At 31.2% G+C, this 102411-nt stretch overlaps 2 protein-coding genes and 1 long non-coding RNA gene across 7 annotated transcripts in view; 1 reads left to right on the top strand and 2 right to left on the bottom strand.

The window, feature by feature from the left end:
- Positions 1-25631: 25631 nt before the first annotated feature.
- LOC121123914 (chaoptin) lies at positions 25632-84975 on the top strand. 3 transcript variants are annotated; one of them, XM_071889408.1, is made up of 11 exons: positions 25632-25805; positions 28815-28859; positions 44510-44552; positions 75879-76041; positions 80604-80913; positions 80981-81129; positions 81203-81313; positions 81374-83924; positions 83990-84269; positions 84341-84550; positions 84606-84975. In XM_071889408.1, exons 6-11 carry the CDS (start codon positions 81089-81091, stop codon positions 84929-84931), a joined length of 3519 nt encoding a protein of 1172 aa, XP_071745509.1. In that variant the 5' UTR covers positions 25632-25805; positions 28815-28859; positions 44510-44552; positions 75879-76041; positions 80604-80913; positions 80981-81088; the 3' UTR covers positions 84932-84975. The 3 variants fall into 3 exon arrangements, with proteins under 3 accessions (XP_071745509.1, XP_071745505.1, XP_040574912.1); XM_071889404.1 differs by having other exon boundaries at positions 25639-25811; XM_040718978.2 differs by lacking the exons at positions 25632-25805; positions 28815-28859; positions 44510-44552; positions 75879-76041 and having other exon boundaries at positions 79977-80913.
- Positions 84386-94180, bottom strand: LOC121123924 (uncharacterized). Of its 3 annotated transcripts, none has more exons than XR_005866158.2 (8): positions 93774-94180; positions 93524-93715; positions 93299-93472; positions 93062-93239; positions 92654-93023; positions 85076-85191; positions 84573-85017; positions 84386-84518 (listed from the first exon to the last, which is right to left on the bottom strand). It is a non-coding gene; the product is annotated as an uncharacterized lncRNA (long non-coding RNA). The 3 variants fall into 3 exon arrangements; XR_005866157.2 differs by having other exon boundaries at positions 92654-93012; positions 93299-93460; positions 93774-94177; XR_005866156.2 differs by having other exon boundaries at positions 92654-93012; positions 93774-94177.
- A 7645-nt stretch (positions 94181-101825) lies between these two features.
- Positions 101826-102411, bottom strand: part of LOC121123903 (chymotrypsin-like protease CTRL-1) — a 3607-nt gene continuing 3021 nt past the window's right edge. Inside the window, exons 5-6 of the mRNA XM_040718967.2 lie at positions 102337-102411; positions 101826-102279 (exon numbers count right to left, since the gene is read on the bottom strand). The exon at positions 102337-102411 is cut by the window's right edge and continues 139 nt beyond it. Coding sequence (XP_040574901.1) covers positions 101990-102279; positions 102337-102411 — 365 coding nt within the window. The 3' untranslated portion in view covers positions 101826-101989. The remainder of the gene's footprint in view (positions 102280-102336) is intronic.

Here is a 102411-nt window from a genome sequence, read left to right on the forward strand (position 1 = left end):
ATGATGCGCATTAATTATGAATCGTACCACGATTAGCATCAATGATAGCTCCAACCGTCTCCGGAACCCCTTGCTCATATTGGCAACGTAACCCTTTTTCATGAGCCTCCACTGCTGGTTAACAGAGGTCTTCAGGGCATCAATATTCGGCTGGCGGACATATTTCATCGTTGGGTTGACCTTAAAGGCCTCCATGATGTCTTCAGGCTTCACTTTGGTTGGTCTCCACTCTTGAGTTTGTCCTTAAGGTTGTCCCTATCAGCCAAACGATTTCTTACCCGATAGACTGTGGCCTTGCTGACGTTTAAGGGCTTCACGATGTCCAAGGTGGTCCTCCCGGTAAAGATTAAATTGCCTATAATGGCTCTTTTTGCCTCCATTGCAACCTATACAGAATTTTTGTTTACAACACGTAAATCAATTAAAGGCTTAGAATCTAAGCTATTCAAAAATAATCGGAACTTTAAGATTTAACCAACAATACCTATTCAAAACTGAATTTTTAGGAGGTCTCATTAATGTTTCTACACCCGGTACAATAAAGATACCATATGGTAACTTAAAGATTATGTAAGGAAGTACAGGATTATTGCTTATCATTAACTCTACTGTGCCATGAAAGAAAACTCGTTTTTTTATTTTTTAACTCTTTAGACATTTTGTAGTTAACAGATTGATATGAATGAGCTATTATATGTTATTTATGACTAAATCCATAGCGTAGTTCCTAATCTTTCAATATGTCGAATTATTTTTTGCTCTAAAATTACCCATTTCATATCAATATTTACAAATCATTATGATAAGTAGCAATGGAGTACGTTGTCACATTTTTCATTGTTCTTTATGAATTAAAACTAGGAACATAATTTAACTCTGATGAAAAATGATCCCTAATGACTTAATTTGAACTTTTATATTCATTAATAACTTTGTATGTCAATCGATTCATATTTAAATTGATATTAGAATAACTTCTTTCAATCGGTTTGATTTTCTGAGTTATTAACATGATGAGTGTATTAATAAATAAAAGTTCAAAAAGACATAAAATCCTATAAATTAATTATATTTGTATAATTTATTACCAGCGAGGGTTAACAAAATCCCAATTAATTTACAATAAATGAGAGTGTAAGGACTAAATCCATCACCAGGATAGGTTCTCACTATTGAAAAAAAGGTTTTATGTTAAAAATGTTTCAAAGTTTTTTGTAAATAATTTGTGCACAAGAATTTAAAAGATCAAGGATTGAATTTAAGCTCAAAGCATGGCCTATACAAACTATAGTCATTGAAAAAAATATATCAATAGTACTAGGTTTTCAAAATAGATAGTTATTTGAAAAACTAATTGTAGATGTAGACTATTTCCCTACAAATTGGGTTCATGGTTTTATGGTTTTAGGTAAAAATGAATTAATTTTTTTTTTTAAAAAGGAAATAGCATTAATATAACCCATTATTGATCAGATGATTATCTGGTCATCATATACCTACCTATGTAGGTAGACAAATATGTACATGGGCTCTTCTTTCTACATAATATTTTATTATAAAACGAGTTTGTTTATTTCTATGAGTGTTTAGGAAGTTGAAAATGAACTATTTATATGACTACAGTGTGCGATAAGGTAATCGTACCGTTTTTTTGACTCTAACATTTAAATCAACTTCATCAAGAAGAGTAGGCATATAGTATCAGAAGCATTTTTTATTATAAATATACCTTATAATATCAACAATTATTTCTCAAAATGTCTTCCTTCCGCGGACATCATGACATTCAGTCTAGGCCTGAAGGCCTTGCACACCTTGATAACGCACTCATAGGACATATTATCCCACTTCTTCCCAATAAAGGTCTTTAGGGAATCAACGTTGCAGTGGGGGAATTTCGTAGTCTTTGCTCTCTACGAATCTCCATATTCTATAGTCAAGTGGCGAGTAGTCCGATGACGAGGGGGTCACAATTTTGGAGGCCAGAAATCGGTTAGGCTTTCTTTGTACCAAACTTGAGTTGTTACGGCTGAGTCTTGTTGTCAACAATAATCAAACTTAGGAGTAGTTAACATCCAAACAGGTCTTCAGAACCTCTTTTTCCCCTCCTTGTACTCAGTTCAATGGTATTAACTTCAATTTATAAGGCCACATAGTTCACAAAGTCTTCATTGACAATCTTAGTGAGTCCTTCACTTCCCGGAGATGCTCTCGCCACTGTTAATGAGCCTCCTGATATTACGGACAAGCTCAACAGAACAATTTAAAATGTCTGCAACTTCCTTCAGAGAATGTTGGGCGCGGAGAAGATCTGCAATCCCTTGTCTTTTCCCCTCTATTGTCGTTTCTTGTTGACGTATTATATTGAACAATACAGTGTATGAGAGCTGATAAAGTTTGGGACAATTTCGTTTTACTTAAACGAATAGGGATTGTAATTAATAATAATTTTATAGAGCTCTAATTGGTGTGGTAAGATTAGCTTACACACACTGTATAGCACCATTATCATTCCATAATATCCTTTTTACCCCCTATAAAAACATAACAGTGTTTGACACTGCAATATATATATTAGTGGAAATGATAAAAAGACTCTCAATTCATAATTGTAGTATGGAGAATCCTTCTCAATGAATGGTGACTTCATCCTACAATCCTTCTTTCAATAGGAAGTGATTCTTATTGTTATTTACAAGATAACGATCGATCAAAACAAGTCTCATTAAAGGCGCCAGTTACCAGCATGATGTCCATAAATAAAATACATGATAATGTGTTTCTAGATAAATATTAACATAGAGTAACCCAGTTATATAAAGGGCTCAAAATATGATAAGATTTATAAACTCAACATTATGGTTTGGAGAATTTTTAAATCAAATATTTATCTTAGTGCATGCATGGTCTCTTTTAATCTCGATGTTTTGGTGCTAGGGAAGAAATGAAGACATCAGTATAAGGGAGCACAGCCGTAGTAGTGTGACGGTTCTTATTTATTCGGAACAGGACCTTTGGACGTTTAGTCCTTGGTACCCATCCTTCAAATATTTCCTAATAATATCGATGGATTATTAAGCCAAAAAAGATATATGATATTTATTAAGAGCATTGTACAATATACAAATCTTGCAAAAAATATCCATATTTTCATTGTAATACAATCAAATACGAACTGGGCGTAACCGTGGTCCTTGGTTCTAAATAAGAGCCAACACAACACTAGGGAAATGTGCTGGATATTCTTACTTGGTATACGACCAAGGAATATTCAATTCTTTTTGAAAAAGAAATTTGTCCTTTTTCTAAAATGATTATTTTTGTAAGATACATTTCTTAATTATTTATTAATCAAGCACTAGGCCCATATGAAGGACGGGCACACTTCAACCACAGGTTGGCCCTGACTCTTGAAAAATCAGGGTCCTACTCTCTGATTTTGCTTGGCCATTTCAGAAGATTGACAAATAGTAAGGAAATTACTAAATAATGCAGAATATTTTATTATCATTAAAATTGAATTAACATACTTTTTATACTATATGCAGTGCTCCCTGATGTATATCTTTTACCAATACAGTATATTAAAAAAGGAAGAATATAAACGGGGATCACAGTATAAAATGAATTAAACCTACTTCAACTCATATTAAAAAAGGCAAGTACTTTGTATAAAATAAAAAATGAATGTGACCTTATATGAGGTTTAGCAACAAGCCTAAGTACTCTCTTGCGCATCAAATCATTTTTTTTCTCGGGCTTTTTATTATTACTAATTTTTTTTTTGAGGAGAGAAAGTCTAAGTATTGAGTGAGTAGCTCATGAAAAACAAAAAGTAACACGAAGGATTTATAGGGTGTTATCTTCTATACTGTTAAAGGAAAATTTTTATTTTGTCGATGCCTCAGACCAGGCATATATTAGGATCTTATACGGCGCCTTCGGATTGTATATGTAAGTAGAGGAGAGGGGGCAAATCAAGGGGGCGGGTGTGTAATCACTAAAAAAACCAGGAAACGGTTAGAGGACAACTTGCCTTTCTGGCCAAAGAAAATGTCCCCCCCCCTCCCTACTCAACAGATGCCAACCAATTGTACTTCACTTTTTGTGTGCATGTTGAGTCCAAGGCCTGCACTGTCGGTCACCCAAGTATCGACAACCTCAGGGATACTGTCAACCAGCACTGAGATGCCATGTCTGACGACTGCATCTACAATGGATGCAAGGCCTTCTTTGTCCACCTGGAAGCCATCATTGCTACCAAGGGGATATTTCGATGGTTAGGGTAGCCATTACATCATATTAGTAACTTTTATTTTATTGGCATACCCTATTACAACTGGTTACTGAAATACATCCTCGTAAAGTTCTAGATTGAAAGTGTAAAGATTTTTTCACCGCACCTGGTACGTGTTTTAAAGCACTAAATAATGAGGGTTTAAAAGGAAATATCGTCAATTAACATTAAGTATAACTTAGTTTTAGACGGATTTATGAAAAGAAAAAAAGAAATTTGAATTCGATTGTTTCAAAAAATGAAAAAAAAATATATATATATACCGGGTGTCCCGAAAGTCTTGACCGGTACCTTCGATGGCTTTTTTCGAGGTTTCAGAGATTTTTTACGTAAATGTTGCATTAATAAAAGTTAAAGACCGTTTTCAGATTAACATGTTTTGTTTCAATAACATTTCGAAATTCATAATTATTTTTGACATGGAGGCTAAAAGACATGAAGTAGCTGCTCTGCTTCGTACAGGAATCAGCCACAAGGAGATCTCTGAGGCCACCAGCATGTCCGCCAGCACCATTGGTAGGATCAAGAGGAGGTTGGACAAGGGTGAAGGCCTTATATCCTTAAAATATTAACATTTAAATACGAAATAAGTCTCAAATTAACGTTAGAAAAATTATTATACTTTTCTATATTTCACATATTTGAATATGGTACTTATATGTATGTATAGGGAATCTTTAGATCGGTGTGCTCAATACGTGGTATGATCTGTATATTTATTATCTTTTTTTTGAATAAAAAATAACCGATTTTTAAGGAATAGAAATAATATTACTTAGATCAGATTATGTTTAGTTCTACAAAACTTATTTTTCAGATGAATCATTTGATTTCACTGTATTTTATAACAAGAGTAACAAAAATTTACTCTAAAAATCACCTACAAAAGCCTTCATGAAATTTACATTTCTGAATATTTTTATTGAAACTTTAAAATAATTTACTAATAATGGAGTAGTGCACTTTTAAATTTATAGAAGATCAGCTAATTTTTCTTCTTTTTTCAGCCTTAAAAAATCGACAATTTACATTAAAATATCAATTGCCCCAAAAATAGTACAATAAATAACCTCGAACTCTCAAAATCGTTCATTATAGACATCACATAATATTAAGCAGATTTTAAAAAGTTTTGAGAATAATTTGGACTATTAACATCATGTTTTTACAATTTTTTAAATAAATGTAGACCTAAAGAAAGAGACAAATCCGAGTTACGTAAAATATGAGGGAGAAAGGTATCCTTCATCAGTGCCAACTATGCCTTTGTACTCTATAAATGTTTCTCCCACACAATTGTACATAAAAATCCCTAACAGTGATGTATCAAATATTTACATCTGCATCCTTAAATTTCTAAAATTTGATATATGCATATTTTCAGATATTCGATGCATCACTAATATACCGTGCCGTAGAAAAAGAATTCCCCACAACGTTTTGCCTTTATATTTCGGGTTTTAAGTAAAGAGGTTTTGTGAATTTCTCAAGAAAGTTCCGATGATTCTGAATTTATATTTTTTTGTCCAATACGTTAGTACAAGTCGTTTTCACAATGGAGTCCCCACGAGAAATGATCTCTTCCCCCCTCAATGCACAAGTGTCCACCAAAGAGATCACCAAACTGCTCAAGTGCGACTGCAAGACTGCCAACAATGGTTAAAAGGGCATGGAAGCTGGCATAGGGCTTTAAGCGACACAGTGGAAGTGGGAGAAAACAAGAAGTGGATCCGGCAAGGTACAAGCAGGCTGCGATCACCAACTCGAACTCCATGATCACATCCCCAACAGATGATCTCTGGGTGGCAAGGTCTACTGCATCTCTGAAGATAAAAAAAAAAAAAAATAGGCGGCAATTTCCTTTCACAGTAGATCTGGTGTTTAAACAGCAAAATGAACGTATATTGGCATTAACCGACGTAACCCTGTATGACTCGGTCATGTACGTGACCACCACAAAACATGTCGCGTCCCTGATGATGATTGGCATTGTCGTATCCAACAGGAAAAAGATGAAACCAATCTGGTTCCCCCACCGGATATTGCCTTAAAGTTGATAATTACTTCGATATCCTCAAGAAGAAGGTAGTCCTGTGGCTCCAGAAATTGTCCAAGGAGGGTTTCGTCGTATTCCAGTAAGACAGGGTCCCCACGCACACAGCCATAGCCATCCAAAGCTTCCTCGGCAAGAATCTCCCAAGAACGTTGCTGACTAGGCTAATGACTTTTGGCCTCCCCCCACCCCGAGTCCTGACCTCATCCCACTTGAATAAAGCATCTAGGGGCAAGGTGAGGCCAAGACCTGTAAAATTCACAACCCAAACGGGATCTCTCTCATAGTTGTGGTGGACAAGGCCTCAATGTCTGCCAAGTACCTCCAGAATACCTGCACCGCCTTCCGACCTCGCCTTCAGTACTGCCGCCACCGAGGGTGGTTATATTGATTAAAAATGGAAATCGGAAGCTAGCTACTCCCCAAACATTTACTTTCAACATCGAAAGTGGTTAGACAAGCAAATAAATATCTAAACAATATTAATCAAATGCTGAAGAAAACAAAGAATTCATTTACATCAAGTTTGATGGTCGTCAAGATCTTACAAAAACTTTGCCAGGGTCTGAAAGACCTGAAATATTTGAGGAGCATATCACAGTAATTGTAGAACCAGAAGGTAAATATATCAGCCATTTCCCCCTTATTTCTGGAAAAGAAGAACACATTGTAAGAGAATTATTTTCTTCAATTTCTGAATCTGGAAGTCTTCATTCTATCATAGCCATTGGATGCGATGGGATTGCAGTAAATACAGGGCACAAAGGTGGCATCATTAGGCTTCTTGAGCAAAAATTGGGCACTCCTTTACAATGGATTATTTGCATGTTCCATTTTAATGAATTACCCTTCAAAAAACGATTTGAATTTTATCATGGAAGATCAACAGGATCCAACACATTTAGAGGAGAATTAGAAATGTTTATATCAAACTTTTCATGCCTAACGGATCCAATAAAATATGAAGCGATCAAAGAATGCGTTCCAGACGCCGATAACTTTTTTAAAAACAAACTCAGTAGGGATCAAAAGTACTTTTTAGAAATTTGCACAAATGTTCAAAATGGACCACATTCAATCACAAAGTATTTCCTAAAAAAAAACATCCAGGAACTGTCCATAATGCTAGATGGATACCTACAGCATCCACTCTTATTTCTGAGACTCTATATCCAAACCAGAAATCCATCAGAAGAACTTAAAAGAATCGTAATGATCGTTCTTAATATTTATGGACCAACATTCGTAAAAATTAAAAAGAATCATCACGTTAGATATACTTATCAGCACTATTTTCTTTGCATTGCATCAAGGACGTCAGCATCTTACAAAAGAGGAACGAGATGTAGTTGCTAATTCATTCAAAATTAACTCATTCGGTGCACACCCAGAAGCTATACTTTTGGGCGCTTTATTTGACTCGGACAAAAATACCAGAAGAATAGCAGTACATATAATCATGAAAGACAGAGAAAAAAGAAATACTGGATCAGTTAGGCAATATATTCGGCCAACTGATTATTAATAACGTCAATGCAAAAAGTTATTTGGAGTTATTTGATTTATCATCGATTCCAAATAGTTTTTTAACGGATCCTCCTTTAACTTTTGGTATTAAAAAGGAATAATTTCTGAAGTGCATTGAAGGAAAACTTTTGGCTTCACAAGACATCCCGTGCCTTTCCCAAAATGTGGAAAGATGTATCGCATCAATTACTAAAGAAGCTAAAATAACACCGGATGAAAGAGGTAGACATCTTAGATTATTAACAATTCATCATTCAAGATCAAAAATATCAAAAAAACTTTCAAAATTCAGATTTTATAGCTTTAGATAGTGATAACTAATTATCAATGTTCCTCTTCCAATCCTTTTTCGATATTTTTATACACATCAAAAATAATATTATCTTATATGTTTTAATTTTATTTTTTAAAAGCTTAGAATAAGAATATAACTTATATTACAAATGTTCATATATGTGTATTGTACATAGTTTAGTTTACTATTATTTGTTGAAAATAAGTAAACGAAGGATAAGGAATTGCTAGGTGCTTTATATTACTCAACACTATATTACTTTGATAAGGTCCACAAGTTTAGTAAACAACCTCGTTTTTTAATTAACAAAGCGATTTCTTTTTATAAAATAAAAATGTTTTTTACACTCATATTACATTACAAAAAAAAATTATCGTGCAAGTAAGATCCTTTTTGAAGAAGTTTTCGAACTAAACAGAAGTGTTGACCGGAAGTAGCCCTTCGAATTTTTCCTGCAGGGAAAAAATATTGCAGGACATTCTTATCCATACTAAACCTCAACTCATAGTGGAAACGGATTTTGGATTAGTAAAAATTGGGTTTGTAAGACACACTCTAATACTGATGTATCTAGTCATAAAAACAAACAACTTTTAAAAAAAAAAAGTATTATTTTATGTTATCTACAAATAGAACTGACTTATGCATGCGTTGTTAAGTAATTGAAGAGATGTTCATTCTAGGTACTCGTAGTTACAAGTCTCTTTCGTTTTTTTTCTTCATTATAATGACTTCTTTATGTAAACAAATACAGTTATATATTGATCTACATACATAGGCAGATAGATAGATAGCAATTTCTTTTATTTTTCAATAAACCTTTCAATGTTTATTTATAAAAATCATGTTAAAGTTAAACAGTTTTTCTTATGATTATGAGGGTTTCAATTTGGTTAACTTTTGTTCAAATAAGAAAAAATGTTATGTACATATATATATATTTATTAGCATATAATATGTATTTTACAAAAGTAGATTTTTCCCTCCTAAATATACATAAATACATTGAAATATATCTCTAAGTAGTAGAAAAAAATATTCTGTAAAAGTTTTTTTTCCCTTATGTTCATTTTGTTTTTTTGGAATCGTGTGTATAATGTGCTTAGAATGCCTACTTTGAAGTAAGTACAGACCACTCTCTATTATAAATCGTACTGACGTATAGGATATCCCTCTCTATTAAAACTTCAACAAAGACCCATGTCTAACTACTCGTCCAAGTTAATTTTGTGTCTTTTTCTTTTAAAGGAGGATAGGTTGTGAGAGTCAATGAATTCCAATCACACAAAGAATTGTATCCAAGTGCTTTGAAGTTTGATTTGATGAATAAAAATTGTTCCTATCTTTTTAATATCTCAATCATTAAAAAAGATACGATAAAGTTTTTTTTACTGACGTCACAGATTACAAATTTAAAAACTGAAAAGAAACGCTATAATGGATCTTGAGCCTATCTAGTTATGAAACAAAGTACCTAAGCAAACTCAAGGAAATGTTATCAATTAATGATTTTAAAAATCATAAAACTAAACTAAACTGTTTTAGTACATAAATGTAGAAGGAAGAGTTTTTAGTCTTACAAAATATATTGATAGTTCTTTGTTGCCACAAGGACATTCAGTTTTATTCAACCATGTTCTAATACATATTACATTAGTTTAATAATCTAGCAAGTGAAATATTTAACATAAGCTATACTCTCATTCTAATCAACATTGGTAATAATATATTGGATGCAGATTTACCTTTCAATCACCAAAAAACCATCCATAACTGCATGACAATAAACATTAATTAATAAATAATCCCATTTAAAGTCCTAAAATAAAATCTTAAAATAGAAAAATGCCATCAAAATTATTGTCTGTTGTAGTGAGCAATTTGTAACTAGTGCGTCGAGTTTTTTGTCGTTTGCTGTTGATAAAAATCCTTTTTCGAGTGTTGAAGGCCAAATCCCTATTCAAGGATGATCTGTACGCCAATTTAGATTTCCGTCAATCTACTGCATTTCCACATGATGTGGTGGGTTGTTCCTCTTCTTAAACGGCAGAAAACGCAATCTGCTCGCCCGTATTTGTAGTATATCTCGGCCTCTTCAAGAGTACCCGAAAGTACTCTGTACTTAAACCATTTATCAGGAGCAGTTAGACACTTATTTTTAATGGCTTTGATGCTTTTGGTGTTGAGTTCTGGGGATTTTGGGTCGGCTTAAATAAGCAATGAAATATATTGATAGTTTATGTCTCTTTAAGATACTCGTCAACTTCAAGAGTATGACATACTCATATAAAACGCATTATTTACGCTGTATATTAAGATAATTGATGAATAAATAAATAAGAAAAATTTGTGTAAATACTGTAAAGTAGTTTTTTTTTTCTTCCGAGGTTTGACTGTATAAAAACATATATTTTTAGATATATACATATATCAAAATAAATCATCTGACAAACATATTAAGAAAACCGTTCTCACACAAATACCTGATAGAAACTCCATATAAGGTATGATAAATCAAAAAAAGAAAAAAAAATGGAAATATGTATGTTTTGTTTCTTTGGTAATAAATTTGCTTCAAATAGTAATATAATCATATTACTTTGGTCCATTTTAAGAAGTGTGCCTCATGGGATTATGTTTGATGATGACATTTTAAGAAAATCATTTCTGATAATTTTTTTTTGTATCTAAAATGGCGAATCTAACGATTCTTCTTTTGCATATCTCACAAGGAGATTCGGATTGACTCTCTCAACCTTTTTTCCAAAAATAGATACATAAAAACCCTCTAAACTGGCTCTTAACAACATGAAAACTGTCATGGTCAAAAATCAATAAATAAAATACATTCCTAATTTACTTTCTGTTTTTTTTCTACATATGTTACGGGCAATCAGGAAAATCGGGCATTTTAAAAAATACCCGGGCAATCTATAAAATGTCCAATAGTCGTTTTACGTTCATTTACTTGTACATTGTAAGGGAAAATGATTGTGGGTAATTTGATTGTTAAGCAATTTGTTGCAAGATCATTAAGGATTGATTATGATAAAATTTCATAATCAAGCATATTTGATAATGCTTGATGCATTTTCATTAAAATCCATATTGTATTTGGACGATCAAACTATTGTCTGATAAGAAATTTCCAAGAGAGACCCCATTTTATTTTGAAAAATATACCTCAATCAACAGGTTTGCAGGTAGACAGCTTGTCCCTAAGGGGTATCAAAACCTATCGACGCCGCTATCCCAAGTTTTAAAAATCCCTTCTTATTTGCTATAATACACCCCGGCCCACAGTTTATACAAGTGAACTGCTTGTCTACAAGGTGGATCATTACCAATCCCCACCACTTCCTTGAGCATTAAGGATCCTTTCTAATATTTTATTATACACATCAGGCCACGGGATGTGTAAGTGAACTGCTGGTCCAAACCCTGCTTCAAAATCACAACTGCATCTTCCCTGAGCATCAAGAATCCCTTTGAAAATCCTATAATACACCTAGGCCAACGGATTGTGCATGTGAACCGTAGGTCTTAACTGTGGGTCATTAACCATGTGTTTTATTGGAAATGTACAAAATGTTTTTAAAACTGCAACGTCTTGGTTGTTGTGATCCATGTAGCAGAGAATGAATATGATGGATTAGGGACAACGAATGGTGTTTTAATCACAACTCTAAATAGGAAACCAGTTGGAGCCTTCTAAGGAGTAATTTCTCAGTGTTCCACCCGCTGCCAAATGATTACGTATATTTGCAAAGAAAAAGGGACACCTCTGTGAGAGGAAATATCATATTTGCACATCATGTTACAACAAGTAACACAACGAGATTTTAAGTTTAAACTTTAATTACATCATTACTGGTAGCTGTAGTCATCCTGACGTTCCCATTCATTTAAATTGCTCACCTCTTTGGCATACATTTTAATATTAAAAATACACCTGAACCCTCCTGTTGCAGAGGAACACATGAGTGTCATTAACCACTAACCATACAAAGCCCTCTAAGTATAGTACCAAAAATAAATCAAGCCCTTTAGTTGTGTTGTTATAGCATGGGTTCTTGATGCTCATTGAAGCGTCGGCGGTAGTCTTGGCCCAGGTTTTGGACCAGCAGTTTACTTGTACAACCCGTGGGCCAAGATGTATTATAAAATATTAGAGGGGGTCCTTAATTCTCAAGGAAGCGGTGGTTGTAGGTAATTACCCAACTTGTGAACATGTGGTACATTTGTATAAAACAGTGGGTCCAGGTGTATTACAGTAAATTATAAAGTGTCCTTGATAAACATAAAGGGGGCAGCGATATGTTTTGATCCCGTTTTGTCCACCTTCACAACCTGTGGGCCGAGGTATATTTTGTAAAATGAAATGGGTTCTCTCATGAAAATTTCTCATCATGAAATAGTTTGATTGTCCGAATACAATATACATTTGAATGAAAGTACATACGAATATCAAATTGCTTTCATTAAAATTATATTATAATCAAATCCTAAATGATTTATTTGCTTACAATAAAAGTGTTTAACAATAAAATTACACACAATCATTTTACTTGAGAAATATAAATAAACGTAAAATGAGCACTTTATTGTAAATTTTATAGATGGCCGGGGCATTTTGCAAAATGCCTGATTTTTTATATTGCATGTAAAATATATATATAAAAATCCTAAAGTAACAAATTATTTCGGTCAATTTCTCTTTTGCCCTTGGATTGTTTTTACACTGATATATTTGAAAATCACCTTTTTAACCCAAAATTTGGATTTTGTGGCATCCAAAGAACTTTTTAAATAATATTTTTTACAATATCTCCATACAGGTTTGAGTGGTTTTTTTTACCTTAAAAGATATAATTAACTGAAAAAGAAACATAAAATATGGTTAGTAGGAATATGTTTTCAAAATAAAAAGAATATCTTTTCTTTTTTTAATCGGAGAAAATACCCTAATAGTACTAAAAAGTAACGAAAAATGTTGACTCCTTCATTTAAATTCTAATAAATTCCATATTTTTGATCTCAGTGACAAAAAATTTATTTTATCGTAAAAGGAAACGACCGCAACTTAAAAAATCTATATTTTAAAAGTTGTGTAAGATTTATTACTCGAAAAAATATTTTTGTATATTTATATATTAGTTGATCTATTTTGATATTTATCTATCAAAGCCTACTGATAGGTTATAAAATGTTACTCTCTGTGGACCACAAAAACAGAAATTTTGATCAATAAAAGATATTTTTATGTTTCTCGAGCTAAAAACAATTTCATTTCAAGGGCAAACATTTGTTGAATAGTGTTATTTGCTTTATAATCATAAATTGTGATACCCAGTATCTATATTAGATATAGAATGTGTAAATATTTTATGATACTTTATTTAGCTCCGGCATGGCCTTTTAAATACCATGATTCCACATTATTATCATTTTTAAATTGTAAATTAAAACTATTGTGATCTCAGAGTCAATTTGCACCGCCTGAGACGGATTACTCAGAATAATTTGTTCGTATAAATTGGAACATATTTATGATTAGTTGAAGAAGATAAATGTAATCTAAACTTATTTTTTGGGGAAAACAAATAATATCCTAGTCTGCTTTTTTGTTGACGGATCACATAGATACAAATTATTGATCGTAATTGATAAAGAAGCATTAAATCGAACATGGGAGAGACATGACACAACTTGTATGTATATTAAATACAACTTACCCGTAGTCATGTGCAATGATTAATGCATCAAGAGATATTGATATCTCATTTCTGTCTTCAACTAAGACTCTCAAAGTATTTATAGGTGTTTTGTAAATCGATAACATAGAATCAACATTTGTTAAGTAGGTATAACTGGTAATTAGTGTATATATTCACTCTATACGAGGGTCCCTATTCTTTCTATCTTTTGTTCAAGGGGTCCTTAGGTTAAAAGTGTTATGAAGGACATGCATTCTTTTAATTGTTAAGGTTTATGGGGAGAGGTTATGTGAGTACATTTGTTGTGCACCTTCATGTAATATCCACGGTATTTCCATACAAAAATTGCATTGGCCTTAAAATCACCCTCGTGCTTGGGGCGGAAAATTAGTAGCTGTATGGACTGTAAAACTTTTATTTTATCATCAAACCCGTTATCTTGATTTGTTTTGTCGTGAATCTTTGTCCAAAAAATTTAAAAAAATGATTTTAATAATTCTAAATTAATGTTTATAGACCTCAAAGCTTAGGAGAGATACAAATGCTAGGTATATGCCTAAGGCATTAGTATAAAATAAGTTTTTACATATTAAGTGGAACAAAATTTATTAAGTTATATACTCCTTAAATACTTTTTGACGTTTATCTAAGAAAAAAGTGAGGAATTGTTGATCTTTCTACATGGGATTTCTATAGACTCAACAAAAAATAATTTAAGTTTAACAAATCAACGTTTAGAAAACTATAAGAGGACTGAGTGACAAAAAAATACATAGGATATATTAATGTTTTGGTAAACCATTTGGTGTATGATAGTACATCCAATTATTTTAGAAAGATTTATACGACAAATATATATTGACATCCCTATATATATATATATATCCAACAACAAAAAAATAATGCACTTTTCATATGCATCTCTAGAGATCCAAACTGAATTCCTAGATGTATTCAAACGTCTTCAAACAATCCTATTGCATTTTTGTCTTTTTTTGACAGTTTTATTCTTGTTTAATTAGATGTATCCTGACTTTTTCTCTTCTAAAATGTTAAAAGTTATTTGTAACAAAATAATTATGTTTGAAAACATAGAGGATTTGTTAGGTTATATATGCTCTAAAGGTTTGATTACCTGTTCTTCGTTGTATTTACATGAAATATATTGAAGAAATAACAACATATCAAACCTACAAGCTGAAATTCCCTTGCCTCTCATGTCATAAAATGTTCACCACAACTCTTTATTTCTAGATTTCCCTCATTCCTGTGTTTCTTATAGTTATTTTCCTTACATGATCCGACACAAAGCTTTCAAATCTTTTGGAAGTCATATCTTACATGAACGATTATGATATTATTAGTTGTAGATGAGTATATTAATCCGTAATTGAAGCCGTTTAAGACTTTTTTTGTCACACAAAAATAGACAATTTTGAAAATAGAGGGATATAAGTCTTAAAGGTGTCCATAATCTCTTCTTCCTCCTTCATAGAACCAAAACTACTAGAGATATGAGAAAGAGGTGAGATATACAGGGTCGACGCCATATTTTTGACACATTTCAAAAAATGTACAAAATAATACTTAAAATCTTTAATAATTTATTAAATCAGAAACTATTTGAAAGGCTTCAAATTCTACTCAAAGTAGGCACCCTCAGTGGCGATTATATTCTCTAGCCTGGACCTGAACCTGTTGCAAGCGCACTCAACCTTTCTCCTGGGTAACTTGTGGAAAATCACTATGATGCGCTACTTTAACTCGGCCATCGTATTGCACGAGGTTCGGTTGGTGTCCCGCTCAACTGGGTCACACAGGTAGAAGTCACAGGTATTCCAGTCAGGGCTGTTGGGACTGGTGTAGTCCTCGAAGTTCTTGGACAGTCACACCTAGGATTTGTGGGCTAAAAAAATGATATATGGCCGTATGGTCTTCACCATGCAGGCAGCCTTCATGATGTCATAGTCCTTACTCCCGGGGGGAATCATCATAACTGCGGTTATTTTTTTCCACTGGTTGGACGGGCTAAAGTAGTTGGATTCCAGTTTTGACCGCACCACGTGTTCTCAACTATAGAGCCAATATTTTGGAAAAATGCTAGAGTAATTTCGTGTCAACCCTGTAATAATCCTAAAAGATAGTCGAAATGATATCGAGTCTTAAATAGTGGAGGGGGTGAAGAAGCAGTTATTATTATGCTGTTTCATTCTAAAATATTTATTTACCTAATTCATTTTAGGTTATTGAGAGCTAAGTAGTAAGCTAAAAAGTTAAATTGTGTTAATTGACCTTTTTACCCTCACTCATGCCTTGAAGATATTTTTTAAGTTTGGAACATTCTTCTAAGGATCGATAAGAGAAACTTATAGTTACAGGAGTTGTAATAAATATGAGCCAGAGTACGTGCGTGTTTATTTTTTTTCAGTTAGTAATTTGAACAATAGGGGTTAATATGTTATTTCATTCACTCTAGAACAATCTTAGCAATATGAATCTTTGATTAATTCTGATTGCTGGTATTTTTTCTCAAGTTGAGGCTACAGCATTTAGCATCATTACTAATGTCGGATTTGTTACAGATTTTATTAGAAATATCCATGACAATTTTTTCGCAGATTTATGACTGGATCAATATCATACGTTTCCTCATCTGCGAAAAAGTAAACACGATTTCCGTTATCCTTAATTTCATTCAATAAGCCCTGACCATGTTCGACAAGGAGATCCCTGTGCCTTTGAGAAGGAAATGTTTATATAGATATCTTAAGGATTTAACTCCAGCAGCTTTGACTGGATTGTAAACAGTGGCACATAGATTCTTCTGGAGCAGTTCAACCATGGGCATTCCTGGATTTTCTTTTTAACGCAGTTTTTGGGGGCTTCAGGATCATATTAATGTTGATGACAAAACTCAACTCCACAGAAAACTGAAGTCTCTTAAAAATTAATCGGTGTATTGAATTACCACAATAGTAGCCTTGTGATAAAAACATATTCTCCAGTAAAGTTGCCCATAAAGATGGTTGCTTCTAAAATATAAAACATCATCTTCTTATCAATCTTGAACAATAACAAATTTTGGGAGCAACTATATTTCTTAACAAAAGAGATCCAAATTTTAATGACAGCCTATATGGAGGTATTCCAAGTAGTAACATAGAATGAATTAACTTGGTTGGACTACCGTTTGTATACATAACCTCGTAAACAGATTGATATGTTTTTAATCAAGCTCAAAAATGAGACCAGATAGACTGAATAATTTTACTTTATTAATAATATGATTGTTATACAAAAATTTGGGGTCAATTATGTCAAAATATATTTAGATGCATGCGTCTCATTTCAACATCCTTATATTCGAAACTAATGTTTAAATTCGAAACTCTAATACATCTATAAATTTGTAGATTCCCCCCCCAATTACATACAGTCTTTTATTTATATGGCCTTTGACCCAAGGTAATGAATTATGTATATAGTATGAAATGAATTAATACTTTACTCCAATTAATACAATGTGTCCAAAATGAATGGATATTTGGATTATAGGAAATGTATTTATATAAAACTACACTTTGTATATAATCAAAAATGCATCATAGGGGACAGCATTAATGAAATAATCAAGAGCTTACACATGATTAAGGTTAACACCTTCAAATTTATTAACTAGTGAAAAAACACATCTTAAATTCAAAATGTTCACCTTTGCCCTTAATTGCAGCCTCTATAGCACGTTGGAAGGCCTTGCACACTCTGATGGCATACTCCTCAGAGTGTGCACCCATTTACTCCTTCAATTGCTTCATGTTGTGGCATTTTGGTGCCTCTGTGACTCTACATTATAAAAGTATGAAACAATTTGTCATAGGGTTTTATCGTCAATACTTGGTGCACATTGAAGCCTCGTTAGTAAGCTGTGATCGAGGATGGAAGTGGATTTATTAAAAAATAATATAAGAAAATGAATATTTAATAATTATAATTTATTTATTTTTTGAGAAATAAGGAAATATTTATGCAATCATTGCCGCTAAGGGCGGCACATCAAGGATTAAGAAAACTCAGCCACACATCTATTTATAGTACTAATTTTGTTGAAATTTTATTGTTAGTTAATAAATTTTATCTTGTTGAAGTTTAAAATTCTCAGTGTTCTGATTTTAATCGACGACTCTGTAAATTGATATTAAATAATTAAAAATACCTACCTATAATTGGTTGACAAACAATTTCAAATCCCAACTCTTATTAAAAATAGTAGAAAAAATGACTAAATACTTTCCTATTTAGTTGTATCCATTATATGGAAGACTCAATATAACATTAATCACGTCATTTACTAGAATTTTTTTGTTCAGTGCTCAGATTTTAATGGTCCACTCGGTATCTAGAAATATATATACATATAATAAAGGCGTTATTTCACTAATATGAATATGTACACTGTATTTTCTTGTCAGCTGTAAATTTTTCTTATCTTGATTCTAATTAGTGTTCTGAATGTTGATTTATTGGATTCGAATTATTTCTAAATTAAGTTGTGAATATACACCCTAAGGATATGGTTCTTGAGAAACCAGTTTGTGAAGATCGTTATACGTTGTATCTCCTAAATCTTGATCTCCCTATTAAAAATAAAATATCAAAGGAACTATATTTAATAAGAAAAGGTTCTCGATCGCTTAAAGTCTTGTGATTATCTTAAATAAGGTAGTCTTGACCACCGTGATCTAATTTGCATTAATAATTAATATTCCAATAATTGAGACAAATGAAATAACTGGCTACACATATCGAATAACTTTTCTTTCAAAATTTGTAAATACAATTTCTAGTCATTCAATGTGCTTCCAAACTTATTATAAGTATCTAAAAAAACCAACAAATGGTGATTTCTATTTAGAAGTATGAACCAATTAAAGAAATGCATATATCTTATTAGTACTTTTAACGAAGGGCCTCGAATATTTTAAGATGTTCCAATATTTCTTTGGCTGTATTTCGCATTGAACAAAATATTATTTAGTTATTTAAAAAAATATTTGACAAAAAAAATAATAATTCGTTTGTACCTAGGAATCGACCTTGATAGCAAAACAAACAACACGACTTTAAAAGTCCACGTAATTAAGTATTAATATTTTTTGTAGCTTATTTAAGCCAAAATAACTTTTTTCTATTTAAAAAAAAAACAACGTTGATATATTCCTATGTATGTATGTACAAGACATATTTTTTGTATAAATAAACTCTTTGATTTGAAAATCAAATTGTACTAAGAAAAATTTAACTATAACAAATAAACTTTATAATTTTTTATTTTTTTCAAATATAGCAACAAAAAAAAAGTTTTTATTTTTTTACAAATAAATAATATTGAAAAGTTTCGTTCATTTAAAAAGATTTCAAACGATTATTATCTTTTTTAAAGAAAAATGAACAAATAAATATCATCATAAATTTTAAAAATCAAATAAAAATACATTGAAATACTTTTTGTCAAACATAAGCTCATGCAACTCACCAATTCATTTCCATAGGTGTAAGATATACCTATTTGTAAATCATATTGGACTCTTCGACACAACTTCTCTTCCAAAAAGTGAAAAAAAAAAAAAAAAAAAAAAAAAAGACTGATAAGATTGTTGAATAGGATCCAGATATTTTTGTGTGATTTTTCCCAACTGTTGATCCATTAACTTTTATATAATAGCAGTTACATGCAGAGGTTTAAAAGATTTAATGGACGTTCAGACATATTAAGCCCTACTAATATGACAATTATTATTATTATGCATCATCTGATTATTATTCATCTTTTATTGTTTCCTCCATAGATGAAGCAGACTACCAGGCCATAGCTATCTGGATAAGCATTTCATGGTTTGGCTCACTTTGACGGAGAAACTCTTCGTGTAGACGTCTATTATTTGTATCTGTACACTGTGTTAGCTGATTTCATTCCCAGTATCATTCATTCCCAGTAAAATTCCTCTCCAAACATTTCACTCCAGGCACGTGGTGAATCATCTATGATTGGTGATGGATGGGGAACGGATATGAAGGATTTTTGTTGTTTATACCTTGGGAAATAAAAGATGAGTAATTCTGGGATTCAATTTTATTTCCCAAAGTATAAATATTATCCACGGATCGGGATTTCTATTCCTACTCACTATTAAGATTTATCATGACGTCATTTATTATCCATACCCACCCTATATCATTCATATCCGTCTCCCAACTATCAGTAGTCATACCTCATCGCCAGTGCCGACTGCCCAGGCCTCCTTCTACATCCCTATACAAAAACTAATAAGTAGTTTAGAAACATAAAATGTATGCCATCACTAAATATCCCTCTTCAAAGTGGGAATGAAATGTCCAAGGATGAATTTTGCAGGGAATAAATTCCCTATAATAAAGTTACAGATTAGAGTACGAATAGTCCTCATCTGTAAAGCTGAGCTGCGTCAGTCTGAGAGCTTTTCTCCTCGCTTTTAATGACATTGAAAGAAGCCATACTGTCGCGTTAGGAAGGGAATTGCCTGAATAATTTTTTTGTATATTTCATTAAATATCCCCCCCCCATTTTATTGGAGTGTCTGGAGTTGTTCTGAATGACAATATACATTGTAATTTTAAATCTAAACAATATTTTAAATATCCCTATTGCTCCGTTTTGCCTATTTGTCGTTCCATCTTATTTGTGGAATAGCAGAGCTCGTAACTTGTCCGCCATGATCTGAATTCCGACAGTGTCGAATCTTTCCTGAGTTTCTCTAGCTTCAAATTGTTATTTATTTTTGCAGTTTTGACTTCTTCGGCGGCAGGGGGTTTCTTTCTTTTGGTTTTATGGAATTTTTGTAGAGATTTAGGATCGAAAGCATTAATTTCTCGACTTTTTCAGGGACCTATTGAAGAATAATCTCCTCAGGCTTAGCTTCCTCTTCTTCCCATTCCAACTTAGAGCTGAATCTCGTCTCCATTTCTCGTAAAGCATCGTCGACTTTGGACATGATTAATTGAACTTTCTTCATCATATCCTCGATTCTTTTAATATGATTTCTAAGTGCTGTTACTTGACGAGTTACATTCGCTTTAATTCATGGATTAGGTACTTTCATTTTCGGCTGCTGGTTATCAACTTAGGACGTTTCTATTGATAGACGATTCTATTGATACTAATACAAATATATTCAATTCCAAGTTACATTCTCATATTATATACATACAAGTTTAATCCTTCTATGTGATAACCTCACAGTACACTTGATCTTTAGTCCACTTTCGATTTTTCTACTATTCTAGCTTCGTATTAGTATTTTGAACGTTCCTGGGTTGATCTTAAACTAGCTCTTGTTAAGCTGTTTACAATTTGGCAAGTTATTAAATGAAGAATTGACTTACTAGCAACATATTTTGAGCCTTATTTTGTCCTCCTTTTGGAAGAAAGGTTCTCAGATACTATTAAGATTATATCGAGAAATATATGTAATATTTTAATATGATTGAGTGTTTTCTTATCTTCATCTTTATGAAAGTATTTAGTTGCTTGTTGAGCAGACGGTTGTACAAAATGTAACGCTTTCTGGGAACTTCTGAGGAACCATCGCCTCGCGTTAGTGGCGCCAGGGGGAGAGTAAAGGGGTTATGCTAACATAGACATGAAAGATTTTTAATAAATGAAAGTCAAGTTGACATTTTCACATTTTAAAACCGAATAAAAGCTTCTCATTTTACGTTAATTGGTGGCATTATATCACGTATGACATGGTCGACATTTTATTTTTTATTTATGTAATAGAAAAGAATTGATTTTATACGAAAAATGTTTTTACTGTATTGTGTGGTTTTTTTTAATCCACAACAAAAGTCAACACAAGTTTCCTGCTCAGAAAATTTACGTCACGTGATCCGTTTCAGCTTTAAGAACTACCATCTTCTTGCACAATATAGACCAAATAGCAGATTATAAATATATATATAAAAAATTATTATTTTCAAATTCCTGTATTATTTTTTATCACTCGTAATTTACCTTAAATGATTAACATTTCTCGGGAAACAGGATCAGGCCATGAGTTTAGTATTTTGTAATGCCCATAAAAATGCTATATGCCTAGTCTCTTTGATGACTAATCATAAGTACAATGCACATACAAATAACTATGCACAGTATATTGAATATTTGATGATTGAATTCACTTGAAACAAACTTTACTTATTTATTTTTACGTATATAATATATATATTTATATATCAATGTATATTAATTCTATTCTAAACAACCTTTTTGAGAGTCGTGTATATTTAGAGTTTTTGGAATCCTAATTATATTTCTTTCTTATTCTTCTTCAGTTTGTTTGTTCTAATTCGAATAAGTAATTTAATGTAGTAACAAAGAAGCATAGCTTTAAAAAAAATGATAATTAGTATTAGAATGAAATCAATCTATTATATTACATTAAAGTGGTTTTAAATGTTAGATGATTGGAAGGATTAATTGTATGTGTATATAATTGTAGCTATAGGAACCTTAGATAGAGAAAATTTGCAAAATGTGAGTCTTCCATGCAAAAACATATTTTACGGGTGGAGATCCTTCAACATGCGGAGTATAAATCCAAGGGTGTTTTTTTTTTTTTAGATTTTTGAACAAGTTATGTCGAAGTGACATGTTTCAATGTGTGTTCATACGTACAAATAATATTTATAAGGTCTCCAATGGATTTCCATTTTTGTATTGTTTTCTAGAGGAGGCATGAAAGGGGCTGAATATAATTGGGATTTTGCAATAAATATGAACACGGCTTTCAATTTGGGCACTATATCACAGTTGGATTTCCAACATAAATATAGAATATAAGTTCAACTATAACAACATTTTGAATATTAAACAAAACAGATATAATTTACTTAAAGCCTTATAAATAACTCAGCTTTCAAAATAACTACAATAAAATGTTGAAGTGCATTATACGGTTACGTTAATTGGAGGAGATCATTCACCACTCCAGCGCCCAGATACACTTCAAGTCCTCCTGATTATACATGGGAGTCCATTTTTACTACCTTCCCCAATTTCAGAGATTTTAAAATAGAAACAGTCCTAGTATATTACATATTGAGTTCAAGTGACTGAATAATAAGTTTATAAGACCTGAAACAGCATTTTAAACAACTTCCACAATGTTTCTTAGAGTTTTTAAAAACCTTGAAAAAGTAAAAATTCCGTTCCTACTTTGAGACTCAAATGAATAAATTATCTCGAACGATTTTGTTTTTACATTGGCATCAAAGTTGAACCCTCCGTTCAATGTTTTTGTATCTGTTTGTTAGTCTTATGTTTCGACCATAATCAATCCATTCACCTCAAGGACTTAGAGTAGACGTATCTCTTTACTCAACGTATTAATACATATTTAAAATATCATTGTATACTTAATATTTACATGCAGATATTCATACTTGATATCACATCAGTTAGTTTGTTTATTATTTGCCAGGATTTCAGCTAAAGTTACATTTCTTTTAACATTTTAATTTTAAATTATATTGTTATCTACAAATATAAAAAGAAGTTCAACATATTAAAATGCATTTGAAGGGTTTTAAATATCAGTCATCAACTTTTTTGACAACCAATAATAGGTAATAGCCATTATAAAACCATATTACTCGATTTTTGCTCGAGAGTATATATAACAAAGACTATTTTCATTTAGCAATATGGAATTTAGGAATATGTTTACAACTTATAAAGATTTTATTCGAGTTCAACTAATCATCAATCAAAGCACTGAAAAGGAGTAAGAGTAAATATATCGACAGTTGAGGGGGAAAAATCTAATAAAGTTTCAGGATTCTGCGATGACACATTCTATGATTTATAATCGTTAAACCTGCCAAATTGACGATAAATTGTTAAATGCAAATTTGCCTTAAATTAAATATTTAGAAGACAGCCTAAAATTGATAAATGTCAATGCACTTGATAAATTTTTTTTAAGAGATGCATTTCAATGCATCTCTTAAAAAAGTTCGATAAGTTGAAACCCATTTATTGACAAGGTGGAAGAAACAAAATACTATTAAATCATTTGAACCACGGAATTAATCCATCTAGCAGTTCAAGGGGCTATATTTTGGTATAGAGACACAATACAAGATTGACTATGGCTTACAATCTTGCCCATTCAAGACTAAGGATAAGCCGGGTCCACATTTTATCAGGAGCGGTTAGGATCTTTACACGTAAATATTTGAGTAAATTTCAAGTACCCGAACATTACCAAAATTAGACAGATACTAGACTTGAACTTTATTAAGATTTTACACAATGTTCGGAACTAAATAAAATAGAGTCAGGGCTAACATTATATTTTTACTGATGACTTATGTCGAAACAATAAATAGCCCAATGTTATTAATATTTGAATATAACTATTTGTTATTATTAAAATAGCATTAAACATTTATTAAACCTTTATTGTATCTCCAACCCGAAACAGAAAAAGGTTTAAAATCAGGTTTTTTTAGTGTGCCAATTCTTCCAATTATGAAATTATTATTGAACAATAGTTTATAGCTTAATAAGAACTAATTCTTATCCAACGAATCAATGTTAAGAACTCTGCTTAGAGGAAAAGAAAAAGAAAGTTATACAGATGACAACCAAATTCAGTGTACGTTTTTGTGCTTGAACATAATGTGTGGAATAACGACGAGATGGAACATGGAGTGTACGTTCCATATTCATTATACCTTTTTTATTAATAACGAGGATTAAGCAATAAGATTCTTAAGCTTTTTTAGATTCGGAAAATCTCTTATACTTTTTTTATGATACGTAAAAGTTTGGGTAATCAGAGGCTGTTCGGGTCACGGATATTTTGGTGTTACACAAATTTGCATATACCCTACCTGGATACTTCGTATCCAGGTTCAAGACGGAAATCTCGGTGAGCAGAAGAGCATAAGTCCTCATTATTTTTTATAAGACGCCAATGAAAAGATCACCACTCATTGACTTACATATTACCATTCTATTTCGATTGTGCCTTGTATCTAACATACATTCTGAATTTTTTTACAAGGGGTAGCTGTGTGATAACTTCCTCTTTAGATACATAAACCCCAATAGGGGTTTAAGAATTCAATTTCAGTGGTTTATTTAGGAAACTTATATAAGTCCACAAAAAAGTTTGATGAGTGTACAGGCCAATACCTACTTTAACTAAAATAATAGTTAATTAAAACACTCAAAGAGTTATAATCATCATTTTTTGTTGTGGTATTTGACTGACAAATTTGTTAGTAGTTTTTTTTAACAAATATTATTTGAAAAATTGTCAAAATTCATAAATACAGGAGATGAAAATCAATAGGTTTTTTCGTTTTTGTAGTGAAATATGTAATATGCGTTATTTGTACAAAACATTGCATTCACAAATAAGAAGGAAAAATGTATAACTATTTTTTTTATTGTTTATACTTACGGCCTAAGTGATAATTTGTTGCAAAATCTACAAAAAGAGAACATGGATTAATATCGCTTGTATTTTCATGAAAAACACGGGCGTGCTTTATCCACCGTTATTGTTATCTGCGGTGCAATGACAAAAAAAAGGGGGAAAGGAAAAAGAAACATAAAAAAGAAACTCTCCGCCGGGCTTTTTTTTTATATAATTTTTCGAAAGCAATACTCAAACGATATTTATATATATATTTATAATTCACTTTATTTCTTGTCGTGGGACAGTCGAAGGTGTTTGTGACAAAAGTGAAGACAGAAAAAAAAAAAAGGATAATAAAATATTGTAATAACGCATGTAGTTCTCCTAATATTGAATTCAATGACAGCTTTTCAATAGAACTCTTAAAAATAAAGAAAAAAGAAACAGGGTAAGAGTAAGTAAAAATGTCTATCAAACTATTATTATTAATCTTAATAAACAAAAGGATTTACCCTTCAATCAACAACATTATTAAGTCAATGTATATATTTATGTACTTGATATATTCATACTTTTAAGTATCATATTTAGAAAGCATTTTTTTTTTTTTTTTTTTGGTGTAGATCGTTTTTAGGGGGAGGGAGGGGGGAGTGATTATAACCTCATTTGTCATAATTGTTCACAAATTGTCAGAACAACAAAAATAAGGCACAAAAATAGACAAGCACTCAAATTTGTCAATAAATTGACCATGATATCCGCTAAAGCAAACAAAAAAGCAATGATGTATCGCTTATTTTTCTTTATTTTTTTGCAAGTAAAAAATTATTCTTAATTCAGAAATGAATATTCGAGAAGATTGGACAAATAGATTACCAGTAACACTGAGTTGTGCTCTTAGACACTCATGAATACCAAATGAAAAAAGTCTTCTTTCTTCATTTTTATTTTTAAATTCTAAAAAAAAACAACGAAACATATTCATATTGTACTAAAAATTAAGTATTCCAACTTATTATATTATAATCTATGTAGGATGACTTTAAGTAAAACTGATCAAAAATTAATTATGAAAAGATTTAGAAGAATTAAACATACAAAAGATTACTGAGTGAAAATAGTGATTTGAAGATATCTCACCTAGTAGAAAAATGTGAATATAAAAAAAATAACCTGAATGACCCTGGCTAAAATCCCCATTTTTCTTTTTACAAACTCAAAAGCGCACTGAAAACATAATTTTGTCATACATATAGTGTTATACTATTTAAGTTTGAGTTCAAATTATAAAAAATATCAATGTGATGGATAAATACAGTCTTTCTCTGGCACGCGATAGGCATTAGCTGTCTCTCTAAAGAGCGTAGAAATAAACGAGTAATGCAATTTGAGTTATGACATAGACTTCAGTCGAAAGTTTGATTAAATTTTTTAATTTAGTTTATAAATTGATCTGAAACCTAAATTTGATGTGGGAGTAGGGACTAGGGAGTAGTAGTACTATTTGACACAGGTAAATTGAGACACTCCAATCTCTCAGAAAGTTACTACGAATTACTATTTAGAACTTTCGTGGAATAACCACCTGCTGGTGTTGCATTATCTTCAGTTCTTTGAGACTGGCAAGTAAACCAACTGCTGATCTGTAACGTATTGTCTAAATGTATGCCCTTGGAATATTTGTCTTTTCATGTTCGTTCATTTTCTTCTAAAATACAAGTATTAAGTTACACTCTTTATATTCAGGCATGTAAAAACATGATTTTAATTGCCTAGATTGCTTACCAAACTTTTGTCAGAAGTTTGGTATTCCTTAAGGTTTTTGTGAGCTTCAAGAAAATTTAAGAGACCATTTGTGAGGAAATCGATATTTTATGTTTAATTTTCTAAAGATTTTTTTTTTATAACAAATGTTTTTAAATTCTAAAGAAATAGGATTTGATAGGATTGATCATCAACTGACAAAATATAAGTTGAAGATTTTAAGATGGATCAAAGAAGAAAAAAATGAAATCGATTCATCCAAATCCTAATTAAAGAGAAAAAACATAAGTTTTAAAAATGAAAAAAAAAATGTATTGAAATTTTTTAATATTAATGCACAAATTTAAATGTTATACTAGACCAATAACTTTTTTATTTTTTTGCAAATTAGAAATTGTGCTATTATACAAGGGAGTCTTCAAACCAATGCGCTCTATAAGCAGTACACGTACTGTGTCTGGATAGTTATTATTCTTTTTGAATAGGAAGGAACCATTTTTGAGAGATAACATAAAAAATATGAATAACAGATTATGTTTAGATATCCCCAAAAACCCAAATATATTTTTTTCAAACTTTCTAATTTTATATGTATGGACATAAAAGAATACTTCACTGTTCTCCAACGTTTTGAGAACGACTTCAAAATTATGTTTCTGCATGCATGTTTTTGTATTTCAGATATTTTGAATTTTTGTGAGAAATTAGATCACTAATAAGTTCGATAATGATTTGTAACAAATAAACGAATATAATTGACAGAAAAAAACTAGGAAAAAACCATAAATAGATTATTTTAATTAAATGATATTAGACATATCTATATGTCTAATGAGACAAAGTTTATCTGCATGTCTGTGTGTCTATATACTACAAACAGTCATTTTTGAGTGTATCTTAGGACAGTGCAGATCTAAGAAATAATAATCTAATCGAGCATGCGCGACATTTAAAAAAGATAATTATTAAGCTCTAAATATTATCCTTTTATTTTTAAAGAGAGAACATCCAAGTATTGAGTAACTACACACGTGAGTGTGCTCCAGAATAACAGAGAGTAACACTAAAGATTTCACGGGAGTTATCTATTATATTATTAAAGCAAAGTTTGTATGTTTGTTGAGCAAGGTTTGTCTGTTCGTTGACGTCTAATAAGTCAGGATGATGAAAAAATATTTATAATCTACGAGAACCATTCCATTTTGATAAGGTTCTTATCAAAGTTATCCGCTTATTACTTCACCGAACATGATCCTGAAACAAAACAAACTTTTCATGAATACATAGAACATTTTCCCAGCAATGTTTGCTTTGTTATAGAAACTATGAGTAAATCTACGTTTCTTGTTGATACTGCATTTATTAATTCGTCCAACTCCATTTGCTGAGTAGTGACACCAACAATTAAAGATTTATTGCATTCTGAATTTATAATTAATTTTCGTAGGATATGGTTTTTTTCAAATCTCTTAATAAAAATGGTTGAAAAATAATTACTATATCATTTCTGATAGCACAGAGAGGCCACCGATCTCTATAGCACATTTTCAGAAATTAAGCTTTAAAGTTACCTTGATATGTGAAGAATAAATATAATCAGACCTAACTTTTTTGATGGTCTTTATCCATATATTTCTCATTGAGATTCTATGATAACTTATGAAAATATATATATATATATTTTTTTTCATAGCTTGAATGATCTGTTTTACATCTCGGGACAATACAACGACCTACAGTAAGTATATAAAGTTATAGAAAAGAAGAAGGGAATATTATAACGACTAATGTATAGTTTGTATAAAAATATTTTCTCTTGTTTCTATCCTTCTCTTCCCAATTTCATGGTTATATTAATAAGATACTAATTCACAAGCTCTTACAAATAATAAGCTATAATATTAATGTTATTTAAATCATGATTCCGTATCAAATAAACAAGTCGTTCCCAAGAGTCATTGTCGAGTCTCATACCGAGTGTAGAAAAAGTTAAGAGTTTTGAATAGGTGTTGTTGTTAAGTCTTAAAGTTCCTATTATTTTTGAATAGTTTAGATGATATGCCTGTGATTGATTTATATGTTGTAAACAAAAATTATATATATGTCGCAAAGGAGCAAGAAGAGCCTTTATAGGCAATTTAATCCGTCCCAGGAGGACCACCTCGGACATAATGAGGACCTTAAACGTCAGCAAGGCCATAGTCTGTCGGTCAGAAATCGTTTGGCTGATGGGGACAACCTTAAGAAACTCCGAAGGTTGAAAGACCCACCAATGTGAAGCCCAAAGACGTCATGGAGGTCTTTAAGGTCAACCCAGCGATGAAGATGTCAGAGTAAGCCAGGAAGAAAAAGGTGCATGGGTCTACTGTGGACAAGGCAATCCAAAATGCTGGAGAAAGGTGGCTAAGAAGAATTGAGAGGCCACCTCTGTCCAAATGTCAAAAATAACTCTGTCTTGATCAATGTCAACAACTCTTAAATGATACGAAGCACAACCGCAACTGGGTAATTTTTTCTCTGATGAAAATAACTTTAAAATTGACCCCATCAATAACAAGCAAAATGATTGTATGATTTGGCAAGGCTGAGAACAGCATCAGGACAGTTACCAAGACCAAATACCCGACCTCTGTGATGATCTTGGAGGTTATGGTATCAACTGTAGAAAAATTGCCTCTAATTTGGTTTCCTGTTGAATTCCAGTTTCCCGCAGCCGACTACTTGATGGTGTCGAAGGAAAATGTGGTCACATAGATCACCAAGACCATGATGAAGTTCATCAAGGGGACTTACATATTTCAGCAGGACAGGGCTCCGGTCCATACAGCTAATATTGTACAAAAATAGATGGCTAGCAATATGAAATTCTGGTACAAGAACCTTTGGGCCCTTCAAAGCCCAGATCTAAATTCACTGGATTACTCCATTTGGTGGCAAATTGAGAAAAAGGCCTCAAAATTAATCTATTCGAATATTAATGTCCTACAGACATCAGTCACCAAGCAGTGGAGGATCATGAAAAAGAACTACGTTGCCAATATGTGCAAGGGATTCCAGAGGTGGTTGAAGGCTGTTATAGAGGATGACGGTGGCTAAATTCATAATTAGTCTGCATTGTTATATTAAAAAATAAAATTTTCTATGTACAACATTATCCTCATCAATTATGAGTATTTTAATGAGTACTTAGAGGAAGGTCTCAGGACTTTTTCTACACCTGGTACATAACTCAATGTTCCTATAATGACTTGATTGTATGTGACGTGAGGGTAACTACTTAAGAATGACGTTAGAGCTATTTTTTTTTGTAACTATAGTCATCTTAATCAAGTCCTGTATTATTTAAAATAGTCTTATCTGATTTAAAAAACTATATCAGTTAAATGATCCATGATATGAAATTTAGTATTGTTTCCCCTTGCATTAGAAAAACAGAAGTCATTAGAAGGAAGTACTTCTTTGACCTTTAATTCATGATTTAATTAATAATTAATTAGTGTTGAACCTTTAGAGTCTAGTGAGCAAACATATTCATTTGAAAGTTTTTTGAGATACGAGTCTCTTTAATTATAAAATAGTCTCTGAATAGTCCTCTGTAAGAAGTTACTTAAAAATATATTCATATATTTATGTACGTAATTAATACGGATAACGGCCTTTATAGTTAATCCTCATGAATATTACAATTTTCCATTCACATTGCAATGAGCAAGATCAGCTCAAGGAAATTATATAGTCATAACAACACATACAGAAGAAAAGTCAGCCACAAATTTTTTTACACAAACCGATTTTCATCATTTTCTTTTAGGTATAACTTTGCAAAGAACAGGTAACTGGACAGTCACAAATCTTAATTCCGACTCTAAATATAATTTGCTATTTTTTATAAGCGTATAAATTAACAAATATATGTTGTGTCTTTAAAAAAATGGTTATTTACCTATAATGAACAAAAAAACAACTATTTTTCTATATTATGCCTTTAATGTGTATTGTGTGTAACACAATACTTTTCTCCTCTATTTGTTTTGTTAGCCAAAATGACGTCCATATTAAACTAATATTTGTAACAAAATACAATATATATATATTACAAATATTGATGGAATAATTTGCGAATATATTTATATATTATATTGCTTGGAATAACAACTTCAAAACAAAGTAGAGAAATATATTTATTTAGATTTTATTCTTTTTACCATTTCCTTTCCTAGAAACACTTTATTGTCTGATGATATTTTTGTCTTTTAGTATGTATATTAAAAAGATTAAATATTATGTAATAAGAAAAAATAGAATCGGAGCATTCTCATATTCATAAATATTCACAAAAACAATAAATTAGTGGTCTTAATGCATCAAAATGAAATAATAGCATCAATTAGTAGTTGATAATATTAAATGACAGTATATTATAATTATATAAAACGTACAAATTGCATCTTGTATAAGTTATAAAATATAAAATATCAACACTTGTACAATATGTATATAAAGATCTAGTTAAAAAAATCCTTCCCAAAAAAGAGTTCAATTTAAAATTGACATTTTAAATTATTTATATCCTTATAGAACTCTGATACCAATTTTATAGTTAATTTATGAAATTTTGTTAAAAAGCAATTCATATTTTCAGAAAAAATATCATCAAAGCATTTTGATATACATAGAATGCATAAAACTGTGATTGTATTAATAAGGACATATTATGTAATTTGGATATTCCACAAAGAGGCAATAATACAAAAATGGATATTGTACAAGTTGTATATAACTTTTTATCGAGACGACATCCGTCTGGAAGTTTGTAATCTTGGAAGCATAAACCAACAAACTCTATAAGAATAAAAATCCCCATTCAACAATTAAGTTGAAGTCCCTATAATATTTTTGAAATACCTATTTTTTAATAACTATATCAATAATTAGTTATGTTTCACATATATGGTATTCTATTTTTACGTTTATTATCCAATCTGTGATGTCAGTAAAAACCCTTTACATAATTGTAGATGAAGGGATTATGTTTGTAGTTTCAATTTTGAATCTGAGTCAAGGTTCCTATACTGATTTCTAGAGTTATAAATCATCAAGATTTTTGTTATGACCCTGAAAATTTGAAAGATATTTGAGAACAGCTTATCTATCATGACGTTTCATTCGAATAGCTGAAAGCAGATTGAAGAAGATGGAAAGAATTGTCTCTCAATTCTACTCTGAGTTTAACAAGAGCTTACACTTATACGAGGTTAACTTTCCAACAAATCCTCAGTGTTACTCTTCCTCTTTCACGGGCTATTGATTACTTTATACTTAAATGTTCTCTCTTCAAGAATAAAATATTAATTATACAGAGGCTGCTATATACATTTCCGTCCTAATAATGAAAAGGCAAATATTTACCATCAAAAATGGTTTTATTGATTTTCAAAGTATTCTCCAGCATGATTTATACACTTTTGCATGCGCTCAAACCAATTGTCCAAGCTATTTTTCAACTCCGATTGAGACACTTCCAAAACATGGTATTTAAACGCTTCAACAGCATTTTCTGGCGACGAAAATGGGTGAACACTTATTTTTTTTCTTGATGTACGGGAATAAAATGAAGTCATTGGGTCCCAGGTCAGGGCTGTCTCATCAATTTGACGTTTTGGCCGGTCAAAAAGGCATTTGTTAGAGCCGATGCCAATGAACTAAAACTTTGTTCTTTTGTATGTAACTGGTGTTTGGTATTACTAAAAAGGTATAAAAAAGAAAATAGTACTCAGTATTGCTGCATATTCATATAATTAATAAAGAAATCATACTAAAAATTTATTGTAAAAAAACCAAAGAAATGATATCGGAACATTTTGAATAATATGCTCACTAAACTTCATCCATGTACTCAATGTATATATTTCCTTTGTCATCTTTAAAAACTTTTTAAAAAGAAATATTCCAAAAATATAGTTTAGTCAGTTAAAAATCTATATATAGCACAATAATACCCCTCTAATATCAATAGCTGTCGATTTCTCTACTACTCTTGTCCCTAATTAGTGTTTGATTTTATTTACCCCAAGTTTGCTGTTGAGATAGATGTGAACAATTACCTACAAGCAAATAAAAAATAGTTCTTGATTTGCTAAGAACTGACTACATATCAATGGATACCCCGTGTACCATGTTTTTAGTTTGAACTTGAGCTGTGGTAACGCCTTACTTGATTAAATTAGACAAAGGATTACACTTAGTTTTTTAATCCATTATTTTAACTTCTTGAGGTTAATGCTACAGATTCAAATAGAAATCACATATACATGCATGTTTCATGTACATCTCTGAAACACATTTTGCAGGAATGAACCACAAGTACCAAATTTTAGAAGTTCAATCAGAAACACAATTGTGTAACATTTTGTCTAATTAGAAATAGATCCGTTCATTTTATCAGATTTTCCTTAGATGATAACAAGTTCATCATGGAATGTTCTTCTCCCTATCAAATAAAAATATGCATCTTTAAGCAACTGGCAGTCCAATAATAGAGGTAGATATGGCACAGATAGTTATGTTTCTTCGTGGAGGTATGAGGTATATGACTCGAGTTTAGAATCGGACTCGAGCTATTTTCTATTGACTCGGAATGGCATGGATTCGAAAAAGGTGTCTTTGTTACTCATCTTTTCATGAAGGTTTGAGTGTTTTTTACAAAAAGGATATTGGCAAGTTATATATATATATATGGTATATTTCAGCTATTATGATCCGAATTATATTTTTGGAAACGGTTCGCACTTAGAATAATATAGGATGGACGACAGACACCATATAGTAAGTGAACTTATCTATAGAAAAATGATCCATGAAAGATAGAAAAAAAATTGAAATTAAAATTATGTGAATCTTTAGCTAAAATCGTAAAAAAAAAAACTAAAAAAATTATCTACACAGTTGATCTGTTGTACCAGCAGAAGTGTATACCTCAATTTTTAGCAGACCTTATTGCAGTCATGTGGTTTTCTAGATGAGTCTTGCTCTCGAAACCAATTTTTGAAAGTTATATTCTTGGCCCTTAAATGACTTGATCCCCACATCATCTCTATTGAAATTTTACATTTCTAAAAAAATAATAATCAATTTTTTATTTAAATGGTCTTGACTTTAACACTATCTTGTTATAACTTGGATTTGTACTTGCGACTAATGATGACGTCACATAAATGCATTAATTGTAAGTTACATTCATTCGGCATGACATTGTCACCATTTGTTAATTTATAAAATTTACGAATCCATTCATTGTTAAGAAATCCATTCATTCTACCAGAAACAAAACGCAGGTTGATAGCAATTTTCATTTTAGTTGTTTGATTATTACCGTCACAGCAACAAAAGTTAAAAATAGTCTTGAGAATTGGTCTAGCACCATCTCTTTTTTTTTTTTTTTTTTTTTTCTTGACTGATTTGGACCGATTTTTTTTTGATCTCATATATTATGAGAGATCATTTTTTTTGTACATCAAAAGGTCACGATAAGTTCTACAACAAATACTGTAATCATATAAGAGACGGCGGAATCAAAATTAATCCGAGCTATCTCTGTTTAAACTTCGCATAACGTCATTGTACTTGAAAAAACATATGATGTGATGTTATCAACAATTAACCTCTAAAATCGGTCAAGACCGATTTTTTTTGTTGGGACCCATCAAACCAAACTATTCCTTTGGACCGATCTAGACCGAATTTTTATATAAGACCTTATTTATTGGACAGAATTAGTTTGGTCCAGCAAAAGATATAACGGTCTCATATCGGTCTAGGATTTCCGAACCGAACCCAACACTAGTTAAAACCTAAGTCTATAGTGAAAGATTGAAAACATCAATACTAAATCATTTATATAATTCCAAACTTAATGCATAGACTGCACACCTTTTGATACATTTCAGTAAAGGTGTTGTTATTTTTGGTTTTGTTTTTTTGCAGAATATTTGTTGGAAATCTGATACACTTCTAATTTTTTTCTGTATATATATATATATAGTCATAAAATGTTTCGAAATAAATAAATAAGCTAATAAATACACTCAAATGTTTGTCTCCCTTTTAACGTTATATTTTATGTATGTTATTTATAAAAGATGCTCTATTTTAAACACATCATTGATTTTCCTTACTTTTTAAATATCACCAAACAACTACTTCATTTCTTTTTACTTGGAAAGAATTTAAGTGAACTTTTGGTGTCGATAAATAAAAAAAGGAAAAAGGAGTGATGGAACGAAATATCAGAATCGGGTGTTTTTTTCTGGAATCGGCAGTGGGAAACTAATGATTTATCTCCAATTCTTATATATTACTGGTATTTAACTATTTATTACTTTTCAAAGTTATGGGGAACCCCCTCCAATTAATGAATTTTTGCTTTTTACTCAAAATTTTAATAATTAAAATTGTCTTTTCAAAAATATAATATTTGAAATTTAAAATAATTTTTCAAATATTTTTTTCCAAAAATATGTAATTTTCAATTTTTTTATCCGAAAAAAATTTTTATATTATAATTTTTTTTCTTTTTTCCAAAAAGTTTTAAATTATAAATTTAGTTTTTTGAAGTTTTTTCAGAACGATAGGAGATTATGTAATTTTTTTCCAAAAAAAAATTTCTTTTTTGTAAACAGCTTTGGATTTTGGAAATTTTTCCCTCAAAATTTTTTATTTTTTCTGAATAGCTGTGGATTTTGGAAATATTTCTCCCAGAAATTTAATTTTTTGGAAATAGCTGTTGATTTTTGAAAAAAATTAACATTAAATTGTATATTTAAATTTTTTTTCAAAAAATTTTATATTTGAAATTTATATTTTGGATTTTTTTTCCAAAAAAAATCAAAAAACCAAGCAACCTTCAGTAAAATCCTGTTAACGCCTATGAAATTTTTTAACTGTTATTTAAAATATTAAAAAATTGGCATCACTTATTTTTAATAAAATCGCATCGGGTTCTTTCGGAATCATCCCATCACTAGTAAAAATAATTGCTTTGTATAAGTAGAATTTCCTGGGATTGATTCAATCGATGATAATTACCCTTTGAAAATCATGTTGATATAACTACATATATGTAATATTTCAATAAAAGTTATCAAAGTGTGTCCTTTTGCATAGAAGAACTCTATAAAAATTTGATTAGGAGAAAAAAAAAATATATTATACGAGTTCATCTCAATAATCAATGCATTAGTTTTTACTTGTAACTTTTTGTATCGTTGAGTCACCCTCCCACACGTAGAACTTTCTTCTTTTTCTATCTCGAAATTGGAGACAGCAATGGCGGATAGTTGAAATTCAAATATTGCAACATTTTTGTAATAAGGAAATAACTTCCCAATGCGAAGGACACATTATTGGAGAAGAAAGAGAGAGATCTCGAATTATTCGAGATATTTGGACAATTGGCACGCACTTTGGAGTATCATGAAAGTAAATGTGGATGAGGTTTGTCTCTTATGAAGTATTCTGGGGGGGACTCAGAGTCGGTCCGTGGACTGAGAGATGAGGCTGGAGGAGATCACATCTCATTAAGTAAAGCACTACGACTTTTTTCTTGTATCAACCATGAATAGTCTTGGATCGGTCTAAAAAAAAACTAAAAAGACTGAAGCCTTATCAATCCGCTCCTTATGAAATTTGTTAGTCCTAGGACCGGTCCGTATCGGTCTTTTATAGAAACTAAAACAGCTGAAATTACGTAGTTCCTACTAACTACGTCATTTGAGTCACTGAAATTACATGATAATTCAATACCTCTTTCAAAGAGACAAGATACCCGTAGGAAATGTGTGACTAGAACGTATTATTATACGTTCTAGTTATCACTCTTTATATTCTTAGTTGTTATATTTTAGCTATAAGTGAAGAAAATAAAAGTATAGCTTGGACCATAAGACTGAAAGATCGATGTATCAGTCATTAGGACCGTTGCAATGGTAAAAAAGATCAGACTGATAAATAAAAAATACTGACAGGGGTGAAAAAAAAGACGGATAAAGCAATCAGCCCTAGGACTGATCCAACACTAACCATGACTAACCAAAACTAGCCCACCTCTAATTACTATGGACAATGGCAGATACTACGATTAGTTGTAAATAATTGAGTTTGACATACATATATAACTTTATAAATCAAATGGTCCTTGAGAAATGCCTCCTATGAAGTAGATTTAAAAGCATTGTGCAATGAGATAAATAAATATTGAACCATAAATTGAGTTCAAAATTTGTACTGGGAGGGGGAAGAATCATTTTTTTTTTTTTTTAATCTGTGTTCAGTTAATATTCTTCAACTAATTAGTTACCTTTTATTTATAATAAGAAACTCTGATTGCCCCTTTGGAAGCACAGCATATTGCATTTAAATGTGGCGAAAATTCCTGGTCACCATTCAGGAAGAACGGATATGTTAGATGATTCTATTACTGAGGCAAAATAGGTACGAGTACTGTACAAAAAAAGACTATCAATGAGAATTGCTTTGTTTGTATGTTCGTGTAGAGAAATTTAGTTTATTTTATTTTAAACTTCTCGAAACTTCATTTCTTAGTACTGGGTGTAATTTAAAATCAAGGAAAGTGTCTTCAAAGCCCTTTAACTTGACATTGAAATTTAGTTTTGATATTCGTTTACCTTCTTTCTCAGCTCTGAACACAAATAGAAATCACACGGGTTAAAGTCAGGTCTGTTAAAAAGCAACTAATCAGCTTTGATAATGACGTGGAACTGGCTTTGGAGGTAATGCATGACAGTTTTGTCAGCATGACAAGGCATTGAATCTTGAATCCACATGACCCTTGGATGACACAGGAGGAACATAACCTCTGTCATTGGCCAGCCAGTGGTCATTATATGGGTTGTAGGCAGCGTCCAATCTGAGGTTTGACTCATCTCTGAATAGCTTTATTTGGTTTACAAATTTGGCGGAGTTTCTTGCCTCTTCCCAACCGGATGTCCTTCATCTTCGTGGTAAGAAGGTGACACTTTCCCCGGATGTAGGACTTCAAATCAAGGCCGTCCTTTGATGGTCCTGGCCATCAGCTTCCTACTTGTAGGTATTCTCCAAGCATAAACATCCATTGGCATGCCATGATTTAAAAATGAAAAAAACCCCTAGGCCCATCTTCAGTCGCTTGCAAACATCATAGATGGTGCTCCTTGCATATTTTATGACTTTTATGATTACCTTAGCATTGTTGCTGGCCTTAAACAATTCTGCAATGACTGTACGTTTGTCCTTTCTCTGCTTTGCAGTAGTAAAACAGAACAGATTAAGCATAAAATATAAGTTTTTGTCTATGGACAGTGCTTTGAGAGGAAGTTAAAGTTTAGCAAGATAAACCCACTAGATTTAAAAAAAAATGCAAAAGTAAATTTTTCCAGATACTTCTGCCCACCCCTGCATAGCTATGTTAAAAAGGGCTTGATAATTGTACAATAAACATATTTAGGTAAATGAAGACTACAGGTCATTTTTTCCATTATTATGTTCCTTCATTTATATATATTTCATACCTTTTTTCTCTCTCTCTCTCTTTCTTTCCTCCTGATCGTGTTAGCATTTCATGAAATATATCGTTTGAAAATTGCGGATTTATATATTGTTTTGTTATTATTGCTTTTGTTATTTTCTCACTTTTAGTTTCTTCATATTGTTTCTTTCTTTCTTTTTTTCCCACTCTCTCCTACATTTCTCTTTCCCTTCATGCATATTTATAGCTTTAAGTATTTATAAGTATATATCGTCTGATTGGAAAGGTGAAAGACTAAGAATTATTTAATTATTTATATATGTAACTATTATGTATAGATCGTATACTCTGAATCGAGGTGCTTTAATTAGGTAATCAGAATGAGTTTATCTCATGACCTTTTACAAAATATATTAATATCTAAGAGGAGGATATTAATGGTAATATATAGGGGTATTATATAATAGAGGATATATTTGATATTTGTAGTACAGAATATGAAGATAATTTCTGTGTACAATTTTATATACATATACATATACTCGTAATATATTGATACAAACATCTTTTTCTATTTTCTTTTTTTTAAATAATTATATAAATTCAACCTTCTTATATAAGGATAAACATTTCCGTTTCATGGAAGAAACAAAAATCAAATATAAAAATTTGTTAATAATTTACTTTTATAGAAAAAGAAGTTACGATGGGCTTTTTATGGTATCTAACTCTCTCCTTCAAAGAGAAAAAAGCTTAAAAGCCTTATCTTTACTGTTAAGAAACATATTTTTTTGACAGAGGTTAATATTTAACTCTTGGGTTCTCAAAGTTTAAAGTAGTCATTCATTTTCTTCCCCTAAAATCATAAAAACAAGCATCTGATATTAATAAGGATCTCACTCCCTCTTTTTTCTTGCATTCTTACATATATCTCATATCTACCCTGTGGGAGGCACTCACAAAGGATGGAACAGCAGAAATAAACAAATACCAAATTAAAAATATTTTGTCCACCACTTGAAAACAGATTCCGGCTCTAGTGAATCTCTTTCTATGAGATTCGATGGAAACTTATTTATAAATAACATACTCTCAGTTTTTTCATAATGTGGAAAAAATCTGATTTACAAAACAACGATCTGGCATTATTCTCCAAAAATCCAAATTCAATGTATATTAAGTTTTTAGTGTGAAACAGCTCTTAAAACGAATATATTAACTTATTTATTCAGCTATTCAGAGAACATTCAATGGAGTAAGTATATTAAGTTATATAAAGGAAAAGTAAATGTTATAACGACTAATGTATAGGTCGCTGAAAAATATGTCATGTTTTGTAATCCATGACATCACTTAACTGGACTATAGCATATTCAGTACGTTCACATTAGTCAAGTTGTAGAAGAATTGGCTATAAGCAAAAACCAAGTATCCCCACTTTTTTGTTAGTAGGGGGATAGCCCCGAGAGTACACTTTAAATTCGTTGTAAATATTTCTGCACTTTTTTTTTCATGTCATAAATTAAGCACATATTATGTATGTATGTATGTAATATTAAAAAAAAAAATGACGACATGGAAAACATAGAAAAATTAAATATTTTTATTGTCAAAAAGAATCTTAATTGACTATGTAAAAATAAATAAAATATTGGAACGAAAAATTAAAAAAAAAAATGTAAATATTCATAAGAGAGAAAAGGCGTAAAGACTTGCCTTAATCTTTATGAATATATATTAAGGTGTCTCATAAACTGAATATAAAATAAAAGACTTAAAACAAAATATATCCAATAACATTAATTTATTGCGTTATTAAGTAAAAATAATCAAAATAACTATATGAAATAGAGTACTTTTATTTATCAATTCTGAAAGATAAACTCAACATCAACACTTGATATAGAGTAGAGTGGACCAAAGACAGTCGAGACACATTCTACTCAATAACTTGAAGATACTTCTCATTCGACAGACCAAAGTTTTACACAACAGACATACATCTATATACTTATAGTCAAATGAGTTTAATTACATTGACGATAATTACTGTTGTTGTAATCTTCATTTGAATGTAAATTTCCTAGTCTTGCCTCATCGTATTGACTTTAAGCTCCCGGTGGCACCGGTTATCGTTGTCTTAGAGATTTTGATTTTTTTTTTCATATTGGAATAGCTGAGATCAAATAAAACAAAATGCATTTCGAATTTTTGAGGAAAAAAATAATTATGTTGTATGTCATGGGACACCCTAATATATATATATTTATAAGATAATTCTAATTTTAAACTTAATTATCTTTAATTCTTTTAATTTGAATGCAAATTTGTCTATCTATTTACTTGCTTGCCTAAAAAAAAATAATATTATGAGAAGGATATTAATTAGTTTCTATTCATTGTATACCAATTGTCAGTATGTATTTCTTCCCTGGCGTGGATGCCTAAAACTAATTTGTGACGTCATGGTATTAGGCTATGAAGCACCTTCACAACATTTATTACAACTAAATAATTTGTGGCGTAAGTCCACTTTATATTTAAAAAATGCATCTATTTTTTTGTCTGCTATCGATGGTCTACTCCTTTTTCCATTTAACAACGGATTAAACGTTATTGCAACAAATTTTCACGTTTATCTCACTAATAACTAATTATTGATGTCAAGGCTTCAAGGAAACGAAGCACCACAGGGATATCTATTAGAAGTAGTGATGTGCCACATTACGAAAACTCATAAATTGGTACTCAAGTGTTATTATGTAAATACAAAAGATGCAAAAAACTATACTTGTGGGCATAAAAAGCTCATAATATTACTCGGAACTCGTCCAAACTTGGGATTCTTTTTTATTTTGTTTCGAGCCTATTATAACATGTAAATCTTCAATAGTTTCAATAATTCATTAAAAGATATTATTTTTTGGACTGACAAGTTTTTTATGGAGCAAAAATTGTAATTACAATTAATTTATTACATTTAGTCAACTATACAATATAGATAAAAATATTCCAAATGGTAATAGAAATAACTAAATTCTAAAGTTATGACATAGCCCCTTGGTAAATGAAGCACCTAGCGGAAATTTGTTACAACACTTATTGTGAGGTGTAATCTATTAACAACATTTTTATTAATATTTCTTTAAGAAAAATTAAGTGAAAATTCCTAAAAAGCCATCATCACTTCATTTGACACCCGGACAAATCCTACTAAATACATAAGTACAGCTTTCTTTCATTTCACTCCCCCCCCCCTTATCCCATGTGACCTAAATCATTCTATATACAGATATACACATTACGATTTATATGATGATACATTTGTAAGTTACGACAAAATATGTATTTTTTTAAGTTAAATACATAAATACAAATAAATCTTAATGTTGCCACTTAATTTTTGTTTTTATGAACATATATTTATATTTATTCTTAAACCCTTTGACAAATTTAAAATTAATTGCTTTCTTAATGTTCATATCATGGGGATATGATGTTATTTATTTTGATACTTTGAAAATGGTATACATTATTTGGATAGGACGGGACCGCTCCCATGAGAGAGCATATTTATATAAGCATACTCACTTTCATGGGTGGAAGAATCTTTTTTTATTATTAAAAGCCAAGTTTTTTTTAGTTTTATTTTAAAAGCGAATTTACTAAAAATAGTTGTGTTTGTAACTTGGGACCAATGATGTCCACAGTATTATTTTTGCTACCCCAAGTTGTCTTGAGACTTCAAAGTTGGTATCTGAAGTTGTAGTCTAATGAGACTTAACTTCGACTTTAGTCTAAGTCTTCAACTCTCTGATTCAGTGTTTATTAGTATTAGAAATTAAGTCATAGAAAAAAATATGTGCTTACATTGTAGAACATATTTGAAATAAAGGTTTGTGAGTCTCCATCCTCTTATTAAAGTCGGCTTTTTGTAACATTCCAAGGCGAATCTGTCAACAATAGTTTTAACTCCGGTTTTAAGTCGCAGTTTAATCATAAAACATAATTGCAAGTGTGTACTAATGCTTAAACGTCTGATTTAGCCATCAATAAAACTTTAGTTAAATGTATGATCAGAGAAATGGTGGTTTAATTATCATATTAATTATAAATATCTATATTTTTTTTAAATTGTTTAAATGTTTGTCGAAGCCTCATTTTTGAGCGTGTGCGTAGAATTTTAGAACTGTGTAACATCTCGATCTAAAAAATAACAGTGTAGTAATGAGTATACGTAGCTAAAGCTCAGCGCGTCATATCAAAAAAGAAAAGTAAAACTTTTCAAATTATTCCAAATCTGAATCGTATAACTTTGAGTACGAGTCGAATCTGGAATCTGGAGTATAAATTGAGTCTGATGTATCAGGTTTATACTACTTCACAGTCTTATCTCGCCCGTTGTTAACTCTTTGGTATATTGCAAATATAAAAAAAAGCTTGACTAAACTTAAACTTCCAAGCTTAACAAGAACTAAACCAAGTTCAACCAAGCCACAATCAAAAAACTTATTAGGAGTTGTCGGAACATAAAGTATCCTTTATTGTGTTAGGACCTCATGGAATAATGCTATATTATCGCATGAAGAATAGTCCAACAGCTTGCTAAAGCTGTCTAACTACCAACTAATGTTGGACATTTAATTGGTTTTTTTTACAGCCTGAAATGTACAATAAAAAAAGCATTGTAGTATATATACGACTTGAGTTTGAGTATCTGCTTGGGATATTACTATAAGTGCCTTGATCAAATAAAGTGCTCTTATTCGGAATGCAATCAGGAAGTTTAATCTTTACTTGCAAAAAAGAACAATAATAAAAAATACGTGTGATTTTTATTTCTTCAAATGAATAAGCATGGAAAAGTATTTGTCGTCTCATAAATTAATCGTGTATGAAAGAAAGCTCTTGAAATATTTCAGGGTCTTAAAAGCTTAGGTCAAGAATTTTCGCTACATACTTACATACATACATTCATACTCATACATACCCATATAAACTACTTGAAATCAAAAACACAAAAAATAGTGTTAACATGAAAACAAAAAAACACAAAATTCGTCAGTAATTTAATATTTTATTACCTGTTATTCGATACATAGCTTTTTACTCAGCGTACATTATGAGTACCAAGAACATTCTGAACATAAAGTTATATAATTTTTGATTTTATTTTTTATAATAAATACAAGTAAAAAGTGTAATGTTTGGAACTTAACAATTCAAGTGTTCATGTAAAAATTTAGTTGTAACATGCCCTACTATGTACCCATTAGGCCTTTTTATATAAGACATTTTTAATTTATAATAAATACTTTTTCAAACCCTTCATAACTGGGTCCTATTCTATTGGGGTACACAGTTTAAGAGAAGCATGAAAATACTTCAAGGGGTTTTTAAAAAAGTAATTTAATATTTAGTTTTCCTTAAAACTACTGAAAGTTATCATTGCTAGAATACTTTTATATATAATTAACTCACTTAAACAACAATATTTTAAGACGTTTTCTTTATTTTGATAAAAAAACAACTTATGGAAAGTGTCACTTTAATTTGGTGGGATTTATTAGACCAGGGGCAATGATAGGATGGATCATTCTGGAAATATGCATAATGGATCTAGAGCCAAAATGTAGCAATTGCAATTGGCATTATAAAAAGTTTAGAGGTGGATATACTCAGAATTCTCTATTCCCAAAAATACAGTCCCTGATCCCATATATCATGTTAAAGAGGAAAACACTCGTACAAATATTGTTAATGTTTAGTTAAAGTTATAAAAAGAACAGCATCATATAAAAATATTAAGCCACAAATATTTTTCAAATAACTCATTCCTATTTTTTTTTTTTTTCTTTTTTTTCTAGGAAGACTACATATCTAGAATCCCGGGAGTAAAAAAATACAAACGTAAGTATCAGATAAATATACTTACGATAATAAAATTAATGATGCTTTTAAAGTTTATCTTACTTCTTTAAAAGAAAGAGATGTGGAAAAATATCAGTCTTACAATCAATAAGGTGATAATATATTAGACACATTGTTTCATAAAAATTTAATGATAATAATAATTCATTAGATCAGATTGCTATACATATCATATTTAGAAAGGTCCGTTCAACAAGACATATTTGCAAAATAAAAAAAAATTAATAATATATCATATTCAATTTCACAATGTTTGAAGGTATATTTGAGTTGCAGAGTTGGGTGAAACTATTCTTTAAATCTTCGAAATGTCGGGGATTAAAGGTGGGTTACCTAGCTTGACTTTTATCAAGTTCCTATTCCTAGTGAAAATGCCAAGAAAACTACAATGTGACAAGGGCTGGATTTGCTAAGACACCTTTTAGACTCATCTCCAATACTCTCCATATGCTGATTGGCTCTCATTATGAAAGGATCATGTCGGCATTACGGTCGAAGAAGGAGTCTCAAAGACATGTTAAGAAAGTTCTTCAAGAGTTTAATGTTAATGGTCTTGCTTAAAGTTTTGCAAGTTAAAGATCAAACTGTTGGGACATGTTACAATTGGGATTGGGATGTTTTAATAAAGCTCTAAATTCTACAAAATTGCAGTACTATACTTTTGACAGAGCGCTCTTTGGGGTCTAGGTTACTATCGATGTTTCCTTGAAAGACGTGTCATTACAGGGTTAAAGACCATAAGCCTCTAATTGACACCATTAAAAATCCCAGTTGAAGAACTTTCCAAATGAGGGACTCTTTGAAATATTCGAACGTATGCACAATGTACATATCAATCCCGCTTTTAATTGAGGTAAAATTCAATAGCATCATTTAGTCAAATACATAAAAGCAAAAACTTTCAACATTACTGGAAAGAATCAGCAAACATAAACTCTCATGATCCTCATTTTTCATCAATATGGAGCAAAGCTCCGTTGTGGTTTTGCAATAGTTCTTTCATTTCAAGATTTTTTAAATTAAATCCAAGATTTACTTGAATTAAGAATATAATACTTGATATATGAGGCAGTGCTGATTGAACTACATAGTCTAGCTGTTTTCAAATTAGGGAGCAATTGAAGGAGGGAAGATGAACCCAATTTGTATATACATTAACAAAAAATATTTGCTGTTTTTAGAAAGTTCCAATTTCCTTTCCAGGGAGGTTTGATCAGAATAATTTATAAACATTAACTCATATATCAAGTATTGATAATGTATTTAAGATAAATTAACTTTTGTATCACGCAAAAGCGTTTGCCCAATTTGAACTCAAGGTTCAATTATAATCACATCATTTATAATAAATGAGTAATGTGTCCTTCAGACATCGACAATAAGCATAGAAAGCATGGAGATATCGCTAAATTTCATACTATGTAATTTATAAGCTTTTAATAAAATTATAGGCAAAATACCCCAAAAAGTCAAGATAATTAATTATAAGGATATACCGAACTGTTTGAATCCAAACTGTTTGAAACTGTCAATGCTACTAGTTAACATTATATTCTTTATTCATGTAAATCGTGGAAGAATGGATAGGAAAAAAATTATCCTCCTTGCTTGATTTTGTGTTTTACATTATGCAAATTCCACAATCAGTACATATATAGGGAGCGGGGATCAAATTGTGGTCAAAATATTTTTCTACAAAATATACATTTTTTAACTTTTTTATTGAAAATCAAACTATGACGAGCATAAAGGTATATAGTAGCCATTCATTCGATATAATCACCGTTGGTATCAATAACAGGCTGACTACGGCCTCTGAGCCGGCCGCAGGCTTTTCTGACCATCTCATTGTCCATGTTGCCGAATACCTCCTTGATGGAGTCCATCAGGCTGGCCTTGGTGCTATGAAGATATCTGTTGGTATGTCTCTCGACATAGCCCCAGACAAAATTGTCCAAAGGGTTAAGGTCGGGAGAGTTAGGAGGCCACAAATCCTTCGTCACGACGTCATAACAGTTCTCGGTTAACCATTGCATGGAGATTTTGGACACATGGCAGGGTGCTGAGTCCTGTTGCCACACCCAAGGCCTGTCTCCGGCCACCCCTTGGATCCAGGGCAGAGCCACCTTCTCCATAACATCCAGGTAGACCTCTCCTTTAGACCCGTTTCAAACATGTGGGGAGGCATCTAACCTGTAACTAAAGGTGGCTTAACATTGCCTAGAAAGTTGGGAGTGGCTTTTGGTAATCTCTACATAATTTTTAATTTTTTTTCCAAAGCTTTTGTCATTACTATTTAATATCTAAGTAACAGCTAGTGCATTTAAATTATCATATGACAGAGGGGTTTGCTCTGAAGTTATAAGTTTAAGTTCTTGTTAGACACGGAATATAATGGATTATCGACATCAGAGTAATTACACCCTATATGTGCTTGCTAGCTACAAAGTGGGATGTGTGTTGATTGACTTCCTCTCTGAGCTGTTTGCAGCTGATCTAATTAAACGTCATGACAGCTAAGCTGCTCTCCTCTCAAACATTTATCGAATTCTCAGGGTGACCACGTTAATATTATGCCTGTTTATTTTTTCGTACCGGCCGAACATATTAAATTATACATCACTACATATACATAACTGTTGGTAGTTAACATTGAACAATATAGAGCTACAGAATATGGGCATACGGGAGGGTCAGCACATGCGGCAATGCTAAGGGACCTCTAAGCATAAGAGGCCCTGAATGACGTAACACTTTTTGTTGAGAGTTCCTAGTTAATTTTATCTATGAGCTCTGGAAATCAGGAAATAATCCATAGATCAACAAAAGTGACCAAGAGTTAGTTTATATAAGATAAGAGACGTCATTTGCAAGGATATGTAGACATTAGCACATACAAATGTATTTATTCAGCGTGTTCATGTTTTAAAGGAGCCATTTTGACCTTGAAGACCCCTTCATTTTACCATCTTAACATGACAAATAATATATATATATATATTTAATATACGAGTACATATGTTTGTATATTGTAAAACTTTATGACCTATTAAAAAAGGTCCAAACATCTATAAACATAAAAAAACGTATAGAGTTGTATATATATATATGAAATTATACACACAAGATAGAAAGTTTGGTCGTTTTGTACACTTATTACAGTTCTACTTACTTACCTATAATACATATGAATTCATTTCTATACATATGAATGAACATATCAAAAAAAAAAAAAAAAAGGACATCAAACTTGAATAGATATATACATAAAATAATAAATACGTAATTGAGGAACAGACATAAACAAAATTATATGTGAAAAGGCGAAAAATGGATCACTTCTGTCTTTTTTATTTAAAAAGGAATATTTAAATACAAAAATGTCAAAAGTTTATTACATTACATTTCAAAAAACCTATTGTAATAAATAAATAAAAGTATATACTTTATTTTGAACTTTTTACTGATGAATCTAATGCGCTGCTTAACTACTAATTCCTGTAGTACTACTTGACGTGCCGATTACATAATTAATTTTTTCACATAAAATCTGATTTTTGAGATGTTTTAAAAGTATATTTGGCCTTTTTATAGGTTTGACACATTCTTGTTGAAGAAAAATCAGGAATCACCCATGTCTCAAAAATTCGATTATTTTCTTCAACTTAATCATGGGGGCATTCAGATAAAAAGAGTAAAATCCGCCTGAATCATAATCATCTTCTTCTAGTTCTTGAAACTATGCAATATACTTTTGGGGTTTTACTCTTGAAGGAGAATTTTACTAGATTTTGAGGACAGTGTCTTCGTGGGTCTTCCGAAATCTTCATGATGTTAACTATGGACACTATTATAAAAAAATATATTATTTCTTAGAGTCTGTAATTGGTACCATTCTTCTTTTATTAAAATACAATATGCCCAGTAACTTTAATTCAAGAATCAACTCAAAAGATAAATTCTTCATAATTTATCGTTTGACATCCACATATAGGTTAAGTTCCGTGGGATGTTGATAGTTAGAAAGCATGTTCTGTCCTGCAAAATAGACGGATAAGAAAAGTTGTAAGTCAATCAATGTACTACCTATGTAACTGATGACTTTTTTTAATTGCTCTTGAATACTTAGCACTGTTTAACTTGCTAAGCTTTTAAGAGAGTCTCCGGAACGTCTGCTTCGTAATCGTTTTTTTTTACTTTGGATAGACCATCTGCTAAAATACTTTTGGGAGGGATCCGAAAGTCTCCATGGAATTCAATTTTTGTGCTTGGTGGAGAAGTGGCTTTGCTACGGATTTCCAACCTTGCCCCTCTTTGTCATTAAATCACACGCTCCTTGCACCATTGTTATTTCTTAGATCAAAGGTGAAAATCCAGTGTGGAATGGGCATGTTAAAAAAAAAAACGAAAATCAATATGGTAACCCTGGCAATTAGAAGAATGTTTTGGATGAAAGAAATAATAATGCTCATGACGTTTCGTTAGATCAGCTACAATGTGCTGTGACAAGAGAGGAAGGGAAAAAAGGATATAAAATAGGACATTTACTAGAATTACTTCGTTGTCGATCCCCAATTCTACTCTGAGGTCCAACAAGGACTTACAATTATAACTCTGCAACATACCCTTGGGTTACGCTCCGTCTTTTATGAGCACCCACGACCACTCTATCAGGTTTTGAATATAATTGAATCTATTTAGGAAAGGATGCTGATTACTCAGGAATTAAATAATAACGCTAGGATGTTGGCATAGACCTTATCTTTCACGTGTCCCAAAGGAAGAAGTCGCAAGGTACTAAATCACAGTCACAGTGAATTGATTGCACTATCGAGAGATGATTAATAACTGTTTATGGCCGGAATTGGATGGTATTGATCTGGAGAACGTTTACTTTCAACAAGATGGCGTTACGTCCCACAAAGGCAACAAAGCCATCGTTCTTTTACGGGAAAAGTTTCTAGACCGTGTTATCTCTCGAAGAGGTGATTGCAATTGTCCACCGAGTTCTAGTGATTTAACAACTTCCGACTTCTTCCTTAGGGACACGTGAAAGATAAGGTCTACGCTAACAGCCCAGTGTCGATTCAAGAGCTCAAAGATGGAATTTGTGAAGCTAATGAGGACATACAACATTCATTTTGCGATTTGGTGATGGAAAATTTCATAAAAATGATAATTTTCCGACTGATATATCATTTTTTCCGACTCAAATATGAGGTGACTTTTTTTTTTTTTCCGGTACATATAAGATATCAGCAATTTCATTTTCTTTTTAGTCTGTGTCCATATTTAATTAATTGACTTTTTTTAGAAAGTAATATTTTTTATCTATATCTAAAAATTTGTTGAAAAATGTACATTTTATTTCTTTAAAGGACTCTTCTCATTTTTATTAGTCACTGCGTCAAAAATCCAAAATTTCCGACTGAAACCCCTCTTTTCCAACTATAATACCCATTCCCGTGCCGTGCCACCAACCCTGGCTCTGAACAATACTGGGTATTTCCACTTGTATATAATATGTTGTGTACAAGTTGAAATGTCTGTATAATTTGCCACATATGTAAGAAAATTGTACAAGTTACAATTTCTTTGTCTTTAAATGCATTATTTAATTACAATACGAGTCATTCTAATTACCAACTATTAGTTGATACTATCATTTCATTTTCATTTATTATAAATAAATGGATATTAAGTATTTATGAGTAATATAACTGGGGGCATTTGAACTTTATAACGTCTCAGGGGAGACTTATACATCAATATGTATATATTTTTTTTTAAATAGTCAAAAATGACACCATTAATATATCGATCCTTCAAAGAATATTACACTATCCTCACCCCAAGTACTGTAAATCCTTCATTTAAAATTAGTCATCTCATTTTTTGGTTGCAACTTGTACAGATTGCTTATACAAGTTACAACCTGTACAAAATCGCAGTTTATATCCTTTTCTCCTTTCTATATTGTCACAGCTGATTGTGACTGATCCAACAAAACAATCATGCACGCGTTGCCTAACTAACACAAAAATACTCTATATATTTGTTGTTAGCTGTCGATTTCATCTTCTCACTTGATACGTCAGGGTTATTTCATAATTTATTCGTTTTAACACATAAATAAAGTAATAAGTTATTTTATACTTTTACTCCGTTTCCAAAAGGACAGGAATACAATTTCTTGTTGATCCCTCGTCATTTATATAATGTATATATTGGCCATTTTAGTATTTCTGTGAAGAAAGTTTGGCTGTCATACACAATTATTAATGCATAACTTCACTTTAAAAAAAATATAATCAAGCAATATTATAATACAGTATCAAATGAAATAATTTGTAAATTTTAATAATATGTTTTTTAAAATTTTAAAAATGATGAAGAAATTATATTACAGTGATAGTTTGGGAGTGTATTAGATATAAATGGCTGTTAGTTTGATTGATTTATTTGGCTAATTTCCAGATGATTTCTGGACCTTTTTCTGTTTATTTTTGCTGGAAAGGTTCCGTGATACAAAAAAGATAACGCCGTGCATAAGCGAAATATTCTTTCTCTCCTCTCCAGGTCGTTTCTGAGATATAGATACTTGACTCAGACGAAAATTTTTAACTTTGCTTCAAATTGTCAGGGTTACCATGTTGATTTTCGGGTTGTTTTTTTTAACAATCCCATTCTACACAGAAATTGAAGCGTTTAACCTCGAGAAATTTCCGTCTAAAAAAATTAAAATCAAAATGATAGCTGTTAAACTCGTTTCTTTTTTTTGAGTAGAAAAGGTTCAGAGACGCAATGATGATTGCTTTGTCAATATGACAAGAACGACTAACAACAAAATTCTTATTAGTATACTAATAAAATAATTAATCATGAAATTTTATGTGTGTTATTTTAATGAATTAAAAATTTACAGCAAAGGCTTCATAAACATTATCAGAGGCTCTCGAGCTTCACTTTTTTGAGAAGCTCTTGATGCAAAGCACTCAATTTTGAAGGTAAAAGTTATTTATCCTTTTAATGTTTAATACAAACAGGGGCGTCTCCAAGGGGTGGTATCCAATTAATATGAGGTAAGAAGCACAGTTATATTTCAGCACCTCCAAAGGATTCGTGTATCAATCCCATTATTTTATCATTATTGATTTTTTAATCAAAACTAATAAGCTTCTTGCCATATGTCCGAAGAGGAAAGTCCATGCCCCTTTCCTTAAGGATTTTAGATGCAAGATGCCTTAAGTCTTTCGTCATTTCAGACGACAGGTAAAATTGAAGTTACGTGTCCATTTCACAGCCTTTTCTCCTTGGTTTTTTGAATAAAATTATTGCATAAAAGTGTTGCGCAGTTTATATGAGCCGGCAGGTTTCTGCCTACTATGTCGTTAATACTTTTTAAAGATCGTAAAATATCTAAGATTATTTCTTTTCCGTTTTTCTCCTCCAGTCCTGTGCAGTAGAATCTAAATATCGGACATAAGACAGTCTTTTTATGGTAATATCTTTTTTTGTAAATAGTTGTTGATTTGAAAGGTTTTTTCCAAAAATTTAACTAAAAAAATTTCATTTTCAATTTTTTACCAAATAAATATATATATATATATAATCCTTCGGACGTCCTTGACTACATATGTTAATATGTATAGTTACCGAAATATAAGAACTATCGATTGATACATACTACACAAAAAGGTGTGAACATGTGAAGTGAGTTAAAAAACAAGGATTTACAAGCAAAATTATTCAATCAAAAATAGGATTGCTGATTTTGGACTTTTTTCACTTATATTTCAAAGTCTACATCTTTTTGCTATTCCTTCAAGGTGTTTTAATATTATCATATATAAAAGTTTTCTATATGTATGTATAATATATAAAAATGTGTTTATCTGTTAATAACTTCCTTTTTAGATATTTATATCTTTTCGAGAGATTTTAAGAAGGAAAAAAGAAAAAATAGTGTTATTTTCACCAAGGTCATCGTCCCTCCTGTACCGTACCTATAGGAAAATAAACACTTCACAATGATACTATTTTATATTACTATTATTTTATATCAGAAATGCAAAAATATGAATTTTTGTAATATTTTTTTTTTACATTTTCAAAACAATTTTAAAACACATACAAATATATTTTTTATATAAAATACATACATATATCTATAATTAATTCTAAATTACTTGTAAAATACAAGGCTTGGATGTCAAACCACAAAAAAGAGTTTTAACAACATAAATCATAAAATAATCCTGCCATTTATAGTTTTACCCATTTTGGGGGGAAAATTTGAAAATTAGTCATTGGTACTTTTTGATATTTTGTCTTATAGTATGAAAATATAATATTAAATTATTGCAAAGTTTGATTAATTATTTCCAGAGATATCAGGATGTTAAAAATTGGAGGCGTAAAATAAGGTATAAAATCCCCGAATTATTTTCTATATTTTTTAATCATTTTTTTTTTTTTTTAAATTATATATTTTAAGTGATTTAATAACTAATGACTAATAACATAAAGCATAAATGAATTTACAAATTTTTGGTAGAATGCAAAATATTTTTTGTTTAAATGGCATGACTTGTTGAATATTTTAAAATGGAAGATATATTATTGGCAAACTGAAATAAAAAAATATGATCAAAATATTATTATGTAAGGAAGCAGTTACAAGATCAAAATTTCTACCAGTGAATGGAAACCAAGGAATAAATTTATCTTTGAGCACAGAATCCAAAACTGATCTCATTTTTTCTTTGACGCATTTGGTTCCAGATATATCTAGAATTATAGTAAAATGATAAGACTTACATGTTCTTTAAGAGTTGGGACAAAAAAAGAGATCCCATATACTTTGTTCTCGACAGGAGATACTCGAATTTCGATATCTACGGGGATGATGACAGGATAAAAATTTATTTCAATAAGGAAAAAAAATCAAGCTAAGCCTCATACGAGAGTAGAGTCGATCCCTTCCTTGAGCGTGAATCGATACATCCATAATTAACAATCTATATATTCAAGGGTTGACACTATTAGAGGATCCATTCACTTTCCGATTCTTATAATAGACTCTGGATGTGAAATATTACAAAAAGATTGTTAATAAGTTACTTCTAAAATTGGAAATTATAACCATTAAACTAAAATATATAACAATTTGAATTTTAGATATACTTTTAATTTGACCATTGCTCAAGCATTAAGACTGGAATAAGTGGACTTCCATATTCTCTACGAGTTAGGGCCAAAGGAAGATATTTCTAACTTGATGATCCATCTCAAGATATAATCTAGTTCGAAATTTCATATTCAACGAGGAACGATGGAATAAAAATTCATCAGAGGGAAACAACCAACCCTTATAAGAGAGAAGAATGAACTCTTTCCTTGGAAAGAAATTTCCAGGATTAAAACAATGAAAAGATCCAATCACGATGAATGGGGAATTCTAATTATTAATTATTTCATTTGAATTTATAGGAAGCGCGGTATTATTTTTTTATATTAATTATCTAAAAAATTATCTATGTCGAGTTTAAAATGAGATAGAAAATCAATAATAACACTTTTCATCATAAAAAATACTTTTTAGCTAGTTTTACTTTTAATTTCTCGATTGTTTTAATGATGAAAAAAGACTGAAGAATAATAATTCCAAACTACTATCATTCCAAATGTTTCCCAAGCCTAATGCCTCACAAAAAAAATGCCATCGCTTTTGAGTTCTGCACTCAAAGGTAAATTCCGGGCTTGGCTTTCCATCTCACTGGTAGTATGTTTGATCCTGTTACCGTTTCCTTGCATAATAATATTTAATTTTGATAGAAATAGTGAACGTTACGATATATATGATATACCAAATGAATAATAAAGATTGTTGTGATATAGAATTATTAGTAAATTATATGATAGTTTCATAGATTTGTATGGTGAGCAGTTAACTAGTTAGTTGCACACTTAGTGACTCTTATATTTAAAAAAAATTATATGCATACTCTTGACTTAATATCATGACACCTTCAATATCACCTACGTAATTAAATTGCACTTTCTTTCCCTTGCATATCCTCTGGGGCTTTATGTATGTATTTGTTTTTCAAAATCATCAAGACTAAAAGTTTTATTAATGTATAATATATATAATTTACCTTGAATTGATCCTACAAATATGACGACATACATATATTTATAATACTATTATTGACATATCTTTGAATATGTTCCTAATTTTTTTTTGTACCTATACAAAATAAAGAGGTGTAACTCAATTCCTTTTGATTTAGATTCATATTATAATATACAAGGTACGCATAGCACAACGAAAGCCGGTGCTTTTGATCCATCCACTTTAAAATTAACATAAAATTGCAATTTCTTAAGATTTCTTCAAAAAATCAAAAACTGAGACACAGATACAATCATTGAAAATATATCTCACTCAATGTAGCCTCCCTTCGCCTCAATAAAGACTTTGATTTAGGTCTTGAACCGTGCACAGATCCTGGAAACTAAAGCCCGATCTAAAGTCTTGTAGTTTAGGACGGTAGAGTCGATCAGGGAGTTCTTGGTGATCTCTGTTGTCCTTTGACTTAAGATAGGTACTCACAAAACAAACATCAAATTCAGGTTGGCGGAGCCAGGATACCCAGTATCCTTGGAAACTTAGTCATAGCAGTTCTCCTGGAGCCAATCCTGGTCTTTCGTCGCACCTAAGATTTGCCTCTGAAAATGTAATAAACTTGAAATCTTTTTTCGTTGACCCTATGGTGCTGTTTATATGTATATTTCAACAGGGGAAAAAAACAATATTGCACAATTTTGTCATCAAATATTCCAAAAAAAGATGAGGAAATCTGAAACGCCGGATGTCGCCGTTACATACTGTATATATATACTTGAATGGTTAAAGTTTTTTGATCCTTATTATTATTTATATAATATTTAAGTCAATTTTGTAAATATTTTTTGAAAGAAATTCTCTCATTAAAATAAACCAGATTAAAATCTGTAGCAATTTAATAGCGTTGCTCTGGTATACATACATATAATACAATTTAATTAAACATTTTTGCCAAAAAAATGTATAATTATTTATAATATAGGATTCAATTTAGTTAAACTCTAACCATTAATTAAATATATAAGCAAATAATATGTCAACCAATGTATGCAAATGTATGTACACACAAGTCATAATCTGTAAACTTGCCCTGCCAATTGATTGGCTTAACTTTATTCTTCCCCCTGAGTAAGTACATATTCTCACGTGTAGATTGTTAATGGAATAACTCATTAATCATAACTTTGAAAAAAAAAAATTACCTGTCCACTAGATTCATTTGTCATATGACTTGTTCATGTTTCTACGTGTGTAGCTTTGAACAACTGCATAAATATATAGATATACTGAATGGTTTTATTCATTTTTTTGATAAATATTGTTTAAATACCTGGTGCAAGTACTGGTTTTAAGGACACAAACATGTACAATATACATGCAGGACCGATCTTAAATATTGCAGATCCCTTTGTAAACAGATGAAGAAATCCCAACCTGAGAGATATAATGATAATAATGGACCGCTGTAGCTCAATTAACAAAGCCACAACAAAAGTTAGTTGCAACAAGGATCGCTCCTAGGGAAAGAAATATATCAATCATATGTACATATATTGACTTCAATTTCTTAGCTCAGATGGATTAACTGTAGAAAAATAAATTTTCGTTTTAAGGGTACTAGGAAAACTGCTCTGGGGAAAATTGCACGTATTCTGCAACATAACTTTAAAATTGAAACTTCTGAATCCCATTATAAATTGAGATTGTTAAAATAAAAATTTAGAAGAAGTTGACTTTTTTTGTCACCTTTGACCTTTTATATGACCTTAAAACTGTATTTTAAAAACTTAAAATGTTATATAACTATTGCTTTAAGTATAAAAAGGCTTTAATGATCACAAAATTCGCGAGTTTCTTCGTATTAATTTGAAAATAGATTTAAAAAAATCGCATTCATGACTTCAAACGTAATTTTTGAGGTAGGGGGTTGACCGGATTTCTAGAGTGCATAAAAGATGCTCTATTCTTGCATCCGAAAAGTTGGACTAAAATTCCATTTCTTCATTTCCATAAATTAACGCCACCCTTGGTTAATATTTGCCCATGTATTTTAAAGAAGGTAAAATTGGCTCACTAATGTATCAGTCAGGCTCTATTAGAGACATGATTATTCGAAATAATATTACGAGTTTATATGAGTAAATAATTAACTAAATAAATCAACTTTTCCGTAGTATGTATAGACGATTTCATATAATTTTGTATAGCTACAAAATAATATAGAATTTGAGAATAATAATCGAATTCAACAATATCTAAGTTATTTATATTCATGAAGGAGACATTTTTTTTTTTTTTTGGATATGCCATTTGACTTTTCTCACATGTTTTAGATATATTTTCTTCTGATCTTTGATTAAATACCCTTAAAGATCCATGAATAATTTTTTTTTTTTTTTATAAACGGTGATGTATTTTTTTCTTCAACACATACTATGAATGGCAAATGACATCAGAGGATCTCTCACCTATAAAAGAATTTCCAAATAATATATATATAAGAAATCCCTTCTTTTTTTTTTATCACATTCAAGGTATTAAAGGCCTTCTTTTCATGCATACGTGTAAATATTATATGTGTGATCTAATATCATACTTCTCCACAAGTTTTGTGACTTTTAAGAAATGCTCATAAATCATACCATATGTAGTCGTCCCTTTGAGGGATAGAGCTTCAAAAAAAAAAAAAAAAAAAAAAAAAATGACAAAAATAGATCAGAGCTTTCTTTTGTTTTATCATCGTCCTTTTATCGTCTGTACAATATCTGAAGACGCTTCAGGACATGAAAAAAATTAAAAAAATATATTCGTGTAATATTATAATATCATTTTAATCATAGCAAATTGTCATTGCATCATTCTCTCAATCTTTCCAGCAAACAAAGAAGTACTAAAGGGTTGTTGATATAATAATACCAGTGTGTCTAATGTCTATCAACATGAAAGACTTCTTTTTTTTTCGCCAGCTGTTTTTCTTTGTCTATTATACATAAAGATATATCAACGGGTTTTTTTTTTCACAAGAGATCATTTAAAAAAAGCTTTGAAATTATTTGAAGTAGGCCAATGTTGTTTTTCCTTCCAAATTTTGTACTACTACAGGAGTTCCTTGATTTATATTACAATTAATTAGTCATAAAAAACTAAGACATAATATGTCAAAAATCCAAAAAAATAAACAATTTATGTATAATTGTGTTCCGTTGTCGGTTTTACAGGACTTTTGCCTTTTGCCGTTCTCAACGTTGATTGATTGAACTCAAAATCAATCTGATTAATCTCTGAAAATCCACATGATTTAACATAGTACGTTGAAAAAAGTTCCGGCATTGGTTGGCTGCCATTTGATTAGGAGATATCAAAATTCGTTATAATACGTTTAGAATTACGGAAAATTAAATATATTTTTTTTAAATATGCAGTTATAGAATGTAAATGTTTTGAGAAAATTGAGATTGCTACTCTAAAAAATATTAATAATCCCTAATGCTTTTGCTAACTACCAACTAATTTAAAGTATTATTTTATTTTTCTTAGAGAGAAAAAAAGGTTGAAAGATACTAAATATAATTCATTTTTGACATTTAAAAAAAATCTCTTTGAATTGAATGTTAAAAATGATTTATATAGATACATTAATATATATAAATATATATATATTAATTATATTAGTATTATAATGAGTCTTTGGAGGAATAAAGAAATCTCATGGAGTCCCGGATTCACCTGGGACTCATCCGATTTCTGATAAGTAAAGCTAATCGATATAAAAGAGTTGAGTGTTTTGAAGTTTCTTTGAGTTGAAATAGTTATTGTTATTCTGAGGAACTGGGGGAAGTTATAAAGAAAAAATAGAAAAGAAGTTAAAAGACATACTTTACACACTTACATATGTATGTATGGATATTACAGAAACAACTTTTTATTTATTATTGTTTTTTTTAAAGAGTATCAAATTTTCATTATACCTATGTATACATATAATAAACTACTTGTATATCTACCAGTGGGCTATGTATATATATTGATACACTTTTCGTTTCATAATATATGCAGAATTATATAATTAAAATATGTAACTATACTGTTCCAACACAAAAACAGTCTTCAAAACCAAATCAATAAAATTAAAAATCCATAATTATTTGCCTTTACTTCCCGATATTTCATTATTATTTTACGCAGTTATGAGCTTATAAATAATATCCAGACTCATTTTTGATTAAAAAGATTCATCCTTCCTAGTCTACAGCTGAATCGAAAGAATAAATGATTAACTACGGAGCTATGAATAGCATAATCCTAGAAAATAGATACGTTTATTTCTTATAAAGAGGCATGAAATAAAAGCTCAATATATTTACAATTTATAGCAATAATCTCTAACATTGGACTAATTTTCTACATACATATAATGTTTTTAATAAATCATAGTGCAGATAATTTATTTAGTATTGTTAGAAAAATCTTATTGGCAAAATTACTTTAAGAAAATTGTCCTAGAATCAAATTTTTCAAAATCAAAATTTGTAAAAAAAACTGAATTAATTATTATGCAACTATAATTTTACTTTTCCAAAATCTTTTATATTATATCGTATTAACTTATTTAGTAATGGATCTTAAAAGTGTAAATGTATATTATTGTAATATTTTTTGTCATTTTAAAAGCTTTGATCCTACATTAGAGAATGATACAAAAATGATTAACTAATTGTACCCAACCAAAAAAATAGAACCACTATTCTAAATTAGTGTTGTATCGACTTGAGTAATGTTCATTCGACTCAACTTCAAATTATGAATCGACTTTTTAATTTAAAAAACCCAGAGTTGACTAAATATATAGACTCAAATCGACAAAACTTGAGTCTAGTTGTTTAAGGTCGACTCTATTTACTAAGTCCCGCGGGTTCAAATATGACGAAGAAAGGGCCGCATCTCTTTAGACCAGAATCCAAAAAATCATATAATATATAATTAAATTGTACCCTTCATTTCCAGCTTTCCTGGAGAAGTCTTCTCCGTGAAAAACAGGCTCCCGGAGCAATTTACAATGACTGTAATCCCCGCCACCTCAATTTTAGTATCTAGGAGATTTTAGATGTGCTGCCTTTTGGCTTCTTGCTCCCTCATGATGACGAGATGACGAAATGTTCATTATAGCATGTTTATTCAAAAAAAAAAAAAAAAAAAAATGAGGCAATGGGACAGATCTTAAGATGCCGTAAGATAAAATCTATAATAAACACTATCGTAGACCATGATTTGTGTCAATTAGTTAACTAATTGATTTCAATGATAGATCTTTAGAAATAGGACCCATCTTTGTATTGAATCATTTTTCTTGGAACGAAAGCATTTATAATAACGCAAATTTGATTATGTTGTTTGTTTTTTTTGGTTTTTTTTTTGCTATTTTTATTTAAAATATGAATTATATAATTTTTATATCAATACACATTAAACAGTCAAGCATTATACGAATATTAAAGCTTATTTAAGGTATTTGAATAACAACAATTATAATCGTAACAGTAACAATATTAACATTTCATGTTTATTGCAATTACGTAATTGCCAAGTGTTTAAATAGGCCTAATTTGAGGAATTATGAAGAATGGTTCATATGAAAAGTTTTATTTTATTGTTTTGATTATTGTATGTATTGCATTCAAATCATGACACTTAAGTTACCACTCCTATCGGTTGTTTTCTGCCATTTAAAGCTGTTTTGTTTTCATGCTTCTGCTCATGTGTGTATTGAACATACAGAAAATGAGCCCCTTTACTCTGAAATTAAACTTTATAATTTAAAACATAGCAAAATGAATAGATAACATAATTAATGTATTTATTCAATATTTTTTTACCATGGATCAATCAATTTGAATCATCATTTTCGTTCAATAAATACATAATATATCGGTATCCGAGAAAATTATTAAAACTTCGATATTTGCTCCGATATTTTATATGATGCAATCAGAAAAAGGAGAGAATGGGAAAAAATTGTTGTTCAATTCTTGTGCTTAATACAATGAGTACTTTGATGCATAAATGAATTCATCTCTTATAACTTATGTTCGTCTTAAAAAGAATATGAAACAAAATTTGCCTCCTTGGAAATAGTTATCCAAGATAAGATATATTTATTAGTCATTACTAATTCGAGTACTACTCGAACTCAAAAAATACTCGATATAAAAAACAGACTATTTTTTGTTAAATACTCGAACTCGTCCAAAATATATTTTGATAAACTCAACAATTTTACATGAGCCTCGAGTTGTCAAGTCTCTAGTTATACATTTGCGATATTAGGAATATTTAATTATCCGTAGATAAAGGATAGTGATGGTGCCAAATTTACAAATATTGTTTATGTAATTATTCATAACAAAGGATAGGAATCCCGCTATAACCTACAAAATATAATATGGTTATGTTATAAACGTTATTTTTTATTTAAGCATCAATATTTAGAATTTTTCTCTATCAATCGATAAAATAAAGTAATAGAAAATTAGCATTTCTTAATTTATTTAAGTTAGCCATTAGGTATTTATCAGTACCTTCAACTTCAACTCCTAGTGAGAAGGTCTTCTCATCTACCGGGGAAATAAATTCTTAGAAGAGAACCAGGATTAAATAGAATGTAACAGACATGCTCATGGTAACCTCGATTAATATAGTATTAAAGTGTAGAGAATTTAATGATAATTATCAGAGCTGATGCTTCAACTTTTTGAAATAACGTTCTTTTGTGTGTGACTAAACATGAGCTAGTTGTATAAAAGGAAATATACCTATATATAATAAGCAACATAATTGGTCATATTTATGTTTTTCTTGATAGAAACTCAAAGTAAAATATGAGGATCATCGCCTTACCAATCTCGAACTCGAGAACTTTAACTCGAATACAACTCTAGTATTAGCAGGGCGTAGAAGTGTAAAAAATAATGCAGGAGTGGTTTTTTTGCAGGCAATTAGAAGAGAGTTTCTTTATTTTGTAAGCTGTAATAATTATTATTTAATTCTTGATAAGGGAACATGCATACATAAAGTAATAAAGAGTGTGTATGTTCATTAAAGACAGTGAGTAACAATCCGGGTTTATCTCCAGAGTTATAATTGTAAGTCCTAGCTAGAGTCCGAGTAGAGTTGAGGATCAACAATATAGAAAATCCAGCCTATACGTCCTTTTTATATAAAGAGTGGGATTTGTTCGTATTTTCTTCCTCTCACGGGGGTGTTGCAGGGGATCTAATAAAACGTCATAGCAGATAAGCTGCTCTCCTTCCTAGTATTTTTCAAATTGACAGTATAACCAAGTGATTTATCGGGTTTTGTTTTTTTATCTTTACCTACTGGTAGGACATGATTGTGTGCAGAAAACTGCCACAGGGAAAATTGCCCGTGGAAGATAAATCTAGAAAAAATTGCCAGTTAGGAAAATTGCTCGTATTTTGTTCAAACTTCATGATGAATAATAACACATGTTAATGGAGCTTGAGCTATAATAACACATTACAAATTCGCTTAGTATTATTTATGAGAAATATCAAAACATATTTGTTTGTTCATTCTCCCAAGGGAGTACCTTCAAGTGTGAGCAATATACGAGGAGGAGGGGGGCGGAATAAATAGCCGAGGGTCCCTTAAAATATGGTTGAATACTCTCCGCCCTCATAATGGCCAGTGTGCCGGGGATAGTGTGGCATTGTTAAAAACCACCACCAATTCATCAAATACATCCAATGAACCCCTTTAACACCACAAACGAGTTCAATGCCGGGGTCCCTCGGGTAGCGTGGGATAGTTAAAACTCACCGCCAAATTATCACATTCATCTATGAAACCCCTATAATATCAAAAACTAATTCCTCGGGTTAAATGATGTACTTGAGGGTACCCAGGATCCTTAAAAACCACTCCCAAAGCATCTCAAACCTACAAGGAACCTTTCTAATACTAAAAAACAGTTTCAAGCCCTTGGGTTGGACTTGAAGTCTTGTTATAGTTAAAATCAAGTGTTAGGGGAGTTTCTTGGATATATTGGATGAATTGGGGCTGGTTTTTAAGGATCCAAGGCTACCCCTAAGTTCCCCTGCAAACCGAGGGCAGGGTACCATTTTTTGAAATTAGAAGGGTTCCTTGGATGTATTGGATTGAGATCCATTATAATGTGTTATTATTCATCATTAAAGTTAGAACAAAATACGGGCAATTTTCTCTACCGGCAATTTTCCTCCAGAGTAATTTTCTCCAGGCAATCTTACACGGGTAATTTTCCCCAGGGCAGTTTTCCTGGTATGGAACATGGTTTATGCATACCTCACAAGACGTCAAGTTTGTATACCATAAAAATCCCTCTGTTTTTTAGCAGTGATCTTGTTAATATACTATCCAAAGAATTAAATACTGTATCCTTAGGATATGAATGTTTTGGCAAACAAAACGAACCAATAGAGACAAAACAAACCAAATATTTTCAGGGATAGGGGTAATCATTTGTAAAATATTGGATATGGCAATATTTTGATATCAACCCATGTCTATTAGTTAAATGATCCTTCTTTTTTAATTAATATGTAATAAGGACATTTAAATAGTTTCGACCAGGGCTCATGTAATATAGTTATAATTTTTTATTGGGAGTTTTATATAATAACTATTTCCTCGTACAGCTTTCCTAATTTCGTCAGGCATAAACAAAAAAAAATTAAAAATAATCAATTAATATAAGTATGTATATACAGTTTTAGACTGGGGAAATTGCAAACAAATCACACACTGGATTGTAGGAAAATTTTTAGTACTTACATACATAAAACTATATTATGTACAAATACTATCTAAATATATTATCCCATAACGGGACTAGAACTATTAAAACTAGCCTTAAACATATGGCTATAGCATTTTACATTTTGAAAATGTGGTTTAAGAGGCATTACATGAAGACGTAAGAATTTAAACCTAAGATTGACACAATAAAGATTCGAGGATCATGTTATAGAGTATCCCTCAGGATGACACTGCAACTCCCTGGGGACTCTCTCTAGCTTTGCTAACATACACTGTATGTGGCAATAATTATTACAAAAACACAACTCTAAGAATGGATTTTCGATGAATACCTAATTGTCATTTTTTTTTTCGTTTGGCAAGGAATGAAGAGTTTCATGCAATAACGGAAAGAAAATATAGAATGGTAAAATGAAGGTGTTATTGTCCAAGAAATAAATAAATATATAAAAAAGATAGAAACCTATTCCTATCGAAGAAGCGTAGAGAGAATTATCATTCTACATACATAAACATACACAAAGATATGTTATTATTTTATTTTTCGAAAAGATTCGTGAATAAGAAATGAAGTTATATTTTTATACATATTACATATCTACATACTTGGACGGTTCCTTAGATTCTTATATAGGTAGTTAGTTATATGTATGTATGTATGTATTTGATATAATAAAGAAACTTCTTAATTCTCATCCCATGAAAAAAGGATCGAGAAAGTGAGGACCTGACTTCTTTTTCTTCACATAAAATAGCTGATTGAGGTCATCTTTTCAAACTTGTAGGAACGTCCGTTTCTTAGATTTACCTTTATTCAGAAAACAAATTTGTAAAGTAAAAAACAAAAAACATCTAGCTATTCATCATTATATTTTCTGGGACATAGTCATAAAAAGAGGGACCAAATACATCATTTGACTTCACCCAATGTCTCTACAATAGTGCACGTCCGCTATGTACTTCTATTCATTTCATCCATCTTCCTCATCTACTCCGTGTTCCGAGACATTAGAAAACTCTATTTCTGTTATTAAGGTGAAGGACATTCGTTTCCTCCTGGTTTAGGCTCTCATCTAACAACGTCATCAATTCTCCTTTATTTCAAAGAATTGTAGTCCCGAGTCCCTCTCTTCCGGGTCTGTTTTAATAATTTACATTCTTGATTCTACAATTTGACAAGGTTTGTATTCTATTGAAGACATCCAACCCCATTGAGGATCTTCTTCGTCGTAGTGAAGCATATGTAGGTTAGTATCAGTTACTCAAGAAAATCCCTCTCCCATAATGAATTGTAGCAAAGAACGAAGAAAACTGTCTGATTTCACTCAAATCCATTAGGGAAATGAAATGAAAGGCTTATTCTGTATTAACTCTTTAGCATTGTCCTCATCAATTCTATCATTGAATCCAAGCCTCAATATCGGCATTCCATTTATATTGTAATTACTTATATGTATTGACTCTTATTTGTTAGGATGACAATCAATTATCATACGCATTCTTCATCAAATAGAAGATACTAGATGTAATTGAATCTAACAAAAGATTGTATTATTTCGTCACTCCCCCCCCATTAAAAAAATAGATCATTGCGCCATTTTATTTATTTCAAAATAAGTTACTTTTGCTTTTTGTTGAGCGGTTCTTTTGATTTTGAAATCTGTAAAGATTATAGGAAAAAAATATTAGCAGCACAAAAAGAACTATAAACGTTTTTATTAGCTTCAAGTAACATTTGTTACTTAGTAGGCAAACTTGAAGCAGTAGTTCTCGGAACTGATAGTATTGCTTGAACACACTCAAATATAGATGAAACTCCATCTTTCTTCAACATACGGTGAGAGAGAATCTGCTCGTTCAAATTTATAGTCTTTGTGTTTAAAATATTTGCTACATAATTGTAAATTATAATTGTATTTTAATATTTATTCCAATTTTTAAATTAAAATATAATTATTTTAGTGCTTCAAAATATTAATTAGTAGAAGTTTTATCGATCCTTATATAGAAATGAAAACTGCAATCCCGTCCAGTTCAGTCCTAAAACTGATCCTTGATAATATGACTCAGCTATATGTCTTCTTTTTTTAATCAGTTCTATTACGGACAGTCCCAAAGACGTACGGTCTCAAGGAACTACCTAGTGATAAGTTCAAAACTCCAATGTATTTTTGTCCCATCTGACGGATCCCTATTTTTGATTTTGCCATGAATTTATTTTGTATAATTAGCAATTTAACTGATAATATGTAAACACTCAGTATGGGGGATTATGAAATGAATGTTGTTAAATTTAGATTGTACATACATATGTACCAGCAAAATCTAAATAAAACGATTGATCTGATTTGTCTCTACAAATTGTGTATGGTTGCCTTATGCTTAAATTAAATATACCCATGCATGTGTGTATTCGAATAAATACATACATAAACGGAACTATGTAATATGTATTGTACATATTACTTCAATTTGCTTTGTATACTCTTAGCATAAATATATTAAAAGATATTTTAGGTAGATAACAGTCCTATGCTATGAGACTTACTGTTATTCCCCCTCTTTACAATAACTATATTAGTATACAAATATGTAAAAAATAATCTTTAATATTAATGATGAGATTTCATTATGATTCAATTTTTCCATTGATTTTTCAAATATTCATTGATGTATGTAGCTCAATCATCAGAGTTAAAGTTTCACTTTGTCTATAAAAATGTCATTCGGGGCAAACTATACAACAAAACAAAAAATTTAATTTAATTTTTTTTTTAAAGAAAAATTTGATTTTAGTTATGGATTTTTTTGATTTTTTTTCCAAAAAATTTTTTTATTTGAAATTCAATTTCTGTATTTTTTTTTTTTTTAAAGGTTAATTTTTAGTAAATAGTTATAGATTTTTGAAAATTTTGTGCCTGCTACTTTCCTCATATTAGTGCCCTGATTATTGATTATCTACTTAACCTAACTTAAATCTTGTAAATCAGTGATCATATCTTTTCTGGAGAGAAAGGGTTCTCCAGATCAGTCTAGGTTTTGTCTCCTCAAATTTTTGATTGTCAAAGTCAAAGTTGTTTAGGCCAAGATCAAGGCAACTAGATTTTTCTCGAGTTAGTCTCCATTTCTCAAAGTCTTAGTGATCTTGGCTAAGGTGATCCGGACCCTGATAACTACATTTTAAATAAAAAGTAGCCAAACATTTGTATCGTTATATAAAAAGCTAACTACCTGGTTAATTTTGAGTCTATTTACTTTCTCCTTTTGATAGAGGGAGTTTTAGGTTGGACATTGATTGAATATCACAGCCCATATATACTGGGGGTAGAAAAAGTACTGATACCTGCCTCTAAGTAGTCATTAAAATACTCCTAATTGATCAGGATGAAGGACTAGATAGAACATTATATTTTACAATATTTTTTAGTATAACAATGCACATAAATTATGAATATGTCTACCATCAGCTTCCAACCGCCTCCGGAACCCCTTGCACACGTTAGCAACGTAGTCATTTTTCATGATCCTTCACTGCTAGTTAACAAAGGTATTCAGTGCATCAATATTCGGGTGGCGAACTTTTCAGGTCTTCTTCTCAATTGCCGCCAAATGGAGTAATAAAGTAGATTCAGATCTGGGCTTTGAAGGGCCCAAAGGTTCTTGTACCAGAATTTCATATTGCTAGCCATACATTTTTGTACAATATAAGCAGTATGACCGGAGCCCTGTCCTGCTGAAATATGTAAGTCGCCTTGATGGACTTCTTCATGGTCTTGGTGATCTATGGGACCACATTTTCCTTCAACTCCTTCAAGTAGTCGGCTTTTGGTAACTGGTATCCAATAGAAAACCAAATTAGATGCATTTTTTCTCCAGTTGATACCACAGCCTCCAACATCATCACAGAAGACGGATATTTTGTCTTGGTGACTGTCCTGATGCTATCGTCAGCCTTGTCAAAGCATACCATTCGGTCATTTTGCTTGTTGTAGACGGGGTCAACGGTAAAAGTCTTTTCATCAGAGATAAAAAATTACCCAGGGGATGTTATGCTTCAAATCATTCAAGATTTGTTTACATCACTGAAGACGGAGCTCTTTTTGACGTTTGGACAGGAGGGGTCTCTCAATTCTTCTAAGGGATCTTCCTCCAACCTTTCGGATGGCCTTGCCAATAGTAGACCGATTCACCTTCTTTTTATTTGTGTACTCTGACATCTTCATCGTTGGGTTGATCTTAAAGGCCTCCATGATGTCTTCAGGCTTCATTTTGGTGGGTCTTTCACTCTTGGGGTTGTCCTTAATATTGTCCCCATCAGCCGAACGATTTCTTACCCGATAGACTGTGGCTTTGCTGATGTTTAAGGCCTTCATGATATCCGAGGTGGTCCTCCCGATGCGGATTAAATTGCCTATAATGGCTCTTTTTGCCTCTATCACGACATATAGAGAATTTTTGTTCACAAGATGTACATCAATTAAAGGCTTAGAATCTAAGCCATATAAAAATAATCGGAAATTTAAGATTTAATCAACAATACCTATTCAAAACTGAATTTGTAAAAGGTCTCATTACTTTTTCTACACCCGGTATCTCTCTCTGTCGTTTGCTCTCTTATGTTTTGTTGTACCTTCAATGTATTTTATGATGATTATTACAGGGACATAAAAAAATGATTCATAAATTTACGATTATCGCTTTTGCTTTCTAAAAACTAGGTACCTATATTTCATTTCCTTCTTTAGCTTCTGAATTATAATGTACAACTGTGACTCTGGACACTCTTGTCTCTCAAGAATCTCAATTGTTTTCTCATCTCACTTTCTTGACTCCTTTGTACCCCTCTCTCCATCTTTTACTCAAGAATTAAATTAACAAAACAAGCTGTAGTGATTTTTTATGGTCAGTTTTACCTTATACATATATACATACAATATAATGCTGAATTTATGGTATTTTATTTTTGGCAATTGCCAATAAAGTAGAAAACACACACTCGCAGGGATAAAACATAAATCTACCTACTTTCGACTTAAAGCTTCTAATATCAAAATTGGCTTTTTAAAAGTAAATAGAATTTCAAAAGAGATTTCATGCATGGTATTTATTGTTGAGTTATTAGAGGTTTTGTGATTTATTTAAATTCCTCTTTTTTTAGCAATGAATGTACATAAATTATGTGTATTTAACCATATAAAAATTATAGGCCCTTATTGTGGCGAATTATCCCGCGGGAATCCTGTTCTGTTTATATTTAAATACTAAAGCGCCTTCTTCAATACACCATTTTCATTTAGGTTACTATAAATTACTTCTGTTTATTAATTGAATTTGCTCAGTAAAACTATAGACGTCTTTCATTGTTATGCCTATAAAGACCTTCAAATATTCGAAAATACTTTACCATTATTATATATTAAAAAAATTATTATTCTTATAAATATTGATTAATTATACCTTCAATGACGGATGACGTTTTTGGTTTATATGTATCTATTATGGTGATGTCATAGAACCAAATTTGTTCCATGAGTCGACTTTCACATATAACTCAGAGGCGCCCTTCAGATGGAGGGTGATATCAGACAGGATTGGAACTAATATAAATAGTTCTAAAAAATATGACGGGATTGTATGCAAAAAAAAAATAACCGAAATCATCATGGTAATCCCAAAAATTTGAAGAAAGTTTCGAAGGAGGGCAGTTTAGCTCTCACGACGTTTAGCTGAAAAATTAACGAAAAGTATATCGCTCGTCAATTGTCATATTGTTTACAACTTTACTAATGTATTTTATATCCATATTGAGCATTATATTAGTGACTAATCATTTTTGATTTATTTCACGATGAAGATTCTATATTAATTTTTTATTTCCTCGATTTATGTTCTACATTACTCCTTAATATGTAGGCCTATTTATTTACAAGTGTGTTTCGGCGAAATTGCTTTCGACAAATTGTTTGCACAAGAATATATAGATATTGATTTATCAAATTGTTTTTTCATTTTTTTTTTCATTTTAAAGCAATTCGGACGGAACTCATTTTTTTTTTCTGGTCTCATGTTTAGAGTAAATTACGTATCTTCTAAAAACCAATTACACTATTATTTTCTCAAATATTTGCACAAAACCCTTTTTGTTTGTGGATGTATACATTTTAATCACTACTCTCCAAAGAAGATCAAATTCCAACCAGAGTGTCTAAGAATTTACTATATTATATTTTGTTCCCTTCGTTCAAACTTTGTGTTAATTTTAGTTCACTCTTTCATATTTATTTGAGGATATCATATTTTTTTTTTTACATAATATGAACATAATACAAGGTACATAAGAGGCACATAAACTTATTAATACTATGAGACACACAGTACATATTATGTAAGTCTGTGATGTCATTTGAAAATTTTATTGAGCGTTTTCAAATGATTTTATCATTTTTAAAGTCGGGCCTTTCAGATGAAGTATAAACAACAAAATTTATTTAAAATTAAAAACTTACACCTTTATGTATACATAGAACGGTAACTATTGAAGGAACTAGGGCCACCTAAAATATGAACATAATTTAGATTTTATGTCTAGTGTGGGTCATAAATCATTAACAAATTGAATTGATCTTTAAGAAAAAAACTATTCAAAATTTTGACATTAAACATTTTCAAGAATAAAAAATATCATCTCAATCTACGAGTAATCAACCAACATATAAAATTCCTAGTCACGGCCTTGGCCTCACTGAAAATTTGGAGTTCTTGCCTTGAAAATGGTCTGGTTATGAGACTTTGTAATATACCTAATAATTTGATTAGCTTTTTTTCCCTCTTTTTTTCAATGTCAATTCAGGCTCGATCCTTTATGTCTCTCTAAAAAATTCAACCCCCAAATATAAAATCCTGAGGACACTCCCGATTAAAAATGGTTCCTTTATTTACAATAGTGTCTTTGGAATCATATGGTCAAACGGTTATTGCCTACCCCCCTCCCCTTGCGGAATTTTTATAGACATCACAATACAAAAATGGTTATTCTTCCAAATTTAGTCTCTGCCTAAAAATTACAACACTATTTTTTTTTTGTCATAATTATCGAAAAGCCAAACGAACCCCCTAATGGATAGTCAATACAGATGACGTAATTGTTAAATTATTTGGCTCCCCCACTTGTAAATATATACCGGCCCCGGGCTGGTGACTGACACCAATGCTTTAAACTATTTAAATACGTAACTGATACAATATTTGTCGTTTGAACGAGTGAATTCTTGATGGTCTATTTTAATAAGTTATGTTTCAAATGGAAAATCCTTCTACAAGGCTTAAAGACCAGTCTAGGTAGACTAACAAAAGTGATAATTACCCATTAACGATAACGGATCTAGGATCATACAACAGAGGGGGCAATGATTGATAGTAAGCCGCATTCATATCGATATTACCTATTGCTTGAGGTGTCTTAAGCAGGGTCAGACTGAAGGTAATACATTACTTTATCTCTGGATAAAAGTAGTGTACTATTTTAGCAGTTTTAACAAATATTTATTTAGATACAAAAAATTATACGTATTCCACTATATTATATTTATTTTGGTCCTAAAATTTCATCCTTCTCTCAATCATCCTTGCAAACTTTCCAAACAATTTTTCTTTATTTATTGAAAACTGTGGATTAAATTCCAGCTAGATTTTCCGTCAATTTTTTTGAATAAGACAATCTTCTTTGTATATATTTAATTTGTCCACCGCAACTGTCAATGCGGCATACTTTTTAGTAGTTTGTTCACATACCAAAGATACTGTATAGTGGCGCCACCTTGCGTTTATAAGTAGTTTAAAGTGGCATTATTTCACTAACACAAAAAATATTTGGTGGTCAGCATGTTTCTCCTTCTTTTCCCCTATTAAGTATTCAGAACGTTGATTGGTTGAATTAGCTTTTGTTAAGTTGTGAATAAAATATTCCCATTTTGAAGAATATTTGCAAGGTAGCTTATAAAGTAAAAAATGAACTTAAAGTTGCATAACATGAGACTTTTATAAGAAAATCCTATATTATGTATACATGAATAGTACTTCATCTATAATTGTAAGTGTATTAATCGATCCATTACAATAATATCTGCAAAATATGTATTTTTAAAACAAAGGAGAACAAATGCGTAAAATGTTAGACTATTTAAGAAAAAATATAGCCGACTCGGATTAAGTAGTACCAATTAATAGCATTTTAACTGGAAAAGAGAGCCTAAGAAAGGAGGTGACAAACATATTAGTAGAAAAAAAAAGTATAACCTTGAATTCGGATAGTTATAAAATCATTTACTACCTCGTGTCATTTTTATATTTTGACGAGATGTATATAAGGTGTGTCGATAAGAGATTTCTTTGCTTTTGTTTACTGGATATTTTGATGACGTCACAGAGGAGCCAATTTAGGAGGAAATTCGACAAAACAAATTTTAGTAATACATAATATAGTATAATTTTCTCATCAGACAATACTAATAGTGTAATTTTTACCCCTCCGACGATTACGGTATCAAAATCAATTTTTTAAAAAAAGTTGTTTTTGATGAAAAAATAGGCCAAAACAAAATTTTCAAATAAATATACAATAATAATCGGCATATGATGGATTTGTACAGGTAGCCACAGCACAAATACGCCTAGTACCTCTAAAAGAAGAATTCATTCTTGGAATAATATGAGTTAACACTATTCAGAAACACTGAACTTGGCTCCGTTGTGACCTCATCAAAAAAGTTATCAGCTAACTTATTTTTTTAACTGTTTTGTATCCATTTCCTCTTTAGATATATTTTTTATTTTTCTAAAAAAAAATATCGAAATCAATTTTATAAAATGCTTGGCGTCATTACCCCTAAAGTCTTTGTCTCATATTTGGTTGCCTTAAACACACAATTCCATTTTCTTCTGCATTTTTAAGGTGAATTCTCATATCTGACGACCATTGCACGTTAGAACGTTTTGCACCAATAGAAATGTATTTTTATACTAAAATACAACATAGAAGCCCTTTAATTCATCATATTTGCATTGCACAGAGGTTCTTGTTCTTTAGACGCTGACCTAGGACAAGGGTCATCAATGCACTCTATAACCGGTACTAATTTTCCCTCCTAAATTAATTTAAACAACTAGAGTGGGCACTTTGTAGAGTGCAAACATTCGTCTATCTTCATTTTTTGTAGATTGTATGTATTGCCATTTGAAACATTTGTATTAAACCTACATAAAGATACTAATTTGAGCTCTATGACCATTTATAACGTTCGTAACAAGTTACATCAAAATCAATCTGTAACTTTAACCTCCGTTCAACTTCGTTGACATTGGGTATTAAATACAGAATGCAACTTGTTTGAAATTGTAGCTTCAATGGCCTTTCCATTAATATTGCTGCTAAAATATAAAATACAAGAACCCAAAACGTTGTTTACAAGTGTTGAAATTTGAAGATCAATATTGTAGAATTATTTGCAATAAACAATTAATTTGTCCAACACGTTTGAACATGTGAATGGTCGTCAGATGTGTATAACTTTTGCGCAGAAAAATATTGTTAGAGCTGTTGTAAACCCGAAGGATTTTTAGCGAGCAAACGGACCAGTGTTTTCTATTTATAATTACGTTATAATTATTCTTCCATTTTGAGAAGCGAACATTTAAGTATAAAGCGTAACCATGAGTGTGTGTAAATTAAGGAAAGTCAGGCTGAGGATTTGTGTAAGAGTTGTAAATGTAAGTCCTTGTTGGACTCAGAATAGAACTGAAGATCAAAGACAGAGTAATTCCTTACAATGCCCCATTTTGATAAAGGAGTTGAACTCGTGTTTATTTATTTCATCTCAGATCTTCTCTCAGCTAAGCTGTTCTCCTGTCAAACATTATTTATATTCTCAGGGTTACCATGTTCATTTTCTGTGTTTGTACATATCAAAAATCCTTACGATTTACAATCCTAAATATCCTCCTCCCATGTCCTATAAGAAAAATCATAATGACAAAGTACATGTACATGTATATTTTGCAATAATTGCCAATATTGCAAATATTATATATGTACAATACTAATGATGTATGTTGTAGCATTCATACGGATAATAAACTCTTTGTAAAATAAATAGAAGAACATGAAATTCTTTTGAGAAGAGCCAATTTTGTTGATATTTTACTTCAAATTGATTGCAATGAATGATGTATGTATTAGAGTGTCTTACTCAACCATCCTTTGATTATTATTATCACCAAACTATTAGGGGTTATAATATACTTATCTATCCGAAAACTATCAAGAGTTAAATGGACTGAAAAGTCTTTTAACTCAGGGAATACATAAAATGTATGTATGGATAATTTATATGATGATATTATTATTATATACATACTTCCTAGAGCAATTTATTATGTATACCATATATAATGATAGATGATATAGCGAATTAGCTTAATCCTTTTAGGAGTGGATCCTTAATATGGAAATTAAATTGAAAAATTCATATAAAAATGTTCTCGGATTAATTTTTTTAAAGAGTTATTTTAAAATGCACAATAAAAAAAGAGAGGAAAACGATATCCGAAGGGGATGGAAAATGATATCAAAAACTTCCTTTTTGTTAGGTGAGAGAAGTTTCTGAAAGTTAGATAACTAATTATTATTAGTGATGTGCCGCAGGCTGAATTTTGCTGCATGAGTATTTTCGAGTTTCAAAAAAAGAAAAACCCTCAAGGAATTACGAGCTATACTTCTTACCCGCTTAAATACTCGTGATTTGCCTGAACACTCGTTACTCACTTAACATTTTTTGCTTGCAAAAAATAATTGTTACTCATACTTTTTAACGAATTATTGAAACAATGGAGATTTTTTTTAGATCCTTGATCGGAATCATAGCTGCCTTTTGATCAAGCATTTTTTCCCTTTTTTCACCGGATATAACCATAGACTAATATTTGTAAATTATTATTATTGATAAAATAATTTAAAGCAACTTCATGGATGTTTTCCAAGTGGGGTTTGATTGAATTCGTGCTGTTGACACTAGAAACTTTTATATTTTTAGCTGCATAGACTTTAAATCCCAATATTTTTATCCTTCTTAGATCTAGTAAATAAATTCTAAACAAAGCTACTTTTACCCTTTCCCATTTTTTAACTGGGTAGAGTATGTGTAGATGGAGGAGAATACAATGAATTAAAACCTGGTGTAACCAGTATGAGATATGCAAGGTTGACAATTTACCAATTTTGTAGTTTAACTATAGATTCCAAAAGATAAACAGGGCTCTTAGAGCCCTATTGACCATAAACTTCACCATTACTTTCCTCCTCGTTAAAATTCTTAATTGACAATCTATTATTAGTAATTATGGAATACGAATACATGTTAAAATTATAACCAATAACCTCATTACAATATGTAACAACTAATTTCATATTCACAAAACAAAATATTGATTGTTACAACGTTAATCTCCTTTTGCAAAAATTCTGCAAGATGAATGGGGATGATGCTTAAGCTTAAATTTCAAGGGATACCCAAAAACCAATTTGTAGCTAGTAGAGTGAAAATCAGATTTGATATTTTCATTAATACAGACAATTTTTAGTGTGTGTGTAACTCCAGGCAATGTCGAGAGCTCCTCCTTGACTTTAAACATTCAAACAAAGATGGATTTTAAAACGAACTGGGATTAAGACTACACATTTCACAAAAAGTAAACATAGGGTTGCATCTTGGAAAACATAAATTCTAAATTTGACAATGAGTGGAAGTCAGTCTCTGTGAAGATTTACATGTTATAATGATGGAGTATAGACTCGAAAAAGAAAAACAGAGAAACACTTGGCTTTTCATGCCCACGAGTCGAGTTTTTTTGAGTCTTTCCTTATTAATTTCATAAAACTCAAGTCCTAATTTACGAGTTTTGCTCGTGGTACATCACTAATTATTATTATTATTACAAATCAGAGCTCTATAAGTTCTTATAGGGCTCTGTGACAAATTGAGAGTTGAGAAAAGAAAGGTTGAGTGTCTTTAATAAATATTCCGATAATTTATTATAATTTGCAAATAACTACATACTTTATCTGTAACTAAAAGTTACTAATTACGCATTTAAGAGTTTTATTGATTTACTTCTTAGTATATGAACAAAATTTTCAATGGTTTCTTTTTTCAATATTGATTAAAATATATTATGCATCTAGTTACACAATAATCATATTATATTTCCATTCCGATATTGTGACAATATCTCTACGTTACAAATAATAAATGAATAACTAAGAAGACCTTTTATTTAAATCCAGTGTTTTTTTTTGTTTTTTTCAGACGTTTAATTCATGCTCGTATTGGGTGTAAAATCTACAATCATGATATTTAAAAATTATTCACCAGAAATTTGGACATCAAAGTATTAACGGAAATGATATCATTGGGGATTACGCTTTGATAAAATGCCTTGTGACAATAATCCTGGAAAATGTATATTTGGGTAAGATATTAATAAATAATTGACAATTAGAGTCAACTTAATTAATTACTTTAAAGCGTGTTTTTATTTTACTTCTCTCTCATTTCACGAAGCATTAAGTATGAAATAGTAAATAAATTTTTGAAAACAAATGACAAATTCAAACCTATATAATATACAGGGTCGACGTGATATTTTTGACACATTTCAAAAAATTAACAAAACAATGCTTAAAATCTTTAATAATTTATTAAATCAAAAAATTCAAAGACTATTTGAGAGGTGAGGCTTCTGGCTTTAAATTTTACTCAAATTAGGCACCCTCAATGTCGATGACCTTCTCCAGCCTGGACCTGAACCTGTTGCAGACGCGCTCAACCTGGTCCCTGGGCAACTTGTTAAAAATCACGATGATACGCTTCTTGAAACCGACCACCGTGTTGCACGAGGTTCAGTTGGTGTCTTGTTCAACTGTACCTCACAAATAGAAGTCGCAGGGCTTGCAGACGGGGCTCTTGGGAGATCATATGTTGGGACTGGTGTAGACCACGAAGTTCTTGAGCAGCCACATCTGGGACTTGTTGGTCTTGACTGTGTTTCTCACCATGCAGGCACCCTTTATGATGTCACAGTCCTTAAAACCGGCCTGAATCATGATAACCGCTGTTATTCTTTTTCACTGGTTAGACGGGTTAAAGTTGTTGGAGTCCATTGCTATCAGAACCACGTGTTCTCAACTACTGACCCAATATTTTGGTAAAATGATACGGTAATGCACTGCTACCTAACGGTCATTATGTGCATTAATATCAAGTGTCAAAAATATCACGCCGACCCTGCATAACTTACCAGTAAAGGTAAAATGTATGCATAAAAAGAATTATTATGTTTACAAAAAGTAGTCATTAACTCCTCATTTAAAATGAAGTAAGAAGATAAATAGGAACGTGTAAACTTAATACTCTTGTCATTAAAAAAGAAAGTAATAACAAATGAGGTAGATGAGGAAGAAAATTGACAAATCATAAAGTCTAATGATCTTCAAATAATGCTATCCTAGGACATAAAATTAAATGAGTTAATATTTTCTATGTGTTTATTTTAAGACAACAAAAAGATAATTACATACACATGCACATTTCGAGTAGATGTCTTCTTAGATGTAATTATTGTCAAGCTTACGTATATATGTGCTATATTTAAAGAATTAGATAGTCATCATGTTAATTGTGTCTAATTAGCATGAGTCGTATTGAAGATAATATCAGGAAGGGTCTATGTGTATAATTACTAATTAGTTTTCCTGCCTTGTTTTTCTATTTCTTTCTTTCTCAATATTTTTTAGATTTGCATACATACATGCCATTTATGTAGAATGGATATGTAACATTCAGTGGAACTCTACTGATTGTCATGCTTTGAGACATAAATGATAATTAATTGTATTATCAATAAACAATTAAATCGAAAATATATGTAAAAAAAGGTGCGTGCAATACGCAGTACTCCCAAAAACGTCCCTTCAAATGAGGTTTTGTACGATCAAATCCTCAACTCCAGTATTTATGCTATTGTAAGTTTTGTATCGTTAGGTATTTTGTAGATTTTTAAGGAAATAGGCCAGCTTAATCCAAAAATCCGTAAACATGGAAACTTTAGGATCGTTGAGCTACTTATAAAAAGGAACATTTTTTTGAAAAACTTTTTTTCAAAGGGGAAAAACTGCAGATAACTTTTGAATATACTTCTTATGACAACTCTTTCTTATAGTCCATTGGTCCGGAACGGCTTTATTGTACTGCTCGTTGTGGGCACACCGCCCAATTAAATCAAAGTTTTGAATAAAAACCCTACCATCACTAATTATCTGTAATGTCTTAATGTCATCAATAGTTATTAATATGTGATATTTGTATATAGTGACGAGAAGAAGTAATATAAAGCTTTATAAAAAATGTGCCTTTTTTCACTTTGAAAAACCTTTTTTCAAAAAAAAGTATAGATTTTATTTTACAAGCTATACGCGGTACAACAACTTTTATAATAGAAATGATCAATTTATTAGAAAACTTTATTCAATCTTTTGAAATATAATTAACTCATCTAAAATTATATATTTATTATAAACTGCTCTATTTTGAGAATGTGGTGACTACTTTTAGGGTAAAATTCTATTTTTTTCATAAAATTGTAAATTTTTTGAAAGGTTGTGTGCAACCTCTCAAAATTGATCAATATGGCTCAAACATGATGCTTCTTCATCTTGTATCAAAGGGAACGTTTTTGAACTATGCCTTCCCAATGTTAAAAAACACAAAACATCTTAAGTAGTAGAATTTCTCATTTTCAGGGAAATTTGTAAATTTTTAAATTTCGTGATCCCGTTAGTAAATAATTTATACCTACTTTGGAATTAACACCTTTCTCTCAATACGTTGCCCAGGAGCAACACTTTAGAAAATAGTCTCTATTATCAAAAAAAATCAAAAAAACCTGCAAGAATTATTTTAGTTTAGGGATTTAGGGATATATATTTATGCATTTTAGCAGCACAAATACCAGAGTTTACCTGTTTTACGATTGTTTGAATCCTTTCAGTTTCAATAACCTTTATATAATTATGTCTAGGAAATTGTATGTAAGTTATTTATTAGTAGAATATTAATAAAAATGGTGTCTTAAGAAGTGAAATTTTTGGGGCATTCTTAATTAGTACTTAAATTTTATATATTTGTAGAGTTTTATATACATTATAATATTGTGTTAATTTTTAACATTTTTAAAATTACATTATTATTTTTTTTGTCTTGGGGTATGTTTTTAATACTCAAAACAATGCAAGAAAGTGATGGAAATTTTTATATTTCACCTATTTTAAATTAATGGGAGAAAGGGTTAAGTATTGTATTATTTTCTATATTTTTAGTACAAATAATAGATTATAAACTAGCCGGAATTATATCAGAAATTCTCATTTTTTATTAATATCATTCGCACGCCTTGGTGTTTTGGAGCCCCAAGGTCTTACTTTGTTAATTTACATATCTCCATCCGACTCGTAACAACAAAAATTAATAGCAAGTGATGCACTAGCTAATTTTTTAGAGAACTGGGAGTTTTATTATGATTAGAGTTGAAGAAAATAGAACCTGCCGATATGCTAAAAAAACACCAAAAAGTTACGTAGTAGAAATTTATTTTCCAAAGCTGTTATCCTTATTTTTATTTTCTTGAAGAGAGAATTACTAAGTAACAGGTTTACTAGAAATACAAGGTTATACCGTCCATAACCCATGTACGACTAATGTTTGACATTCCACCACGCTTTATATATTGACGTCATGGTAGATAAGTGGGCGTCTGTTTTGTCAAAATCTATTTTTCTTGCCCTGCAGTCGGTACGATACATTAAATTGAACATTCTAGCAAGAGTGACGTCATAGACTTTGATTGCCTCCGTGTTTTGACAAAATCTGCCTGTCTTGCCCTGAAGTTGGTTTAATACATCAGATTGAAAATTCTAGCAAGCCCGATTACATGATGGTCGTACCTTGTGTTTCTAATCGCTGTCATAATGTTTCATTAGATTAGATGTAGATTTTTTGTAAATAGCTATGGATTATTGAAATTTTTCTACGAAAAATTTGATTTTTTTAAAAATTTTATATTTTTAAAAAATCATTTTTTGTGAACAGCTCTGTATTTTTGAAATTTTTTTGCAAGCATTTCTTTTTTTGAGAATAACTCTGTATCTTTACATTTTTTTTCCAAAAAATATGATTATTTGTAAATATCTATTGATTATTGAAAAAAAATAATTATACAAATTTAATTGTTCAAATTTTTTTATCCAAAACATTGTAATTTTTGTTTAAAAATATCAAGTAAATCCATATACACAGCCCCCCTCCCAAAAAATAAATATATATATATTATATAATCCTGTGGAAGCCCTTGGTACTATCATAGTATTTCGATTTATTAAATTACATGGTTGTTATGTATTTATTAGTAATGTAACTGTTGGCATTTAAACTGTAAAATGTTATTAAATCAGAGACTATTTGAAAGGCTTCGAACTCTGATCAAAGTATGCACCCTCTGTTGTGATGACCTTCTCCAGCCTGGACCTGCTGCAGGTGCGCTAAACCTGGTCCCTGGGCAACTTGTTGAAAATCACGATGATGTGCTGCTTTAAATCGGTCACCGTGTTGCATGAGGTTCAGTTGGTGTCTTGTTCAACTGTACCTCACAAATAGAAGTCACAGGGATTGCAGACAGGGCTGTTGGGAGATCATATGTTGGGACTGGTGTAGTCCTCGAAGTTCTTGAACAGCCACATCTGGGACTTTTAGGCTATAAAAAAAAATACAAACGGCCCTGATAGTCTTGACTGTATTCTTCACCACTTCATGATGTCACAGTCCGTAAAACCGGGGCGAATCATCATAACTGCTGTAATTCTAACGGTCATTATGTACAATAACATCAAGTGTCAAAAATAACGCGTCTACCCTGTATATTGTATTTGCACAATGTTAATAATAGTAATTCATATTAAGTTAATTTAAATTTGTTTTCAGAGGGACCCGATACTATTTTTATACGCATGTCTATGGATTATTGCTGTGGATGGAGAGGATTCTGCTTGCCCTTTCAATCAACTCTGTTCTTGTAAGTCTGTACCACACATTCCTGAACTTTTAGAATCGCAAAGGCGTCGTTCTGGTGATGCAACAGAACCAACGTTCCATGGCCAATTTGGAGTATTTTATGAAAATGATATGGACTTAAGGAAAGAAGACGGTAAAAAGAAGGATTCTTCGGTTTATTCACCAGAAGAGTATATTAGAGACATTACATGTGTTGGAATCCCTTTAGCGAAAATTCCAAGTATAGCTTCCTTATACCTCAGAGATTAATTCATTTAAACTAATTTATGTTTTAATTTCATTCATAGATTATCCCATTCCTTTTTTAAGCTCAATTGATATTATTGATGGGAATCTTGAGATTGTAGAAAGCAGTGCATTTTTTTTCGTCCACTTCTATTGAATCTGTACGACTAATGAAGAATAAAATACGCTTGATTGAATCAGATGCATTTAGGTAATTCAGAATATTCTAATAACATATAATGATTGCTATAAAGACAATATAAATCTATATTATCCTCTATTAGAACCTTGGCGACCACCCTGAAATCCTTGGATCTAAGTTACAACTCATTAGATAAAATACCAGAAAATGCCTTTTCACGTCTAACAGTACTCAAATGGCTCAACTTATATGGGTAAGTACCTATAAATTATTTTCAATATAACATAAATCCCTTTGTATTTATCTCACACAGCAATGAAATATCGGATATCGGAACATCAAATTTACTTAATCTCAAAGCCTCCGTGTCGACGCTTTTCCTTGGTGGAAATGACCTTAAGGATATTCCTCCATACTTTTTTAATACCTTCAAAAACCTTACTTGGCTCAACTTAGATCATAATCATATTTTCCACATTCCTGATACTTGCTTTCCATCAACTCTCATTACATTAAGTCTCTCATACAATCTCATTAATAAGTTTCCTTCAGGAGCCATTGCTAACATGCCATCACTAAAATGGTTCACTATTCGTGGGAATTATATAGAGCAAATACCTCAAATACGCTTTGGGTCAACGAAACATTTAGACAAATTGGACATAGGAGAAAATTTTATTGTTTCATTGCCAGAAAATATGTTTAATGGGTCTGTTGATGTTATCGATTTAAATTTGGACTATAATTATGTAGAAAGGATCGGACCTCGCGTTTTCAAGTCATTGAACGCAAGAAGAATTTATTTGGGATTTAATCGCATTGAATTCATAGATGATGAAGCATTTGAGGATGTCGAGGACATGATTGACTTAATAGATCTAGAATCCAATAAGCTATTGGAACTTCCATCAGCATTAGGAAGACTTCGGAGACTAAGATATTTATATTTACAAAACAATTATATATCAAAAATAGAGAGTCCTAAAATATTCGATTCATTTTGTAGTAGTCTTTTGGCATTTTCAGCCGCTGGTAATGGACTGACAGAATTTCCTTATACTACACTTCATAACTGTAAAGTACTTCGCCATTTGAACTTGGGCTATAATAAAATATATCACATAAAACCAGAGTTCTTTGTTTGGGCATCTAAATTAGATACGCTCATTTTAAGAAACAATCGTTTAACACAGTTGGGGCCACATGTATTTCGAGATTGTACGAAATTGAGAGAGTTAAGCCTAAGTTTTAACGATTTCCAAGTCTTGGATTCTGAGGCCTTTACAGATATTGGAACAACTTTGCAATCTTTGGAGATTAGCTTTGGACTCAATGGGATCAAGGCATTTCCACATAACGCTCTACGACCACTTCAAAAACTAATGTGGCTAGCATTTGATAACAACGAATTGAGTTCAGCTGAAGATACGTCCCTATATAATGCTGGAGATTTACAATACTTAAATTTGGAAAATAACAATCTCCATGATTTACCCAGAAACTTGCTTCACAAAAACGTTCATTCGAGCTTAATTGATGTGAGACTTGCTCACAATCGAATATCAATAATAAAAACTGGTACCTTTGTATCCCTTAAAGAACTTCAAACCATTGATCTAAGTGGAAATAGTATAGTTATCCTTGAGTCCACAGGATTTTTTAATTTAAAAAATTTATTCACACTTATTCTATCACATAATTATATAAATCAAATTGATCCAAAGACATTTTCCAATCTATTGAATTTACAAAAACTGGATATGAGCTACAATAAACTTACAAAGTTTGAATTTGACTCCTTTGATAACTGTACAAAGCATGTTAACAATCCCTTGCATCTTGATCTATCCCATAATCAAATCGACTATATCCAAGAGGCAGTTTTTAGTAAAACAGCCTCTCCCATAATTTCGGAATTAGATGTCAGTTATAATATATTAACAAGAATCCCTAAAGAAATATTTAAGTCCATCGTAGACCATTTGAAAATCCTTAATCTCAGTTTTAATCAAATTTCTCGCATACGGAAAGATGATTTTATTATTTCTACATTGAATGCACTCAAAGTTCAAGTCCTCAATCTTTCTCATAATAATCTTCGTGATCTTGATAAAAGATGTTTTGACACTCTCACAGGGATTCAGATCCTTTATTTAAATGATAATGCGTTAGAAATGTTACAGTTTGCGCAGTTCTCCGGTCTCACAGGTTTGAGAATTTTGGATCTCCATAAAAATAAATTAAGAAGTCTTCCAAGAGACGTATTTCAGTTTTCGTCAGTGGAAACACTAGATTTAAGCTGGAATGAATTTGTGGCCTTGCCCACGAGTGCTCTTAATGAGATTTCCTCATCCTTACGTTACTTGAATCTGTCACATAATAAAATCGAGCATTTGGACTCCACAATGTTCTCCAACTTTCCACATCTCTTATCCTTATCACTCGCCTCTAATAAACTCACAATATTACCTGACAACATATTTAGCGGTTTGGGATCTCTGATAATCCTGGATTTGAGTTACAATGCAATAAGGGCAAATTTAAGAGAGTTATTTCATTATGTGCACCGTCTTCGAGAATTGAGATTAGCAGGCTCATTTCTGAGAGAACTACCTTCCTTCACTCTTCCCTCTCTTGTCAAACTTGATGTCTCCGATAATCACCTCTCGGATCTACCTTACAACTACTTGACCGTAGAAGATGGATTATACAGACTCAAATATCTTAATTTAAGCGGAAATGATTTAATTCGACTTCCAGCTCGAAGTTGGTACTATGTACCTTTTTTAAAAAGCCTAGATGTATCATGGAATCCTTTAAGAGTACTAACAAAAGAGAGTTTCTATGGATTGGCCAGATTACAGGTAATAGCCTATTATTTACACATAGTTTCATAAAAGATAAATAAATAACGTGAGCCTTATTTTAGATATTATCTGTTCGAAATCTTGTGGACTTGAAACGTTTTGACTCAGACTCCCTCACTCAGCTAACCAATATTCGCCGCTTGTTTATTCAAAGCTGGCCTACTATCGAAAAATTTAAATTTCGCTTGGGATCTCTTGTATCGGGGTTATCAAGTTTACATTATTTATCAGCTCGGATTGAGGAGCCTTCTGGAGTCTTAACTGATCAAATACTTGGTGCTTTTGGTCCAAAATTGAAAGAGCTTGAGATTACAGGTGATAAGCTTACAGAAATTACATTAGGTAAGCACATTAAATCCAATCATATTTATCAAGTTTATTATTTTTTTTTAAAACCACAATATTTATTTAAGATTCACTGGAAGGGATCGACAGCTATGAATTAACATTAGCTATTCGTCATACAAATGTATCTACTCTTCCGATTGGATTCATCCAGCTTTTTAAAAATGTCTTTCATCTCTCACTTGATATTCAAAATAACTCATTTCGAACCCTATCCCCTGAAGTTTTTTACTCAAATGGATCTCTCTGGAAATACAATGGAACAAATATTATACAAGGTAAAGGTTGTTTGTTTGATACCTCAAAACGATATATTTTTTGTCACATATATAGGTGGTCTGTCCTTACAAAACAATCCATGGCTGTGTTCATGTGAGAATGTATGGCTTGGAATTTGGCTTCGTCGTTGGATGAGAGAAGCTCTTCAACTGCATATAAGTCCTATTGAGAATGGAATCAATGTTCGGAACATGATTCGTTCAATAGAGTGTATAGAAGAAAAACCATTAACAGATCTTCGTGAGGATATGCAATGTGTTTCAGGACATGCTAGCTCCATTTCATTTTCAAAAAAAATGATTAGCCATGCTGATAGATGTTTTGTTATTTTAAATGTATTATTTTTGCTGTTACTGAGTCAATGGAATTTTTTGTATTGAGTATCACAAAATAAAGATTATATTTTTATATACAAGAACATTAATAGGAGTAGACTATGTGTTATGTCATTAATTAGTAAAAACATCTGCAGAAATTTAAAAAAATAGTTAAAATCAGTGGAGTTGTAAATTTTAAGTATTTACTTGCGTGTGAAACTTTTTATGGTTGGCAAACTGAATCCTTTATTTTCCATAACATTTGTCATTATTCTTTAATTTTTGAGTAAAGTAACCACGTTTCCGCGTGCTCATCGAAGACTCTAAAAATATAAAAAGTATAAACTTAATTCAAGGGAAAAAAATTGCAGCCTTATTATTTGAGAGCTTCCGACAATAATATTTTGATTATGGTTTTATTCAATATTATAAGTTCGTCCTTGAGAATATATCATATGGTCAGGTACTTTGTTTTACCAAATAAATCTGCCACACAACAAACACACAAGTTGTTTTTACTAATCTAGCTTTCCCAGTTGATTAAACAAGCATGATTTACGAAGTCACTTTTCCACAAATCTATTTTTCTGCAATTTTATTTTTATTGATCAATTTTATAACAATATTGAATATTTATAAAAAAGTTCGTAATTCAAAATCAATTGAGAACCAATATATGAATAGAAATTATATATGCGTCGAGTAATTAGTCCAACAAGGCCTTACACTCATAATTCCGTAATAAACCATCAGTGTTACGCTTCGTCTTACACGCAATAGCGATTACTTGAAACTTGTATGTTCTCTCTTTAAGAATAATCATAACATATTTGAAAAATAAAAAACAAATATTCAAGTAACAACGACCTCTTCCATTATTACATCATTTCATCAATGGTTCTCAAATCACTATCTTCTAAAAGAGTTGAAAGTAGAGTGATTAAAACCAGTGGAAGCCTGGTGCAACTTTAATAAAGACAGTAATTTGTAACTTGTACCCGTTCACCCTTTCTCCTGATCAATCGTTCATTTTGTAAGACCTTTCCCTTCACACTTCATTTTTTAATTATTTATTTATTCATTTGATATTTATCTAGTATAAAAAGTCCAACCAGCAAAATACTCATTAATATATATATATATCCCCTTTTTAATACATAAAAATGAGCCTCAAGTACGTAGCTTACTAAAAGCAAAACAAGCAATCCCAAGGGTCCTGAAATGTACAGGCCTCTAACATATTCGTAAAAATGATGATAAAAGGGTTTCCAATTTATTATAATTGTTTTTTTAACACCCTCAAAATATAGTCAATGCAATTTTTTAGGGCAGGCTCGAAAAGAGTCTAGATCCAGTATTTTATTCAAGGCAATCCCCAATTTATTTTCAAAGGCCTCCCACCTTTAAAAACAGCTGAGCAGAAATATTTTTTTCAGAATAATCTTATTTACTAACAAGTCCGGCCCATGGCATAGACAATACAGGCTAAGGGTGCTGTACATTCAGGGGACCAAAGAAAAAGTTGACCCGACCCTAAAACGACTTTAGGGGCGGACTCATTTTTTCCAAGCAGAAAATTTTGGCCATATTGGGACCATAACACAAAGCCTGGACGGGGTTTAATTAATTGCCGGGCACAGTCTGATTTCTTTTTTTTTCTGCTTGAATTTGTTTGCAGAGGTCTCTGATTGATTTTTAATGGTTTTGCTGATTTTTGTCTAACCCTGTAAGTTCCTGATGCGAACTCATCTCCCATATGACCAAAGTGGTCTTAGTTTGTCTAACTCTATATGGTTCACCTCTCCAGACAGGTGTGTTTGAGATTCAGGGTGCTTGCTGTGTGGGAAGACAAAATTAGTCCCTAATCACTTGTCTATATTTTCGGCCTCAAAATGATCTGAATGCACTTCCTCGACCGATTAAGGACTGCATTTCTTAGTACGAAAATAATACGTGCATATATTTGTGCAGTTGTAATATTTATAATTTATTTTGTAACTCTTGTCTACAGTTTTCGTTTGGTCATAGTTCAACTTTATATTCTGCACTCCATTGACAGAGGGAACCTTAGTAAGTTCCTACAAAACTGAAATTATGTGAGTTTTCATAAATGAAAAGAGGCATACAGTCTAGACCAGGGGTCGACAACCTATGGCACGCGGAGGTATATTCACTGGCACGTACAAATTAGAACCTATTCCCGCAGTTTGTGTGTGCTTTTATTGTTGCCTACCCCTGGTCTAGACAGTACCTCCATTGTGATACATTATTCTGTTCTTACAACGTGAAAGGGAGGAGGCATGAGTGTATGTTGGGGTCAGACTTAGTTAAAAAAACAAAATTTTTGGAAATACAACTAAGTTTAGAGGCAGTATGCAAACATTAATCCTTTTGTACAAAGGTGATATAAGTGAACATCTGCTAATCCCCTATTTATTTTGTGTCCATTTAAGTACATAGATATGAGCGTCTTCCAATCGTAAAAAATTCAGTTCCCTTTCCAGTGAGCTAACAATAACTTCAGCCAACTTTATAAAGATGTAGTAATGTTCGGAAAAATAGTCAAAAAGCAACCCCTTATAGACAATAAGAAAATAAACGTCAAAATGAATGCCGTTCATATTCTTTTCGCGTTCATCGTTCATTGTTTTTCCGTTCAACGTCCAAGCTTGGATTATCACCTCTAGCAGGTTTGATTTTAGGGGGAGGTGGTTGTGCATAGGAGGCAGCCTTCCTCGAAATAATATGTTCCAGTAACCCTTGCAATCTCGAATGTAAATATTAATATATATATGTACCGGGTGTCCGGAAAGTCCTGACTGATTTCTAACTTCCAACTTCATTAAGATCTACAAGGACTAAAAGTAGAGATACAGAGAAATGTTTTTAATAAAAAAAACTTTGCTTGGTTATAATCTGTAATATGTTTTCTAACAATTTGGCCTTTAGCTTCCATAACAGCCACAACACGGGGACATAAGGAGGAGCAGGTGTTCTTCATGTAGGTGGGGTCCATCTTGGCCCAGGCCTTGGTGATACTGGCCTTGAGAGCTTTGGTACTGCTGTAGCGTTTTTTGCAAGCCTGCCTCTCAATGTGCGCCCAGATGCTGAAATCCAAGGGGTTCAGGTCGGGGGAGGAGGGGGGCCAGAAGTCCTTATGCCAGAATTCCACATTCTCCTTCAACCACTTCTGGGTGTTCTTGGCTGTGTGTGCGGGTGCCCCATCCTGATGGAAACACACCCTCTTGCCAGGATACTCTTTCCTGATCCATGGGACCACCTTGATCTTGAGCACCTTGATGTAGTCCTCCGAGGTGAGCCTGTAGCCCTCTCGGAAGAAGACTGGAGGCATGGCATTACCATCTGAGCCAACAACTCCAAGCATCATGATGCTGGCTGGGTGCTTGGTCATGGACATATATTTCTCAGATCCCACATAACCATTAAAGCTAATGTAGCGATCATTTTTGCGGTTGAAGACTGGATCCACTGTAAAAGTTTTCTCATCGGGAAAAAGGAGAATTCTGTCCCCATTGCTTTTCATGTTGTTCAAAATCTTCTTGCATTGGATGTATCTGGCCTCCATATTGGCCATAGACAACATGGGATGGGTGGTGCAGACCAATGACTTGCCCCGAATGCCCTTGACAATGTTGGCAGCAGTAGTCTTACCCATGCTGTTCTTCTTAGCAATTGTTCTGATGCTCAGAAGAGGGTTTATCTTGATCTGGGCCCTGATCTTCTTCTTAGTGGCCTTGGTGGCCTTTAAGACAGGTCTCCTACTTCGACGCTTGTCTTCAAGGCCTTCCCCCTTGTCCTCTTGATCCTGCCAATGGTGCTGGCGGACATGCTGGTGGCCTCAGAGATCTCTTTGTGGCTGATTCCTACACGAAGGAGAGCAGCTACTTCATGTCTTTTAGCCTCCATGTCAAAAACAATTATGAATTTCGAAATGTTATTCAAACAAAACTTGTTAATCTGAAAACGGTCTTTAATTTGCATTTACGCAACATTTAAGTAAAAAGTCTTTGAAACCTCGAAAAAAACCATTGAAGGTACCGGTCAAGACTTTCGGGACACCCGGTAGTTATATTTATTGATTTGAAGGAAATCGTATTTGATTAAATCAATCATTTTCAAAAGTGAATTACATAAAAAATTCTTGAAAGTGTTCTATACTTTTGCATTTAGCTGTGGTATCTGGCGTGAAAGAGCACAGATCATCCACTTGGCAGAGCTTTGAATAATATACGAGGGAGGTCTAAAAGTTTCCAACCTCAACATGGAGGTGGCGGCACTCGTAAAGAAAAACTAGTCATATCAATCTAGCATCTGTTAGCAATTACTCAACAAAGTTTCAGCCATTTTGGACGTGCATTTGTTATGTAACAGTCGTTTGAGTGAGTTAACTATTAAATGACGTCTAATCAATAAGCCATAAACCATATCCGTCTCTCAGCCATCATTAGTCATCTATAGAGTTGACATTTTTGTAGGGAAAAAGTTAACATCCACGACAACCTATTAAATAATGAAGAAAAAGCGCGCGTAACCTCCGTTTTTCTTTTCTAGCTTTTAAAATTAGTTTTTCATTATAAAAATGACAAGTCATCACTCATCTTCAATTCTGATATCCTAGTCTTCCTTAGCACCACACAAAAACAACAAACTAGTTAAGGAACATAAACCGTATGATGTCACTAAATAATTGGGAATAAAGTGACCGAGAATATATATACCGGTAACGGTGTTATAGACCTATTATGGTTATGAAATGCCTCTTGCAGGAGGTCTAGTTCTAGATTGTTTTATAGTTCCTAGCAAAGGGAGAGTTTTTGGTCAAATATGTTTATTGGAGAGAGATATGAGTCTGACTTTACCAATTAAAAGAATATTACAGCTGAGTGTTTTATTATAAGGTGTTCTACATGCTTGGGCTGTGCCAAGGCTTGGAATTGAAATAGATGCTGTCCCTGGACGGATTAATACTCTTTACATATATAGGTTCCGCCCCGGTTTATTGTCAAATCATCTGGACCAGCAACTCAATCTTGAATATAGAAATCATTTTTCCAAACTATTATGTCTAACCTTTGTGTCTTGTTTCATTCTAAATCGGTCATGAAGTATCTAATTTGGACTGCATTTTATGAAAAACATGAAGAACATGAAAAATAAACCGACTATACAACTTTTATTTAAATACGTACATTCATTGCAATAAGTTTATATATATTACAGGCAAACTGTGTAACTAGGCATTTAATCAAATCCCTGAACATTTCAGTAAGTGAGTGAAATGAATGTTTCATTTAGGCATTTCAGAAAATGAAAAAAAAATTAGGAATTTCATCAATTGGCTAAACATCTTTTAATAAGATTGTTAAATAGTAAAGATTAATACAACTGATTTGAACCCTAATATGTATGTTTCCAAGATTTCGATGTGTTGATATAAATCATTCTTAATGTAACGTCAATATAAAGGAATTGAATCTCTGCTTTTGAGGATACACTAATTTTATGTATCTACTTAAATTCGAAAAAAAATGTCCAAAAGATTAAGAAAGTAGTAGCCCGGATATAAATATCGACAAGATGAGCAATAAATTACAGAAAATAGTATCGGATAAAAATTTTAATTGGTCATCAGGAAAAGGTTAATTGCCAGGGTGAAAGCAAATTGCAAAGGTTATTTCGTTTTTTTCAGATCAAGGAGACAAATTAGTCGATAATAAAATAATTATTATCGACTAATAATTAAGTTAACTATTGGCTGTAATGGGCAAGTCACAAAATTTATAAATAGGGAGTTAGGAGCAAAGAATTGTCCGTATTAAAAACAAGATAAAAAAATATATTGTATATTGCTAAGGGAAATTAACTTGAAAAATGATCAGATGATTTATAACGGAAGGTTGTGCCATTATTCATTATAAAACATTTAATACATTATATTGTCTTCATTGAATCCTACTTAATTATTTTTTTCTGTCCTCATAGAGCAAATGTATCATTTTATAAAAAAATAGTCTTTAATAATTTAAAAATAAAAGTTTTAGTAAACATTAGCTTCGATTTTTGGATGAGCAAGAGGCAAAGTAGAACTACGCCTTATTACCCTATGGATCCTTCCCTATTCTTTGTATCGTTTTTACTGGATTTTTACACTATAATTTCATAGTTTTACTTTGCATCTTTATCCAATACTCCACCAAAAATTAAGCTAAAGACTCAACGACAAACAATATCGGCAATTGGGAGGGGTACATAGGGCAATGAGGCATAGTTATATTTTGCCCGATGCTCCATCAAAAAATATAACCAATATTCTTTGATGTTAATGCTATTTAATTTAAAAAAATGCTGAGTATGTGGTTGAGACTGTACGACGATTTTTGAAACCATATTAGGAAATTGAATCGATCACTCATTGGCCGAAATTAGCTTAGATCAAGCCCAAGAAGTAGGTCGTAGGCTGCACATTCTTAGGAGAACTGAACTAATTTGTGATTGTGCAAACAATAGCCTACTTCTGACATAAGAATAGGGAGAATAAATAAGGCGTGGTAATTTTACAGAAGATAAATTATCTAATTGTGTCATTTTTATATAAATTTTAAATTAAAACAGTTTTATGAAGAAAATAGGCTAACTTAATTTATTATGGTAATAGAAAGCAAATGTAATACACATTTCTATTTGATAAATATTCGTAGTACAACTTGGAGCCATCAAATAGTTTAGAACAATGATATAACTTATAATTACCAATCAATATTAAATTATTACATTTATTATTTATCTAATATTACTTTAAAAAGTATTCATTCTATTTTAACATCAAAAATGGAAGTAAAATTACTTATATTAATAAAAGACTGATAAGACTTAATCCTTACAAAATTGTAAGGAGTCTTTTGATAGCATTTATTATTTTAGTAATGTATAGCTAAATAAAATAAACATATTTTTAAAATTATTATCCTGTATTATTATTTGCAAACGCTGCATTTTATAAAACTTCATCCCTATTTTGCAGAATATTTGGTCTCCAAAACTTTTATGCAATTATAATATTAGAAAATACCAACTTTTAACAACAAATATATTATCATTTTATTGAATGATTAATGTTGTTAAGAATGAGATGGGCTAACTGGGATAATATAAATGCTTTTTCAAAATCATCTAAATATTTTAATCTATTATAGCCATGTAGATAGAACTTTCTCAGTAGATGAACAACTTTCATTTGGTGCATTCAAAATTCTTAGCACTTATTTTTATCACGCAAAAATTTGAAATTATTAGCCTCTTTAAAGATAATGCCCTATGATCAGGATAATACGACCAATGTTGCATTAGTATAAAAGTAACTAAATTATTTTATTGTTTTTATATAGATGTTAAATGGATAATATTGCATTAAGAGTATTATATGATTAATAAAAAAACTCGAACATCACATATAGTGTAAACAATATGTGTTTGTTTGTCTTCATATTCAAGTTCAAAGTTGTACATTCTCTGAGGCCCCTTCCATAAATTAAGGATTTCAAGACCTTATGACAGATTAGTGTATCTCCTATTACCCCCACAGAGCCATTTCATAAATGTTTTATTAAGTCATTTAAAAAATATCATATTATAAACATTTAATATTTACATATTATCCAGGTTCTATTCTATTTGTTTGCACAACAAATTGAACAGAACCAACGAATATTGTACAATTAAAAAAAATTATCTACTTAAATAAAAGGTAAAATAATAAATACATACCTTCTTCATATGGGTGGCAGAATTAGTTTGAATGCAATACAGCTGAAAGTTGATGTCATTTTCTTCCAGATGTCAAAACAAAGTATATCTAGAATGAAAAGGTAAGTGTATATTAAGGTGTCTAACAGTACCCAGGGGTCAACTAAAAGTGAAGAACTTTGAGCATCCATGCTCAATATTTATTAAATAAACATCGACTATTATGATGATCATAAAGCATAAGTGAAGTCTATACTTGAGCCGATCCTTGAGAGATGAATAGATCAAACACGTAGTCATTGAATCGAAGGATTTGTTAGTAGTTTGAGAGTTCATAAAATGAACCTTTCTTTCTTGACTTCTTCTGACGATTGATTTTGCTATAAAGATTCTTGACTTAATGATAATTATACTATAAAGATTATGTACTTAGTCATGATTATCCAATAAAGATTATTCTTAGTGAATCAGTGAGGAGCAAGAGCTATATTAATATTATGTTATGTATGAAAATCCAAAGTGCCAGAGTCTTGTCTGAATTTATACGCTTCTAAAAACGAAACGAGTACTACAAAGATCCCTTCCTTATTGAAGGCATCGTCTATCCCTGGAATGAAACGTTTGAGGCTACTCAGGACAAGAAGGAATAACAAGCTGTTGCCATACCATCTATGAGGAAATGTCTGCCCCCAGACTGAGTAGAGAGCAAGGAGTAAAATTTTATATCTTTCATCCTTCTTTCGAGTGACGACTCTGAAGTACTTACCCATCGTCCATTTCCTGTAAGAGTAACTTTATTGACTTATGGATAAAGTCTTGAGGGTGTTCCTACGTGCAATCCTGATTTTAATCCTTAGAAATCGGTAAAATATAAAGGATTTGAATTCTTACCTGATCGTTCCTCTTCCTGAGTGGGGTAATACTCCAATTTTACAACACATAATGATGATATCCACTCACAACTATCAGATCCCTGGTAACACTAAGGTGTAGGTTCATCCTTTGAACCACTTTGAGTACAAATACTATGCGTCCCAGAATAAACGAACGGAAATTCACATTTGCCAGAAGACGTTCTACATTCTAATAATATTTAAAAATTAATTTGTGATAAATGTTTATTAAAATTATGTCATTGAACCTTTTTCACCATATGCTGCAGAAGTTACTGAGAGTATACAGATCCATGAAATAATCAGCTTCATGTTGCAGTCCTAGATTAGTTTTTAATGTTTGCTATAAAAATATTGGAAACTTTGAATTGAAATCGAAATACATGTTTAGAAATATTTGAACCGTTTATAATTTGATAATGCTTAAGTGTTTACTGTAAAAATGACCTGATTGAAAAGTAATGATCTTATCATTAGACAATATAAGTATGACTAAACACACACTAAGAATATTTTATGAAGTTATATTATCTATTTTTCAATTTTTTTTTTATTTAAATACCTCATTCTGAACTTATTTAGCTCTATGACTCATTTACAGAATTTCAATAATGGCATTCCGTCCTCATTTATTTTTATTTTTTTAAGTATTTCATATTTTTTCGAGCCCTCCTTGGAATCAACTAAAGGAGAGATAATTTCACAATTATTTTAACTCTGGGACTGAGTGAAACGTTCGTTCTCAAGGTTAGTGTCAATGAGAACCCAGTGAAGTCCATCGGGGCAATTGCTCTAGAAAAGTGCTGTTCAGAGTCAGTTAGCTGTCTTTTAATTCACAAAACCTTCATAACTACTTATACATGATGATGTAGGGCCGATTTTCACACAAAAAAATGCAAATAAAGCACTCCTAAATGCCTCTGATCAACCTCAAACACTCCCAAAAGCTCTTCAACCGCCTCGAGCACACACTTTACCCAGACATACTCGGTTACTTCTGGGACATATATTATGGGCAGAAGTATCCGGAAAATATTTGATTTAAAAAAAAATCTTTCTTAGCTCTAACTTCATCCGAACGTATTGTCAATAGATAACCACTTTTGTTTTTATCCTTTATACATTCAGTTTCACCATCAAAAATCGTAATGCAACCTGCCTTGCTACAATTTACTTGACAAGGTACCATCTTAATTGGTAAGATATTGACTTAACACCCAGATCTAATAAAAAATTAACTTTCCTTCCATCTACTTTCAGTTTCACAAAAGCCCGACGATGCAGCTTTCTCAAGAATGACATTAAAAGCTCAGAAACCGTATTACTATGATAGGAATTACAATTATATTTTGCAAAATAAACTTGAGTCTCTGTTAACAATTTCTTATAATACTATATTTTGATTGTCGGAATACAATATAAATGTACTAGATCAGGGATGTCTAGCCCTTTAATATAATAGGTTGTATTGCCACTTGAAATATTTTAATGGGCCGCAGAACCTATTAAGTTAAATTTCTTGAAAAATGTCTTTATAAAACAAAACTCTACATACAAATTTATTTCAATTTTAGACCAAATATAAAAAAAAGACAAAATCTAATTTTTCAAGACCAATCTACTTACAAAATCTAATTTGTGAACACTTTTAGAGTCTCGAGATATTATGAGCGTTCAACGTGCTTTGATAATATTGCGATAATTTTTATAAGAAAGACTAATTGAAGTGGGCAGTGGGCCCACCTAAACTTTAAAAGGGCAGCAATGCGGCCTGCAATCAACAGATAGAACATATGCACTAGATTATCAAATTGCTTGCAATGAAATAGTATAATAATCAAATGGCTTGCAATGAATTGTTTAATAATCAAATTACCAACAATCATTTCAACTGACAATGTAATTGAAGTTAAATTCAACATTGTATTGGAAATTTTAAAGATTGCCGTCTCTGACGGGCAATGTGCAGAATACCCGATTTTCCACATTGCCCGTAACATTAATATTTAATACATTTTTGATAATATCCAGATTGTCCTTTTAAATTTATTTTTGTATATCGAAATCCATTTCAACTTATTGATTTAGCCTATATGTTTTTTTATTAAGTTATAATTGCAATGATAAATTTGAGAATCCATGAGTTGTGGCCAATTTCAAATTAGTGAATTTAAATTGAAGTTTATTTTTGTCTGTCTCCTCTTTTTTTTTTAGTCCTGTAGGTATATCTATTTTCCATCCATAATAAGATCTACCAATATGATTGTAGTTAAAACTGAGAAACTTTTTACTTTCAGTTAATTCACTTCAAAATGCTTTGACTTAGACTTGCCAAATTTTAACACAACATGCCTACTATTATTTTAATCCTTTAAAAGGTTATACCAATCAGTAGTTTTTTTCAAAAATTGCATTTCAATACGGGACCTACTTTTATGATTGTTTTATCTAGTTTAAGTGATAAGTAATATAATTTAACTTTTTAAATCATCCTAGTAGAAGTGAAATTCTTGTTAGTAGCTGTACTTTGTTAGATAAACTTTTATTGTATATAATAAGTTTAATCTTTGAAACTCAAATTATGGTAGTATCTGTTATACTATATATAGTATTTACATATATTAAAATTAAATCTTTGTTTTCAATGTTGAGAAGTAGTCTTTGAAGTTTCGAAATTTCATATTTTTAAAGAAAAGATAGCTCATTTACATGAAAATATTTAATATAAGTCAAAATAGAGTAATATATAATAAATAAATATTTGAGATGAACAATTAGTCTAGCAAACGTCCTTTCGTCCATTATGCATAACAAAAAATCATGGAATGCTAAACATATGTTTACTACAACAAAATGAAGTAATTAACTCAGGAAAATCATTTATTTAGAGATTCACTAGAACATAAATATAAATAAATATCTGTGATTAATCAACAGCAACGCAGGAGTGAGTAAGGCCATAGCAATCACTAAAAACAAACAAACAAAAAAAAGATTGTAATCGTTTCTTAACGAACATGAGATAGTTAAACAAGTAATATAAACTTCGACGATTCATCTTCTTTATTTATTCCAAGCCAAGGAAGCCTATTTAATTTAAGATTTGCAATACTATTTCTTTTTCTTAAACATATGTGAACATAGAGGACAATACCATCGACCCTTGGGCTTGGTATTTAATCCCATACAACCGAAATGAAACCACTCAATAGGGCAGTCCACATTATCACAACCAATCATTTCACCATATGACACTTGATGACACGTACAATATGTAGGCTCATTGGGATCCACAGGCATATCCAAAACCTCTTGTGGTCCTTTTGAAATGTCAGAAAGAAGGGAATCGTCTTTTTTTTGGAACTAAGTTAGGATTTTTTGACTTTTTCTTTTTGAGATCTTCCTTGGACTCCTTGTTCCTTTTATTCTGTGAGTTATAGTCTTTTTGTATCTTTTTTGAGTCATTGTTTTTCTTATGTTTGGAAACGTTCTTTTTATTTAATTTAGAGTTTTTATGAAGAGGCTTATCATCAAGCAGCTACTTTGTGCTGTTTTTGAGTAAGAAATAGAAGAATATCCCGCTGGTTTTTCATTACTCCGCTAATCACTAATTTATTATTTGCTTGAGATACAGGTATTTATAATTTAGCTGATTTTATAGTTTCACTCGTCTACTAATACTAATTAATCTGCAACAAATGTTGCTGACTAAAGGAGCCAAGCTATGCTACAAGGTTTTCCGCACTCAGTCTCCATGAGGGGGCTCTAACTGGCTCTCTTTACAAAAACAATTATTAAAAAAAATTGTTCATTTATATTTTACACTTTGGTTAGCGCAGTTACAGAGAGAACTTACAGAAAAACTAGAATGGGCACTTGGTAGAGCACAAAAACTTTACTTAAAATCCTATTCCCTAACAATTAACAATAATTTCAGGTATCTATAGCTTAATTTGTTCAAAAATTACTATTTTTAATTCACTATTCAAAATATATCATTTTGTATCACGCAACGTTTATAAATTATAATCACGCAACCTCCATATATTCTCTTCAATTCTGGACTCAAGAAAATCTTTAACATAATCGACCTTACATTTTAATTTTGGACTGACCATAAAAAAAATTAAAGACAGCATAAAATGTTCGATAACAAGGACTTGAGACCAAATGCTTAAAACTGTACTTTAACGTTAGATTAGTTTTATTTTTAACTTTTTTCGAATTTCGATTATAGGTATCGCAAAAAAGCTTACATTTGATCTCCAACTGTAAACGGGACAGTTTGGACAGCCTTCATTACATTATTCTGGTTGAAGTGGGCCAAGTTCCTCTTCACAGAGAGCATAAGGGATCTCAAGGCGCTGTGGGGATGTTCGATTACCTTCTTTATCAGCTCTAACAATATCTACCATTCAAAAAATATTGGAAACCTAATGATCATGTCCAGGTCTTTAAGTGAAGAAACTAGTGTCAGACAAACTAGGTGCGAACCATCCAAAGCTACTACTCCTGTTGTTGTTCCATTTAATTACTTTTTTACTATTTAATGGTTTTTTTATCTTAATTCTTGATATTTTTAGCTAAAATATAATCTATTTTATGATTAGATTTAAAAAAAATGAATACTTACTCTTAGATGGTACAAAGTTCAGAGTTCCATTTGGAAATTAGTTAATATTTTATACTTCTTACTATCAAAAAAATTACATTATTAAATAGGGATTACCATAATGAGGGAGGACCATTAACCGTATGTCAAAATTCGACAAGATGTGTTCTTGTTGGGATATTATCATACATAAAGTCTCATTTTCTATACGTATTTGGTAATCTATTTTGACTTTTAATAATAACACCAACCTTATCCCATAATTTAGTTGCCAAATCTGTATTTGAACTTTACTTTCAATATCTAATGTACATAAATTCCTAGTACCGGTGTCGTAATAACATTTTATTTATTACGGATGTTGTGTAATTTATTTGGGACGTCATTAAGTGATTTCTTCTGTGACCTACTATGTGTTGGAAAATTTTGACTGTAGGCGGCGTCCATGGGCTATAGCTATATTCTATATTCTTCTAAATGAATTGTGTAGGTTTCACATTTAGTAATCTTATATAACAATGATTCATATACACAAAACATGAATTATAAAAAGTGCAGGTCTTTTTGAAGTGCAACCAGGATTTTTTAATTTCCAAAGGTGTTTTTATTGTAATTAATTTTTTCAACGATAACATCTAATTAAAAGTGTGTAACTTCTCAAAATTTTGATGGTCAAATAATTTAAAAATTCTAATAAATAATGTTATTTAGAACTTATATTTGCCTATTTGAATCGAATGTAAAAGTGCCTAACTTATTCCAGAACAATAATTAAAAATCCAAGAACGCAAAAATTTGATAAAAAAAAGGTTATGATCGTCAGAATCACTCCTAAACAGGTATTGTGTCACTCCCACAATTATGTATACTTAAAAGACAACCCAACATATTGCAAGGATACCAAATAATCAGTAACGGTAAACAATCAACAGATTTCTACGTAACAATCCTTTCAGTATGTAGCTAAACCAAATTTATGATTTAAACTTTTTTTAAATCATAAATAAAAAGTTTTAGAATAAGTTTGTAAATTGAACCCTGACATCACTTAGTCATTGGAGGCCTTTGACTATACTAAATGAATTATATAGAATCTTAACAGGTGTTTTAGCTAAACAAATCGAGCTTTTTAAAAAAAAAAAAAAAATGACATATTGCCTACTTTACAAAATATTCATGCAACTATTAATGCCTTTAAAATGAGAAAATAAATTGGTACAATCATTGCCATTGAATTCAGCAAAGCTTTTGACTCTGTAAGTCATAATTTTGTCCTACAGATTGTAAAGAAATAGCTTCCAACAAGTTTTTAAATCCAATTTGTGATCTCCTGTTCAATGGAACTTCAATTATAGTTATTGATGAATTACAGAGTAACCAAAGAGTCTTATGAAAAAGCTGTCGACAAGGATGTCCCGTAAAAATAGGTACTTCAAAATGTTAGTTATACTATAACTATTTGCCTTTACTGAACAGATTAAATTCTCATAAACATCATTTGAATTGCAGCAATCCAAGACGATTTAGCTAGAAGCGCAACCGACAAAGTCAAACTGAGACCAGAAGAGAGACTGCAATATATTTTCTACCGCCTCGGTTCTTGTGCTTTTGTGCGAAAATAGAATAAATAAAGAAAATACAATATGTGCTATAAACAATAAATTAGCTTTAATCAATTAGTAAATTTTCTGAGATTTATAGTGCAATTGCAGCGTTTTTCCATGATTTTTTAACGTCGCAAGGGTGAAAATGTTGTATCTGAAATGTTAATAGTAAATAACATCTGTAAAAGTAAATAAAAGAGGGAAAAGGTGGTGTAAATTATGGATCCAGGTCTGCTACTAAGCTTGTCGGGGACCTATAATATGATATCTATAATATTTCTTAAGCCAGGTGATATGTATTTACTATTTACCTTTTTAGTCAGTAATAAACCACTTATCAATATAATTCTCATCGTCATGAAATAGCCCCAAAAACGGCACCATTTTCACGCTAGTGACACACGCAAGGAGGATGAGGGGTTCCCAATGGGAAACATTGGAACACCGAATGGAGGATAATAAACGATGATTAAACAACAATAGATTCCCATCTAGTACTGATTATAAGTTACTTTATCCGAATATATATATTTACAATGTACAATGAGGAACCAGTAAATAAAAGGTTAGAACGTACTTAAGAAATACAAGATTAAAACGAAAAAACCCGAACGGAGGATTGATGGGTCGTTAACAATCTTGCCGTCAACTTGTACTATGAAAAGTACGTTTATTGCATCCACAACCTTTCCAATCTTTCATCAATTTGTTGCACGTCAATTCATGAGGGAGCAATTTTGGATAAAATAGACCAAGACCCAAGGGATCATCACAAGAATAGAGATTAAGGAAGGAATGAATTAAGCCTTGAGCATTATCGACAGAACCCTTTTATTTACGAATCTATCATTGGGTTGATTAGACCATAAAAAATAAACTCAGAAGCTCAGTTTATAAGTTATTGGGAGAAGATTTTGTCCAGTGTAGACTTACAGTTTTCATCTCTGATGCTGCCTCATATTGACTCAAAGCAGGAGAAGATCTTCGAAAAAAATTGATTCACATTACATGTATTGCTCATGGATTACACAGAGTTGCAGATATAGTTCAACAAAAGTTTGCTCTAACGAACGAACTTATTTCCAATGTGAAGTAGAAACCCTTAACAAAACATGTTGAACAAATGGTCTTTATTTACGTTTTAGATTAAATGCGACCTGCCAATCACAACAATATACTAAAATATCAGTCAGTCTACAAAAATTTATAACAAAATGATATAATGGACCTATTGCACACGTATATCTTTACCCACAATTGGCAATATAATTTATCAGAACTTTTTAACCCGATATGAAATGGTATTTCTGACAATAATACATACTTTTTATTTGGGTGACTTGGAAGTACTTATTGGATATTGTTTTTCCTTTTTGACATTTAGTATTAATTGACTCATACTTAAATTATTACATAATCAATAGTCTAATTTTTCTGCATAATTAAACATAAATGGAGCGATCCGTTGATGTTGAAGTGAGAGATAGAGATGGTCGTAGGGTAAGGAGTTTTTATTTACAACAAGAAAATGGTCTCTAAAATGTCTAGTAAAAAGGAATTTTATTTAGAATAAAATCGATTATAGAAACTCCAGGATTTAGTTTTAGTAACGCATATTAATTGTAAAATCTAAGAGCAAATTATAAAATCTAAATTTTTCGAGACTTCCTAAATAATTTTCTCTAAGAATTTTTTATTAATTAAAACAAAAAACACAGGTTAGTTTGTTTTAGTATAGATTTCCGGGATACTGCCCCAGATAGAGAAAATGGTCCGAAGCAAAGTTCAGAATAGAGAAAAGGAGGAAAGAGAAGAATAAAATAACTTAGTTTATAGTAAATAAGCAGTTGTTTTCATTTATCAATTAGAAAGTATAATTTAAATAAAAAAGGAGCTTAACCCATTAGAAAGAAGCCTGGAAGTATCTTAAGACCACATTTGAATGTCCTTCAAATTAAGAAGCTTCGTATTCGTTTGTTATTAGCAGGAAGTAGAAAGTTTGAACTTAAGTAGTCCAAGTTCAGAATAATATAACACTCCTCTTATTAAATAAAAATAAATAAATAATGTGTTAAAATGAGAGCTTTAAAAAAACAAATTTCAATTTATTATATTAATGTCCTTTTATACAAAAGGATAAAAAGATGAGACAGTTTTTTAATTATGAATTAAATATCTTAAATTTATCAAGTGGTCAAAGTGTTGTTCCTCATCTATGCTTGACAATTACTACTCTAACAGATACAGTTTAAATATATTTGTTTATCCAATCTATATGCATTGAAATATTTGTAAAAACAAGGATATTCCTATGAGACTTTATGTATGATAATATGCCCACAACAACACATCTTGTCGAATTTTGACATACGGTTAATGGTCCTCCCTCATTATGGTCATCCCTTACTGAGTTTCTCGTTGTGCATAGGAAACCCTCATTTTTGCAAACCTTGTCCAAATAATCCGGCACTGTTTTGACTATAGAATAGTGAATACGACTTATTTTATAGTCATTTTGTACAATATTTGATCCAGTAACTGAAAAATACAAGGAATGTATTCATACTTATTCAAAATAATTATTATTTCACTTACAAGTCGCTTTTTTCCCCTCCTCTACTGGAAAGTTATCGCTGGAAAAGCAAATGGGAAGAACTTTATCATTCCATA

This window comes from Lepeophtheirus salmonis, chromosome 1 (assembly GCF_016086655.4).
Source record: "Lepeophtheirus salmonis chromosome 1, UVic_Lsal_1.4, whole genome shotgun sequence".
In the NCBI taxonomy this organism is placed as follows: domain Eukaryota; kingdom Metazoa; phylum Arthropoda; class Copepoda; order Siphonostomatoida; family Caligidae; genus Lepeophtheirus; species Lepeophtheirus salmonis.

Excerpts from the sequence above, each read along its gene's own strand:
- LOC121123914 (XM_071889408.1), top strand. The coding sequence starts at position 81,089 with ATGAAGAATAAAATACGCTTGATTGAATCAGATGCATTTAG. Across the intron at positions 81,314-81,373 it reads AAATGGCTCAACTTATATGG|CAATGAAATATCGGATATCG; the intron begins GTAAGTACCTAT and ends TATCTCACACAG. Across the intron at positions 84,270-84,340 it reads GCTTACAGAAATTACATTAG|ATTCACTGGAAGGGATCGAC; the intron begins GTAAGCACATTA and ends TATTTATTTAAG.